General features: G+C 50.5%; 1 protein-coding gene across 2 annotated transcripts; it reads right to left on the bottom strand.

The window, feature by feature from the left end:
- Window positions 1–52,484: 52,484 nt before the first annotated feature.
- Window positions 52,485–112,179, bottom strand: Plod2 (procollagen-lysine,2-oxoglutarate 5-dioxygenase 2). Of its 2 annotated transcripts, XM_070005583.1 has the most exons (20): window positions 111,998–112,179; window positions 92,958–93,049; window positions 90,825–90,961; window positions 86,989–87,152; window positions 83,824–83,936; window positions 75,359–75,422; window positions 74,323–74,420; window positions 71,842–71,943; window positions 68,825–68,950; window positions 68,262–68,383; window positions 67,357–67,461; window positions 64,419–64,544; window positions 63,668–63,809; window positions 62,507–62,569; window positions 61,117–61,230; window positions 57,997–58,062; window positions 57,342–57,446; window positions 56,330–56,476; window positions 53,888–54,013; window positions 52,485–53,582 (listed from the first exon to the last, which is right to left on the bottom strand). In XM_070005583.1, the coding sequence occupies exons 1-20, from the start codon at window positions 112,122–112,124 to the stop codon at window positions 53,427–53,429; spliced, it is 2,295 nt and encodes a 764-aa protein (XP_069861684.1). In that variant the 5' UTR covers window positions 112,125–112,179; the 3' UTR covers window positions 52,485–53,426. The 2 variants fall into 2 exon arrangements, with proteins under 2 accessions (XP_069861684.1, XP_069861685.1); XM_070005584.1 differs by lacking the exon at window positions 62,507–62,569.
- Between the last annotated feature and the right edge of the window lie 15,321 nt (window positions 112,180–127,500).

A 127,500-nucleotide genomic window follows, 5' to 3' on the forward strand; every position in this document is an offset into this window, starting at 1 on the left:
AGACGAAGGCAGGAGGGATCCGTGGGAAAGGCCCCGGGGCAGTCAGAGCGGAACACTGACCTGTCCTGTGGAGACCCTGGCGTCGCGGGACAGGAATTTCCTTTTCTCCACTCGCCGCCTTTCCCTGGCCGCTGTTCGCTGTCTGAATCTTCTCTGACAAGGTAGACGGCGTGTCTGACTTCCCGAGGCTCAGTGACAGCGAGGATGCCGCTCCCCGGCCAGATGCAGCCTCCACCATCTCCACCCTCACCATCCCTCAGACCACGGCCCGTCCCCCGCCGCCTTCCGCAGGACCATCCATGTTAGCTGGGGATGGCCAACTGTTCCTCTGACAGCTGACCCCTCCAGGACCAGTGCATCCACTGACCTGGCTTTGTCCTTGACTGTAAACTTCCACGTTCCCTTGCTGCGCTCAGTACTGGGCTGAGTCCTCCTCTGCTACCTCAAATCCTCGTTGCGGCCATGATTACGTCCGCTACGACTGACCCCATTCTAACAGGTGTCCTGAATACCCGTCTTCTCCAAATGCCATTTCCCCACTCAGACAAGCCCGTCAGTACAGATTCAGACGAGAAGAGAACTATGCTGTTTTTCTAGGACGCCCCTGTAGAACGCTACAACCCAGACTCGCCGGTTACTGCGTAGACAAAACGGCGGGAAGGGCCAACACCATCTCCACCAACACGCCTCACCGCCAAGGAAGCGGAGACGCAGAACCAAGGGGGCAGAGCCCGAGGAAGCTTCTAGACAGGCCATGGAGGGACAAGCCAACGGAAGACTGTGTTTGCAGGGTAGAAGAAAGCATGTGGAGGACACAAAGCTCTGTCAGGGATTTGGACCGGCCTGCTAGCCTGCCAGGCCCCGGCGCCCGGGAGATTGCGTCTGAGCCTGCCGGAACCTCCCACAGGGGGGTGGGTGAGAACAGTTGGGGACTGATCACCACTCAAAACCCCGCTGGCCGGGCCCGGCTCGGACCCCAGCTCTTCCTTCCAACTACCACACGTGCAAATACTCAGTATTTTTGCATGCATGATATAGTTTACAATAGTGCAGACCTATAAAATATGACCTGGTGTGTGTGTGTGTGTGTGTTTTCTAGGTTGAACACACAGCCTTGTGCTTGTAAACTCTTATCTGCTTACCCATAGCTCTACCGCCTTGTAGGCCACATTCCCAGCCCTTTCATTTTTAATTTTGTTTCTAAGAGAGGCCCTACTTTTCCAGGTCTTGAACGCAGTATCTTCCCTGTCTCCATTTCTGGAGTTGTGCGGAATGTAGACACGCACCTCGCTTCGAAGGTGTCATGGTTCAAGAAACTGTAAGACACACAACAACTTATTTAAGCTTACGACTCGGGCATTCATCCCTGACACAAAGTTCACGGCTCATCTTCGCAATAGTAGCATTAAGGTCATAACTTGCTGAGCGATATCCTATAATGAAAATCTCTGCAGTGGAAATGTTTCCAGACTTTGAGGATGAAATAAATGGAGCCAGTGACATTTGCATGCAAATCTACAAGGCTGCTTTTTACAAGTTACTAATTTTCCAATTTGATGATATCTAAGTTGGTGATCATTCTTGGCCCAGCCAACTTGCAGAGAGCTCTTGTTAATCATCTTTAGGCCTATTTGAAAACTCTATCGGAAGAGAGGGAAAAATAAAGCAGGCAGCCTTAAATAGAGCAAAATAAAATAAAATAAAATAGACTCGCCACTAGGAGCTCATTTTAATAAGAAACAAAGTGAAGCATTTTCTAGGAGATAAAATTCGTTATCATAATAGAGTCTTCCACTGGAAATATTTGTCTATAAAGAGATGACTTCCTTAAATGGCTCCTAACTAGAATTTCCTTTTTGCTTTTTTTAATGTTTTAAATTTAGATGTCGGGAAAAAAAGGAATCAGCTAGCTGAGGAGCTTTTTTGTTTTTTAACTATTTCGTGAAGGACAAATCTCTATGAAATTCATAGAAAGGGTGAGAGACAAATGCGTGTGGTACTTACGCCTATGCACAAATAATATTTCCTACATTCTACATTCTCAAGCACTGCGCCCTCACGGATGGTACAGGACTGAGTGGAAGGGAGCATGATATTAAAGTACTTTAGGGACAAGAATAGTGAGGGAGACAAGACCCTTCAGCACAGCAAGCTTCCGTGTTTTCTCCTTTGTCCAATGGTGAGTATCATCTTGTGGATTCCTGGGGCTGACATCTACAAAAATGCCCTCCAGATGCCCGGCTGAGATGAAAGAACACAAGAACATCCACTCACAACAGCCAGGCTACGGAAACTCGAGCGGATCCCAAACCCGTGGTGTCTGCACACAATGGAATTTGACCCAGCCACTCGAAAGAATAAAATGATGCCATTTTCAGGGAAATGGAAGGACCTAGAACCGATCGTGTTCAGTGAGGGAAGCCAGGCTCAGAGACAAATGTGGAAGCCAGATCTACAGGGCATTGGGACAGGATGCATCATACGGGACTCTCGGCCCTCACACACACGTGAGACCAGATGAGGAGGCTCAGAAGAGGAACACAAGGCTCCAGGCCTGCTCACCTGTTTCTATTTACATAAAATTATATATTAAATAATTTATATAATAATTGTATTATATAATTATATATGTATATTATATATTTATATATGAATATATTGCCTCATTACATAGTTTATTATATAACCTTAGGTATTATGTAATTATGATATATACAGAAATATACCATATAATTAGATATACAATTACATAATTATATTATGTATAATTGCATGATTAATTTTATATATACATAATTCATATGTATAAATATATATATATATGAACTCGAAGCTATGGAAACAAGAGATCTCCTTGTACGTTATACTTTTGTGATGGCTCTTCTTTACCTATGGTGTCTTCGAGTGTTTGCTTCCGAGGGAAAAGGGGTGAAGAGGTGGAGCTCGCTGGGCACTGGTGAGCTTGAACTCTATGGCTCGTGGGTGGAGATGGGAGGGAGGGGCCGGGGGAGAGAGGGAGAGAGGGGCGGGGAGAGGGAGGGATGGAGGGAGGGGGGAGGGAGGGGGAGGGGGAGGGGGGAGGGAGGGAGGGATCCCCTGGCAGGCCCGCCCTCCCCACATTTGATTGATCAAATGCCTAAAAATTAGTCTCAAGGTTTTGACTCCAAAGCACTCGCCAGATTTGAAGGGCCAGGCTCACCTTCCCGGCCAATACGTGGACACACACACAGACACACACACACAGACACACACACACAGACACACACACACAGACACACACACACACAGACACACACACAGACACACACACACAGACACACACACACAGACACACACACTCAGACACACACACTCAGACACACACACTCAGACACACACACACAGACACACACACACAGACACACACACACAGACACACACACACAGACACACACACTCAGACACACACACTCAGACACACACACTCAGACACACACACAGACACACAGACACACAGACACACACAGACACACAGACACACAGACACACAGACACACAGACACACAGACACACAGACACAGACAGACACACACACACAGACACACACACACAGACACCCAGACACACAGACACACAGACACACACACACACAGACACACACACACACACACACACACACACCCGACATCGTGTTGGCTTTTTGTTGTTTTGCTACTGTTTATCTACTTTTACTACTTTTTTTTTTAACTACTTTTCATCCGTGTCATTTCGACGCTGTTCCGGCGCGGGAGTGTGTGCGCTCTGGGGGATGATGCTCTTGACCGAGGTGAGGAGGTACCCACCCCTTTATGCTACGTGCAGAATTGACACACAGGGCCTGGGGGGTAGGTGGACCCCACTTCACGGCAGGGCCCTTGCTGGGACGGCTGACCGCGATCGATCGCGTGGAATAAATGCATCTCCGTGACTGGCAGGCTCACCCTGCTCCCAAGACTTTTGCCGCCTATTGTTTTTGACTGGCTGTGTGTGATACCAGTAATGGCCATCTGAAGATCTAGAGTTTGAGTTCTCCAACTCAGCCTACCCTAGGTTTTATTGGGGGGCTCCCACGTCTGAGAAGCCCAGAGGATCACTGCACTAAGTGAACCTGTTCCCGGTTACTTATGACATTTTGCCAAAGTGATGCTACTTCGTACCACTAAGTGTCCAAACACCCAGCGTTCATTAAAAAGCTGTCATGGTGGGGGTGGGGAATAAGTGGATACATCTAGCGTTTTCCTGGAGAACCGTTCTGTTTGGTCTCAAATATATTAAAACACCGTATGTTCAATACGCGTAACAATGACAGCGCGGAACGCTGCCAGGAGCCTTCCAGACATTTCTCTCTCTCCTGCCCAATTCCAGAAGTCGCCAGCAGGGGGCGGCACCGCCACGCGGGAGCCTCCCACACAGGCCGGGCTTTGTGCTTTAAAACAAAAAGTCTGCTTCAAAAGTTCATGAGAGACAGAAAAAGAGGAGGAGGACGGGGAGGAGGGAGGAGGAGGAGGACGGGGAGGAGGGAGGAGGAGGAGGACGGGGAGGAGGGAGGAGGAGGAGGACGGGGAGGAGGACGGGGAGGAGGGGGAGGAGGGAGGAGGAGGAGGACGGGGAGGAGGGAGGAGGGGAGGAGGGAGGAGGGGAAGGAGGAGGACGGGGAGGAGGGAGGAGGGGGAAGGAGGAGGACGGGGACGGGGAAGAGGGAGAAGGGGAAGGAGGAGGAGGAAGAGGGAAGAGGAGGAGGAAGAGGGGGAGGAGGAGGAGGACGGGGAGGAGGGAGGAGGAGGAGGAGGAAGAGGGAAGAGGAGGAGGAAGGGGGGAGGAGGGAGGAGGAGGAGGACGGGGAGGAGGGAGGAGGAGGAGGAGGACGGGGAGGAGGGAGGAGGGGAAGGAGGAGGACGGGGAGGAGGGAAGAGGGAGGAGGGGAAGGAGGAGGAGGAAAAGGGAGGAGGAGGAAGGAGGAGGAGGAAGAGGGAAGAGGAAGAAGGAGGAGGAGGGGGAAGAGGAGGAGGGGGAGGAGGAGGAGGAGGGGAGGGGGAAGAGGAGGAGGAGGGGAGGGGGAAGAGGAGGAGGAGGGGAGGGGGAAGAGGAGGAGGAGGGGAGGGGGAAGAGGAGGAGGAGGGGAGGGGGAAGAGGAGGAGGAGGGGAGGGGGAAGAGGACGGAGAAGAGGAGGAGGAGGTAGAGGAGGAGGAAGAGGAGGAAGAGGGGGAGGAGGGGGAGGAAGAGGGGGAGGAGGGGGAAGAGGAGGAGGAGGGGGAGGAGGGGGAGGAGGGGGAGGAGGGGGAGGAGGGGGAGGGGGGAGGAGGGGGAGGGGGAGGGTCTCTCTGGACGCCGGCCTCCCTCTCTCTGTAGCCGCGCTCAGAGGCGGCAGCCGTGTCTTTCAGTCTTTCAATGCAGCCCACTCCTGCATCTTCCTGGCCGGACAGCTCCTGCCACACCTGTTTCCCCTGGACAGTGGGCTGGCGCGTGTGCTCACCTGTGTGTGTGTGCGTGCGTGTGAGCAAGGGCACGCTTCCGTGTCCCGGCACTCGCCAGACTCCTGAAGCACGGTGCAGGCCCGGGAGGCGCCGCTGTTCAGAGGAGAGCCGGGAGGCCAGGGCGCGGGGCACAGCGCAGGAACACGGGCAGGGCCGAGGCCCGGCGGCCGCCCTCCGCCCCACGCGTGGCTTGGGTGTCACGCCGGCTGCCTGGCGCGGCCGCTGGCGTGGTGGCCTGGGAAGTTGGGCCACACAGAGCCGTGGATGGAACCCGGTCACCCCCGGTCACCCCTGGTGACCCCAGCACGCCTCCGTCCCCTCCCAACAGCACGGCGACCCCCCACCTCCCCCTCCACGACACCAAGACGTGCCCGCCACCCACCACAGCCCCGAGGGGCCCGTGATCGGAGCCCTGGGAGCCCCAGGCTTGAGGCCTCCAGCCGTCCACCCACGCCGGCCCGCACCCGCACCCCACCTTTCCGTGGGCCACTCTGTGATAGAAATTTGCTCTTAGGCCGGGCGCCGGCAGCTCACACCTGTCACCCCAGCTACTGAGATCTGAGGATCACGGTTCAAAGCCAGCCCAGGCAGGAAAGTCTGTGAGACTCTCATCTCCCATAAACCACCAGAAAACCGGAAGTGGCGCCATGGCTCAAGGGGTAGAGCGCCCACCTTTGAGCTGAAGAGCTGAGGGACAGCGCCCAGGCCCAGAGTTCAAGCCCCACAACCAACCCAAAAAGAAAAAAAAGAAAAAGAAATGTGCTTGTAAGATGATTCTAGGGTCAGCCCATGGGAAGAGAAAACGGAACCCAAGAGTGGTCTTCTGCTGGGAAAAATACGAGATTAAGACCGTGCGATGTCACGCTAGACCCAGGCTGACGGACAGGCCTGAAGGAGAGGCTCCTGAGACTTCACGTACTAAACACATTCCTTGCAGGACTGGGCCTTAGGGATGAGGGAAGGGAGGCGGGAAGAGTCAGGCTGGTTAGCGACTCAGAAACACAACGCCTCTCCCAGAAATAACCCCACGCCGCCACCATCCATCCCCACACTCGGCAGATCACAAATGCTCCGCGCCTGCCATCCATCCTGGGCCGATATTTACAACGTCCCTCGCGTGCTCCATTTTTCACAATTAACTTCCAATTTGCTTTCAGATGTAATTCTCGCTTAGCCAAATATCATTCGCCCCGATGGGTTTTTAATAACTTCTCGCGCGTGGTTGTATTTGTCTAACTCTTGGCCGCCCCGCCCGCGGTTCTGCTGTGAATTCTTTGTTTTCCAACAGAGCTCGGGGCCAGCAAGCCAAACAGCACCTGCGCGCGGTGCAAACTCAGCCCCATCAGGAGTGGGATTTGTTTCGCTTTTTACTGCTGCTGTGCCTGGGCCGGTGCTGGTTTGATCAGAAACGGGCCCCCCCCACCCGGAAACTTCTTCTCCCTAAAACTTCAGCTCGAAGCCGACTTTCCCCGCGGGCTGAGGTCTCTGGCCCTTCCAACTCCCCATCCATCCAGCAGAAGGCAGACTGCGCGATGTGACGCGGGCCCGGTGCTGGGCGTGTTAAGTGGCCACCGGTGATCTTCGTCTTCAGGAATGACGGGAGAGATCCCTGAAATCCACGGGGTGGTCAGGGCTCTGGCTGCCATCTTCGCGCTCAGCCGCAGGTGTTCAGGGCCAATAAAGAGTCCTCACAGCCAGAGGACCAAGGTGAAGGTGACTGAAATCCTGATGATCGTCATAAAAGCTACATTCACAGAATGGGATAGCACTGGGGGGTGAATCTATCATCTCACCAGGTACCTGCCAGATCTCTCTTCTTTCTATCTCTGCTTCCAGGGAGCTAGAACTACAGGAGAGAGCCGCCGTACCTGACTCTATGGAATGTCTCCTATCTACAGGATTCTGGGAAAAGGTGATATTCAGGGAGGGAAAATAGTTGATTTGAAAAGTGCTTCTGTACCAGGCACCCGTGGCTCACACCTGTCACCCTAGCTACTCAGGAGGCTGAGATCTGAGGATGGCGGTTCAAAGCCAGCCCAGGCAGGAAAGTCCATGAGACTCTGATCTCCAATAAACCACTAGAAAACCAGAAGTGGCGCTGTGACTCAAGTGGTAGAGCGCTTGCCTTGAGCTGAAGAGCTGAGGGACAGCGCCCAGCCCAGAGTTCAAGCTCAAGAACTGGAAAACTTTCTTTTTAAGTGTTCATGCTATATGTATATACATATATATGTGTATATATATATGAAATTTTATATTTCCGGTCTTACTAAAATGTAAAGAGCTTTGTGTGTGTGTGAATGTGTGTGTACACAAATACATTTTTTAAATATTTGTACTCTGGAAACAGATAATCCTGAATCAACAATGTTAACCTGGACATAGAATAATCCAGGGGTAACTGGTAAGAGAGAAAGAGACGTTCCCACAAAGACTGACCACAAAATAATCACGAGTCTCTTACGCAGAAACAAATTTACAGCCAAGAGACTTTTGTCTCGACCTACATAACTTCCTTTACAAAACGAGGGCTCTGCGGCGCCCTGGACCACCCCAGGCTGGACCCCAGCTAGCACGGCCAGTTCCCATTTCCACCACAAAACGTGGCTCAGGATCTCCCCTGCCTGGAAGGGCCGCGTCTCCCCCTCCACGCCCGGCACCGGCTGCGTGCGCTTAAGGAAACGCAGAACAAATATTGAACCGAATCGCCGGCGAGTTAAAATCAACACGCGGTTACTTTGTGGTGTTGGGCGACAACTTAATATCATTAGTCTCTGTGACTCAGGAAACACAGTTAAAAGTGATGTATCTATATGGGGTTTGCTCTCTCTGGGATGGGGCAGAAAAGCATTAGAAGAAAAATACTCACCTGCAGTATTCCGAGACAGGAGCAGACACTGCGCGAGGATAACACGGCGGGCAGGAAGAGCCAATGGCTTACAGCAGAGAGTCCCAGGGGAGGGCGGGGGGGGGGGCGGGAACAGCCCCTCCCTGGGGACACAGACAGAAGGCGGTGGCCAAGGACAGCCCTGGGCCCAGGGTTCACATAGCCGGCGGGTCCCAGTGCTAGCAGGAGAGACGCGGGGTGATTTTGGAGGTAGAGGTGCGGGCCGATGATGTCACCACCCCAGTGGGCCGCACAACTGAATTTGCCAGGGGACTCGAGTAAGAACCAGAGCCGAGAAGGACGGGAGAAGGAATAGAACAGAAGGACGAGACAAGTCTAGGGGATCATAGGAGGCCGGGTGCCGGCGGCTCAGGCCTGTCATCCCAGCTACTCAGGAGGCTGAGATCTGAGGATCACGGTTCAAAGCCAGCCCGGGCAGGAAAGTCCGTGAGACTCCTATCTCCAATGAACCACCAGAAAACCAGAAATAGAGCTGTGGCTCAAGTGGTCGAGCACTGGCCTTGAGAACCTCAGGGACAGCGCCCAGGCCCTGAGTTCAAGCCCCAGGACTGGCAAAGATAAAGAAAAAAAATATCAAAGTTGTGTTGGAGCGTAGCCTGTAATACGTCCGTTTGCACGGCTCAGCTCTGACACCCTAGAGACCCTAGAGGCCTCTGGAATGTTCTAGGCTTCCCGTGCAGCCTCCCCTGCCCCAATCTGCTCTGACTTTAGGAATCAGAGGAGGACATTCGCGGGCAATTTCAGAGCCACCTTCTCCTCAGCTCCGCGTTTACTCAAATCCATCCACCCGTATGAAACACGGCGCCCGTTAAGGCCGAAGAAAGGCAAACACCTGTTTTCTTTAAATGGTGGTGGTGAGGTTTGAACCCGGGGCCTTGCGCTTGCTGGACAGGCACCCTGCCACTGGGACCACAGCCCGGGCCCATTCTGCTCCTTGTTCTTTTGCAGTTAAGTTCTCCCCTTGGCCTGGGGCTGGACTCGGGACCGTGGTCGTCTGGCTGCGTCCTCCCTGTGGCTGGATGGTCCTTCGGGGTCAGGCTCCGGCCTCCCGCAGAAGCATGGCTCACCGCAGCCCCGCGCCATTTTCCCTCGGCCGATACCATGCTGAATGGCTGCTTTTCCTTCTAGATTAAAACCATAACTCACACCTTATCCCTTTCCCCCACCTGCTTTTTAGAGAAAAAAAAAAAAAAGCTCAGCAAGATCCAAGCTATGGCTAGAGAAACTTAACAAGAAATCTTCATTTCACGAGACAGAGAACAGGACAAAGGAACGCAGAACCTCGCAAAGGTTGGAGTTGATAGTTATTGTTCAATGCAAAGAGCTGCTCACACACACACGCGTGTGCATACACACACACACACAATCAGAACGGAAGGCGTCTAGGTAAACCGTGGCACAGTCGCAGCCAGATCTACCCCCAAGATGGGAAAACTAAGAGAAGGTGTCCGTGTCTAAAGCCTGAATCTGCTAACGGTGCACAGGAAACCCCAGCTCCCACACTCCCTCTGCCTAGCGGGACGATCTCGGGGTGCTGTGTATCACGCTGTCGCAAGCTGTAAATCACATCCCAGCCATGGACGCTTCCTGCCCATCTACTTAGATTTACATAATAAAAGACATTAAGGCAAAGGGCGTTCTATTTTTGGCAGTACTGGGATTTGAACTCGGGACCGCAGGCTCCATGGACAGGTGCTCCACCGCTTGAGCCACATTCCAGCACACACCATGTACGCTTTATTTTGCAGGTCACGGTCTTGAGCCGCTCCTGAACTTCCTTCAGCCCGGCTCCTTCTCCATTCCGGGAACTCAAACAAGTTCCGAGCTGGTGCGCTGTCCTCACAGACACAAAACCCGGAAGCCTGCTACCTGCAGCCTCTGGCTGGCCACGAACACCGCTTTCCCTGTTGTGATCGGCCAACGCGGTCGTTCACGGAGCCATTTGTGGATGCAAAGCGTCCTGTACCCTCCTCAGCTTGCTGCCCCTGCTCCCAGCGAGCTTGCTGTGGGTTTAGAATATGAAAAAAGGAATCTGCCGCCCCGCGGCTCACTTGTCAGGAGGCCGAGATCGCAGGATCGTAAGTTCAAAGCCAGGCCAGGTCAGGAAAATCCATGGGACTCTCACCAACAGGAGTTTCCTAAGACCTGGCTCAGCACATCACCCCGTGTGCACGTTCACGGTTCGAGTGTGGGTCTTGTAAAACGAGGAGGAAGGGCGGTACACACGTATCCAGGGAGATGATTCCCCCAGGTGTGAGAAGACCGTGGGGGGCTCTTGTTTGAGTGGGGGTGCAGAGCGGGTCACCCGACGCCATGGGCCCTGCAGAGAAGCCCCCGGGGCCGTGCGGGCGGGCTGGGCCCCACGTCGCTCTTCCTGTGTTTTCCAGATGTGCGGGTCCTGGATTTACGGCCTGTGACAATCCCTCCCGCGCCAGGCGGTTGGTTGCCGGGGAATCCGGGTTTTATTTCCACCGTGCTTTGGAAAACATCCGGCCTGGGCCTGACCGAGGCCCCGGCCACGGCTGGGAGCACTTCCTGTGGCCTCGAACTCACTTCTGAGCCAAGACTGTCGCAGCCCGCACGCAGCAGGCCACCGCACACGGAGGAGGAGATGCCAGACCCCACCTTTCCGCGTCCCCATCTGGATTCCCCAACGCTGCTTTTAGATTTTTTTTTTCACGTGGACCGTATAAATTCTGGGTGTCTAGCACATGGGGATAGCTCTTAGAACATTCCAGTTCCAGCCCTCCCACAATCCCTCTCTTTCCTCTGGTGAAGTATTGATTATTCCTCCCGATTTTAAATCACGGGGCCAACCAAATCCCCCCTGCCTTGTTTTTATTGACAACTGAGTCTCTCTCTTCCAGATTCCTCTTTGAAGAAGTGCACTGGGGCAGCACACACACCCAGAGGGAGAGAGACCGTGAAGTGATGGACATGCGTGACAGACAGACAGAGGCACAGGAAATACCTGTCCATCACAGGGCAGGTGGCCAGCCTCCAGGCCGAGGTCTAGACACAAGAAAGAGGGAGGGCCCATCGCCGAACACGTGTGTCCCACGAACCCGAACCCCTGTGAGGTCCTGCTCACAATGCTTCCTCTGTGGACGGCCAGAGCTCTGCACAGTGTCACCCGGAATGCAATGTGGGCACCTCAGCCCGTGGCATTCCCTGCTGCCAGCTAACGGGGCTCCCTGACCCCTGACCCTGGCCCATCAAAGATGGGGTGGGGGAAAAGCAGGTAGAGAGTGGCAAAGCTCCCCCTCAGAAGAACTGACCTGGATCAATGGGGAGGCTCATTTTCTTCAGTGGAGGGAACACAGGAAATGTCACATTCAGGGGGAAATGGAATGAAACCTCGCAGCCAGGCTTCAAGAGAGCACTTGTAAGGTGACAGGAAAAGCAACCTTTGGGGGCTGGGAAGGTGGCTCGGTGGTAGAGCGCTTGCCTTGCATGCCTGAGGCCCTGGGTTCAATTCCTCAGCACCACATAAGCAAAAAGAAAAAAGCCGGAAGTGGTGCTGTGGCTCAAGTGGTAGAGCGCTAGCCTTGAGCTGAAGAGCTGAGGGACAGCGCCCAGGCCCAGAGTTCAGGCCCCACGACTGGAACTCCCCCCCCCAAAAAAAAAAAAGAAAAAGAAAAGCAACCTTTGGAATTACAGAGGCCAGACAAGGTCTGGATGAGGTCCTTGACTCCTTAGAGACTAGAGGATGAGGTCATTAGCTCTTTAGGGACTAGCCGCAGATATGCATCTTCCCGTCACATTAACATAACAATGCGGGTGGCTGCACCCCTAGAACTGGGTGTTAGTTTACCTCAGGCAATTCCCCTCACACAGATTTCTCACTGAACTTTATTCTGACACTGTCCCGCGTCCACTGTGACAATTTTATACAGGATAAAACTCAGGCACCAAACATAAAAGGTACAGTAAATTGTCCCGGGGGCTCAGGGGTAGAGCCAGAATTCACATCTTAAATAGGCTGCTCCGAAATGTCCGGTTCTCATTCATCACGTGATAGAATTAGCCATTTGTCTATGATTGGAATCCATAGAGCCAATAATAATAAAGAAAAATGCTAGGGGCAGGGGGCAGGGCGCACATAGGAGGGTGTATGTCTAGTGAATATAAGGCTCTGAGTTCAAATCCCAATACTGCCAAGCAAAGCCGGGGGAGGGGAGGGGAAGGGAAGGGAAAAGGGTGGGGGGGAGCTGAAGGGTAGGAAAGGAAGGTTCTGGGAGGAAAATGCAAAGTAGTCAGCTACAATTTTCTAGGAAGATTCCACTTTTCTGAAGATGGCTAGAGGCCATCGATAAATTTTCTTTTTTAAAGTTTGTATTCAATTTTGAGGAGTTCAGGAGACACCCTGGATCCCCTGCTGTGATCCTTCAGCCAGGAACGAGTGTCAAAGTGGTGGGATTCCCCCCCCCCCCGGGGGGAACACGGGGACACGGACAGCCCGGGAAACTTGCAAAGGGGATTCAGGACTGGAGATGGCTCCGCGCACAGGCCGGGCCGGGGCGGGTTTGAACCCACAGCCCCGCGTGTGTTCTGCAAGGGAACATGGGAGCTCTCCTCCTATCGGTGGCCCCTGGCCCGTCATGAGTCACTTCTGAGAAGTGATTCGGGAAGTGAAAATAGGAGGGAGAAACAAACCGGTGACGGCATCACCACAGAGGGTCTTGTGAGGAAAGCCGATCAGAAGAGGCCAAGCCGGGGACCGTTCCGGGCGAAGACGGACCCCAGACAGACGCGTCTGGGGCCCAACCTGACCGTGTGTTGGGGAGAGATCTTCCCTGTCAAACCCACAGCGGTTGCCTGGACTAGGGACGATTCCAGAGGAAATAGAGTCTGCAAAAATTCAGATGGCAAATAACCGTGAAGGTGTGCATAGACGCTCAGCCCCCTGGAAGGAATCAAAAAACCACTTCCAAGCACAGAGATTCCCCTGACACCAACAAACATAAACTACGCCTCCTGGAAGGCTTTGGTGGATCCATCTGAAGCTACCGGGCAGCAATACACGGGGAACCTTAAAGAATGTCATTATCTGAAATATCTCAGGAAGAGTGGCATCCATCAGCGAGGTATGTAAACTTATCTGTGCTATTCACGCATGACGTGAGTACCAACGAGCCGTTTAAATGAGATGCCCCATTCGTGATCACACGGGTGCTGCACATCCTCTGTGTATTCTATGATTTTAGGGACGCATAACTTTGACCTCCAGGTCATCTTCCTTGGAGGACCTGCAGAGTTAGACAGGGTCTGGGCTTCTGTCCTGTCTTCCGGGTCTCTCACTTGCTCATCTTCAGCAGGATAAGATAGGGGACACTGAGTGAAATCTCACTGAGTTCACAGCCCGTGTGCGGCTCCAGACTTCCTTCTCCTCCCATCTTCCCACCCTCCACCTGCTCCTCCCTACCATCCCAGCTTCTCCGCTCCCTAGCTAACGGTCCAGCCCGCTCCCCCCCTCCTCTCTCTCCCTCCACTTCCATTGGTTTTTTGGCACCTGCTACACAGAGCCTTTGTTCGCGGGTTATTTCTATTTCATGCCTGATCTTTTATCTTTTTTCTTCCCCCCCCCCCCCCGGCCCTCTTGAACTGCAGAACTGTGGACTGTGGTGTGTGCTTTCCAGTCTAATAAATCTAAAAATTGAATTCCACTCACTGTAAAGGAATGCACCTGCTTTTCGGTCCTGGATAACTCTCAACACATGCCCCGTTCCACACAGCTCTGTGTTTAGATGTTTGGGCTTTCTGGCCTAGAAGGCGTCCGACCTGGGTGTCTAATCACTGAGGCTGAGGAATAGAAGCGGCTTGGTCCGGGCAATTCTTGTTCCCTGATGCACACACGTGCTGGCCCTTGGCTGTAGGCCTTGGCTGTATACATGTGGGTGTTTACACGTTTGATAAGTAAATCAGAAAGACATCCTTTGAAGATACAAAGATATAGTAATAATAATGCTATAGCCACCTGAATTCACACTTGTGTGTGTGAGTCTTGCTAGTACTTCTCGCTCAATTCGCACCCTTATTGGACAAGGCAGGTGTTCAGGGGAGTGGCCTGGGCCTCAAAGACCTTCCCTAGTCTCACGGTGAATAAAGCAATGGGCCTTGTAGCTTTGTGTTGGTTTTTTTTTTTCTTTCTCCTTTTTTTAAATCATGGTTCAACTCAAGTCCATGAAAATTCATGCCCAGGCTTTATTCCCATCAGCAAGGAAGATGACAGTTTTTAAAAATGCTGCCGGCATTTTTAATGGGAAATTTGGACGGGGCCGCGTGGAGCAAATGGAATGGGAAAACCTCTCATTAGCCTTGCAAATCACTGGAGAGCGCTGCGCGCGCGGAAAGGTATTATTTGGTTTGTACAATTAGCATCTCCACTACCCACACCCATCAGTTCTCACTTCCTCCAGCCCCCCGCCCTCCCCATCTCTTCCTAATGTTGGTTTGGCTCCCAAGGTTGAAACCAATGCATTCCGACGTCCACACAAAGCACCTGCCCCACCGGCATGGACTTCCATTTTTAAGAGGCCAACCGGATACAGAGGAATTGCCCGTCTCCACCCAGCTGTCAAGACTCCTCTCTTGAAGTTCTGTGCACTTTTTCCAAAGGACGGAAGCCTCTAAGCAGGTGGACGCTTGCATGCGTCAGGAGTTTGGACGGGAGAAGGCCATCTAGGTTGGGACAAATGACAATACAAGCTGAGTTTTCTGGGGGCTTTGGTAAAAGCCCGAATGGCTTCTTCACCTTTGGACGTTGCCTTCATTTCTGGTCTCCAGTATAAGCGAGAAACAGTACGTCACCAAGATTGAATTTCCTCCACCCAAACCTTCTATCGAAGGGACCTCACATTTGTCTTTACTAAAAATTATCCTGGTGGCACTGGAGTTCGAGCTCGGGGCCTCGCACTTGCTAGGCTGAGACCCTCCACCACATGAGCTGTATACGCTATCGCTTCCATGGTTTTCTAGAAGGCGACCGATAAAGGCTGCAGCAGTCAGAGAATGGTTCCCCCCTGCCTTCTTCCATCTCCCGGGCTGTCCAGCCTGTCATAAGGAGTGAATGTGCTTCGCATACTTAATGTAGCTGAATTATTTGTGAACTCTTATTCATTTGTTTTGAATGAATGAGTTACGTGGGTATCATCTCCTCCTGGAATGAAGAGGCAATGCCCAATGGCAAGCATGGTTGGTATGAAATGAAGAGCTACGGAAATAGAAGGGAGGCTTTGGCTGTGAAGGAAATCTCACTGGTCTACGTAAGAAAAATGTTTTTGTCAGGCGCTGGTGGCTCACGCCTGTCATCCTAGCTACTCAGGAGGCTGAGATCTGAGGATCGTGGTTCAAAGCCAGCCCGGGCAGGAAAGTCCGTGAGACTCTGATTTCCAATGAACCACTCAGAAAACCAGAAGTGGTGCTGTGGCTCAAGTGGTAGAGCGCTCACTTTGAGCTGAGGGACAGCGCCCAGGCCCAGAGTTCAAGCATCATGACCCACACATAGGAAAAGAAAAAAGAAAAATGAGGGGAGAGATGGGGGAGGAGTTTGAAAGGGGCGACACGGGTCAAGATATATCGTACCCATAAACTGCTCTGTTACAACTACTTAAAGGTTTTTTTGTTTTGTTTTGCCGGTCCTGGGGCTTGAACTCGAGGCCTGGGCGCTGTCCCTGAGCTCCTTTTGCTCAAGGCTAGCGCTCTACCACTTGAACCACAGCACTAGTCCCAGCCTTTTCTGTTTATGTGGTGCTGAGGAATGGAACCCAGGGCTTCATGCATGCTAGGCGAGCGCTCTACCACGAAGCCACCTTCCCAGCCCTTAAAGGTATGCTGTTAAAGAAATTTCTTCCATCGACGAATCTTTGCTTCTTCGTCAGAGAGGCCTCGGCGTAGCTGTGCGGGTGTGTTTGGTAGAGCCGCAGTCAAGCATTGCTTTGCTCTGGTTCGCATGTGGTATACCAGGTGTGCACGAGCGTTGTGCAAAGTGTTTGTGAATGACAAGTGTGGTATGTGATGAGCGTGTGTGATTGGAAACACTCTTCTCATGGAAGAGGGTTTCATCATTACACCCAATAGAACCAAACCGTCCCCTTAAGGTGGTTATCATACTGAAAATCCCAACACAGAGCAACTGTAACCACCTTACCTTTATTTTTCTGTCTTTTTTAAGCTTTCCCATGGAAAACGAGACCAGGTCGTAGGATCCACAGAACGATCTATGCAAGATCTATGTAGAAGCCAAAAAGACACCCTGGTTTTATTTCCGGCTCATGAGAAAAACCAGACTGGAAGACCAGAATGAGAAAAACCAGAATGAGCTTGGAGGTCAGGAGAGACCATCAACTCCTGTTTACGTAGGCGGGGATGGAGACCGTAGACTACTTCCTGAGTCAAGACCACGGGAATAAATACACGACTTCATAGCTCAGTCAGGTGGCCCTGACCCTTACAAACCTGGCAGACGATCCCCCCAGTACCTCTAGTCAGCCTCCAAGCCGGGTCCTCCGTGGAGGACAAGGCGTGTCCCTGGCGGGCTTTGGGGAGATGAACACGGCGTGACTGAAAGTGGCCACTATGGTCCAAAGCCATTAGTATTTTAAACCTCTTATTCCTCTCCATCATCTAACTCTCCTTTAAGATGGAACAAGGAAGACCACACTAAAGCTACCAGCACAACTATGTTTATTGCAGCATTATTTACCATAGCTAAGATATGGAACCAACCCAGATGCCCCTCAGCAGATGAATGGATCAAGAAAATGTGGTATATATACACAATGGAATTCTATGCCTCCATCAGAAAGAATGACATTGCCCCATTTGTTAGGAAATGGAAAGGCTTGGAAAAAATTATATTAAGTGAAGTAAGCCAGGCCCAAAGAAACATAGGTCCCATGGTTTCCCTTATTTGCAATATCTAGTATAGGTATGAGTCAAGCGGAAAAGGTCAGATAATGTGATGTTAGGAAAATGAACCCTTAAATATGTATTTTAATGTTTTCGTTTCTTTCATGCATGTCTTCTAACGCATTTATAAGATTATTTCTTTGTTGCTTTGTATGTCCCTCCCCCACAGTGTAACCCCCACTTTCACTATATTTGATGTCAGTATAACATGTGGAGGAGATAGGGACAAACAAGTCGTTTAAGGATTCAGGTGGACCTGTTGCAACAATGAGAAGTACAAAATGTCATCTCAAAACCAGCTTTACAATGTCGGTGTGGGGGAGGGGTATGATTGGGTGGGGGGAGGGGGGAGGCTGGGAAGGGAGGTGAAGGGTAAACAAAGGAGGAGGCTGCAATGCTTGGTAAGAAATGTATGCATTATCCTGCCCATGTAATTGTAACCCGTCTGTACAGTATGTTCTCAAATAAAATAAAATAAAATTTAAAATAAAATAAAATAAAATACAAAGCACAGGAAAAAAAAAAAGATGGAACAAGGTAACCCTAGCAACCAGAGGAGACATGTATTAGAACCATCTGTTGTTTATCCTGCATTATTTCAAAATACAATTCAGTTGCGCCGGCTCAAAAAGAGCGAGCCTTCCTTTAACGAGTACACACTGTTTTCGCAGCTCTGCTATAAAAAGATCTATTGGAATTAGTTTTCGAGATTGCCGGCTGTTAGGTGGAGAAAATAAATATCTAATGCTAATGGAATGCATTAACATAATAACTGCCTGATTAAAATTGAGATGTTTATATAATGAAATCTGACCCGTAAAGCCAGCAAAAAAAAAAAATCACACTTCCCGTACTCAGAGATATTAATAAAAGATTTTCTCAAAGACGTATTGGGACACGCATAATTACGTTAACTACTCATCAAGATTCTGGGGTGCGCTTCAAGAAGACAGTTCATACATTACACAGGCTCAATTCCTCATCAGATGTGGTCACATTAAAGGTAAAGATGTGCATTATCTTTGCAAAGCTGACTGCAACGCCGTGTGACCTACCTAATCGCTGAGGTGGTAGGGACAGCAGACTCTCATGAGGGACATGTGCCTGGTAATAGTTGACTCACAAACTTCAAAGGTAGGAAAAGAGAGTCTAAGAGAGATGACTTTATTCTGACATGACTGCGTGCCTATCAAAAAAAAAACCCAACATTGTCATCCTAGCTGCTCAGGAGGCTGAGATCTGAGGATCAAAGTTCGAAGCCAGCCCGGGGAAGACACATCCCTAAGACTCTCATCTCTGTAATCAATCACAAAAAGCCAGAAGTGGAGCTGTGGATCAAGTGGCAGAGCCCTAAGCCTTGAGCAACAGAGGTTCAGGGACGGCGCCCAGGCCCCAAGTTCAAGCCCCAGGACTGACATCAAACAACAACAAACACAAATACTTAAAGTTGAGGCACAGAGGTGCCAACCAGGAAATTCAGTCAAGAATCCAGTGTACGCCCTACAAGATGAAGAGGAGTGAGAAGGGGAGGATGGAGGAGGCTGTTAAAAGGGGTGACCACGATCAAGATATGGTGTCTTCATCAACCACAACCCCTTCGTACAAGTACGGAAATAACTTCTTTTTGGAGAGAATGGTGGCATCACGGGGCTATTTCAAGACTGGGACATCTCCGCATGAGCCAAGTCACTGTTCACGTTTTAAAGGGAGAAACTGTATCGCGTTGTTGTTCATGACAATAAACGCCTTCTTTATCCAGCTAGAGTTCAGCCGCTGCCCCGTGCGTCCAGCTGGGGACGGAGGCTTTGTGTATTCTTCTGCGGGCATTATGTCAGGGGGAATAGCAAACCGATCCAAACCAGACAGAGCACCTATTCTTACACGGCCAGGATGGCTGCCAGGCCCCACACCAATTCGTTTCCCGTCTTCTTCCTTTTCTTTGTCGCTCTGGCTCCGCATCTGCTTTGCATCAACCGAGCCCTCAGCTGGCACCTGAGGAAGTCATTTTTGGTGATTCGTCGTTGCTTTTTTTTCCTTAACGCTGGCGAAGCACACGCCTTGGGTTTCCAGGCGACTGGTAAAAATGTGACTGGGATTCCAGACGTCGCTTTTTATGATGGTTATTTCAGTCGTTGGCTTCTCCTCTTCCCTCCTCCCCAGGTGGGCCTGCCGGGTCTGGGCGGACTCCCCCGGTGGCCCCCGCTACGTGAGGGGGGGTGCTGGCTTCCGGCTCCTCCGGGGCTTTGATCTCGAGTTCTCCCCTTCAAAGCTGTCCAGGCAGCTTGGCACACGAAGGCTCCAGAGCGCCAGGCCATCTGTCACCTCCACATCAGACTTTCGATTCTTTCGTGAGGGGGTTGAACCTCATGTCTTGCAGTTAACGAAGAATTCAAGGTCCGTGTCCGGAGGGGACGGGGCCCTGCAGGCTGGAGGGGAGGCCGGGACGCTTGGCCGGTCCTGCAGTGTCGATCCGGGTGGGGGGTGTCTCTCGTGGGGGACTGGCAGGCTGCTCTCGGGGTGCCTGCGACCCTGTCCTCCTGGGGGGCAGCGGGAAATCTGCGGGGCCCTGTCTCTCTGCGGGAGGCCCCTTCCATTTCTTTGGTGGACAAAATGGCTTCCCTTTCCTACCCAGCGCCCTAGGCTGTAAGCACAACATGGACTTACTAATGCATGCAAAAGAAAAAACCACCCACAGAACCCCCAAACCTCCACGAAGACGCCGACGCGTGGCACGGGGCGCGCGGTGGCGGACGGACCCTCCGTGGGGTTGGCTGCGACACGAGGACCCAGTTACAAAGGAGCCCGCGTGGCTCAGACTGGGTGTGAGTGGTCTTTCCATTCTAGAAGATTCTGTCTGTCAGGAGGCCAGACCGGGTGAGGATGCCGGGGGGGGGCTCCCCCCCCCTTTGTGGTTCAGAGAGAGCCCTGTAACCTGGGCATAGTGTTGCTCTGTTCCACCTTGCTCACCGACTGTCCGGGAGGACTCCCGCAAACCCACGGTGCTTCCGCCGCCATAAATGTCATCAGAGGGAAATCAAAGACGAGTTCACAGCATTGGAAAAACCCTTCTGAGCCGCCGGGGATTGGGATTCGGTGGATTTGTTTTGGACTGTCTTGGGGGAAAAAAAAAAAAAACAATGTCCATTGCCAGAGAACTTGGGGCTATTTTCTTGTACAGCGCAGAATTTGTTCCTTTTTACCTTTTGCGTGGCATTATTTTAGCCGTTCTGTTATGTGTGAGACCGGCGAGGAATCACATGGCGTGATAGCCTCAAAATGCAGGATACAAAGTTATGCATCTGCTGGGAACTCTTTATTTCTACGGTTTGAAAACAGTATACTCCATCGATCTGAAAGTCAAACACACACTGTGTATTGGACATGAAAGAATAAATTGTTGGGGGCTGGGAAGGTGGCTCAGTGGTAGAGTGCTTGCCTTGCATGCATGAGGCCCTGGGTTCAATTCCTCAGCACCACATAAGCAAAAAGAAAAAAGCCAGAAGTGATGCTGTGGCTCAAATGGTAGAGCGCTAGCCTTGAGCTGAAGAGCTGAGGGACAGCGCCCAGGCCCAGAGTTCAGGTCCCATGACTGGACCCCCCCCCAAAAAAAAGAATAAATTGTTTAGATCCTTAACAGAAGGAACAGTGCTGGAGGAATATCAATACCAAACTTCAAACTCTACTACAAAGCCATAGTAATCAGAACAGCTTGGTACTGGCACAAGAACAGACCTTAGGACCAATGGAATAGAATTGAAAACCCAGAAATGTATCTACAGACCTATAGCCACCTAATCTTCAATAAGGGAGCTAAAAAAATAAAATGGAAGAAAGACAGCCTCTTCAGTAAATGGTGCTGGCAAAATTGGTTAATCACTTGTAGAAAACTAAAGCTAGATCCTTATATATCACCCTGCACCAGAATCAACTCCAAATGGATCAAAGACCTCGGAGTCAAAGCAGACACTCTGAAAACATTACAGGATGGAATAGGAGAAACCCTTGGTCTCCTTGGCACAGGCCGAAATTTTCTTAAAAGAGACCCAGAAACACAACGAATCAAAGAAAGGTTGGACAAATGGGACTGCATGAAATTGCAGAGCTTGCATGGCAAAGGACATAGCTAGCAAGATCAATAGAAAGCCCACGGATTGGAAGAAGATCTTCACTAGCCATACAACGGACAAGGGTCTCATATCTAAAATATACTTGGAACTCAAAAAATTAAATCCCCCAACAACAAATCCTCAAAGAAACAACTACCCAATAAATAAGTGGGCTAAAGACTTAAAGAGAAACTTCTCTGAAGAGGAAAGAAAGATGGCCAATAGACACATGAAGAAATGCTCAACCTCCCTAGCCATGAAAGAAATGCAAATCAAAACAACATTGAGATACCACCTCACCCCAGTTAGAATGGCTAAAATCAAGAACTCTAATAACAATAGATGCTGGAGTGGATGTGGACACAAGGGAACCTTACTGCATTGTTGGTGGGAATGTAAACTTGTTCAACCACTTTGGAAAGCAGTATGGAGATTCCTCAAAAGACTCCATATAGAACTCCCCTATGACCCAGCAATCCCACTTTTGGGCATTTACCCAAATGATCACAAACAAGACCACACTAAAGCTACCAGTACAACTATGTTTATTGCAGCATTATTTACCATAGCTAAGATATGGAACCAACTCAGATGCCCCTCAGTAGATGAATGGATCAAGAAAATGTGGTATATATACACAATGGAATTCTATGCCTCTATCAGAAAGAATGACATTGCCCCATTTGTTAGGAAATGGAAAGCCTTGGAAAAAATATTAAGTGAAGTAAGCCAGGCCCAAAGGAACATAGGTCCCATGGTTTTCTTATTTGCAATAACTAGTATATGTCTGAGTCACGCAGAAAAGGTCAGATAAGTTGATGTTAGGGAAATGAACCCCCAGATAGGGACACAAGTGTTTTTTTTCTTTCTTGCAATTGTTTCTAACTCATTTATAAGATGATTTCTTTGTTGCTTTGTATGTCCCTTCCCCACAATGTAACCCCTGCTTTCACTGTATTTGATGTTGGTATAATTTGTGGAGGGGAAGGGAAAAAAATAAATTGTTTAAATAGAGATAGAGGTGGACCCATTGCAACAATGTGATGTACAAGATGTTATGTCGAAAAACGAACTTTACAACTTTGGCCAGGGGTGGGGGGTGGGTGGGGAAGGGAGAGGTGGGGGGGAGTGGGGGTGGGGAGATGGGAAGGGATGGGAAGGGGAAACAAAGGAGGAGGCAACAATGCTTGATAAGAAATGTACTCATTATCTTGCCCATGTGGTGGTAACCCCTCTGTATGGTATTTTTACAATTAAAAAAAAGAATAAATAGTTTACCATAGCTAAGATACAGAAACAGCCCAGCCTGGCCTCACATTGTGGTCCTCCTGGCCAGCCTCCCGGGGTAGCGGAGATTACAAGGGTGAAATAGGTTGCCCGGTCTATTGACTGACACCGAGTCTCACCAACGTAGGCCCGGCCGGGCCTTGAACCGTAATCCTCCTCATCGCTGCCTCCCAAGAACTTAGACTTACAGATGGGAGCCGAGAACCCTGCTCCTTGGCATTCTCCCCTGACTTTCTCGGGGGTGAACTCCAGACCCGGCTCCCCATGTCCAGGCATCCAGGGAGTGCATTTTGGAAACGACAAACAGAGCTTGCCTTCGTCAAGGATTCTCTTGGGATCAACCCAAATGGCAAACTGATGGTGGACTTAGCGCCAGCACTGGCCACCCAGGCCACGGTCAGGCAGAGGAAGAGGAGGCTGCCAACGGCCGGGCTGCTGCTTCCAGAAAGACACATGACGATGGAAAGGGCGGAAGGAAAACTCTGAGGAAGAAGAGGGTGAGGGTAAAGGAATGCAGGCAACCTCAGAGAGGAGGGGAGGGGAGGGGAGGGGAGGGGGAGGGAGGGGAGGGGAGGGGAGGGGAGGGAGGGGGAGGGGAGGGGAGGGGAGGGGGAGGGAGAGGAGGGGAGGGAGAGGGGAGGGGGAGGGGAGGGGAGGGAGGGGGAGGGGAGGGGAAGGGAGGGGAGGGGAGGGGAGGGAGGGGAGGGGAGGGAGAGGGAGAGGGAGGGGAGGGGAGGGGAAGGGAAGGGAAGGGAAGGGAGGGGAGGGGACAGAAGGGGAGGGAGGGGAGGGGAGGGGAGGGGACAGAAGGGGAGGGAGGGGAGGGGAGGGGAGGGGACAGAAGGGGAGGGAGGGGAGGGGAGGAGAGGGGAGGGGGAGGGAGGGGAGGGGAGGGAGAGGGGAGGGGGAGGGGAGGGGAAGGGAAGGGAAGGGAGGGGAGGGGACATAAGGGGAGGGAGGGGAGGGGAGGGGAAGGGAAGGGAAGGGAGGGGAGGGGACAGAAGGGGAGGGAGGGGAGGGGAGGGGAGGGAGAGGGGAGGGGGAGGGGAGGGGAGGGGAGGGGAGGGAGGGGAGGGGCGGAGGGGAGGGGAGGGAGAGGGGGAGGGGGAGGGGGAGGGGACAGAAGGGGAGGGGAAGGGAGAGGAGGAGGGGAGAGGAGGGGAGGGGAGGGGACAGCGGCCAGCATATCAAAAGCACTGAAGTGTTGAGGACAACTCAGTACAAAGTGGCAGCCCTGGGTCTGGGAAGATGGCTCAGTGGTACAGCACTTGCCTTGCATGCTCCAGGCCCTGGGTTCTATTCCTCAGCACCACATAAGTAAAAAGCCGGAAGTGGCGCTATGGCTCAAGTGGTAGAGCGCTAGCCTTGAGCTGAAGAGCTGAGGGACAGCGCCCAGGCCCAGAGTTCAGGCCCCACGACCGGACACCCCCCCCCAAAAAAAAGTGGCAGCTGTGCTGCTTCGCCTCCTTCCCAGACGCCGGGACGGGACGGCAGGGCTGCAGACATACTCTCCCGCCCTGCAGAGGGTCACGCGCGCGGTAACCGGACAAACCCTGGGCCGGCAGCCCTGCGAACATAAGGAGAGGCATGGGCACCAGCTGCGGCGGGGTCTGGGGTGTGGGGTCCGGGGTGTGGGGTCCGGGATGCGGGGTCCAGGGTGTGGGGATTGGGGTCCGGGATCTGGGTGTGGGGTCTGGGGTGTGGGGTCTGGGGTGCGGGGTCTGGGGTGCGGGGTCTGGGGTGCGGGGTCTGGGGTGCGGGGTCTGGGGTGCGGGGTCTGGGGTCCGGGGTCTGGGGTCCGGGGTCGGGGTGCGGGGTCGGGGTGCGGGGTCTGGGGTGCGGGGTCTGGGGTGCGGGGTCTGGGGTGCGGGGTCTGGGGTGCGGGGTCGGGGTGCGGGGTCGGGGTGCGGGGTCGGGGTGCGGGGTCTGGGTGCGGGGTCTGGGTGCGGGGTCTGGGGTGCGGGGTCTGGGGTGCGGGGTCTGGGTGCGGGGTCTGGGGTGCGGGGTCTGGGGTGCGAGGTCTGGGGTGCGAGGTCTGGGTGGGGTCTGGGGTCCGGGGTCTGGGGTCCGGGGTCTGGAGTCCGGGGTCTGGGGTCCAGGGTCTGGGTGTGGGGTCCGGGGTCCAGGGTGTGGGGTCTGGGGTGCGGGGTCTGGGTGTGGGATCTGGGGTGCGGGGTCTGGGTGTGGGATCTGGGGTGCGGGGTCTGGGTGCGGGGTCTGGGGTTGAGGTCTGGGGTGCGGGGTCTGGGTGCGGGGTCTGGGTACGGGGTCTGGGTACGGGGTCTGGGTGCGGGGTCTGGGTGCGGGGTCTGGGTGTGGGGTCTGGGGTGCGGGGTCTGGGGTGCGGATCTGGGGTGCGGGGTCTGGGTGTGGGGTCTGGGTGTGGGGTCTGGGGTGCGGATCTGGGGTGCGGGTCTGGGTGTGGGGTCTGGGGTGCGGGGTCTGGGTGTGGGGTCTGGGTGCGGGGTCTGGGTGCGGGGTCTGGGTGCGGGGTCTGGGTGCGGGGTCTGGGGTGCGGGGTCTGGGGTGCGGGGTCTGGGGTGCGGGGTCTGGGGTGCGGGGTCTGGGTGCGGGGTCTGGGTGCGGGGTCTGGGTGCGGGGTCTGGGTGCGGGGTCTGGGGTGCGGGGTCTAAGGGGAGGAGAGAAGAAAGAGGAGGAAGAGGAGGAGTGAGGAGGAGAAAAGATGAGAAAGGAGGGAAGAAAGAGGAAAAGAATGAGAAAGAGGAGAAAAGAGGAAGAAGAGGAGGAGAAAGAGAAAAGAAGAGGAGAAGGAATAAGAGGAGGAGAAAGAAGAGAAAGAGGAGGAGGAGGAAGAGGAGAAAGAGAAGGGAGGAGGGAAGGAGGAGGAGGAAGAGGAGAAAGAGAAGGGAGGAGGGAAGGAGGAGGAGGAAGAGGAGAAAGAGAAGGGAGGAGGGAAGGAGGAGGAGGAAGAGGAGGAGGAAGAAGAGGAGAAAGAGAAGGAGAAAGAGAAGGAGAAAGGAGGAGGGAAGGAGGAGGAGGAGGAGGAGGAGGAGGAGGAGTTGTTCTAGCTAGAAAAAAGGAGCGAGCCGGGTTATTCTGAGGCCGCTATGAAAGGTAGAAAGTGTGAGACCCGCAGGACCAGAGGCCCCTCCGGCCAGCGCCACGTGTGAGCCGGGAACGGCCATCTGCAAAGTGTTTTTCTTAGACAAGGCAGTCAGAGGACTTGGAACTTTGCTAAGTTGATGTTTCGACCAGTCTCCCGCCATGTTGGCTCGTTACACGGCAAATACGAATTTCCTTCCACCTGTTTTGAGCGGGCCCTGGACCCGGCCTACGCCCTTCTGAACCCCGGCCCTCCCGTCCGGCCCGGGGCAGGTGGGTGATCGGGAGGGATGCGGCCACGCTGCCCTCCACCGTGACTAACCCCCACGCCTTCCTGAGCCAGCAGGACTTTGTAGTCTGGCTTTACCCGTTCCTCCAAGTCATAGCTACCTCTTCCAGCCGGAGGGAGACGCAATCATTCAAACACTCTTTGGCCTTGGTGCATCTCAACATCAAAGTCCCTATTTCCTGCTTTTTGCCCAGGATCTGATCAATTGACTTTTGCATAAATCGATAATGAATGGTGTTGGTGCTTATGAACAATTATTTCCCTGCTTCTGGTGAGTACGATTTGCCATCTGGTCAGTCCGCCTTTAATAAAAATTAGTATCCTGGTAGTAATCGAGGAGTAGTTAAGTTCCTGCCACAGGCCAGCTTCTAGGTTTTGATACGTCACTCTGTGCGCACATTCTTGGGGAATTTGTCCTGACTTCTCGACAGAACCTCTTGCTGCAAACCCTTCCATTCATTCATCTGTTAGTCTCCAGGTTCCAGTCTGGTCTGGCTGCTTGTTTAACCACTTAAGTAATAACCCTCTGAGTGTCTAGTCCAGCCCAGGCTGCAGGACTGGGTGACATGATCGAGTCAAATACCGAGATGGTGCTTAACTTATTTGCCTAATATCTGCGGGACCCCGGAATCAAGGGGTACAACCATCTTGCTCAGGAGGGTGAATCTCTCCCTAAATTACGCCTTTATTCTTCTCAAATTGTAAGCTGTGATCTAGAAGATAAACTTTTTTTTTGCTGTTGTTGGTCGTGGGGCCTGAACTCAGGGCCTGGGCGCTGTCCCTCAGCTCTTCAGCTCAAGGCGAGTGCTCTACCACCTGAGCCACAGCACCACTTCCTGCTTTTTTCTGCTTATGCGGTGCTGAGGAATCGAACCCAGGGCCTCGTGCATGCAAGGCAAGGGCTCTACCATGGAGCCACCTTCCCAGCCTGAGGATAAACCTTTAAAGTAAACAATAATAATAAGAATACTAAGAATATTGCTATTTTAGTTAATGGTTGGTGAGTACCGTCTACCGGATGTGAGCAGATAACACTGTCTCCATTATTGTGCATCCTGTGTATAAATTATTTAATAGGATTTGTAATTGGGGGGAGGGAATTAATTTTTCACCATGCCATACGCTGATTATTTTCAGAAAATCTGAAATGGAACAAGGCCAAAGAGGGAACACCAAAAAGCACAAAATAACCGTTAGTAGAACCAGGCTTATCTTTCTAGCCACGTATTCAGTTCTAGCCATGCATTCATTTTTGGGAAAAAATACGTAATACAATGGCTGGTAAACCGTTTTGTCTCGACATCTTAGGCATTCATTTCGGGGCCATTCAGCGTTTCTCTGCAACCTCGTCTGAGTGTGTTTGTACTACTCTGTCACGGTCCCACAGACTCACGGAGAAGTGGGAAGATCTGGGGAGCAAACACTGTCTCCCAGACCGACTCCCCTGCAGGTCTGTGGGCATGTCTTTAGAGAAATTCTAAGGAAATAAATTAGGGGCCCCAAACAGCACCTTTATGAGCAAATTGCACCCTGGGGAAAAAAATTCCTATCAACTCAGAACCCCGGGTCATCTAGTCACATTTTTAATGACCAAGTCTGCTGCATTTCCTGTTCCTAGGCTGAAAAACTTGTCTATGCATTTCTGCTGCAGCATTTGTCTGGTCAGGAAAATGGCTTGGGGTGAAAAGAACCAATGAGAACACTACCGAACGGTATTATTTCACCGGTGATTCCCGAGCCAGCACTGTGATCTCCGGACAAGATCAATGCTTGTGAAGAAAGCACACATGTAAGGGGGGCGCTGGGGGCTCACGCCTGTAACCCCAGCTGCTCTGATCATCCAACTGCCTCGGAACGTCGAAATAACTGAAGCTCATCATCCCGTGTTCCCGGGACATCAGCCGGGCCGTGACACGTCACTGCTTCTGTGTCAAATGACACAACCACAAGACCCAACTCCAGAAACGACGCCTCCCCGTCGCCTCCTTGTTGTTCAGTGTTCACAGAATGTTCTAGGCCACAGACACTCCCTGCTCTGCCAGCGGGGCCATCCAATAACGAGTTTTTTTTAAGGCATTATTATTTCAGAAATTGGCAAGAATATATCCTAAGAACGCGGGGGACGGGAAGCAAGTGGGGGGACCTCACAGTGGGCAGGGCCGCGGGTGGTTGGTTCACCCTGCGAACCCCCCTGTGTCCTCCTCCGTCTGAAATCAAGCATGGCTTTTCCTCTCGTGCTGGGAAGGGCGCTCGGTGTCTGCCGTGCTTGGGTACGGCCGCTCCTGTTAGAGGTTCGGCGTCAAGTTTAATCAGCATGCCATCCTCAGGAATCACACCCCAACAGCCCTACATTCTGCCACTCGGGGGGGCAGGGGGCAGCCAGGGCTGGGGGGCACCCGGCATCATTCTGGAGGGGCTCACGGAGACACCCGCCCAACAGCCACCTTGTTCCTCCCACTCCCCGTGCTAGGTGATTAAGAACACCATCTCCTTCACGGAGAGGAGGAGGTTTTATTTTTATTGTCCGCGGGCCGCAGGGCGCCGCCTGGATTATTCCCGCGAACGGCCGCTGTAGCACGGGCTTGGGTGGCCAGTGCCGCCGCAGAACTGGAAATCATGAAGATATAAAAATTAACAGGCCCCAGCAGAGGAGGCTATCCGACGCCAGCTTCTGGAAAATGGGATATTGGTTAATTTCACAGAGTGAGCACAGAACGCGAGTGCCGACATGTTTGTTGATCTGCTGATGGTCCTGGTCAGTGCGCGCACTCTCTCTCTCTCTGCAAGACTCAGGTGTGACTTGGGGTGGGACTGAGTGCATCATAATGTCTGTTGGCAGATAACTGAGCTCAGGGGTTTTTTTTAGTATATAAGAAAACCACCAGAAGCCACGCACTGGTGGCTCAGGCCTGTCATCCTAGCTACTCAGGAGGCTGAGATCTGAGGATCAGAGTTCAAAGCCAGACCTGGCAGCAAAGTCCGTGAGACTCTTATCTCCAATAAACCACCAGATAACCAGAAGTGGCGCTGTGGCTCAAGTGGTAGAGCGCTCGCCTTGAGCTGAAGAGCTCAGGGACAGCGCCCAGGCCCAGAGTTCAGACCCTATGACTGATAAAACAAACAACAGAGACACCCACTGACACCCACTGGAGAGTCTTGAGGTTTTTGGCTCCACCCCTAGACAGTATCAGATCCGTGATGTAACGCAGCTGTCTAACGTCAATAGATCTGGTCAGCGTCTGTGCGGGTCTGAGATCAGATAAAAGCTACGTGAGACGCTGCTGGTCCCAGAGGAGCAAAACCGTTTCCTCCCCCTTGGTTCCTAATATCCCTAACCAGACACGCGGCATGGCGGCGTGCATGGTTAATGGTACCCCGTCCTAGGGAACCCCCCGATGTGATATCATGGTAAATCACTCCGCCCTGCCCGGCCTCCCTTGGCCGGCCGGAACCTTCCAGGCTGTCGGGCTAATACCGGGTGTCAATAGGGTTTTTGTCCTAACCGAATAGCATTCCACTCTACAAGAGTCCGTTTCCGCTTGTGCTCCAACTCCAGCATCCATCTCCCATGCCTCCCTCGGTGGAGACATGGAGGTAGCTGTCCTCCCGTCCTTCTGTCCATCCGTCCTTCCGTGAGGTTTGCCGTTCCCAGACTCCGCTCGCTCTCCTGTGCATTTCCCCGCCACCTCCCGTATTTCCCAGTCCAGGGGCAGCTGCCTGGATTTGAAGGTGAGCGTGAACGACCCCATCTCCCATCCACCCCAAAATGGCGGCAGCGCGGGACTGGGCCCTGTTTGGAAGTCCTTCCTCAAGCGGGCATTTCACGGCTTTTCCCCGTTTCTTTCTGCACAAACCACCAGGACGTTTTGCTATTTCTTTACCATGGGTACGCATACACAGCTGTGTCCGGGTGTGTACACACCCGTGTTTGTGTATAAACATGCCTGGTACATTTGTATACACACACACACACACACACACACACACACACACACACACACACACACACACACACACACACACACACACACACACACACACACACACACACACACACACACACACACACACCCCCATATGATGAGTTGCAGGACACAGCACCCCTAAGAGTGTCACGAAGGACAGACAAGGAAGCTCGGTTTGAGCTGTGGTAATGTCTCAGCCATGAGTCTAAAACCGCAGGTAAAAACCGCAGGCAGGTCTTCGGGGGAGGGGGAGGAGTCAGAGAATCCTGCCCGCGTGGAAACTTTTGACATGGTTTAATATCCTGAAAATGACCTTAGGGACCCATTTCTGTGAGTCGCGCCCTGGAGCGTGCGGTGACACCAACTGCTTTCCACTGCAGGACTTAGGCCAGGCACGCGAAAGCCGCTCATTCCATAACCGGGCCTTCACCTAAAGGGCGCGGGCATTCACAGCACACGCTGCTTTCTCTCCTCAAATCCCTTTGGCATCGAGGCTGCGCTTCCCTAGAGTCATAGAAAATAGGAGATCGCAAGCTGGCTGAGATTCACGGTTTACAAGGGAAGAAATGGAGACCCGGGCACTTAGAGTGAAGAACCACTCTGTGCGGGGCCACCCCCATATCCAGTCCTGCCTGCCACCGCCACCTGTCACTCCGCCACCCGCCACACCATTGAACCTCCAGCCAACGACCGTCCCTTCTGACCGGAAGGCCTGGGAAGGGCACGGAAGAGTCCGCCAGGCTCTATTTGGATTTGAACCTGAAGCCCGGCAGGGAGTCAGGATGAGAGGGTATGGCGGCCTCTGCTTTCTAATGGGAGGCCGCTCTTGCGTTTGGGCTTCAGAGAAGGAAAGGGGCTTTGTGGGGAGTCCGCTTTGGGGGCGCTGTGTCGCCAGGCTCATCTTCTCTGTTATTCTGCTGGTTTGTTTTTGCACCAGACCTCGGAGGGGTGAGGGAGCGGGGCACGCAGACACACGTTCGTGAGGCTCAGCCGGCCAGCGTCTGCGGGAGTGCGACACAGCTGTGCGCCTGGGGACAGACGGACACACGGACACACGGACACACGGACACACACACACACACACACACACACACACAGAAGCAGGTAGAGATCGGTCGGACCAATGCAGCTGTAAAAACGGGAAGGGATTCTTGGTGTGTGTGTGTGTTTATTCCGGTGTTTTTTAAGGAGTGTGAAACACTTGCACAAAGCTGCATGTCACAAACGAAGGTGTATGACACGCCAGCGCCCCCTAAGCCTAGATCCAAAGGAGAGTAAATCAAAACACGAGACAGAGAAACCCACCACCGCAACAGCTCTGCTCCTCATGGCCAGGCCACGAGATCGGCCGGGCCGTCCGGCGGCTGACAGAGGGATCAAGAATATAGACCATCATTCAGTCATAAAGAAAAATGGGATTATGTTGCTGGCTGGAAGGAAAGCGGATAGATCTGGAAATCATCGTGTTGGTGATTTGAAAAGCCAAAGATGGCGTGTTTTCATCCATATGTAGATTCTAGTAGTAGTGATGATGATGATGGTGGTGATGATGGTGGTGGTGGTGATGATGATCGCTTATGGGTGTAAAAGAGGGGCTGTCAGGGGGAATCAGCACAAAGGAGAGGGGGTGAAATGTTTGTGACGTGTGTGCGTGGCTATTTGAGAGGTGGAGGAGGCAGGGAGGGAGGTTGGGGAAACAACGGGGCGGGTGAGCTGGTCGCGTACCTGCCAGGCACCTGTGGAGTGCCCGCAAGCAAAGCCCTCCTCCTGGCCCACCTCCTTCCCATAGCCTCCCCTCCACAGTTAACGTCAAGCATCAAGAATAAAAGTAACGTCACTGAGCTCGTGAAACTCCTGATGAGTCACTTCTTGGGAAATCTGAGTTCCACAGAAAATAAAGCCCCAGGATTCAAACAGAAACCTCGGCCCGTCTGTTGGATTCCCTCCTTCTCCCCCCCAGCATCAGTAGCTCCAAGAATTTTCTAGTGTGCTGTTCAGAAGTGCAGATAGAGACATTGGCTGGGTGATCCTGAGACACGTGAGGTTTCGAACCATTCTGAATCTGCCATAAAAATAAGAACAGCAAATCAACCCGCTCCAGACGCCAACAGCAGATACCTGTATTCCTAAACCCTCAAGGAGGCTGAGGTCTGAGGACCAGGGTTCAAAACCAGCCTGGGCGGTATGCAGATAAATGTATACAGACGTATGACTAAAACACGGTGGAGTCAAGTGTGAGTCGAGTGTGACTCCTTAGAAAGGCAGAACCAAAGCTCAGTGAAACAAAACCGAGGAAGCAGGTGCTCGAAAGGGTTGGAATGGGATCGAGGAGACGGGAGGACGGATGGAGGGAGAGAACACAGTCAAGAATCCAATGCACCAGCTATGTTCACTGCAGCACTATGTACCATAGCTAAGATGTGGAACCAACCCAGATGCCCCTCAGCAGATGAATGGATCAAGAAAATGTGGTATATATACACAATGGAACTCTATGCCTCCATCAGAAAGAATGACATTGCTCCATTTGTTAGGAAATGGAAAGACTTGGAAAAAATTATATTAAGTAAGCCAGGCCCAAAGGAACATAGGTCCCATGGTTTCCCTTATTTGCAATAACTAGTATATGTCTGAGTCAAGCAGAAAAGGTCAGATAATGTGATGTTAGGAAAATGAACCCCAAGATATGTATTCAAATGGTTTCTCTTTCTTGCTATTGTTTCTAACATATTTATAAGGTGATTTTTTTTGTTGCTTTGTATGTCCCTCCCCCGCAGTATAACCCCTGCTTTCACTATATTTGATGTTATACTTTGTGGAGGGGAAGGAAAAAAAAACAATTGTTTAAATAGGGATACAGGTGGACCCATTGCAACAATGAGATGTACAAGTCATTGTCAAAAAACAAACTTTACAACTTTGGTGGGGGGGGGGAGAGATGGAAAGGGATGGGAAGGGATGAGAAGGGGAAACAAAGGAGGAGGCTACAATGCTTGATAAGAAATGTACTCATTATCTTGCCCATGTAATGGTAACCCCTCTGTACAGTATTCTCACAATAAAAAAAATAATAATAATAAAAAAGGAATCCAGTGCACATCCTACAAGATTATGAAGACGAGGGGAGGGATGGGGGAAATATCCAAGATACGCTGTATTCATAAACTGCTTTATTAAACGGCAACTCCTTTGGGCAACTACTTAGAGAGGGTCGTGAGCAAGAATGATCTACAGACCAAGATGCCTGTGTGCAGGCATGTGAGAGGTTTCTACGTCTGCAATTAATAACAAAAACTTGGTCATGGCAACAACAACAACAAACCAGCACCTGAAAGAACTCACAAAACTATTCCAGCTGTTACCTGAGCAGGGGGGCGGCAACGCGTCCTCGGGCAGGCCGGAAAGCCTGCTCCTCGGCTCTAAGCTCTAAGCTGGAATTCTTCCACATCCATATTCAAGAGAAACAAAGAACGCCCCACGTTTATGTAACCTGAGGCTGCCACCTCCATTCTTATGAGGCGTGCTGCATAAAGTTTGCCTTTTCCCCAGCCTTAAAGCTCTGGGTATAGCTGCCTGCCTGCCTCCCTCACACAGATAATAAAATTAACACTCAAAAACATCTCCCTACTTCATCTCTCGCTCTCTCTCTCTCCCCAGAGAGCCAGGATGCTGAAAATAAGGACCCCGGATTCTACAGAAACTTCCCCAGGAATGAGTGAAAGGTCAAAGCTGAAGTGACCCAACCCTCTTTGCTGGCCAGCATAGTCCCAGGAGAAGCTGACCATGATTCACTTGGCGGTAACGTCACGTAGATGACATCTGGGGCATTTGTTGTAGGAAGGGTTCCATTTTGGCTATTCTGTGTCACATCTCGCGAGACAGTTTGTTGTGAGTAGAGGAGGTCATTTGATCTGGAGTGCCAGATTCCGTCCTGTTTAACGTTTTATGGATTTAGGCCCAGTGGCACACACCTGTAGTCCCAGCCTTTGGGGGCCTAAGGCTGGAGGATCACAAGCTGAAGACTGGCCCGAATCATATAACAAGACTCCAGTGAAGAAGGGAGAGAGAAGAGGAGGCAGCAAAGAAGAGATCAGAGACAGCAACTATACCAGAACAATAATGGGAAGGCCCACCAGTGCCCAGCTACAATGCTCTTATTAGTATTTTCATTTGCCAGAACTTATCTTCCATACCGGGAAGTTTAAAAAAAAAGTATCAAAATGAAATCATTTTATGATTTCGACTTATGTGGGCTGGTATTGGTTGTTCAGAAATATCCAGGGGTTTTGGTAAGCACTGTGCAGGCTCACGCCTGGCATCCTAGCTACTCAGGAGGCTGAGATCTGAGGATCGAGGTTCAAAGACAGCCCCAGGCCCCCCCCACCAAAAAAAAAGGTCCCCTTGAGACTCTTATCTCCCATAACTGCCAAAAAGCCAAAAGCAGAGCTGTGGATCAAGTAGTAGAGAGATAGGCCTCCAGTGAAAAAGGTCAGGGACAACGGCCAGACCCCGAGTTCAAGCCTCAGGACCGGCCCAAGATCAAGGCTACGTAACAAGGAGAGAAAGCCAACACTAACACTGCTGATGACGACAGGCCTTTGTGATGACGTAGCACCTGCTGCAGACACGGCGGAGTTCTCGCAGCCAGGGCTTGCCGGCTCCCAGGGAAAACGAGCCGGAAGCTTACCTTCCATAGCCAATTACCTAGATGAGTACGTCAGCAACGCCAGAGCTGGGCGGGGAGCCCCTGCCCCGCCACCTTCCCGATTCACCCCAAAAAACAGAAAAGCAGGAAGGGGTACAGCTGTCCCCCCCCCAGAAGGAGACCGAACGAAAAGGGGACTGACATCCGTGCCACGGCCGGTGTGTTTCTATTAGCAACAGACGATAACACCGTAACAGGTGATGGAAAACAAGCCGGTCAGAATACTTGGTTTCTCTTTTAAGACTCACCAGGAAGCAATTTGATTTGGTAAGAACAGTTAGCATTCGAATACAGTGGTTGCTACTATTTGCGTGTACACACACACACACACACACACACACACACACACACACACACACACACGTGTTTTCTTTTTCACCTTGAATTCTCCGGAACACTTATGACTGGTAAAATAATTATATTCATTTCTCCACCCTACCTGTGCCAGGTGTGTGAGAGTCAGGATCGTGAGTCCAGCTAGTGTGAGATGCACAGCACTTAGCTTTTACACGGCTTCAAAACAAACTCCACACCTCTACAGCCCCAGCCTTCTAAGGCCCCAGAGGCTGCAGCCGAGCCCGGACGCCTGGACACATTACATGGCGGAGAATCAGAATCCAAGGACGAGAGGAAAAGTCACCGTGTGTCCCTCGACGGCAACCATGGCTTCGTGCCTGGCTTCAACCATACGCTTCCCCTCCCAACGCACCATGGCCTTTCCCCATGGCCAGGCCTGCATTCTAGCAGGATCACTGATTCCGACAACAAACCCAATCCACGTTAGCACACACACCTGGAAAGCGCAGCCAAGGGGCTGGCGAGGGCGGGGGAGAGAAAAACAAACGGAAAATCAGTCAGCTGGGCCAGAACGACTGGAAAAACACCCCCATCTCCCCTTGCCCCTCGGGGCTCCGACCGCTTGGTGCGGGATGGAAAGTCCTAGAGAATCCAGCCCGTCTTCTGTTCAGACGCAAATCCCAGCCGCCACCCACAGGTGCACCGCATCGCCGGGTCGCCCCCCGAGCCCCGGGCCTCCCGTGCACGTGTCTCCCATTTGGGCCTTCCGACGCCATCAGCCACGGGCCCAGCGGCCCAGCTCTTACCTTCCCCGCGCCGGGGAGAAAGCCTTCCTCCTGTGCTCCTCCTCCTCCTCCATCTCCCCTGTCCAGGCAGCTTCTGCCCCGCGGGCCCCGCGCCTCCTCTCTGCCCTGCCGTCCACAGCCGGCCTGGGCTCCGAGATGTCTCCGTCCACCAGGTCCAGTCCTCCCGCAGGCCGCTCCGGCGCTCTTCCTAGGCCGGGTGGCTCTGTGGTCTTCCTCCCCCGTGATCCTCCTCCGGGCCTCCTTGGCTCAGTGGGCTCACCCCAACTTGTCCCGGCCAGCGTCCCCCTACAGCACGCGGTGGGTCTGAGCAGGCAGGCTCCCACGCTGGCCTGCCCCGTGCGGTCCACAGCACCGAATCCACCACACGCCCTGCCCACGCCCGAAGGCATCCGTGTGGCCCGCCCGGCCTTCTGTCCGCACCGCTGGCCTCCCCCGGCCCAGCCCTCCCCGAGCACCACGCTGACTGCCCCGGGCGCCCGGCCCTTCTGCTTTTATAGCAACGCCGAGGGGGCGGAGCCCGCCTGCGGCTCGAGGCCCAGGTGCAGCGCCCGCCCCGTCCACGCGCCCCTCACCTGCACCGACGCCCCCAGGCCCAGCTGAGAAATGAAGAAAATCAGCTTCCGTATCCAGAGGGCTGGCGTCCAAACCTGGCGCTTCCAGTTACCCCCGTTACGGGGCGGGGAGAGAAGTCTCGTTTCTCTGTGACTCGATTTCCCCACCCGTCCAAGAGGTGGGGACTCGCTTTATTTAACCTCATGCAACCTTTCTGGGGCTGGAGTTAGCAGCGTGCGCATTCCTGTGGCAGTACGTGGGAAGAGCGCGCTGGGCTGGAAGGGTTCTGTGAGAAACAGCGTCGTCTTCCACACCGGCTGCTGGAGGAGGGCGGGCCCCTCTCCATCTGCCCATCGATTCGACAGAGGATGATTTTTCTGAGGCTCATTCACGCCAATCATCAGAGTGAAGTTGGACATATTTCCTAGTTCACCCCCCCAGTGCTCTGGACTTTTCTTTTTAGGAACTGCTGAAAAACCTTTTTGTAAGTTTTTTTTTTTTTGGTTGGTCGTGGGGCCTGAACTCTGGGCCTGGGCGCTGTCCCTCAGCTCTTCAGCTCAAGGCTAGCGCTCTACCACTTGAGCCACAGCGCCACTTCCGGCTTTTTTCTTTTTGCTTATGTGGTGCTGAGGAATTGAACCCAGGGCCTCATGCATGCAAGGCAAGCACTTTACCACTGAGCCACCTTCCCAGCCCTTTTTGTAAGTTTTTATGATAAATCGTATCCTTCATGGCTTAAGAAAACCGCTTAGCTTGGTGGAGATTGATTCTCTAAGTAAGCGGCCTTTCTGAGGCTGTGGTCAGTACCAGAATGAATCTGGGTGGAGCTGCCAGAGCCCCTCATCTTACAAGAACCTTCCAGTTCTGTGGGAGGGGCCAAGAACGTATCCACTGGGCCTACGTTCTCACCTGCAAAGGTGGTATACGTTTGTGCTCTTTCCTTTAAAGGCAGACACCTCGCAGCGTGTAAGATCTATATTCTAGAAAACCTGGCTACAGTAGCCTTAAAGGGTCTCAGTGCCGTCTTGGATCTGCTTACAAGTGGGACAGAAAAAAATAAAGAACCCACCGCGTGGCTCACGCCTGTAATCCTAGCTACTCAGGAGGTTGAGATCTGAGGATCGCGGTTCAAAGCCAGCCCGGGCAGGAGAGACCGTGAGACTCCTATCTCCAATAAACCACCAGAAAACCGGAAGTGGCGCTGTAGCTCAAGTGGTAGAGCGCTCGCCTTGAGCTGAAGAGCTGAGGGACAGCGCCCAGGCCTGGAGTTCAAGCCCCACGACCGACAAAAAAAAAAAAAAAAAAAAAAAGAACCCACCCTATTTTTGCATGACAATGATCTCTCTCTTTTTTTTGTTGGTTATGGGGCTTGAACTCTGGGCCTGGGCACTGTCCCTCAGCTCTTCAGCTCAAGGTGAGCGCTCTACCACTTGAGCCACAGCGCCACTTCCGGTTTCCTGGTGGTTTATGGGAGATCAGAGTCTCATGGGCTTTTCCTGCCCGGGCTGGTGTTGAACCGCGATCCTCAGATCTCAGCCTCCTGAGTAGCTAGGGTGACAGGCGTGAGCCACCGGCACTGGGCCGATCTCTTCCTTTCACACCTGGAATGTGTCTGGTTTAGAACCCGGGTCTGGCGCGGTGTCTCCGCATGCCCCATGGAATGGCAAACATGCCCTTTGTCTGTGACCACCCAATGCCACATCCAAGCTCGGATGGGCCGCACACGTGGGCTCCTGGCCTCTGGCCCGCGCCTGCCTTTGAATTCATCCCAGCCTGCAGGAAACTGTTCGTCCGTGCAAGGTTATTTCCGTTCCCGCTTCCGACACGGATACCGCTGTGTGCTGAGCTCTTAAATTAAAGATACTCAGCGTGAAGCACCCGTGTGAAATTGAGCTCTCCCCATGTTCCACTGGGCAGCCCAGCGGCAGGTGGAGGGCTGCGTGGCGCGTGACGCACGGCCAACTCCTGGTTATCACGACTACTCCAGCGCTGTCAACCATGCACAGAGCCCGTCCGCCCTGGCAGAAGCCCCTCCAGGGGACGTCAGCAGCACCGGGACTTGGGAAGAGGGCAGGGTGCGGGGAGGGAGGGGAAGATCGGGGCACTGAACTGCCCACTGGTGTCCGGCCGGCTCTGTGCTCAGACTCTGCAGGCCTGCTGGAGAGAGATCTTCCTGCTCTGAGATAAAGATAAACCAAGGGTCGCGAGGAAGACGCTTCCTGGAGGAGAGAGGCCCCGCGTGCACACACCCCGCACGGCTCAGGCTGTGGGCGCAGAGGAGAAGTTCACCGGGGGAAGGAAATTACACCCGCTGCTCTGGTGATTTCGTGAGTGATTAAAACAATCAAAATACGTTTAATGGAGAAAACGCTGTGATTTGGGTAACACAGACACACACACACACATCAAACCAGCCATAGGGATCTGATTCTCTGCAGACAACTCAAGGAAGGCTACAAATGTCAGAGGTTGGTTTATGAAGTTTAAGAAAAGAAGCCAGCCATGCCCACAACTTAGACACTCACCTGAATAATAATAATAATAATAATAATAATAATAATAATAATAATAATAATAATAATAATATAGACGGTGTGAAGAGGCCACGCAGGCTTTCCTGGGTAGGGGGTATACACATTTCCACAGACCTGTTTTCTCTCTTGCTGGAGACTTTACATGGAAGCCATTTTTTCACCAGCTGGAAATCTCTGGGCTCTTAAGAACAAGGCAGACATTATATCAATGGGCGTTCTGTAATAAGTGAACTCTGTCACTTGCGGGCAGGAACGGGAGGGAGACAATGGGGGAGACCAACGGAAGGGGGTGACCTTGTCCAAGTATTGTACTCATAACCCCTTTGTACCACTCCTTAATAACAATGAAAAAATAGTAATGATTGTGTATCTTCTCTGCTTGGGCTTGATAAATGGTAGATAGATAATAACAACCGGCTGGTAGCAACTTCTTTGCAGGATTGTTTAAAGAGCAAAGCCTGCTGCACCGGAGACCTCACCCCTCAGAAGGAAACCAACAACATCTTCCGAAATGCCACCGCGGGCTAACAAGGTGCCAGCTCAGGTCAGCAGAGCTGCGAGGAAGGTGTGTGCGAGGTCCAGGTTGCTTCTGTGCACACCAGCGTTACACCCTGCGGCCCAGGACTCCGCCGGGAGTCATGTGGCTACGCTTACGTCTAACGATTCATTATGCCGTGGGATCCAGGGGTAGTTGAAACCGTTCCGCAAAGGGCCAGCTATTCTCCACGCCACTAAGAACATTCCAGGGGCGAGGGGTGTCAGGCGTGTAAAGGAGTTGACCGTAACACGTTCACCGCTGCATTTGGGGTTCATTACTCGAGTGGAGGAAATTACTGAACCAGCCCGAGAAGTAAGATGAGGAGGAGAGTGGGAAGATGTGGTTGCTTGCTGCAGTATCATGGCACTTTATAAGACCGGGGTCTTATAAAGAAAGTGGTCTCTTGAGATGGAATCTCCCCCGTAAAAACCCTGTGAAGGTTCACAGCACACACCAAATGATCTCCCATTGCCCAGCCTCCAGGCCTGTGGGAAAATAAACTTTTCCTCTTGTATAAATTACTTCATCTTGGGTATTTTGTGACAGCCACACACACACACACACACACACACACACACACACACACACACACACACACACACATTTTGGCTTGGACATTAATGATAGATTATGTCATTACGTACCCAAAACATTTTTTTTTTAAAGATGCCAAGTTCCCCATCAAAGGAAAGAGTAGCTGGTCCAGGAACATTGGCTTCTCTCCTGAGCCTGGCTCTCCCTCTCCCCTTTTCTGATAAAGTAAAGATGTCTGAGGATTTTTCAAATACAAGAAGATTTGCAGATCATTCCCCTTCTCTTTGCGTATGTCGTCCTAAATTAAAAATTAATCTTTTCAACGTGAAGTGTAAACACACTCCCATTTACTTTGGGCTTTGGTCTGTTAGAAGATGGACTGGATCACAAGCTACTTGATAATATTAATTCTCACTGGGTTTTTTTTTTAAATACATGTAAAATTATACACATGTTGGCTACCAGAACAAGTTGTTTAGAAGCTTCTGGAGTCGTAACTGCATCATTACCACAGAGACTCGAACACAGAACATGCAAAACATTCCTCCACTCGCCGCGTGAACAAAAGCCACGCGGGGTTCCCAGTGCTGGCCTTCCCTCTTCCCTTGGAAAGGAAGGTCTCTTCCTGGGGGCGACTGTCCCCCTCTTTCTGGTCTGACTTGTTTGACTGCATTAGAGGCCGGCTTCCTCACCTGCCAGCAGCCCAGCTTCTCAGAGCTGCTCAGAAGGGTCCATTTTCTTGCAAGGGTTTAATCAGTATTCCAGGGTCATCAAATGGTGTGAGAGAAGAATTACAAGATGAAGACCACTGTGGGTTCCTTTTGCTCCTCCTCCTTCCCCCCTTCCTCCTCCTCCTCTTTTTCCTCTCCACCTCCTCCTTCCCTCCTTTCTAACACACACATACACACACACACATACACACACATACACACACACACATACACACACACATACACACACACACACATGCACACACACATGCACACACACACACAGCTGTGTCCATCCATTTACAAATAACTGATATTCTTTCCTGGAAACCTATAGAACTAAAACCTCACCACTGCATTTGCTGATGCTTGAATTTTACTGTATTTCACATTTTAGAAAAATACATATACATATCTACATACCTATATACATATATATGCATAGATGTATACATATACAGGGCAGGTCCATTTATGAGAAACTCCCATTTCCTGCGCAAGGAACACGGCTATTAAGACCCGCGCTCGCTGCTCCAAATTTAAATTCTGTGACTTGCTGTAAAATGTAATCGCACGTCAGGAGTCCCCGAGACTGTAGACATAAGCGCACCTCTCCAATTAACAGAAACACGACTTAAATTACCTTCCCTGCAAACAACACCTTTAAGAGGTTCATGTTTTAACCGATAGTGACAACTTCCAGAGAATTGAGAGTCGATGAACCGAAAACAAATAAAAGGAGCATTCCTAATTAGTGCTGGCGCAATCTGCGAGCAATTGGGGAGCTAGTTTCCAACGCAGACGGGAACGCTCCACACAGTTAGGAAACCCACCGGGAGCGAGTTTCCGTGGGACGCAGGGTCATCTGCCCGCTCCCCCGAGGACTCTCCTCTCGGCTGAAGAGGGTCCTGCTTTATTTCTTGGGGATTTGCAGGGAAGTCTGGTTTATGGGAAAAGCGGGTGCTGTGGAAGACGGGATGGCATTCGTTCAGAAAGGGCCTGGGAAGAAAGCCCGTTGAAGAAGACACCCAGAGTCTTTCTTGTCTGGCACAGCACACTTTCCACGCATGGGCTAGTGCACTGGTTGGAAGAAAATGGACCTGAGCGATGGGAAAAGCACATGGGGCGTGGAACTCCGTCCCTTCTAATGACTCTCTTTTTTCCTATGGCTCCAAGTACATTTTCTCCCTTCAAAATAAACACGCTGCTCTTTTGACTGGAAACCCCACCACTATAAACCTGCACGCCAGAAAAAACCTGCGGTTCAAATGGGAAAAGTCTGGAGACGCAGCCAAGGCCAGCGCTGTCTATTTTGGTTGCCCTGTGATGACAGAAACTTATGTTTATTCTCAGATGTTCAAGTCCGAGGCCGGGACACTCAGCCTCTGGTTTGCTCTTGGTTCTTGTCCTGAGTTGACCTCGGAGGGACGAACAGAAAGCTCGCGGATCTACAATGGCAGAAATTAAAAATAATGTGCACAACTGGGAAAGACTCCGATACCATCTACCAAAAACAACACCCAAAACACCCTGTGTACATCACATGACTTGGTTGGGGAAGGATGTAGTCCCACCAACAGAAATTACCCTTTTTCCCCCCCAAGCTTTACAATCATGTATCCAATGTGATACCCACAGCAAAACCACCAGAAAAAGAACATCCAGACCCACCTTCCTGTTAGATGAATTCGTGCATTTTCCTACCAAGGAGTAGCTGCAGTTAAGATACTGTGGAAATGAGAAGTTCTAGAGTTTTCCTTTCAAGGGCTCTGGAATAGCTTCCAAATCTTCCATCTTTGAAATGCTACCAAATTACCATGGATTCAACAGATGACTTCAGTTCCCCAAGGCTGTGTCGACAAACCAGAACCGTGGCAAAAGAAATACACGGAATGCTTTTAGAACATCACATTTTGTCCTTAAAATACAGCCAGCAATGATAGCTATTAAATAGCTTGACCCAATCACTTAAGCCAAAGCCATTTGGAGTGCTAAGTTACATATCGGAAATGCGTGCCAAGATCTGACGTTACTGTGTAAAAACAACACGGTTTCCTGACAGATTCTGCATAAAATATAAACAGCAGGCTTAGAGCAATCATAAAAGGGTGAACTCCATGACTGGCTTTCATTGTCAAAGTAAACAGATATCTTGGATCAAGTCCTGGACATGAAGTAACTCGTTGACTTTAGGGATATAGGTGATACTGTTGGGTTTTCAAATTTTCCCAAAAATGATTCAGACAAGTTTCTACAAGCTGATGTCTGGTGGACACGTCCACCCTTGAGTCCAGCAGTCACACAGCTGTTTAGACATTTCCCTGCCTCTTTAAGAAAAGGGCTGAGCTTTAGAAGAAGCGAGTTTCAGGTTCCGATCAGGGTATATAGCAGCTAATGAATATTCAAGACGCCAAATCACTCTTAGCGTTTGCTCCGTTGCTCAGCAATCCCCAAAGCATCTAGAACAATGACTCACGGTCATATAAAGGTGTCGGATGGGGGCATTCTGCAAATGGGACCCATGACTCGTAAGTCCCTTCCTCCTCACACTCCTCCTCTTCACCTTGCTTCCTGTTCCTCAGTTTCTCCTCTGGCTTTTGTGCAACGATCCCGGTGCTGTCGTTTGGCTAAAGACAGACTCAAGTCCAAACCCATCAAGTTACAGTAACGGAAGACAAGGGCGCGTGAGTGAAAAGCGATTCTTCTCTGTCTGAAGAGAGACAACCTCAACAAACCCTGCACAAGAACAGGAAAGAAGCCGGGCAGCGGGGCTCACACCCGTCACCCTGGCTGCCCGGGAGGCTGAGACCTGAGGATCGCAGTTCGAAGCCAGCCCCCGGCAGGAAAGTCCTCATGAGACTCTTATCTCCAATGAACCACCGGAACACCAGAAGTGGCACGTGGCTCAGAGTGGTAGAGCGCGCCAGCCTTGAGCCAAAAGCTCAGAGACAGTGCTCAGGCCCCGAGTTCAAGCCCCACAACGGACAGGAAGAAAACAAAGACTATGAGAGGATATTCCATACAAGAGCGTGGGCTCCTTCACATGCACAGAGGGTGAGGTTTCCTTCCAAACGCTGGGCGTGGCTGGGCTCTGAACCACCCAGGCAATTTTACAGCAAGTAACCTGTGGGTATGATGCAGACCCCCAGCCGGTCAGTGTGCAGCGCGGACTGTTATTCAGTGAGTGCATGCTGTCTGCTTGTGTGTTTAAATTAGTCCGCTGGCTTCGATTCATTAATATTAAATTAACCAATTCTATATGTTCTTTTGCAAAAAAGAAAATTCTTTTTAAATCCAGATTTTTTCCCTGCAGCTCAACATCGCCCTCCTGTGGACAAAATGCAGAATCACACCATTTCCCATCTCCAAGAGGGCAAGATGCCATTAGCTCTCAGAACCACAGCCCTGGTGGAGACCCCTTCCTCCTGGTAGGCACCAATCACATAATAAACGAGCAGGACAATGACGCCGAGAGCGGCCAGGCCCCGGGCTTCCATCCCCGCGTGCGTTATTTGCCTGTGGGGCGCGTGGAGTCCTAGCTAAGTGAAAATGTTACAAAACCCATTAGCAGTCAGAAAGAGGCTTCCAAAACCAGCTTGCCAGCCTTACAACTCCGAATGCCTCAAAAATAAAGCAAGCAAGCTGTGCGGCTGTGGCTCCAGGGGTAGAGCGCCAGCCTTGAGCAAGAAGAAAGCAAAAACAAAACGCCCGAGGTCAGCACCAGGGCCCTGAGTTCGAGGCCCCCTCGCTGGCATCCGCTCTCAGCCTGGCTGGAGAGACAAGGGAGACGGAGCCGGGAAGGAAGGTAATCATCGCCCGCCTCCTCCCTGCCAGGCATGGCTACCATCGGGGGCTCAGTCAGTCCTGCGTCCAGCTGTGGTGAGGTTTTAGATGGAAGACGGGGTCAGGGGTCAGCTCAGAGGCCGCTGCTGTGGTGTGGGGTGGGGTTTTGGTGTTTTTCTGTGTAACCAGGGCCGGGCCGTGGTGTGGAGCTGGAGGAGGGGACGGTGGAGGGGCACTCTGGCGCTCAGCCTGTGTGTAGACAGACTGTCAGGGAGCCCGCCACCTACTCGCGAAGTCGGCAGAGCAAAGCCACGTCTGGCCACAGGAAGGCCGAGCAGTGGCCTACTCGGTTTCCCGCTCGGATGCCAGGCTGAGACCACGGGGGAAATAAGACATAATTGCCAGTGCGCCTGGGGATTACAGACTCCAGAGACCGAAGGAGGAGCGTCCTGGAGAGATGGCTGGGTCAGAATCCCCGGGGGTCCAGACCCAAGTGCTGGGAGGGGGGCAGGATGGGGGGACACTGCGGTGACCAGAGAGGGCCACCCGGGGAGAAGAGGCAGAGCCCCCCACCACACCGCGCCCGCCCGCGTCCCTGCCTGCCTGCCTGATCTCCTGCCTGCCTGATCTGCCAGCCCCTTGGGCCCCGCTCTGCCGGGGCTCACCTTACACGTTATCTGCAAAATCACTCAGCTTTTAAATACTTGAAGCTATTGACTACAAGCAAGAAGGAAGGGATGGAGAGAGGGAGGGAGGGAGGGTGGGAGGGAGGGGGGAAGGGGGGAGAGGAGAGGAGGAAAGGGAGAGGGAAGGAAGGAAGGAGGGAAGTGAGGGAAGAAGGGAGGAAGACAAGAGGGGAGGAGGAGAAAGGAGTCAGGGGGTGGGAAAAGGGGAGGGAGAGAGGGAGGGGAAGGGAGAAAGGGGGAGGGAGGAGGGAGAGAGGGAGGGAAAGAAGGATGGATGGAAGGAAGGAGGGAAAGAGGGAGGGAAGGAAGAAAAGAGGAAGGAAAGGAGGCAGGCAGGCAATGATTTCGCATGGACACAAGACTTCTAGGAGCCAGCTAACTGACCGCAGTCTTTGGAGCCCAAACCCCGTTGGTCTCTGTTTCCGGAACGATCCACTGTGGAGTGGCGTGGAGACTCGAGCGCCCTTCCGAGCAAGACCGCTGCCACCGTCACCACCCGCAGCGCGGGCGGCCGCCGCCTTCCAGAGCAAACCTGGGAGAACGCTGCTTTGGATTCGATTATGGTCAGCACCCTGCCGGACGGCGGACGAACCTTAACCCCGAAAGAGAGAAAGAATAATAAGGGCTTTGCCAAATGCCCCCCAGGGCCATGATTCAAATCTCTGTGGCTGTTCCTACTAATTCCTGTGGGATGCTGGGATTGATTTTAGATGTGATAGGGACCGCGGCTGCCAAGCTGCAGAAACGCTCTGAACAGAAGGCCCAGGGACAGGAAGCCACTTGTTGGGGCTATGCCTTTAAGGCCAGCGTTTGGAAGACAAGGGAACCACCATCGCAGGGAAGTTTCTTTTGTTTGGAAAGACCCTGAAGTTGGCTAGTGCATGTTTGCATCCCGCATGCCCTGGGCTGGGCTGGGCTGGGCTGGGCTGGGCAGGGCAGGGCAGGGCAGGGCTGGGCTGGGCTGGGCTGGGCTGGGCAGGGCTGGGCTGGGCAGGGCAGGGCTGGGCTGGGCTGGGCTGGGCTGGGCAGGGCTGGGCTGGGCAGGGCAGGGCAGGGCAGGGCAGGGCTGGGCAGGGCAGGGCTGGGCAGGGCAGGGTAGGGCAGGGCTGGGCTGGGCTGGGCTGGGCAGGGCTGTGTTCTTCAGGAAGTCTTAAGATAACATTCATCTGAGATACAGAGTCATCAGATACATACAGACCTGACCACATCAGGAACAGACCTTGCCATGTTACAAATCACAAATTAATCTCTGTGGGTTTTTTCTTCCAGATCTTTTCTCAACTTTCTAAACTTTCTTTGCACGTACAAAGTAGAGAAAGTTTTGGAACATGGTTAAAATTTGACCTTAAAAGTTACATTTCGGGGCTGGGAAGGTGGCTCGGTGGTAGAGCGCTTGCCTTGCATGCCTGAGGCCCTGGGTTCAATTCCTCAGGACCACATAAGCAAAAAGAAAAAAGCCGGCAGTGGTGCTGTGGCTCAAGTGGTAGAGCACTAGCCTTGAGCTGAAGAGCTGAGGGACAGCGCCCAGGCCCAGAGTTCAGGCCCCACAACCGGACACAAAAAAAAAAAAAAGTTACATTTCGAAAGACTGGCTCTACACTTACCAGCTTTTTACTGGTGCAGTGTAAACGTGTAAGAGTTACACTGAAACCACCAACACATCACATTCACACTTACCTATGGGGTAAAACCGCGTCGAAGAGGAAAATTCACTTCTCACACATTCATCTCATCCGCTTCCCACCACGCTGGACGCTGGTGCCCTGCTGCGCGGTCGGCTCTTGAGCACGTTATTACAGTAGGTGTTCCAAAGCCCTTCCACGTGGCTTTGTGGGAAGGTGGCTCAGGGGTAGAGCGCTTGCCTTGCATGCCTGAGGCCCTGGGTTCGATTCCTCAGCACCACATATGCAGAAAGAGTCAGATGTGGCGCTGTGGCTCAAGTGGTAGAGCGTTCATCTTGAGCTGAAGAGCTGAGGGACAGCGCCCAGGCCCAGAGTTCAAGCTCCACGACAGCCTAATAATAATAATAATAATAATATAAAGAGGATGAGGTTATGAGCCTCCTTCTGTGGACAAAGCTCACTGGCTTGACCCAAGCAGACTGCGGTAGGCAAGCGGGCCCGTCTCTCCTCTGAGTGGCATGTCACAGCCAAGTGTGACCCTGCCACGCGCCACGCACGATACACAAAAAGAGGCGAGGCGAGACCCAGACGTGCAAGCTCGCGAGGTTGAGGAAAAGCACAGCCCCCCGGGAACAGAGGAGAAAAGCATCCGCGTCAGCCTGGGCTCCCGAGGGGCTGAACTCCAGCCCGTGCATGGAAGAAGTCAGGCCCAGCCCCTGGAGCCAGCGTGTGCAGAAGAAGAGACGTGGAGCCCGGCGGGGGACTGCGCAAAGCGCCGGAACCGAAGCCAAGGGGTTCCCGCCCGGCCTGGGAAAGGAGGTTCCACTACAGGACAGAATAGCCGGAGAGATGGCCACGAAGCCTGGGGAAACCCTCCGGCTCCATCTGAGGCCCCCGGGAGCGACATCCACAGAGGCCGGGGCCGAAGGAGGCTGGATTATTGGACGGGAGTTCAGGCGGCCAGGCGGCCTGCTTGGGTTGATCTCTTTCAGCAAGTAGCAAGACTCTGGGGCTAACAAAAAAAAAAAAAAAAAATCAGGTTCTCTCTCTGTGTCTCTCTGCCTCTGTCTGTCTGTCTGTGTGTCTGAATTTCAAAGCAGGTGGCTGGTCGGTGGGTGAAACACAGCAGTGGTCCCTGTTGCGCCTTTTGGATCAGGCTACATCAAATCTTTTTTTAATTTTTATTTTGGTGGTGGGGAGGGGACCACCGGTGGAGGTGACATCACGGTGACAACGGGGTTGATTTCCGCGTGCCGCTTCTCAGCCGCAGTGTGGGCAGCTCTGAGAAGGACGGCCGGCCCCGGGTGGCCACAGGCCATGAAGCTGAGTGGCTTCCGGCTTCTGCGTCTCTTTCCAGCCAGCTGCAAAATCAGTACGTCTGTGGCAACGCCAGTTTTGAAAACCAGAGTCGTAAATCGGCACTGATTAAAAGGCTCAACCCCTTTCTAATCTGGGTGGGGTCTCTCCGAAGCAATTCTGCAAATTACAGAGGTGCCGCGCGCTCAGCCTCTTCCTCACCACGCCGGGCGACACGGCCAGCCCGAGATGATGTGGAGAGAAAGCACCGGTTTCCACACACCGTCCCGGCCGTCAGGGCTGTAATTTAAAAGCAATAAAGGGGAAATGGCATCGCCCTCTATACTTGGCTCCGCGAAAACATGAAAGTGAGGCTCCGAAGTCCTACCTCAGCGTCTTACCAGGTGAAGAATGCCCAGCCCTCACCAAAAGCAATCGCAAACCAAAGGAGGCGAATGCAAGTCACGGGGAAAGCACGGCCATCCCTACTGCGTGAACGGAGCGCCGCAGCCGCCGGGGCCACGCGTGGACCGGGCTGCACTGTGGGGAGGCCGGCCAGCCTCACCTGCCAAAGCGAGTGTGCGGACCTCCACCCAGGTTAACGCCCGAGGAGAGCGCATTCGGCTGAGAACCCCCATGAGAACACGAAACGCACCACGGACTCCCCCGGGCACCAAGGCAAACGAACGCTGGGTGGACGCCCCCCCGCGGGGCCGAGGGGCTTGCTCCCGGCGGTGGCTGCCCGCCACGCAGGGGCAGGTTGCGGGATCTGGGTTCGTCACTGCAGGTACCATCGAGGCAGCAGTCCGGTCCCCTCCATCCGGGGTCGGCAGGGAGCAGCGAGCTCAGAGGGTCTGAAGCCTGGGAAATGGGGTGTGTTTGAAGGCATGGGTACCCCAGGGCTTGGACACCCTGGCTTTTAGGACCTCCTCTAATCCTGATTCTCCTGTTGGTTGGCACCAAGTAAGCCTCTACACCTGAAGATCAAATCTTCGGGTTCTTCCAGCGATACATGCACCCTATGTAAATGCATCCTCTAAGAAAAGAGAGAGAGAGGCGTTCTGCAACAGTGCTATCCCGGCAAAGGCATCGTAAACGGGGAATGCACCCCAGGACGCCTGCCGGCTACCGGATGCACGGCAGAGAGGCCCGGCGGCCTGGGAAGACCCCGAGGCTCAGCTCCGACCTGCCCTCGGCACACAGCACGGCCTGTGCCCCGGGGAGACCGTGTGCATCCGGGGCTCCATGCCAGACACATCCAATAGGAGACGCAGAAGGGCTGTTTTCCCTGTCCTCACCGCGTGCCTAAAGATTGCGTGACACCGGACTGAATGGGTGCGGGAGGCCCGTGAATGCAGGGAGAGAATGCCATCTGAGAATCGCCACCCAGAATGAGCGTGGAGCCCGGCCCGTGCTCTATGCCCCTCCCCCCATGGTTACCCCGAATGAAAACAGGGTGGTGGGACCTGGTCTCCTTGCTGTCTGTCTGTCTCTCCAGCTTTCTTCACTGTGTGACCTCTGACATGTCTCTGGTCAGCCAACTCACGTAAGAGTTGGGAAAAGCTCTTCTCTGTATTGACACACAAGTCTGTTCAGTGCACACGCTTCTCCACGTGCCACCCCAAACCTCGTCTTTTTGTTTTCTTCCTGCATGACTCCAGCCGTAGCCCACTGAAGCCATTCGTTTCTTTCTCTGGACAGATCTGTAGAACTCCAGACCTCTGAAATTATAAAAGGGACGCTTCGTCATCCGTTGCCACTGCTTCTGAATAACATGTTGAAGTCAACAGGCCCTGGACTGGGGAGCCGGGCCTCTGTCACCACGGCAACGCCGGTAGCCACGGCAACCCAGGCGGCGTCGGGGCAAACACGCTTCCCGCCTGCCCCTGGGCTGGGCCTCTGGAAACCCGCTGCCTGCCAATGCTCCAAGTTTAGAGCTGTTTTTCAGTTTAAAGGCGGGAGGGCAAACTAGGCAGCGTGCGGCCCACGGGTGGTTGGATGGATCCATAGGACGCCTTGGGGAGCACATTTCCGAAAACTGTTTTAAGATGTATACATCCGATCGCTTCTGTTCAAGATTATTAAGCACCAGAGGTTTCCTTGTACGAATCCTCATTCCCTTCACCATCCCCTCAACCTCGCTCCGGTCTGCATCTCATACCTGAAGTAGACACACCCGATTCTATTCTTGTCTCCCCATGAGACGCAAGACTTCTTGTCCTCCTCCAGGGACGGTGTGATTCAGATACTAACCTCAGACACAAAAGCAAGCCCCAGGACCCCCAACCCTGCTCTCTGTCAGATGGTCCCCGGAGACCTGCCCCTGCCCACAAGTTGCTCAGGGTGTAAATCAACACCCTGTCTGCGCTCACAGGGGCAGGGCAGACCACAGACTCGTGTTTGTACCGCAGGATGGGAGGCTTACACGGTGATCCCTCTCGCTCACGTTGGGATAGCTCAGTGTCTGGGGACAGGTAGCTGCAGTCAGTCAAGTTGGGAGACCAAGGAGTACATTAGCCAGGTGCTGGTGGCTCACGCCTGTCACCCTAGCTACTCAGGAAGCTGAGATCTGAAGACCACAGCTTGAAGCCAGCCTGGACAGGAAAGTCCATGAAACTCTTATCTCCAAGAAATCACTCAGAAAAAGCTGGAAGGGGTGCTGCTGTGACTCCCAATTGGTTGAGTGCTAGCCTTAAGCATAAAGAAGCTCAGGTTCTGAGTTCAAGCCCCAAGACCGGCAAAAACAAAAACAAACTCCTATCATTTGCTTCCCCTGGACACAGAGTAATTAAAAAAAAAAATGAAATAAAAAAAAGGACTTGATGGAAGTGCGGGTATAATATTAGATAGCTTACCTTGTCTACTCCAAACCCACCAGTGTGTCAGGTATGATGTTTCAACATCCATTTTAGGACCAGTGAACTTCATTTTCCCTACTGACCACCGACCAGAATTCTCTAGAGAAGAATGGAAGACCAATCACCCTCCATAGTTCAGGAAAATTAGTTTCCATCCTTTTTGGAATAAGGTGCTACACTTCCTCCTCGTGAAATACTTACAAAACAAGCCAACACCTGCAGTGATTTTCCCCCATTAGCCTTTAAGACCAAAAAATTAACATTAAAATTGAAGCTTGGTCTGAATCCATCAAAAAAATCCAGGCTTTCACATTGTGTGCCAAGGTTAGCCTCAGTGAACTCTCTATTTGGCCACAAGATGGGGCTGTACAAATATTTAGCAAAGCAACAAGCAAGCACACAGGCAAAGCAGCTTTGCAGGAACGAAGTTTTCAGAGATCATTCCGTGTTGCCGACATGCGCTAATCTTAAAACATCCGATTCTCTAAACAGTCTTTGTTCATAAGGTTGAAAAGAAGTGTGACCACTTCTCTAGTCCCCCCCCCCCCGCCCTTGGAAGTTGCTGGACTTTGACAAATCTGAAGTTACTTTAGTTGACGACTGTACGCTGAGATCAGGTGTTGGGAAGCCCACCGTAAAGTCACGATTGTTACAGCAGGTGCCAGCCACGGGAGGAGACCACAGCAGACACGGGCTGGGGGAGAGGCGGCACCCACCTGCTCTCGGGTCAGTCGTGATTGGCAGCAGCTACAGCTCTTGACTAACACAATCGAAACACAATCCTAGAATTCCCAAATCATCACCCAGGTGTTTTTCCAGCCCGGTTGACGCACAATGATTCAGTGCTTGCTACTAAAGAAACCCAGAGAATCAGAAGCCAAGGCCCTTCCTGTAGAAAGCCGCTTCTGAGCGACGGCCTCAACCTGTCCCACCCCTCCGCCGTCCCCACTGCCCCGAAATGACACCTGTCCCACCACAGACACGGCAGGTAAAACCACGCGAGATAAAGGCACTGTGCAGGCGATCCTGTTCCCTCATGTGCAAGTAGCTGGGATCAGATCACCAGACGCAGGACGGACCGTCACAGAATTGATGTAATTGGAACTAACCTCTCACGCAAACTGAAAAAAAAATCTTTTCCACCAAGATATCTGTTCTACATTTGGGGCCATGGGTAAAAATCAACCAGAGAAAACAACAACACTTCAAACTATTTTATTTCTCCTCATGTTCGCACACATAGCACCAGGATGGGCTTTCGCACCAGGATTAAGAACTTTGGAAGCGTAACCTTTAAACTGAAACCAGCAGCTACAATAAAGACATTGAAATCTTACGCAGAGAAATATTTTTAAATGAAATCATCAAATGTTTTGCTGGGGGAGGGAGCAGGGAGTTTCTAAGAGTGGGTGAGAATAAAAGAAGTATTAAGAAAATCAGGGAAATTTTAAATAAGAGATTTTGCTGGGAAAAGAAAATGCGGGTGACCCTCCCTCGTACCCCACTTCTTTTCCCCTCCCCCCAAAAGAACGAGGAGGCCAAAGGCAAGATGGAAAAACAAGGCTCAAACGTTTATTTTCCTGACATAAAATTCAAGTACTTAAAGAGGTTTTCAAAAAGTCTCAAAAGGCACCACTAAGCTCAGTAACTTTTTTTTTCCTTTTTTTGCTTTCCTACCTATGTTCTACAACTAGACAAAAAAAAAAGTAAAATGAAACAAACAAGTAAAAACCCCTGTAATTGATTTAAAGACACCGGAGATACAGGATGCACACCAGAAGGTCGACTAAGGACAGACACAGGGTTCAGTGTCTAAACACTCCGGAACGCTTCTTGCTGCTTGCAGGAGTCCTGGAAGGAACACGTGGTTTCCCACTGATCTTACTTTTTCCTGTGTCCTCACCGGCTGCGGGGAGGTAGGCACCCGAGGCTGGCACGGCTGTGCCTGCGGATGACCATGACCTCAGCCAGAGCCGGGCTTCCGGGCTCACCACGGGCTCGTCTGTGTCTCTATCCTCTTTTGCTTTTTAGCATTCCCCCCCTCCACCCCATAGATTCATAAATAAAATTCTTCTCGCGCTTTTCTTAAATAAAATATTATTAGACGTCACTTGCGGCTTTGCATGCTGGTACCTGAATCCCTGAGCAGCTTGAAACCCAGATTCAGGAAGTTGTCGCTGCTTATCAGGGACGGTCAGGCATAGAAATAAATTACTTTTTTTTTTTTCTTCTCTTCTTCAACCTGTGTCTTAAGGCTCAGAGCAGACACTGAGAAACAAACCCATTTTTTTGCTATACATATATATATATATATATATATAAGTACATTTATATATATGTATTTTTTTTTCAAACGTCTCGAATGTTTGGCCCAAAGCAAAGTTGTTGAGTTGGCGTTACTCAAATATTCCTCTCATTTCCTCAAAGACGTTGTCTGCACCAGACGTCCGATCCAGGGGAGAATTGCAGGAGGCGCGGGGCGGCGACTCAGGGGTCGATGAAGGACACGGCGATGTACCTGGTGCCGCTCCGCACGGGCAGCCCCTCGTGCAGGTGCGTGAGCCTCCCGGGGTGCATGAAGCTCCAGCCTTTCCTCGGGGACTCGATGGAGCAGTTGTACCGCAAGAATTTGCATCCACCTCCCTAAGAAAGGCAAACCGAACACACGTCTTGGCTTAATCTTCATCTTACTGAGTGATCACCGACACCTCGGTGTGTGTGAGAACAATCCGTCTCCATCGGTCTTCTACGGCAGTGCGCCCCTTCTGTCCCCCTCCATTTCCCCCCGGCTGGTGCCTCAGTTTACCCACTTCCCCTCCCACCTCTTTGTAAACTTGAGTATTTTTAGGCATCAAATCACGGGCAATATTCAAATAACGCCCTCTGAGATCTGAGACAGAAACGAACCAAAACAATAACACAAACGCGACAACCCCGGGTCACGCTACCTGGAAGTCTTCTCCCACGTTATTGAGGGCGATGTTGATGGTGAAGGTCGAGGCATCGTGGTGTGGACGGAGGGACCGTTGCCTCTCGGGAGAGTACTTCACCACAAAATTCAACAGCGCAAACCCCTGGGACACCAGAAAGATGGAGGGAAGCAAGTAAGCCTATGCATCTACAAGTAAACACACTGGATGGTAAAAGGATACACTCGGTTGGGAGCTGGGAAGGTGGCTCCGTGGTAGAGCACTTGCCTCACATGCATGAGGCTCTGGGTTCGATTCCTCAGCACCTCATAAGCAGAAAAGGGCCGGAAGTGGCGCTGTGGCTCAAGTGGTAGAGCGCTCGCCTTGAGCTGAAGAGCTGAGGGACAGCGCCCAGGCCCAGAGTTCAGGCCCCACGACCCACCAAAAAAAAAAAAAAAAAAAAGAATATACTTGGCTATGATAAATCCCACAGGGCTCTGGAGAATCTCACAGTGAGACCAAAGGAGGAGTTTGTCAGGAGTGGATCACCAAGTCTCAACAGCTCTGGGCACAGGGTCATATAAAATGTTTATCGAAATGAACTCCAAGAAATAAAAATGAGACTTTTTATATCATTGTGCTTCTTGTTTTTGTCACTTTTTCCCCTTTGTTGCTGGTTTTGATTTCTGTGCTGTTTGTCTTGTCTGTAGGTTGATCTGTTTCAGAGGGGATAAGGGGGGGACACAGAAATGGAGGGATAAATGCAGCAGTGGCACTCACTGGGCACTGTGTGGAACATGAACTACATACACTGCTCGTGGGAGCGGGGAGGCCAGGAGGGAAAAAACTGGCAGAAAATGAGGGATGGAGTAACACGATTCAAAAGGAAATGTACTCACTACCTGACTTATGTCACCGTAATCCCTCTGTACATCGCCTTTACAATAACGAATAAAATAAAAAATATATATATTTTAAAAAGAGCAGCCTGCCAGCTGCCAGCGGCTGTGGTTCATGTGGGTGAGTTGGTGGGGCACCTGGCCGGGGGCTGGCGGGCAGGGGTTCATGTGGGTGGGTTGGTGGGGCACCTGGCCGGGGGCGGGCAGGGGTTCATGTGGGTGAGTTGGTGGGGCACCTGGCCGGGGGCTGGCGGGCAGGGGTTCATGTGGGTGAGTTGGTGAGGAGCCTGGCCGGGGGCTGGCGGGCAGGGGTTCATGTGGGTGGGTTGGTGGGGAGCCTGGCTGGGGCGGTGGGGGTTCATGTGGGTGAGTTGGTGGGGAGCCTGGCCGGGGGCTGGCGGGCAGGGGTTCATGTGGGTGAGTTGGTGGGGAGCCTGGCCGGGGGCCGGCGGGGGGGGGGATTCATGTGGGTGAGTTGGTGGGAAGCCTGGCCGGGGGCTGGTGGGGAGCCTGGCCGGGGGCGGGCGGTGGGGGTTCATGTGGGTGAGTTGGTGGGGAGCCTGGCCGGGGGCTGGCGGGGGTTCATGTGGGTGAGTTGGTGGGGAGCCTGGCCGGGGGCGGGCAGGGGTTCATGTGGGTGAGTTGGTGGGGAGCCTGGCCGGGGGCCGGCGGGAGGGGGGTTCATGTGGGTGAGTTGGTGGGGAGCCTGGCCGGGGGCGGGCAGGGGTTCATGTGGGTGAGTTGGTGGGGAGCCTGGCCGGGGGCGGGCAGGGGTTCATGTGGGTGAGTTGGTGGGAAGCCTGGCCGGGGGCGGTGGGGGTTCATGTGGGTGAGTTGGTGGGGAGCCTGGCTGGGGGCGGTGGGGGTTCATGTGGGTGAGTTGGTGGGAAGCCTGGCCGGGGGCGGTGGGGGTTCATGTGGGTGAGTTGGTGGGGAGCCTGGCCGGGGGCTGGCGGGGGTTCATGTGGGTGCATTGGTGGGGAGCCTGGCCGGGGTTGGTGGGGGTTCATGTGGGTGAGTTGGTGGGGAGCCTGGCCGGGGGTGGTGGGGGTTCATGTGGGTGCGTTGGTGGGGAGCCTGGCTGGGGGCTGGCGGGGGTTCATGTGGGTGAGTTGGTGGGGAGCCTGGCCGGGGGCTGGCGGGGGTTCATGTGGGTGCGTTGGTGGGGAGCCTGGCTGGGGGCTGGCGGGGGTTCATGTGGGTGAGTTGGTGGGGTGCCTGGCCGGGGGTGGTGGGGGTTCATGTGGGTGCGTTGGTGGGGAGCCTGGCCGGGGGTGGTGGGGGTTCATGTGGGTGTGTTGGTGGGGAGCCTGGCCGGGGGTGGTGGGGGTTCATGTGGGTGTGTTGGTGGGGAGCCTGGCCGGGGGTGGTGGGGGTTCATGTGGGTGCATTGGTGGGGAGCCTGGCCGGGGGTGGTGGGGGTTCATGTGGGTGCATTGGTGGGGAGCCTGGCCGGGGGTGGTGGGGGTTCATGTGGGTGCGTTGGTGGGGAGCCTGGCCGGGGGTGGTGGGGGTTCATGTGGGTGCGTTGGTGGGGAGCCTGGCCGGGGGCTGGTGGCGGGGGGTGGGGGATGACGCCCACCTTCGTGTAGTAGCCGGCGAAGACCTTGAGGGTGACTGGAGCGATGAACTCTCGGATGAAGTGCAGCCACACGCTGTCCAGGTCCACCTGCTTCATGTGGATGTCGTCCGTGGGCACGTTCTCGTAGCCGCCCGAGATGCGGCTGTCCTGGAGAGGAGGGGGCAGGGGGCAGGGGCGGGTCACCTGGGCTGGAGGCCATCCGAGCCCTGTGTGTCACCCCGCCCCAGCCACAGCCCTGCACAGCTCTGCGGTTTCATGCTCCCCTCCTCCCACGGTGTGTGTGTGTGTGTGTGTGTGTCTGTGTGTGTGTGTGTGTGTGTGTGTGCGCGCGCGCGCGTGCGCCTGCGTGCACGTATGCCTGCGTGCGCCAGTCCCAGGGCTGGAATTCAGGGCTTGGCACGTTCCCTTAGCGTTTTCACTTGAGGGTGGGGCTCTACCAACTTCAACAACAACAGCTCCACTTCTGGCTTTTGGATGGTTCCGTGGAGACTAGCGTGCCCAATGAACAGGCTGGTTTCTAACCCCAATCCTCCGATCTCAGCCTCCCGAGCAGCCAGGATGGGACACCTGGCTCCTGTTTGCGTTTTATAAAAACCCACATTTCCCAGGGATCACCCTCATTCTCTCTCAGTGTCAGACTCCACGATCCACCTCGTATCTTCGGCTCCTGCCCTCCTTGCTCATGCGCTAACTTGCCATCATTGGAAACACGTACTAGTATTCTAAAGTGGTCCACCAGAATCCCTCGAGACTGGGCAAGAGGGGAACCTGTGGCTTCTCAGCCAGAAGGAACCACATGGGACACCCCAGGACTGGACACTGACCCTAACTGACCCTCACTGTCATCGCCTGTGCGGTTCCTGGCACGCAGGCAGCCAGCAGACACATGAAGACTGATGGAGCCTTTGCCAGCCAGGTGCAGATCCCCTGGATTACCTGAAGACACAGACACAGACACAGACACACACGCATGCACGCACACACGTCAGTCGCCCCCGCGACCCGAACTCACGTGATGCTTCCCCCCTGACCAGCGTCCATAGTGCTCCATCTCCTCCACCAGCTCATCGCAGGCCTTCTCAGAAAATATAGGGAACCAGAAGACATCGGGACAGGGCTGTGAAGTAGCAACGTGTGCGCGTGATGTTAGAAGACATCTGGACCTCAGTCTCAGGGGCCCTGAGCAGCTCTTCCCTCTTGACCACACCAAAGCCACTGATGACTACATTAGAGTGAGCCACCATGAACTCTTCCCTTTCCCTGCCAGGCAACAGGACCAAGAACCCTGCCCCTTGGAGCAGACCACACACCAACACTCGCAAGGAAAAAAATGTTGGCCGTCATGGTGAACGCTAAGTATGGAGTTCATCTTTAAAAGCTCTGAGTAAAGTTTCAAGGAGGTCCAAGACACCCCTCCGTTAAAAGAGCCCAACACCAGAGATCTAACCACTAATTTGAGTGGTTTCACGAAGTGATTAATGCTTAAGGGAGTGGTTTAAGAAAAGGGTCTGATCTAAAAGCATGAGGTTCTCGTTTCTGCTTGGTCTGCTCGTCAGGTCGGGAAGCAAGTCCTACGTGCTCTTCCTAGACGGGTTCTCCACATTAACAACGAGTTCCACAAAAGCAATGGAGGACGCACACCACCGCATGCAAGCGTGCACACAAACCTGCTCCACTATGTTTTCAGTGAAAATCTTTGAATAGTCCCGGTTGATGTACTTTTCCTTCCAGTCCTACCAAAGAAAGAATTGTACATATTAAAGCAATGAACTTTTTCACCAATGTTTTTGCTAGAAAATTGGTGTCTTATATATATATATTTAATTTACCCAATTCTCGGTAAGCATTAATGATAGAGAAGAAGGAATTTTCAGGAACCTGTCCAGACATTGACAACTGTTTGGTTCTGCCTCCGCTCATACCACTGAAGAATAAACCAAAATTTCCTCTGGAAAGTTGACTTCTCAGCGTGAACAACCTGACAGTCATGTGAGGTCCTGTGCTAGATCTACACACCCAGAGAAGCGGCCCTGTGCGTGAGGCTCAAGGGCGAACCAGTGCAACAGCAACCACCACAAGACACTGGGTTGGAAATGAACTCTACAACGTGGCAGGGAGGGGAAGTCAGCGGGGGCAGGAGAGGATGAGGAAGAGGCTAATGCACCCACTACCTTACTTACATAACTGCAGCCCCTTTGGTACCTCACCTTTACAATAAAATAGAAGTAAAAAAGTAATAAATCAAAGTGAAAAGAGTACAAGAAGATGTGGCTCAGGACCACAGCATGCGCTAAGCCTGCCTGAAACCCTCGGTTTAAATCTCAACACCTAAGGAAAACACCAGCCAAGAAACAAGGTCCTTTCAAAACTAATATAAAAATTAATCCACGAGTTAGTGAGTGAGCACATTATTGTTCTATAATGAACTACTCTAATTGTATTTTTAAGTGTTTAATTTCCACCTTCTCTTAAACTTCCAGAATTTTTTTAAGGAAAAATAATTACTAATACTTTCACTTTCTAAATTACGTTTACGTTTATTATTTGGTTATAAAAAACATATTAGCAGTACAAATGGCCCACAGACGTTCTTTTAGCTAACAAAATTAAGGACTACAGTCTTAGGTTGAAAGATGGGTCCTTCTGTGCCTATTTCTGGATCTTATTTTCTGACCAATCTTTGTCACTAAGTCACACAGAGTTTTTACAATGTTTGTTAAGTAATCATTGTCCTGGGTGATTACTGTATTTAAAATCCCAGTCTTGAGAAGTTATATAAAACACAGAATCATTTAAGTGTCTCCTCCTTGTAAAATGCATAATGCCTCTGAATTTTTCTTTCTTTGCATAGGACAAATACAGGAAGACCTTATTGGGAAGGGGGGGGACCTAAAAGAATTCTAAAGTGCTTATCTAAAATATGTCTTTGAGGCTGGATTTATATCACAATAATTTACATCACATTTTTAGTTTAGTTTGGTTCTAAGAAACTTATTTTTGATGTGGAAAAACTCAAGTCAGCTTCAAATTCTTTAAAAAATGTCAGGTAGACAGAAGATGGATAGATGGATGATAGATGGATGGATGCATGAGTGGGTGAATGGATGGACAGATGGATGGATAGATAGATATGAGGAGCACATTTGCTTTGTTTCATTTTAGCTTTAGTATTTAATGGCTTGCCAATTCTAAAACACAGGCCAAGCAGAATCAAATAACCGGAATCCCCACTGTAGTTTTTGGACACATCATTCTTTACTCTTTCAAGTTCCAGAAGTCCCTATGACTACACATGAGGATAATAATAGTAAATTTTCATCATAGAACACCTTTAAAGTCATCAATCGAATGGCGACTTTATAATGTTCTCAGGATTCTGATCAGGGACGATCTCTCAGAATCTGTTCCGAGACGTCTACCCCTTGATGAACGCAGTTAGTCCGTCCACGAACAAACCAGGCCAGAGAAAGGGAGGCAGCTTCTGCTCAGCTCGAATTTTTCCATCCTGTGCTCCCCTGAGACATGAATTCTTAACACACACGACTACAGCGCAGGATGTAATTTAGGATCTCTTACCAGGAAGCTAGTATTATCCAGGAAAGTAAGTAATTCTATCCCTCAAAACACCAAGGAACACAGAGCCAAAAAACACATGTAATTCCACCCACTGCAGAATAACAAAAACTTCTTTCTATTCCAGTTCTGTGCAAGATGAAGATACACAGGGGGGAAAAAATAGGACAGAAGTATTTTTTAAATGCCTAACACGAAGAAGAAGAAAAATAGACAAGAGAGACAGTCCTATTCTACTCCTCAGAGTTCCCGGAGATGACTGCATATATTACTTCTGAATCTCTGCTGTGCCAGAAAAACAAAAGACAGGGTGCATTAACTCTCTGCAATTTACGACTTTTCCTATTGGCAGAGGAACCACAGGTATCAGCATCATGGCTGGTAAATAAGAATCCCTGTTTCACTTAAAGAAAGAGATCTCATTGCAAAACAAAACCCATCTCAAAGTAACCCAGTGAATCATCCAACAAAGCCAACGTGGTTTTTAATCCAACACCTTGGTCACGTGTTGTATAGGCAGACTCTTACAAAAATCAACAAAAGAAACAAAAGTTGAGGATGTCTTGAGACTACTTTTGGAAGATGAAACCATTATAGCATCATCTATACTCTATAATCATCAATACCCTCCTAAAACTGTCTTTGAAACTGGATAGAACTTCTGAACACTGAAAACAGAAAAACCAAACAACCTTGTAATTCCCTTTCTCAAATTTAGTATATATCCTAATTTTTCTTTTCTTTTCTTTTCTTTTTTTTTTTTTTTTTAAAGCTCTTGGCCCTAGCCTTCAGCAAAAGAGCTGAGGGACAGGCCCTGAGTTCAAGCCCCTCAACCACAATAAATAAATTCATGAATCAATTAATTATAAATACTGTAACTCAACTTTCTTTTTTTTTCTTTTTGTGCTTGAACTCTGGGCCTGGGTGCTGTCCCTCAGCTCTTCAGCTCAAGGCTAGCGCTCTACCACTTGAGCTACAGCACCACTTCCAGTTTCCTGGTTTATTGGAGATAAGAGTCTCACGGACTTTCCTGCCCGGGCTGGCTCTGAACAGAGATCCTCAGATCTCAGCCTCCTGAGTAGCTAGGATTACAGGCATCAGCTCCCAGCGCCCGGCTGGAACTCAACTTTCTTAAAAAAAAAAAAAAAACCAAAAACCACTTGAGCGGTGTCGACACATAAGCAAATGCAGGACGTAGAATACGAAACACCTACCACGGGGTTTTCAAAAATCTGCCACAGGTCATTGTTGTAGTGCGAAGTATTGTAGTTGGCCGTTGACAACAGTCGTCCAAACTCATGTCTATTAGAAATGTACATAAACACACCCTACACGTCAAAAAATAACAGTATTAATCCCGAAGAAAAAACACATACACCAGACTTAACCACAGAGACAAAAACAAAAACAAAAAATGTATGGGACGTGTTCCCTTCTACTTTTACGATCCGCTTAATGGCCACGCATTTGTATTCTCCTACGGTGTGTGTACGATTTGAAATCAAAGAAACAAATGTGGATTAGGCATTCAGATACCACAGGAAGGCAAGAGAGAACACTGACAATCAACTGAAAGGCAAAAAGAAGAAGGAAAAGGGTAGGCCCGTTCCTCCCATTTTCTCATGATCCCAGGTGTCGACATGGGGGGGTGGACTCCTGTTTGAATGCAGAAATACTTTTGAGACAGCAACATGAGATGAACTGTACCTTCTTTTGGCTCCTGTCCCTTTCAAAGGAAATGTCATGTTTTTAATAATGAACTGAAAATGTCAATGTTATCAGGGTCTTGCATTATTACTATATTGTTCACAGACTGAACTCAGAAACGAAATCATGCCTTGTAACGACCTGACTAGAAAAACACACCAAAAAAATCATTTTTTGGTTGGTCTTTTGGCTAAGATCAATTGTGGTAAAAACAAAAAAAAATACATTCATCACAAAAGCAAAACTATAGCTTCCTCTCCTTGACCCAAATCAAATCAACACAGCAGATACAACTCAGACAGAGAGTCCCTGTACACCTGTTTGAATGGTAAAGGGATTAACAAGTCACGAAGTAAAGAAGAATGTATTAAGGTCACCTTCGACCAAAAGGAACACTTTATGGTGTATTTTATACTTAGTCCTGCCCCTTTGTGCTCCCAAACCCCACCAAAAGAAAAAATATGTACTAGAAAAATGAGTGAAAGGTCTTAAGGATTTTAACTTTTTATCTGTTAACCAGCAAATGTCAATCAACTGAAAGACCTACGTTGACTGTCATATAAAACACACATAATCATACACACACCTATACACATGCCCAAACACATACATATAAACACAGATACATGTATACAAACACGTATATACACATGCATGAATATATACACGCATAAAAGCAAACACATACACACATATACACCACCACAACATAGAAACCTAAACGCATACACATTAGTAACCCATAAATACAAACACTCCACACCAAGCCCAAGACGAAGCTGTGAAGAAAGGTCACCGCTCGGCAGTAAACCATACGCTGTATTCATCACACACACACACACACACATACACACACACACACACACAGAAAGAAGTAAAAATAAATGAAAAGAACACCTTTGGGGGGCTGAGCATTTGGAATGTCTCCGGAGTGGGGGAGTCTTTCTCCCTCTGTAAGGTCTAAAATGAAGAGAGGCATCGGGTGAGTGGACCTGCTGGCCCAGCGCCCTGGGGTGCTCGGTGAGTGGGGTGCAGCCTGAGCGGGGAGCCGCCGGGGACCCGGTCCTCGGAGACCGCATGCATGACAAGCCAAGCTCTCAGCTCTCAGCGGAAGAACACACGTCTCCCACCCTGCCACCCTTTCCTCCCCCCCTTTTTTAAAAATTTCTCTTGTGTTGGTCAAACATATATCCAAGCTCAATCCTTAGACAAATAATTAAGACAAGGAAGGGAAAAAAACGGAGTCAGAGTGGCCATTGCGGGATGCGCTGCCGCGTGAAGTCAGCCGGGCGGGAGTCGGGACGCGGTCACAGGCACTGCGGTTGCTGGGGGAACGAGGTGCACGGGTTTGTGGGAACACACACACACGTAGTAAAACAACACATGCCTTGTTAAGAGTCAAAACAAAATACTTGCCAACTTTTCCGATACTTTTTTTCCTTAAAATTGTCTACGTAAGTTTAGAAATAAACTCAATATCGTTTCTCGGCCAAAATAAGTATGTTTACACATGTATCCGTACATGTTGAAAAACAAATCGATTTTTTTAAAATAAGGACTTTTTTAAAAAAAGTAAGTCATTTAAGTTTTATAATGAAAAGTAAATTCATGGCAGAAGAATTCATCGCCTGGATGAACTCCACAGCTGACTTGAATCTTATTCTGGCTCAGGGGTAAGGAGCCTGCCTTTGAGGATGCGATGTTCATATTTCTCAGAAGATACACACAGCCAAAGTACGGACTTGGCTCTCAGCACCAAAAGGTGCTCTTCTCAGATGGGTGGTGATCCTTTCACCAAGACTCCAGTTCACTGTAACTAGGTTTGAGTTTTCACTACAGTATTGAATGGACCACCAGACTCTTGACCACACTGGCTCTAGAGCCAGGCTTGCATTCCACGGGTCATTGTCTGCCCACGTGGCACGCGTGGACCAAAAAAATTGGCTAGTACTTCACGAGTTAGAGGAACAGAAAGCATCAACACAATGACGGAGGCCAAAGGGAAGAGCAGCCATTGGAGGGGAGAAATCATTCCCGTGCGCCTCCACCCGCGCTCACCATTTCTCTGGCATTCCGGCAAAGAGCCATGTCTGGGTCCAGTCGGTCACGCACAAAGTAATTCCTCTCGTTCATCTCTGACCTCAGCGTCTCTCCTTTGATTAAGTACACGTTAGCCAGGTATGGAATGTTCCAGACTCCTCTGAAAGCAGAAACGGACATTCCCAAACACCACCAGTAAGGGGGGGGGGGAGAGAAGGGGGGAGTGGAGAATTAAGCTCTACTTTTTACACATTTAGAACAATTCATGCTTTGCTGTATAATTTGCATTCTGGGCACACCATGGTGTCATGGATGCACACCCACACCCCCAGGATCGGACTAGTGTATGATCGCCTGACCCACACCACAGGCTCCCTGGTGAGCACTGGGGAAGCAGCCATGCTCTGGTTCTCTGTGTGGCCTCTTGATGCATGAAGTCCAAAAACCAAGATATACTCATTCGTCGTCATGGCGGGTCCCACAGCCGCCACACGCCCGTGCCCAACTTTCCACCGTCCAACCTGCTGTCATATGGCCTGTCTGTGGCGTGATCACGCCTCATCTCTCACGATGTCCCTTGAGGTTTCTGAAACTTGTTTTTTCTTTTTATAGCTTAGTTTTCCCTAGAACTTCGTGACCTCAGGTGGCCCACAACGCACGATCCGCGTGGCTTGCCTTCGACATGAAGCACAGGCCGGGGAGCGCCAGCCAGCATGGACGGGTGGCTGACCGCACTCGGCACCAGAAGACAGAACGGCGCGTCACTCACACTCTCTTGCCTTGCACGATGTCCACGTAGTCCTCAGAACGGGCGTAGTACCCGTCAGGACTCAGGGCGCCCCAGAAGTTAGACCACAGCTTCCCGTGCCTGGTGACCAGAGGAGCGACGATCTTCCTAAAGACAGAGAAACGCACGGCGTCAGAGATTCATAACTCACCACCGGTTACGGGTCTGGGCTTCGAATGACACATAACACAGTACAGTTCACTTCACAGAAATGTAAGGAACCCAAAAAGGTGTTTGGTTGTTTGTTTGTTTGTTTTTTTTTGATAAAAGAAAAATTTCAACCAACACAGAGAGAAAAGTTGTTGAAAACACTAAAATGATTTTAACACAAAACTTTAGTTACAGCCAAGAAAATGAAGCCACCCAATCCTTTATTACATCTAAATTTTACCTACATAGTTTGGAAATCCTATTAAATGGTATCCAGTATTTTCATAGTCATTGGCAAAAACAAGAGGAGAATCAAAGCACCCAATAAATATCCGCTGAAGCAATAAAACAAGTAGAGATGAGCTGAGACATTTGTCAATAGGCCACATTCCCTGTAACCAAATTCCAAATCACTTTAAAGTATGTTTCTGTTTTGTGGGGTGTTTTTTTTTTAATGTCTCTTAAAATGGATTGTGGTTACAGTAAGTTTGCCCTGACAATACTGAACTTCTATGCTCCTTTATTTCAGAAAATAAAATAGAAGGTAATTGCTTTAGAAAACATGAATGACCCTCACCCTAACAAAACTCCAGGTTGAAGGGTAAGTGTGCTTGTGTTGGTACGGTGTGTTGGTGTGTGGAGGTAAGACTGGAAACGGATTAGGACAGGGGTCCCAGTATCAAGAGCCAATCTGGAAAGGTGTCTCACGCCTGTCAACCTAGCTATTCAGGAGGCTAAGACCTGAAGACCAAGGTTCAACATCAGCTCCAGGGGTGGGAAAATCATGAGATTCTTATTTCAATGAACCACCAAAAAGCCAGAAGTAGAGCTATGGTCAAGTGGTAGAGTGCTAGCCTTGAGCAAAAATGCTCAGGGACAGTGCTTGGGCCCTGAGTCCAGTACTAAAAAACAACAACGAAAACTAACCAACAACAAGAAAAATGGACTAAGGTCCTTAACTCAGGCAAAGCTTGTTATAAAAGGAAACGGTTTGATCCTCTTTATTTTTTCCCTTCCTTCCTTCCTTTCCTTCCTCGTTCCTTCTTTCCTTTCTTCACTCCTCCCTCCCTCCAGCTGTCCCTCCCTCCCTCCCTTTTCTTTCTCCTACTCCTCTTCCCTCCCTCCCTGTTCCAGGCTGTCTTACCAGCTTGTTGAAAGCAGGAAGAAGCCCTGAAGCTGTGTTGGGTTTGTACCCGCCTGCCACCAGGCTATGCACAAAATAAACTACTGCTTACAATTTATCCATCTATGTAACATGTCACACCAGTAGTAAGCGAAGAGGAAGCCGACCTGCCTTGTTGTGTATTTGAATTAGTGCCCGCAGAGGCATTATTAACGCACATAGATAGTAATTCCCTGTCCGTGACTTCAGTCTTCCATATTCGCCACCTTTTGCTATGGGCAGAGTTCTTATGGAAACGACAGACTTCGGTCAGAAGCAAAAATGTAGCAAGTGCATGAACCCAGGACTTCAACAAACGGCAGTGAGCCACGGAACTTTCAAGAACTCAGGACCCAACAAGCTGAATTCATTGTGAAGGAAACTTTATTTCCCAAAGATTTAAACATTAGATCGGTATTAGGGATAGTCTATTTTAATCACCTGGTATGAATTCACTAATTAGCCCAATAAATTAACTATTATGTACCCACCAACATGTTATAAAAACACCTAAATATGTTATGCACTGCAAATGATTGCACCTCAGTGAAATACATTCGAGAAAGTACTACTGAATTCTCCTGGAGTTGCAAGCTGCCCTTTACTCAGTAATTCCTAGAGTACTCCACTGGCTCATCCTTGCCAAACAACCAAATCCTTTTTGATATGCTGTGGAAAACTGCTTGAAATCTGTAGATGGTTAACGCAAACAGATACGCACGCATGCGTAGAGAGACCGTGACATGCAGGTGTGGACAGATCTTGCAAAGCCTGAGATTTAGAAGGAAAACTAAGTTTTCAAACTGGCAGCCCCCCAGGGACATGTAACCGGAGGGAATGTGGCCAAACAGATCTCCTACGCACTTCCCTTAGCCCAGTAAAAACCGTTATCCCAGCATTCACTGTCTGCTGTGAGGAACAATGGTTCATGGAATGCGCTTGGGAGGGTACTCACTCCGAGGAGAGGAGCCATCAGGAGCAGCAAGGCAGCAGCGGGATTCACAAACAGAGAGGAACATCATTGTTAGCGGGACAGACAGGTGCCATTCTCAATCAATCCATTACAGTGAAAGCAGGAAGTACCAGGGACCATCAAGTTAAGAGTAGGTGAAATTGCCACTCTGGCTGTGGAATGTGACCTCTGGATTCTTATTTTCCCTTCAGATTGTAAAAACTACAACTCTCTCTGTAGGAACTCATAGGCCTTACGTGTTAGGAAATCCTACATTCACTGTGTCACCTGAGAATAAAACAATTGTACATTTCCCTAGTCTCAGATAGGGAAATTCTATCTAGCGTTAAGTAGAAAAGAGTAAGTCAAATGGAATATCACAGACACACGTGTGTGACTTTAATGAACAGTAACTATTCCTTATCACGAGGTTTATTCATGAAAAGTGATCTATTTAAAAAGTAACTTTAATAAAAGTATACTTTATTACTTTAATGAAAAGTAATTTATTGAATAAAAAGGAATTTATTAGAAATGGAAGCGTATAAGCTGTAGAAAATAACTCCATTTGCACAGACAGAATATATCCACAGAGATGTGGATATATTGGATAAATTGTTATCTCAATAAAATCAACTGCTATCAAGTCTTATTACCTGTTTTGCTCAATCAAGATTTTGAGAGTCCTTGGATTGGTCAAAACCACGTCGGCATCCACACTAAAGTAGTAATTGCACTTTTCATCTTGGCGACAGAAATCCCTGGCCATAGGAAGAAAAAATGATAAAGAATTACTTAAAATAAACATCTCTTGTTTGAAAAAATTAACATAAAACTGGCATATCACCTAAGGCTTCCCTAAGGCTTTTTCCATCAAAATAAATGTCCCAAATTCCAAAACCATCAACGAACAGACACAGATGTTCGCTAAAATCAGGGGGCCAGTATGTGGAGTGTGTGTTAAGCTGTTTTACGTCTTTTAGCGCATAAAAACATCTGCTCGCCATGGTGGTGTGCAGTTCAGCATGCAGTGATCTCAGAGTGAAGAGTAACTTATCCCAGTGCACACCTTCTTTTCTGAACCATTTTACACAAATATACATCTTCTGCGTGCATGCACATTTCACGGGATGGAATCTTGAGTCTCCAACGACTCAGTTTTGAGGGATTTGTGGAGATGTTATGTGAATACTTGGCATACCAGTAGTTCTTAAACCTGGTCTGCACTGCATTCTTTCTAAGAGAAGTTCTTCTCCACTGCCTGCTTCCGAGGGGCCCTGTAGGGTCTGGTTTTTGGGAATAGTGTCTGCCTTGCGGACACACCATCAAACCGGCCCCAGACAGGAAAAATTAATGATTAATTATTCACTGCTCTTGCACACACACGCACGCACACACACACACACACACACACACACACACACACACAGAGCAAACAGTCAACTCCCCAATTTAATATACTCATTTGAGAGACAAAAAGATTTGATTTCTTCCCCTCCTTGAAGTTTCTTCTAGAAGCAACATTTAACGACTCATTCAGTATAAGTGTATTCAAACATACATTCCCATGTTTCTGGCTTCCGCTTGGCTTAATTTTTCTTCTGGCCCTACTATTTTTATGGTGCCGATCTCATGTTTAGCTTTATCATAAAACACCTTGATCTCCTTCTCATGATACACTTCCTGTAACGCAGAACAAAAAACACTACATGTTAGAGAAAAGACAGGATGAGGAGATGGGAGAGGGCTTCCCGTCCCAGCCTGGGCATTCCACGAGTCACACGCTCCTTCCCTTACAGAAAGGAGAGAGAGCATGCTCAACCCGTTACCGCCTGAAAGCACACGCGGACTCTGAGATGTGTGCGATCAATACTTAAAACAGAAGATACCTCAAAAGCATTTACAACCTACTTCTACAGGGGGTTCTTGGTAGATATGCTTGTGTTTTTATTTGTGTGTGTGTGTGTGTGTGTGTGCTTGTGTGTGTATTCCGAACTCAAAGGGGAAAATGACTCTGAATACCATATGCTGAATTTAGGCGGTGGGCTTTTTTTTTTTTTAAACACAAGTAGCAGTTCCTCCCACCCAAAAGACCCCAAGGAGCTGTCCCCTGGAACAGCTTACTTTGTTATGAATGAAGAGCTTCAGTGCTTCTTTGGGGTAATCCAGCGTCAACAACAGGTCCAGGAATCGAGGTAGGAAAGGCGTTGGTTGCTCAATAAAAACGCCTAAGGTCACATTCGGCAACACCTTGTTTCAGAACAGACACAATGGGGGTCATCCTTTGTGTGCCCTTCCCTCTTAAATCCTGTTAAGATCTTAATCAGTACCGCAGGGAAGAATACTAGAACTTCAGCTCCTCAACAGTGGAGTTAGGCCACTGTCAAGGGGATTTCATTACCGCCTTTCTTGTTGTTGCCTCAGGCTTAACAGGGAAAAGAGCCTACTCTATTGTATGCAGGTTCTGTAAAGACCAGCCTAGCCTCCAGTCAGGGTTTCCATTGATAGCCCTCAAAGCAAACAACAACAATTAGAGCCCTATTTTGAAAACAGCATCTGAGAAAGCAGGGTGTTAGGGTGAGGTCTCTGCTCTACCCAGCCCTCAATGAGAGCCCAGGCCTCGATGGAGAGAGACCTGAGTTAGATCTCCAGCACCACAAAAAGGAGAAGAGAGAAGAGAGGCTGTGGAGGAGGAAAAATGGAGGAGGAGGAAGAGGAAGAGCAGGAGGGGAAGAAGAGAAAGAGGAGAGGAGATGGAGGAAGAGGAAGAACAGGAGAGGAAGAGGAGGAGAAACGGAGGAGAAGAAGAGGAAGAAAAGGAGAAAGAGGACATTGAACAGCTTTCTTCCACCAGGCTTCTAAATACATAAAGCCCAGAAATTTCACTGTGCGTTTAGGAAAGAGCTGTTCCCTTTCTACCACGTTTCGACAGGCTGTAGACAAAGCAGCTTAAGAATCAAGTGATTTATTCCTAAGTGAAAACAAAAAAGAAAAAAACCTTTGAATGTTTACAACTGCCTACACTGCCCCACCTTTGTAGAACATGTCTAAAAAGAAAAAAAAAGCACCAGCAGATGAAGCAGGGGCATCTTCCCAGCCAAGGACAGCATTCCTCTCTGCAAAACAGATCAAGATGCGCTCCCCAACCTCTCCATTCAGAAACAGCCTGGCGCCCTTCCGCAGAGGAAACATTCTGCTTGTTATGTGAGAGGCTGGCCAGGAAGCCTAACTTTCAAGTAACCTGGGGCTCCATCCAGAAGCCCTGGCTGAGCAAGGGCAAGCTGCTGCTGCCCCTCCTTCCCGGTGGAACCCTGGAGGAACACAAAAGGCCGGAGCCAGGAGCCACAGGGCGGGGAACTGTACCCGGAAGCTTCCAGAATTATCTCCCAGAATGACTGCACGGCTTCTCCTAGTTGGACATGCTGCAGGTAATCCATAAACCCAGGGTGAAACTCTGCCGTCACGGCAAAACCACTCCTCAGGAGCTGGGAAGGTGGCTTCGTGGTAGAGTGCGTGAGGCCCTGGGTTCGATTCCTCAGCACCACAGAAGTGGAAAAGGCCGGAAGTGGCGCTGTGGCTCAAGTGGTAGAGCGCTGGCCTTGAGCCGAAGAGCTGAGGGACAGCGCCCAGGCCCAGAGTTCAAGCCCCACGACTGACAAAAACAAAAAAACCACTCCTTAGCCTCCACATGCTCCTTAGCCTCCACATGCTCAGACGTACTGCTTCCAGAGCAAGCAGCAGGGAAAAACGGGGCAAAGGAGGATTTCTAAAACTGCCGTGATGGGTGACAGAACAAGGTACCACAAACAAGTGAATGAATAAGAAATACCTCTACTGCTTTTACCTTTGAAGCACTAATGATACACTACAGCCAGAACTGTCTATGTAGAGATATGTATCACATATGCCTATAGTACACACCCAGGTATAGATATCATATGTGAGTGTACAGGGAGAGACCGTATATCCATGTATAGGTATATATTACATATACGTTACATGTACATATTACATTACATATGTATTACATAATACATGTACATATTATATTACATATATATTATATATACATAGTACATGTACATGTTGTTACATATGTATTACATATGAATGTATAGATATATTACACAAGTATGTCTAGGTTTACATTAGATCTCTTATAAGGATATGCATTACATATACATGTATAGATATACATTACCTATTTATATATGTACTATATATATAGATATGCTAATGCATATGTAATCATCTACTTACAGACATATATGATGTGTGTACAGGTATAGATCACATGTCTGTGTATAGATGTCACATTGCATGCAGATGTGTAGACATATTGCATGTGCATGTGCAGATACATTACATACATGTGTGTAGACGTTACGTGCCTGTGTGTAGGTATATTACATGTGTAGGTGTTGGTACAGTACATGTGTACACGTGGCTATACTGCATATGTACAGCTATAGGAGAGGTGGCTGTGTGGATGTATTAGGTATGTGTAGCTATGTTATACACCTGTGAGTATGTATGTTAATGCATGTAGACACATCACACATCGGTGTGCGTGGTTTGTGGCGCACACAAGGCACTCAGCAAGGAGTGCTTGTCAGGATGCTGGTTATATTCCCCACCTCCTCAATCCTACTCCAATAATCAATACCTGCGTGCCCTTGACTGAGCCAGTCATCCGCCTGAGTACTTCAAGAGCTCTCTTCGGCCAACTGAGCAGAGACCGCTGGCATTCAGCTCCCTGAGCACCTGACACACCCAGAGCCTTTCCTACATACACAACTCCACACTACCATCGACTACATCCTCAGATGAACAGGTAGCACTAGACATCCTCCAGCGGACGGTGGAGCGCTGTACCATTTCCGCCCTGCCTTGACCGAACCAAGAGACCGAAGTAACCCCACAACACCCCAGCACCCTCGGCGACTAAATGCGAGCAGCGCGGTTTTTGTGGGGTTCACTTTTTTCCCTTTATAAACAGCTCTGGAAACACACAAAGCCGGCAGTTTTCGGAACCACTGGGTTTTCGAGTTATAAACCGATGTATCTACTACACAAAGCGGGAACGCTGAGGTCTTCGTACCCCACCCGTGAATCGCCCACACAGGATCAATTCCACTCACGTCCGCCGCAGACAGATCGACGGTGTCCAAGTCACAGACGGTGCAGCCGCTGTCCTGCGTCCAGGAGTTGGGCACGTAGTTCCCAAAGTAATTCAGGAGAATCTGGAAGAGGAGCGGAGTCAGAGCAATGTTAGTCCTTGTCACCAGCATATTGGCATTGGATGAACTCCTGACACCCCTTCGGGGCACGTTTTGGCACGCGTACACATCCTCGGGGATTCTAAGTGTCACCTGGAGGGGAGCCTTGAACAGTGTTTCTTCAGAAGCCTGGCTTGTTGAGAAGGATGAGCTGCAGGTAGAAATGCCAAAACGTGTGCTCCACAATGAATAATACTGAGAAAGACTATTTGACAAACCCAACACACACCCTTCTAAATAAGCGAGTGGCCCATCCTACCCCCGCCAAGATGAGCCACGGGAAGAGTAAAGCAGTAGGGAGAAAAATGTCTTCTAAGGCACAGACTCTAGATGCGACAATGACACCATTCACCAACATGTGACTGAACAGACTGAGTGCTGGGCCAACTGTATCACCAAAACAAACAGGCACCAAGCTCTTCCTGGAAACTAGGCCATTAGAAGTGAGGAACTCGCCAGGCTGAAGAGGCTGAGATCTGAGGATCAAGGTCTGACAGCCAGCCTTGGCAGCAAAGTCCCTGAGACTCTTAGCTCCAATTAACCAGCCCCTCCCCGTCCCCCAAAAAAGGAAAATATAAGCATGGAATGCACAGTTTAATGTATCACAGGAAAGATTTTTTTTTTCCCCTTTTGGTCAGTCACAGGACTTGAATTCAGGACCTAGACGCTCACTGTTCCCGAACTTTTTCGCTCAAGGCTAGCATGCTACTATTTTGAGCCACAGCGCCACTTCTAGTTTTCTGGTGGTTTAGTGGAGGTAAGAGTCCCATGGACTTTTGTGCCCAGGCTGGCTTCGAATCTCAACCCTCAACCTCCTGAGTAGCTAGGATAACAGGCCACCGGCACCTGGTGCAAAGAATGTTTTAGAGGAAGTCGATCTCCTCTGGGTCCTGACCATAGTTAACATCCTCATCGCCTGGAAAGGCCAACAGACCTGCACACATTTTCCGTCTCTGCCATCTCATAAAAACTTAATGCGTTTACCATGCATTATTCATCGGCACACTGCAATCCCGTCCGGGAACGAGCAAGTGATCAACAGCTCTGAGAGGTCAAGTACAAAAAGGTATCACTCTCCATCTTTAGATCTTTCCAGTCCCTGGCATTGCTTAACACGTTCTGCTTCGGAGATATCGGGGAGGGCTCCCGCTGCACCTTTGTGGGGAGCCATTCCCGGGGTCTCTCCCCACACAGCCACCCCGTCAACAGCTGTTTTGGGGTTTTTTTGGTCTTTGTTTTTTTGTCCGTCATGGGGCTTGAACTCGGCCTGGGCGCTGTCCCTCAGCTCTTCAGCTCAAGGCGAGCACTCTACCACTTGAGCCACAGCACCACTTCCAGTTTTCTGAGTGGTTTATTGGAGATCAGAGTCTCACGGACTTTCCTGCCCAGGCTGGCTTTGAACCGCGATCCTCAGATCTCAGCCTCCTGAGTAGCTAGGATGACAGGCGTGAGCCATGGGGCCCAGTGGCTGTTTTCCTCATTCAACCTGGGGCTGTGGATGTAGTTAGGTCACTGTTTCAGGGCGTTTCCTACCGGCCCCAGGGTGGAGTGCCTCCATTACACCGACGTGTTTCCAAGCCCTGGGTCATCTCCACTGGCAAAGAAGCTTCCAGACAAACACTTTCCTCGTCGACCTGTCTTCACACCTTCCTGCCTCTCTCCCTGCTCCTTGTCTTCCCTCTTCCCACACGTCCTCCCTTCCTTCTTCCTTCACTCCTCCTCTTCTTTCCTTTTTTCCTTCCTTCTCTCTCCCTTCCCTTCCTTTTCTTCCTTCCTCTCTCCCTTTTCTTTTTTTTTTTTTGGTCCAGTCATGGGGCCTGAACTCTGGGCCTGGGCGCTGTCCCTCAGCTCTTCAGCTCCAGGCGAGCGCTCTACCACTTGAGCCACAGCGCCACCTCCAGCTTTTTTTTTTTTTTTTTTGCTTATGTGGTGCTGAAGAATAGAACCCAGGGCCTCCTGCATGCAAGGCAAGCACTCTACCACTGAGCCACCTTCCCAGCCCCCTCTCTCCCTTTTCTGTCCCTGTCTCCTTCCCTCCCTCCCTCCTTTCCTTCCTTCTCTCCTTTTTTCCTTCCTTCCCGCTAAGTAACTGACACTGAGCTGTGAATCACAGCATTCTGGCGTGGAAATCTCTTCAGCGTGTCATTCACACAAAACCAGGTGATGGATCGTGGAAAAGATGGCTGATGGTTCACACCAAAACAAAACCGGTTCAAAGACGTTCAAAATATGAGAGAATAATTACATACATAAAGAGACAAGGCCATGTGCGGGGGCATGGGGCCAGCACCCTGAGGCTCGCGTTCTGGGGGGGCGGGCAGGGAAGGGGGGGCGGGGACTCACGCTAGTGGGGCCGTTCCCGTTGATCACCACCGGCAGCGTTTCGTAGAACGTGTTTTTGACTCGTGTCTTGCCATTCTCAAATTTCAAAACCACTTCATCTGGGTTCAGAAGAGAAAACAAGTTTTGGTCATGGTGGAACCGAGGTCCGTCTGCTCAAGTGCTTCTGTGTAGTCACAAAAATCCCCCAGAGATACAGGGCTCCCGGTGCCCGGACAACCATGGAGCTCAGCCTGCTCAAGGCGGAAGGTTCTAGAGCAGACACCGGCACTGCCCCACCTAAACACATCACCTAAATCCCCCTCGCCTAAATCCACCAGGGCGGTTTACACACACACACACACACACACTGTGTTATGTGTTCTCTCTCTCTCCTCCCTCCCTTCCTTCCTGTCCCTCTCTCCCTCTCCCTTTTTCTCACCTACCTGTATAGTTCCTGAGTCACAAGAGGCTACTTTAATTCTCTTAGGGAGTTCCCAATTGCCCAGAATTTAACAGAAGGATGGGCGATTAAGGAAAATGCATACCCATCATCCCCCAGAAAATAATGAGATTATCTAGTTGTAAGTTACCAGGTTCGGAAGCATCTGTCAACACTAGTGTCAGGAAGAAATTTTTAATTGAACGGGGTGAAATACACCGAGCTCAGTCTGTCTAGTATGCTTGAACGGTTACAACGCATACACTGCACACTGTAGCTCTTTTTTTTTTTTGGGGGGGGGGTCCGGTTGTGGGTCCTGAATTCTGGGCCTGGTCGCTATCCCTCAGCTCTTCAGCTCAAGGCTAGCACTCTTCCACTTGAGCCAAAGCGCCATTTCTGGCTTTTTTCTTTTTGCTTATGTGGTGCTGAGGAATCAAACCCAGGGCCTCATGCATGCAAGGCAAGCGCTCTACCACTGAGCCACCTTCCCAGCCCCACACTGTAGCTCTTGAACAGTTATAACGCATACACTGCACGCTGTAGCTCTTGCCACCCAAATGGGGTCTGATAAGGAGAAGGTCACTGGAAGGTCACTGCTCATCTGAGCAGCCTGCATACCTACAGCTCCGTTTAGGGTCTGGAAGATTTTGCATTTGTGGTCCAATGTGATGTTGAGGGCTTCCTAGAAAGGAATGGAGGCTGCATTACAGAAATTATTAAACATACGGATAAAAACATTCCCCAAACGCAATTCCATTTTCTCCGCCTCCTGGACGCGGGCGGGAGGCCTCGAACCCCGGCTCCTAGCGCACCGGACACAGGGCAGACCCCTTCCTCAGCAACAACGCAGGCAACTTTAACACGAAAGGGCTGTCTCCTGAGGAAACTCAGCCCTCCTCCCTCCCCTCCTCCCTCTGCCAAACATTTGGTGGTTTTCATCTATCTATCTATCTATCTATCTATCTATCTATCTATCTATCTATCTATCTATCTATCTATCTATCTATCTATCTGTCTGTCTGTCTGTCTACCTACCTACCTCCATCCATCCATCATCCTCTATCATCGTCTGCTATCACCATCTATCTTCTAACGTGCCTGCCATCTATCACCTACCATCTGTGTTCTTTCTATGTCTATCCTCTAACCACCATCTACCAGCCATCATTTATCTATCCTCTATCCGTCATGAATCTGTGAATATGTACATGGATACACACTGTAAACACCTATGCATTTACCACAGTGAGACTACTCCTACTATTAACGTGTGCTCATTTCTTTAAAAAGGGAAACAAAGGGTCTTCCCGCTGGCCTTATTTTCAGGTCCTTTCAGATGTAACATTAAAAAAAAAAGGGTGTCATTTCTGACGCTTCATGCCTTCATAAACGAAAAGCTCTACGTTCCAAAAAATCTCAGGGAAATCATTTTCTAGCGCTTGGGACTTGACCGTGTCTTTAAAACCTCCAGGCTGGAGGGGGGACCAAGATGGCGACGGGGCAGTAGGGAAACGCCACAGCTCTCTCCAACCAAAAAGAGAGTTCGAGTTCCAACGCTTAATCTCCCCAAGAGACCGACAACAACAAAAAGACGAACACTCAGAGAAAAACCAGAGGCGGAGAATAACAAAAAAGAAAGAGGAAAAGAATTTCAAAACAGAAAAAAGCGAAGACCCCTCCCCCAACTTTTACTGGCCGCGCGGCAGCGCGCCAAGCCGCCGGCCAGCCGGCCCGGCGGGGGCTGTGGGAGCCCCAGAGAAACAGCAGAGACACAGGGGGCCACTTTCAGAACATCAGGTACTGGTTTGCAGAACAGCAGATCGCCAGGAACAGAGAAACCTACCAGCCGGGAGTCTCCACGAGGATCCCACCCCCACCCCTCACTCTCCACCCGAGCAGAGAGGCTCCATCCCGCCAAAGCCGCTCGGCATCAGCAGAGTGACAAAAGGACCTGCGGCAGACCACCCGGCCCGCCTGATCGCGATCGCAACGATCCAGCACTCTCCACCCGAGCAGAGAGGTTCCATCCCGCCAAAGCGGCTCGGCGCGACAAAGGGTCCTGTCTGCAGACCACCCGCCCGCCCGATCACGATCGCAACAACCCGGCGGGGTCACTTGGGCCCCAGAGGTACCGAGAAGAAGCTGCCTGAGCGTGGACACTCTTGACCCAACAGCTTCGACAGAGGCAGAGACAGAAAAGAATCACACAGAGCCACCACCGCCCAACCCAGCCCGGATTGCAACAACAACTGACGACCTACACCACACAGAAACAACCAGCTCCAGGGTGAGTACCCCACAGGGGAAGTGTATCCCTCAAGGGAGACCAGAGCTGGAGGGAATCCCCAGACCCTGACCTAGACTCCCTACCCCAGCACCCGGACCACAGGACCCACTAAAACTGGGAACTGTTTGAGAGCTCCACCAGCCCGTGGAGCACACTCAGCTGGCCAGGCTAGAGCAAGAGCACCCCTGGAAGGGAGCTTAAATGCCCAAGCCAGGAACAGCGCCCCTGGGTCAAGACTACCAACAGTAGAAGAAATTTGAACTGTGTCCCCCAGGCTGTATAACCTAGGGGGTATACACATCAGCACAGGCCTAACAAGCGCGCTCCAGGCTGGGGCCGGAACCAAGCCCGGGGATCCGGCGCCTGAACAACACAACCAACTCCTCCCAATTGAAGTAAAAAGCTGAGCATACGCCTCAACAGAGGGGAGAAAACCAGGAAACAACACTCCCCCGGGAAGCACGCCTGTGACAACAAAAGACCTGGAGGCCCAGGACAAGAGAAGCCCAAACCCCACCAAAACTCCACCCATATACCCTAGACTGGGAATTGGGCAACACAGGCTGCCAGCACCTGATAGTAAGCAGGAGCTCAGACTGTTAAGGCGGCTCAGCAATAGAGTGATAGTCTTGGATGTATGAGGCCCTGCATCTGATTCCTCAGCATCACAAAAGCAAAAAGGGTCAGAAGTGGTGCTGTGGCTCAAACGGTAGGGTGCCAGCCTTGAGCTGAAAAAGCTGAGGGACAGCACCCAAACCTAGAGTTCAAGCCCACAACCAGCCCAAAACAAATAAACAAAAACACATCAGGAGCCCATAGCAGACTCCAGCATTTGGGAGAGTGCATCCAGAGCATCTGTTCTTCACAAGAGCACCCGTAGGAGCAAACACAAGCAGTCTAGGCTGCTCAACCCTTCCAAAGGCGGGAACTGTCAGCAATCTACAGCAGAGAGCTGAGAATCCTAAGTAAGTCAGAATAGCAGCTGGAAATAGGCTCCCAACAGAACCCAGATCAGGCACAGACTCTCTCTACCAATACAGAATCAGCAACCAAGCAAAGACAGACACACCAAAACAAAATTGAAGAGCAGTCTCCTGAACCTCCATGCGAAAATCACAGAGAAAAATCACAAGGTTTACTACCACCCAGGACAGCAAGCTCACCCCAAAAGCCAGCAGCCACACAGGGGAGAGCCCCAGTGGGAGCAAAGCAGGAATGGAAGACAAAGGCTACTTCCAAGGGTTGCTGGAGGCAATGACTCAAGAAATAAAGCGAGAAATTTATCAGAAATTGAAAGAGCACAAGGATGAACTATCCAAAGAGATACAGGGTATCAAACAAGAGATGCATGCAAAAATAGAAGCTGCACAAACCTCAATAAGAAGTGAGATAAACGCCAAATTAGAGGTAATGCATACCTCATTGAGAGGTGAGATCAGTACTCTGAGAACCAACATTGAATCCATAAAGGGATCCATTTCCTCCATGCAAACCACAATAGAAGCCACTGTCAACAGAGTAAATGAAATGGAAGGTCGAGTGTCAGATACAGAAGACAGAATACACCAACTGGACCAAAAAGTGACAGATATGGAAAAATTACTCAAATTAAACCAAAGGGATATTCAAGAGCAAGCAGATAATGCTAAAAAATTTAACCTTCGCATAATTGGAGTGGACGAAGGTGAGGAATTCCAGAGCAAGGGAATGCAACACCTATTTAACAAGATAATCAATGAAAATTTTCCCCACCTCAAAAACGACCATCTTAACTACATCACAAAAGCTTATCGAACACCCAACAAGCAAGACCCCAGGAGAAACACTTCTAGACACATTATAGTAAAAATGATAGATCTGAATAATAAGGAAACAATCCTGCATGCAGCAAAAATGAAGAAGGAGCTATACTACAATGGGAAAAAAATAAGAATTACTGCAGATCTCTCCACACAAACAATGAATGCAAGAAAAGCCTGGGAAAGCACCATACGAGCCCTGAGAGCCAATAACTGCCAACCCAGACTGATCTACCCGGCAAAGCTAGCATTCACATTTGATGGAGAACTGAAAACTTTTAATAGCAAAGAAAAACTAAATGAATTCATAAACATTAAGCCAGCATTACAAAGAATTCTAAGAGGGGGGACACAACCTGAAGAAAGCAGCCAGGAACTGGGGCCTGCCCCAAACAGGCATTACTCAAAGTCTAACTGAGCAAGCACAGGAGGAAAGGAAAAAAGAAAAACTTAGGAAAACGGAATGGCAGGGACAACAATGCATCTCTCTATACTTTCTCTTAATATAAATGGGCTGAATTCGCCAATTAAAAGAAAACGAACTGAGGACTGGATAAGAAAACAAGACCCATCCATCTGTTGCCTTCAGGAGACCCACCTCTCAGCCAAACATACAAACAAACTCAGAGTGAAGGGGTGGAAAAGGATCTACCAATCAAACGCCCCCAGTAAGAAAGCAGGTGTAGCTATCCTGATATCTGACAAAATAAACTTTTCATTAAAATCAGTACAGAAAGACAAGGACGGACACTACATATTAATAAAGGGAACAATCCAAGAGGAGGATATAACCATCATCAACTTATATGCCCCAAATATTGGTGCACCCAGATATGTCAAACAAATGCTCTCAAACTTACAGAATAAAATAGATCCCAATACGATAATACTAGGAGACTTTAACACACCACTCTCACCAAAGGACAGGTCTACCAACCAGAGGATTGGCAAAGAAGCTACCGAATTAAGAGAGGCCATACTGCAAGCGGAATTAACTGACATCTACCGAGTATTTCACCCTAAAACAACACAGTACACATTCTTCTCAGCAGCTCATGGAACTTTCTCCAAAATAGACCATATCATAGTTCATGCAAGGAACTTAAGCAAATACAAAGGGATCGACATAATCCCCTGTATCCTATCTGACCACAGTGGAATCAAGCTAGCTCTCAATAACAAAGCATACCGCAGAAATTTCTCCAATACATGGAAATTGAACAGCACACTTCTTAACAATGCCTGGATAACAGAAGAGATCAGAGAAGAAATAAAGCATTTCCTACAACTCAATGAAAATGAAAACACCTCACAAAGAAACTTGTGGGACACAGCAAAAGCAGTCCTGAGGGGCAAATTTATTGCCCTCAGTGCCCACATCAAGAGAATGGAGACAGACCAAGTAAATAATCTCACGTTGCAATTAAAACAGCTAGAAAAACAGGAAAAAATGGAACCTAAAGCTACTAGAAGAAGCCAGATAACCAAATTAAAAGCAGAGATTAACCAATTAGAAAATCAGAAAACCATAACCAAAATAAACCAAACAAAAAGCTGGTTCTTTGAAAAAATAAACAAAATTGATGGCCCATTGGCTAGATTAATTAAAAAAAGAAGAGAGGAAACCCATATTAATAGGATTAGGGATGCCACGGGAAACATCACCACACGTACCCAAGATATCCAAACAATTCTAACAGACTACTTTCAAAAGCTATACTCTCTAAAGGAAGAAAATCGGGCAGAAATGGATGCATTTTTAGAGAAATACAAGTTGCCCAAACTGAGCAAAGAAGAAGTTAACCAATTAAATAAGCCAATATCCTATAATGAGATACAGGAAGCTATCAAAAGTCTTCCAACAAAAAAAAGCCCAGGACCAGATGGATTCACAGCAGAATTCTATAAGACCTTTAAACAAGAACTAATACCCATACTCCTCAAGCTCTTCAGAGAAACAGAGAAGGAAGGAGCTATCCCAAACTCATTCTACGAAGCCAATATCACACTCATCCCCAAACCAGGCAAAGACCCAACCAAAAAGGAGAATTACAGGCCAATCTCCTTGATGAACACAGATGCAAAGATCCTTAACAAGATTCTAGCTAACAGAATCCAGAAACACATAAAAAAAATAATTCACTATGACCAGGTAGGCTTCATCCCAGAGACACAGGGATGGTTTAACATACGTAAGTCAATAAATGTAATCCAACATATCAACAGAGCCAAGGTCAAGAATCACATGATTATCGCTACAGATGCAGAAAAGGCCTTTGACAAAATTCAACATTCATTCATGCTAAAAGCTCTGGAGAAAATAGGAATAGAAGGAACATTTCTAAAAACAATAAAAGCCATTTATGACAGACCAATAGCCAATATTATACTTAATGGGGAAAAGCTACAACCAATTCTCCTAAAATCAGGAACAAGGCAAGGATGCCCACTGTCTCCACTCCTCTTCAATATAGTCCTAGAACCCTTAGCCAGGGCAATAAGGCAAGAAAAAGACATTAAAGGGATCCTCATAGGAAAAGAAGAAGTTAAACTATCCCTTTTTGCAGACGACATGATACTATACCTCCACGATCCCAAAAACTCCATCCCCAAACTCTTAGAAATCATAAATCACTTTGGCAAAATAGCAGGATACAAAATAAACCCACAAAAATCAGTTGCCTTCCTATACACTGATAATGTACAGGAAGAGAGGGAAATAAAGGGAGCAACCCCATTCACAATAACCTCCCGAAAAATAAAATATTTAGGAATTAACCTAACCAAAGATGTAAAAGAACTATTTAATGAGAACTATAAAAAGTTAAAGAAAGAAATTGCAGAAGACACTAGGAAATGGAAAGACCTCCCATGCTCCTGGATAGGCCGACTTAATATAGTAAAGATGGTAATACTTCCAAAACTAATATACAAATTCAACGCAATTCCTATTAAAATCCCAATGACGTACATCACTGAAATACAGAAAACAGTCCAAAAATTCATATGGAACAACAAAAGACCTAGAATAGCCAAAACAATTCTAGGGGATAAAGACAATATGGGAGGGCTATCCATGCCGAACTTCAAACTCTACTACAGAGCTATAATAACAAAGACAGCATGGTACTGGCACAAAAACAGACCCGAAGACCAATGGAACAGAATAGAAGATCCAGAAATAAATCCACAGGCCTACAGCCAGCTGATATTTGACAAAGGAGCCAAAGACATACAATGGAAGAAACACAGCCTCTTCAACCGCTGGTGCTGGGAAAACTGGGCAGCCACATGCAGAAAACTAAAAGTGGACCCCAGCCTATCACCATGCACCAACATCAACTCAAAATGGATTAAAGACCTTAACATTAAACCTGAATCTCTGAAACTACTGCAGGACAGAGTAGGAGAGACACTTGAACTAATAGGCACAGGAAGGAACTTCCTGAACAGAGTCCCAGGGTCACAACAAATTGGAGAGAGACTCGACAAATGGGACTACCTTAAAATAAAAAGCTTCTGCACAGATAAAGCTATCGCAACCAAGCTAGAAAGACAACCAACTAATTGGGAAAAAATATTTACCAGCAATATATCAGACAAGGGGTTAACATCCTGTATATACAGGGAACTCAAGAAACTAATCCCTCCCAAACCCAACACACCAATTACTAAATGGGCAAGGGAACTAAAGAGGGACTTCTCAAATGAAGAAATAAAAATGGCAAAGAAACACATGAGGAAATGTTCATCATCCCTGGTGGTGAAGGAAATGCAAATAAAGACAACCCTGAGATACCACCTTACCCCAGTCAGAATGTCCCACATCCACAAATCAGCCAACGACAAATGCTGGAGGGGATGTGGAGAACGAGGAACGCTATTACACTGCTGGTGGGAATGTACACTCATACAACCACTTTGGAAAGCAGTCTGGAGGGTCCTTAGAAAGCTAAAGATTGACCTCCCTTACGACCCAGTCATACCACTTCTAGGCATCTACCCTGAACAACAGGAACCAATATACAAGGACACATGCACCTCCATGTTTACTGCAGCACTGTTCGCAATAGCTAGGATATGGAAACAACCTAGATGCCCCACCACAGATGAATGGATCCAAAAATTGTGGTATCTATACACAATGGAATATTATGCAGCCATTAGAAATGACAAAATAATGGCATTTGCAGGGAAATGGATGGAGCTAGAAGGAATCATGTTGAGCGAGGTAAGCCAAGAACGAAGAGACAAACAGTACATGGTCTCCCTGATAAGTGGATGATGAATCCAAAATGTTAGGTGATATGACAAAACTAACAGGACTTAAGAAACAAAGAACTCCCACTCATCTGGTTGAACCACTACTAAATATCCCCATGCTGCTGATCACATATATGGTATATAACATATGAGCACCGTTATATATTATAGTCTGTGATAGACAATTTGCTCCAGGAAAGTTAGAATGAACTTGTGACTTTAAATGAGCATCATTATTCCACAATACTGTGAATTTCCGGAAATTAAGTAATCACTTAATCACGATCAAAAAAAAGAAAAAAAAAAAGAACCTTGGGGAAGGGAGGGAGGGAGGGGATGGTAGGGGGAAAACAATGGAGGGGGTAACAATGTTCAAGAGGAAGTGGAAGTGTACTCATTACCTCACTCATGTAACTGTAACCCTCTGTATAGTATCTCTACAATAAAAAAAATTAAAAAAAAAAAAAAAAAAAAAAAAAAAAAAAAAAAAAAAAAAAAAAAACCTCCAGGCTGCAAGAATATGCTGCGGGGCCTAACCCAGCTCCAGACAGATAGACAGGGGAAGAGGGTGCGGGGGAGGGGAGGGGTGTCCCTTCTCCTCCCACGCCATGTCAACACCTGCTCCATGCAACTCTGTAGAGACCTCAGATCCAGACAAGTTTCAGAGGGCCAATGGCCTGGCTGCCGGGAGGGATGGAGGGCGGGCAGTCGGGCGGGCACAAGCCTCCACCTACCCTTTTCCCAGCGTCAATGTACAGCTTGGTGTAGAAGAGCTGGTCATCGTCATTGTCCTGCAGGCTCCAGTACTCCACCATGCGGCTAACGTACGGAGCGTAGCCCATGAACCCTGCCAGGCACGGAGACAGCACACGAGTCAGCACCCACGGACCAACACACCCGCGCCCACAGAATTCCACCCAGCAGCTGACCCACGCTGCAACAGCTCAGACCTTCGCAGCTCACCCCCAAAGGAATGCCACCAAGTATCCTTGGCACACACACACACACACACACACACACACACACACATGGACGTGTTAATAGGTCATATAGATATGTATCCCACACATATCAGATAGCTGCTCCAAGAGAAATAAGGGTGACTACCAACGGCAAAAGGAAATACCCAGACTCCTTTTTTAAAAAACAGATGCATTCCAAAAGCGAGCTGACACACAGTGGGGAACTGTGATTTTCCTTCAAGGCTGCCAGGGGAAAATGGCTGGCCGGGAGGGAGAGAACGGAGTCAGACAGAAGACCGTCCTCTGGGCCTTCGCAAAGGCTCGTTTGAAGGCATCTCTGGGAGAGGCCACCTTTCATCTCAGCGCCAGCAGCGATCACAGGAATGTTGGATTTGTCAATGAGGACAAAAAAAAAAAATCTCAAAGACATTTTATACCCAAGACATTTGAGGGCATTTTTTTTTTCCATGACCGCGCCTGCTAAATAAACCCTTTTCTGGCTTGGATTTGTGTGTCATAGTCTGTAAAAGGAAATCTCAAGTTGGCTCGCTCCGCTCGGCCTCCCAGGCCAAGAGCCTGACCTGCCAAGAGCGTCTGTCTAGAAAAACAGAGCGACAGGGCCGGCTCTGCCAGCCCCGGCCCCGGCATGTCAGGAGCGCGGCCAAGCCACTGTGTTCCGCCGGGAACGCGGCGTATACAGAGAGGCCCCGGGTCCCCGGACCGCCGACGGGAAACCTCATTTTCCCTCTGTAACCTTCACGCTTCAGGTTTCCTCAGAGGAACGAAGGGAGGGAAGGAAACAGGCTGGGGAATAGGACTTGCCATCCTGAGCAAACCAGACAGAAACGAAAACGTGACAGAAGCCATTCACCTGGGCTCCTCTTGCCTTCTCCACAAGTTTAAGAAACCCTCCCATACTAAAAGACCATCTTTCATACCCAGAATAGTCATCTCGACAAAATATGGTTAAGTAGTAACCCACGGCACTTTCCAGTGGTTTATATGACTGGCTTTCAATAATCATGTTTGCTCTTACCCTTTTTGTTTCTATATGTAAATTCTATCTGTCTGTATGTCTGTCTGTCTATTATTAAGCAGTGGTAGAAGAGGGGTTACAATTCCTTAAGTCAGGTTACAAGCACGGTGCTTCTTAGCCAGTATCACCCCTTCCTTCATTCTCCACCATTTCCCCCCAACCCTTTGTTTTGTTTTGTTTTGCTTTGTTTTTGTTGTTGTTTTTGCCGGTCATGGGTCCTGAACTCTGGGCCTGGACGCTGTCCCTCAGCTCTTCAGCTCAAGGCTAGCGCTCTACCACTTGAGCCACAGCGCCACTTCTGGCTTTTTTCTTTTGCTTATGTGGTGCTGAGGAATCGAACCCAGGGCCTCATGCATGCAAGGCAAACACTCTCCCACTGAGCCAACTTCCCAGCCCCCTCCCCAACCCTTTAGGTTACATTTTTTACCTAACACTTTATCCTTTTCATTAAACCAAATAGTCACTAAATCAATAAAAAGCAATGACGTGCATCCTCATAGTACAGAATACCATACCACATCATTTACATTTTTCTAATAAAAACCAAATCGTGGCTTTTTAAAAAAGTAATTCATAACTCCTTCAGTCGTTCTTAATATGGCACCCATCCACTTGGACAGACTCACGTTTTCCAACATGTCTCTAAATCATCTCAGAGAATTCCCGTAGCCTACGCTGCAGGGGCACGCACGATGCTGGGGCACACGCATCACGCTCTCCCACTGGCTCACCACAGCAGTGGCCTGCCCAGGTTCTGCTGGTTCCCTAGCGCTGTGAGGGACGTGGACTTCAGCTATCTGAGCGGACACGCCACTATCTAGATGAACTAAGACAATGCGATGTCACTATATTTATATATCAGGTCTGGGAAGGAAAACTAATAAAGAAAAACCTACCCTAGATGTGAATGCCACATTCTCTTGAAAAATCAGCTTTCTAGAGCTGGGCCTGGTGCGCAGCTCACACCTGAAATCCCAGCCACTCGGGAAGGAAGAGATCAGGCAGGAGTGTGGTCCCCAGACAGCCTGGGCAGAAAAAGTCTGACTGCATCTCATAACCAAGCTGGGCACTGAGAGTCATGCCTAGAATCCCAGCTGTGCAGGAAACACAGGGACACAGCCAAGCTGAGCACATGAACATGGATACACTTTTTTTTGTTGTTTTTGGTCGGTCATGGGGCTTGAACTCTGAGGGTCCTGAGTGCTGTCCCTGAGCTCTTCAGCTCTACCACTTGGAATCCAGCATCCATGCTGCGAGTTTCCAGAGAGACTGTGGAGTTGGATTCCTGATGTCATGCGCGATTGCCAGGGCACGGGTTCTGGAAAATGGCTTCATTACAGATTGAAAGTAAGACTTTCTTTGGCCGGGCACCGGTGCCTTCGCACCTGTCACCCTAGCTACCCAGGAGAGCCGCCATCTGAGGATGCAGATTCAAAAATCAGCCAGGGTGGGAAAGTCCATGAGATTCTCATCTCCAATTAACTACCAAAAGAAAAAAAGTCAGAGGCGGAGCTGCGGCTCAGAGCGGCGGGGTGCGGGCCTTGCGAAGCTAAGTATTGACAACTTCATGAACAACTGTTACTTAAAAACAAAAGTTGCGGCCGGGCGCTGGTGGCTCTCGCCTGTAATCCTAGCTACTCAGGAGGCTGAGATCTGAGGATCGCGGTTCAAAGCCAGCCCGGGCAGGAGAGACCGTGAGACTCCTATCTCCAATAAACCACCAGAAAACCGGAAGTGGCGCTGTAGCTCAAGTGGTAGAGCGCTCGCCTTGAGCTGAAGAGCTGAGGGACAGCGCCCAGGCCCAGAGTTCAAGCCCCACGACCGACAAAAAAAAAAAAAAAAACAAAAGTTGCTCCGCGCACGTGTATGCTTTGCCAGGCGGGCATGAGCACGGAACCCACCTCCGGCGTTGAGGTACCGCTTCCCGATGTGCACCACGGGGTACTTGTCTGACAGTCTCTTGTCCGGCCACAGAATTCCATCGGCCGCGAAGACGATTTTGTGGTTGGACTTTTGGAACTTCTTGAGCACTTCCTCGGGGCCACCGGCAAATATGACATCAAAACTGTTTGACAGAGGGGAAAAAAAAACCCAAAATTTCAAATACCCAAAAATTTAGGCACACAAACCAGGAAAAGAGATCTCAGATACATATCAGAATCTAAAACGGGCACAAGTAGCTCACGCCTGTCATCCGAGCTACTCAGGAGACAGTAAGATCTGAGGATCTCAGTTCAAAGCCAGCCCAGGCAGGAAAGTCTATGAGACTCTTATCTCCAATGAACCACCAAAAAGCCAGAAGTGGAGGTGTGGCTCAAGTGGTAGAGATACTAGTGCTGAGTGGAAAAGCTCAGGGACAGCCCCAGAGCCTGAGCTCAAACTCCAGGACTGGCGCACACACACACACACACACACACACACACACACACACACACACACACACACACACACACACACACACACACACACACACACACACACACACACACACACACACACACACGATTATTGCCAACTATTTATTCAGAGCATAGCAAAAAAACTCCCCCCACCCAACTTACGTTATAGGAATTGTAATGGATTTGAGTGTTCGCTATACATTAGCCAATGAATTCCAAAGGAAAGATTTTTTGCCATGGGATTCCTAATTTTATTTTCCATAACCACTTACTTCTGAGATAAAATGTCAAAACTATGTCGTGAAATGTTAGAAATACGGGCCATGAAATAATTATAAAAACTAAATCAAAAATTAGCAGCAACACCTGTCTCACTGCAAACATTCAACAGCGTGAGCAAAACAGAGACCACTATTTTAAAGGAGAGGCTGTTTTGAATCGAGAAGTTTCGAGTTTTTTACCGATTCAATTCTAGAAATGTATTTTTAGCCAGAGACACATGTGTTTCAAAGTAAACTTTAAATATGTGTAAAACCATTCTGAAACCTCAGACCAATTTTCCAAGCACCAAAAAAGCAAAACTGAATGAATCTGACTTCTGAGAAACCCAACAAGTTTCTATTTGTCTTCTTCGTGCAACTCATTTCCTCAGCCCCGTTTGAACACCAGCCTTTCCCTCCCGACGACTAATTCGAATAATGAATTCATACTGGGGCTGAGGAACTGAGTCCAGCGTTAGTGGGTGACTGGATCGGCAGACGTGAGGCCGAAGGGCTGAACCCCGTGAAAAGACCCACCCAGCTAGAGCTCTAGAGCTGTTCTGGTCCTTTCTGCAGCAACAAGAACCGCAGAGAGCCCACATGGCTTCTGCAGCTGGGGAGAGGCGGCTCTTCCGCCGGTCTCAAGAGCGTCCCCTAGCGCTCTGGGGGAGGAACTGTGTGGATGCTCAACTGGTTCGTCCGAGGCCAGCAGTAGGACTTGGCGGAAGATTTCATGGAAAGCCGGGTGAAATCTCTGTCTGGTGTCTGTGTGGTTGCTGGGGCCACAGACACCGAGGACACAGGAAGGAAAACACTTGTGAAGTGTTTGATGGGCTGGTGGAGACCGCTGTGAGGCCTGGGTGGCATCTCCACTGAAGAGCGTTGGAGCTGCTCAGGAAAGCCTGGCGGTGCTCTTTGGGTGTGAACTGTCTCCAGAACCTATGAGAATTATTTTCAGAGACCTTGTGAAGTTTCGTTTTTTTTTCAGTAGCTATCTTAGTTGGGCGGTGGGGGGGGGGGATCATTTTTACGTAGACACACTTTCTTGCCTCTTGAGAAGTTTTAAATAGGTTCCACGAACTTCTCTGGAGCCAACTCCTGGGCAGAGTCTTCAGACTGCTTGCAAGGAGGCACCAGAGTGGCGGAAGACCAATGTTTGCCCTGGCCTCTTCCAGGAGACAGGCCATCTGGTGTGACTCAGTAGGGCCACTGTGGTTTGAAACCAGTCACAGGTGCGTACACAAATGAGCAGAGCCGGGCACAGAGCATCTTACAGCAACAGGCCAGGGGTGGGCCTGTCCCTGGCTTGTAGAATAAAAGCCCAATGAATGGGCAGTGTATTAATAACCTCCCGTGAAAGACCTCGCTCTGAAGCCAAGTGGGATGACTTGATTTATCACCCCTCCCCTCCCCTCCCCTCGGGCCAACGCCGCTGTTTTTCCAACTGGGCCTGACCGGTCCTCCTCCCAGGACCACGTCCAAATCCAGCGCCTCTGCAAACCCTCCCCTCAGCCGCACTTCTGGGAAACAGCTCTCCTTCCTCTCAGCACCCTCTGCTCTCTTCCCCCCAGCCTCTACCATGCGTCTGTTCCCCAGTCCTCACGGGAAGAGGGCCTGAGCCTCCCTGCATCCATATCTCCAGGCCTGTGTCCGTCTGTCCCTCCCATCAGTCTTGAATTTGCGAGACGGTCAGTAACCATCGGATGTGTGTTGAACAAATGAGTGAAGGAATGAATGACTCATACCACATCTCGTCAAGGTACAAAGCTACGGGGAGCCGGGAAAGGAAGCAATGGACATCTTCCCTGACATCATTTATTCTTCCTCTCCAATCCAAAGCTTTCTTCTTCATCACTGGAATCTGCTAGACACATGCACGTGCACACACATGCACGCGCACACACAGTCACCATTTGAAATCACCCACTTGTGACATCCCAGATTCAATTATAATAAAATCTCTGAAACAGGTCTGACCTAGGATTAGTGTGCAAATCTTTGTTAGATGGGAGACGTGAGACTTCCTTCAAACCCACCCATTTATTACGGGATGGATCCAGCAGAGAGACAAAGCAAGGCAGGGAAGTCCTTCCCAGAAATCCGGCCCACACTCCCTCCTGCCAGCCACCACAGCCTGGTGGCACCTACACCACAGTCAGACAGAGCAACTGCATGCAAGACAAACTAGGCACATCCACACGATCGCCACACGGTACCAGACACGCATGATCTGCTGCAATTACGCTCAGTCAGCCACTTTTGATTCTATCACTTGGTTATGTCAGGCTGTAGTTTTTTGTTGTTTTGTTGTTGTTGATGGTGGTGGTGGATTGAACTCTGGGTCTGGGCACTGTCCCTCAGCTCTCAGCTGAAGGCAAGCTACCACTTCCGGTTTTCTGGTGGTTTATTGGAGATAAGAGTCTCGCAGATTGTCCTGCATAGGCCGGCTTTGAACCGTGACCCTCAGAGGTGCTAGGATTACAGGCGTGAGCCACTGGCGACTAGCCAGGCTGTAGTTTTTAATCTACTTTTTTTTTTTTTTTTTTTTTGGTCAGCTTCAAGGCCCAGGCACTGTCCCTGAGCTGCTTTTGCTCAAGGCTAGCACTCTACCATTTGAGCCACAGGGACACTTCCAGCTTTTTCTGTGTATGTGGTACTGAGGAATCGAACCCAGGGCTTCATGCGTGCTAGGCCACATTCCCAAGCCCTAATGATTCCTTTGAAAGTGAGGGGCTGTTAAGGGACAAGGGAAGGGGCGAACCTGGCAGAAATGCTTTGTGTGACACGCACGCAAAGATCCCCGTGAGAACCTTCGGAGCAACGAATTTATCCATGACGGCAAAAGAACCGAATCCATCATCAGGGCTGGGCATGCGGCTTGGCAGCAGCGTGCTTGCCTAGCATGCCTGAGGCCCTGGGTGCGATTCCTTGGTACCATATAAGTGCACAAAAATAATTGTTTTTAAACTGAATGCATACTCTACAGATATCAATGTGAAATCTTCAGGGCACAATTCAAAACAGACTGAAGCTCTCCCTCCCTCCCCCTCCCCGCCAGCTGCAGGCCTCCAGCCTCACCATTCCGTGAAGAAGATGACCAGGTCCTCTCGGGTGGCGTAGCGGGGCATGGCTTCCTTCAGCAACCTCACCTTCTGACCCCCTCCGATGCTGTTGGTCCCACCGCCTCCTCGCCACTCTTCGCCCTGGCCGAGGACCTACACACACAATGACGCTTCACTCGAATTGTAACCGCTCCAGAGAAGGTGAGTACAGCACTACGTCATGACATACAGGATCGTGATGGTACCAGAAAACAAGACGACCTGGAGAGGATCCCCCCACCCCCACCCCACCCCCGCCAAGCCCACTGCTCATTTTTTCTCTTTTCCTTGACTGTTTCAAGTTGGATCTTATCCACGCGGCTGGACTGAAAGACTATATTTTTAACCCCCCACCCCTTATCTATTCAGACTAAAAGGAAAGAAAATGAATGAAGTGGTTTTCCCACAGCCCTCCTCCCCGGCTTTTTCTCTCGGTCTGGCTGTAAATTCTGTAAAATCAGCATGGAAATCCCTTGGCCTCACGGACTCCTGGCTCAGGCCTGAAGCCATCTTCCGCTAAACCAAAATGGGTCGCGCCAGGGGAGTGTTGAAGACATCAAGGAAAATGTCACCTTCGTCATCTTCGAAATCATAAACTCACCTCTTCACACGCCTCAATTAGAACTTACCAGTGTAAAAAAAAAAAAAAAATTGGTGGAAACGCAGTTTAAGCTACACTGCTAGTCTCTCTTCGTTCACAGCTTGGTATCTCTTGGCATTGGGGACTGGCAGACATACGTTCCTTTATTCTATATTAAGATCTTTTTGCCAGCTGGGTGCCAGGGGCTCACACCTATAATCCTAGCTACTCAATAGGGTAAGATCTGAGGATCACTGTTCAAGGCCAGCCTGGGCAGGAAGATCCATGAGCCTTTTATTTATATAAATAACCACCAAAAGTAAATACATAAAATAAAACAGAAGTGGAGCTTGGCTCAAAGTGATAGAGCACCAGCCTTGAGCAAGAACCCCAGGCACAGTGGCCAGGTCCCAAGTTCAAGCCCAAGCGCCCCATCACACACACACACACACACACACACACACACACACACTTTGCCAGCAAAGCTTGGCCTCTTGAATATTTTTATTAAATGCTTTAAATGCTGGGTACCTTTCACAATAGCAGAACTCAGTTTTTCTCTAAGCATATATCTTTTCCTTCTAATTATTTTTTCCCTCTAGCTTCTCTTTTATGTCCTACCTAGATACATCCTGGTTCTCCTCTTCTAGCTCTAGCTGCCAGATCTATTTTTTAATGTAATTAAATAAAATAAAAACAGCAGGCTGCTAACAGCTCAGTTTAATCGTTTTACAAAGTTTCCTCTCTGATTGCTTATCAGCGAAATGTCCCCCTAGACAACTCCTTAGCTGCAACCCTTGTCAACTTTTACTTTGTTCCCAAATTCCTATGAAACAAACACACAGAAAAATAAAGCAGGGAAAGCAACCTTGAGCAAACAGAAAGTTAAGATAAGGACTTTACAAGTTCCATTCCAATTATCTGGAAACAAAGAAGTACACCAGGGCAGACAATCCATAAAGCACTCAGCAATGCTTGGTAAGAAATGTATGCATTATCCTGCCGCCCATGTAATTGTAACCTCTCTGTACAGTATGTTCACAAATAAAATAAAATAATAAAAAAATTAAAGGATAAAGCACTCAGTCAGAAAGAAAAGAAAAAGAAAGAAAAGAAAAAGAAAGAAAGAAAGAAAGAAAGAAAGAAAGAAAGAAAGAAAGAAAGGAAGGAAGGAAGAAAGGAAGAAAGAAAGGAAGGAAGAAAGAGAAAAGAAAAGCTTAGGTCAATCTAAAGTCAAATCTTTAGAGTGTGTTTGCCTTCTGGAATGTCAAAATTCTCTATGTAGACAATATATATACTTTATGCAGGTGTTCTCTGGATTTATAGAACATGTTTGGATAAAGCATTGGTAAGTTCTAAGGAATCTTTGTTTGCGGGGCAAGGTATTAAAAACACTACGGCTCATCTTGGAAACTAGACAAACCCATTGAGTAGACAAATCCCACCTTCCTGGGTGGGTTACAGCTTGTGGTGTTATTGCCAGAAAAAAACCAATTGTGTCATGGATTCCAGCATAAGGGCGTACTTTACCTTCACAGTGTAGTTGAAATATCTGGCCGACTGCATAAACCGATGAAATCCATCCGTCTCTTCTGTTGCCACCGTTAGGACTAGTAATTTATCTGAAAAGACAGGAAGACACGGCATGAGGAGAGGTCACTACTTTCTGACTCGCTAGGGTGACCCGGAGCCCCAGTAAACCACAGCACCGTGAGGGTCTATTCATCTGCCCACCCCCAGATGAAGGATTACCCCAAAATAGCCATGTCAGATTGGACAGAACACAGTCAAATGATGAAACCATCAAATGGCAAGTTCCTTTAATGGTATTTGTTTTAAAAGTTCATTCATGTTTGAGGAGAAAGACATCTTCCAACAGAGTATCTCAACGTTAAGAGAAAGACTTTCACACAGTGGATGGGTATGTCTACCTCTAGAACATTCTCTCTTCCAAAGGTATTAATCAACTAGCTTCTCTATAGAAGACTTTAAGTGTCCCCTAAATAGGAGACCATCACTACTTGCATTAATGGAGGATGATCAAAGTTGAAAGCCAGCCCAAGCAAGAAAGTCTGTGAGATTTTTTATCTCTAATTAACCACCCCAAAGCAGGAAGTGGAGCTGTGGCTCAAGTGGTAGAGTGCTAGCCTTGAACAAAAGACAAAGACCAATTCAGGGACAGAACCCAAGCCCTGAGTTCAGACCCAGGACTGATCAGAAAAAAAAAAAAAAAGAAAAAAAGGAATAAATAATAGTTTCATACAAATTGAATTCTCCTTCAAGTTTTTAAAAATACCAACATAAGTTTGACACACATAAAGAAACAACAAATTTAAATAGAAGACAGTTCAGTAAAGAAAATATATCCGCCTTCTTCCAAAAAATATTTTTAACCTAGGAAATATTATATAATTGCAACACAGAAAATACTGTGTTTCTAAGAACAATTACTGTAAAGGCGATGCACAGAGGGGCTACAGTTACATAAGTCAGGTCACGAGCACATTTCCTTTTGAACAGTGTCCCCCTCCCTCATTCTCTCCTGATTTTCTCCCCCTCCTGACTTCCCTTCCCCCACGTTGTATAGTTCATTTCCAACATAGTGTCTAATGAGTTTCACTGTTGAATTGGTTCACCTTATGTCCCACTGCTTCACAGAAAATATTCCAAGTAAAATAATTAACTTCATTAAAGTGGTAAAGCCTAACAAAATATATCCTGGAGGTCTTTTTTTTTTTAATTAACTATTTTTGCTATATCGTTTTTTAGGATTTTTTATTAAATGCACTTTTTGATCTTTAAATAGTTGCACAAAAGGGCTCCAGTAACTATTCTTTTAAGAACAAAAATATCTTACCAGTTTCAAATGAGACTTAAGATATTTAAAAGCAGCATATTAGCTTACAAAACCGTAAGTAAATATGTTGGGTGGTATGCATGCAAAATGTACAAATGCATTAACTGAAGTATGGCAGATCCAAGAGAGAACTTAAATAGTATAATTCCTTAGAAAGGCAAAATCAAAGTGTTCAGCAAAATAACACGCCAGGAAGCAGACACCTGGAAAGGGTGGACTGGGACTAGGGGGGAAGGGGTACATGAAAAAGGGGAAATGTAGACAAAAATCCAATAGATCCTAGAAAATTAAGACAATGAGCTACTCAGGAGGCTGAGATCTGAGGATCTCGGTTGAAAGCCAGCCCAGGAAGGAACGTCTGTGAGACTCTGATCTGTAATGAACCACTCAAAAACCAGAAGTAGAGCTGTGGCTCAGAGTGGTGGAGCGCTAGTCCTGAGAAAAAAGAGCTCAGGGACAGGGCCCAGGCCCTGAGTTCAAGTCCCAGGACAGACCAAAATCAAACAAACAGACAAAAAGATGAAGGAGGACAGGGAGGGGTAAGAATGTTGTTCAAAGGTGTGACAATGATCAAGATGCTTTCTATGGCGTCACTAAATGGCAACTCCTTTGTACAACTACCTAAAGATAATAATAACAATAATAAAGATGTTACCGTATTTTTAAAAAAGCAATACATGGTAAGCTTTCAGAGTAAAGAACAGTTTCTTAAGGTCTCTTCCGTGCAATACGGTAACTGTTTAGTAACCTTTTTCCTGAGACCTTTCTCTACAAATCATAAAAATTAACAGCAACTGTTGATTGTTAACTGGATGTTTTTTTACACTTAACATTTCCAGTATAAAGTTCACAGCAAGGGTTTCATCAGCCAGCATACCGAAGGCAGGGGGTGTCAGCCAGATTCTTAAGTAGACAGAAAATGTGACCACATTCCATGACTCAGAGGGTCGAGCCTCGAAATCAGTCTCCCCGCGAAATCAGTCTCCCCGCCCTAGGCCAAAGAATTCCCATCACTCCAGTTGCTTTTTTTTCTTTTTTAAATTAAGTCATTTGAAATCTTCTAAAATTAAAAACAGTTCAACTGGGCAAACACTCTTAAAATCTCTCTATCATAAAAATGAGTGAAAAGCTTTCAATAATCCCTTAATAGAGTGGGGATCGTCCCGATAAAAGATGTCATAGAATTGAAATGTTTCGGCCCAAGACTGTGAGCTTAAACCACACGGACTGTCGCCTTACAGAACGCATCTTCCGGCTGCCGAGCGGACAGCAGAGGAGACAGCTTTGGCCACGCTCACCTCCCGGCCTTTTCCACTCTAGACACTCCTTCCCTGTCTAGCTTCCTTCCACCCTGGGGGACTGCCACAAGATGCACACACCCTTACTGTCTGTCCCCTTGTCCCTTTATGTGGAAACAATTCACCCAGTTCCTATGAGCAGAAGCTCTGCACCAGATCGGCACCGCACTGCAGTTATGTTGCCATCCAATGACTGACTTCCGCAATCACCCTTACAAGGAAGGCACTCCCAATGGGGCCTGCCGGCATCTGTAAACATGATCCGGGCTGGGAAGGTGGCTCTGTGGTAGAGTGCTTTCCTTGCGTGCATGAAGCCCTGGGTTCGCTTCCTCAGCACCACACACACAGAAAAAGCAGGAAGTGGCGCTGTGGCTCAAGTAGTAGAGCGCTAGCTTTGAGCAAAAGCTCAGGGACAGTGCCCAGGCCCCGAGTTCAAGCCCCAGGACTGGGGGGAAGAAAACAACAAAGAAAAACCTAGCATTTCTTTTTAAGAAGGAGGAGAAGAAAAGAAGCCATTAGTACTGATTGCTCCAAATTAGAAAGGATCAAACCAGTTTTCTCTGTGGCACTCACAGCTCTGATGCACATGGAGATAACAGTCATTTTTTTCTTCTGTTTTGAACAGAGATGACCAATATTCAGTGAAAACCATTTTGAAACAGCTTTTCATGTCCTTCTCTTCCTCCTCTTCCTCGTCCTCCTCTTCTTCTTCTCCTCCCCCTCTTCTCTTCCTTTTCCTCCTCCTCTTTCCTCATTTTTGTTTTTGCTGGTCCTGGGGCTTGAACTCAGAGCCTGGGCACTATCCCTGAGCCTCTCTGTGCTTAAGGCTAGCGCTCTACCACTTGAGCCACAGCTCCACTTCCGGCTTTTTCTGTGTCTGTGGTACTGAGGAATGGAACCCAGGGCTTCATGCATGCTAGGCAAGCACTCTACCACTAAGCCACCTTCCCAGCCCTCTTCCCTCATTTTTAAAAACCCTTTATAAACATCTTCATCTTCTTTCTTGCTGGCTATACAGAAATTGGCACCGGGCAGACCTGGTCTAATAGTTACCATTTGTCTCCTAGGATATAATTGGCCACAAAAACCTGACTACGAACTACTGCCCAAAGATCCCAACGGTAAAGGTTATTTTTTCCAACTGATCGATAAAACCCTGCGTTTTGCACTAAGAACTCCCTGTGACCATGAGAGGAGCTGCGGCTGGTGGCCGGTGTTGTACACGTATGTCTATACTATCTCGGTGTCCCTCCCGCTGTGAGGACGCAGGGAGAATCAGCCAGGCCCCGGGTGATGCGTGAACCTCAGGAAGTTATCATGACATCTCTCTCTCTGCCGGGAGTGCTACCGAGGTCCGTTATAAACTGGACAAATTGGCTTAGCTCTGTGCGTACACATAACGAGCCCCTGCAAACCCATCTTCCCTTGAATGCCTGTATTTTCCTCTATCACAAAAAAAGCTATCATTCTAAGCCCGAGTTATAATTAGCGTGTGCCCGGGAGCCTGCCCTAGGCACGGCCCCCAAAGCACGCCTGAGCCACCTCTCCCATCCCCGCCCGGCTTCCAGAATGATCTTTTTCCCTGATCTTCACACACATCCAACCATGAGGGGACTGTTTCCAGGACACGGGACTTGGGCTGCAAATGCCCTGAATCGTGCACACGGGAAGTCCTGTTTAACTTCCAGGGAAGTCCCGCCCGCCGCCCCTCCTCAGACGGGAGGGGGTGGCTCTGTGGAGACCCAGGGTCGCAGAGATCCCTGCCACTTCCAAAACAGAACAAACGCACCAGAACATGAGGCCTTTCTCCACGGAGGGAGGGGCGGCATCTGCCAACCAAATGCCTGATCGGGGGCCGGACTGCCTGCCAGAAATCTGGTAGCAAGTCTGCAGCTCGTCCAAGCACATGTGCTCTGTCACCGTTTAGCCCACATTTTACACAAGGCACTGAAACGATTTCCTGAGCTCACACACAGAGGGGTACCCTCCCCGTCAGACCAGCCCAGAAGACACGGTTGATAGCTTTTACTTCCCCACGATGGTAAAAAGGAAAAAAAGAATTTCTTGCACCCCTTATATCCCCTAAAAGCATGGAAAAAAATAATAAATCAACCTGGGATGTACAATTAAAAACAGGCCCAGGAAGCGGTGGTGCCGAGATGCTACTGGAGAGAGAAGTCCTCAGATGCATTTATCCTCATATGCATTTATCCTCTTCAGTTCACAATGCGACAGTCGCTCTCCCACGAAGACATTTTAGAATTATTACGGAGACATGCCCGTGTGTGCCAGGAACGTAGCTCAGTGGCAAAGCGCCAGCCTGGTGGGAACAAGGACCTGGGTTCAAGCCCCAGCACCGTAAAATGAAAAAATAAATTTGAGGCAAAAAAAAAAAAAAAAACAACCCTCTGACCTCGTCCACAGTATCAACTTCACATCAAGCAAGCGCATGTAAAGCCTCAGGCAGGCCACAGGAACCGGTCTTAAAAAGTTTATGGCTTATTTTAGCAGCTCTGGCCCAGCCCAGAACAACTCGCCAGTTCCTGAAATCACTGGGCAAGCAGCAAAGATGGAGGCGACCTGTCAGCTTGAGCTGACCGGTGAGATAATCCAGGATGTAAACTGAAGCAGCGAGAGCAGGAAAGTGCCGTTGTCTCCCATCAAGGCCCTTCCCCAAGAAGCTCCCAGCAACCTTGGCTTTGTGTTGCACAATCGTAACCTCACATCTGGCTGAAACGAGTTCTATCATCCGTGGCCACTCTCCCAGAAACTATGAAGACATGTTCGAGCCTTCGCCATGCCAAGTTCAAATTCTACAAACAAGCGTCTGGGGTGTCATTCATCAGATGAGTTACTTTCATACACTGACACATGGAGTTGGGGGGAAAAAAAGCTTACATGCTTGACTGATTATTTTCCTTCTTTGTAATTTAACTTGTGAACTAAGGGAAGCTCTCTCTCTCTCTCTCTCTCTCTCTCTCTCTCTCTCTCTCTCTCTCCTTCCAAGTATCTGGCTGACTTCCCTCAGGAGAGGCCCAAGGGACAGATTCATGTTTGTGCAAGAAAAATGAAATGGGACACTCCTGGGGGCACAGACGGCCTCCCATCCAGAGCTTCCTCTTCTAGGGCTTCATGCATCTTCAGATGCACAGAACTAGCTCAGGCTTTCGTGGTATTCAGTGACAAACGGCTTTGCTTTGCTAACTATTAGAATGGTATGGGAAATATTCTAAACTTCTCAGAGAAAAATGCACGCGCACGTACGCGCGCGCACACACACACAACTTTGTGCAAAATTCCTCTGTCAAAATAAAACAAGGAGAGGCAGGTGTAGTGAGGCAGGCCTGTAATCTGCGCTACACAGGAGTGCGGGAAACAGGGTGGTAATCTGAGGCTGGCCCTGAGCAGAAACGTAAGACCCCCACCCCCAACACAGCTTAGGGAAAACCAAAGAGAGGGCAGAGGGTGTGGCTCAAGTGGTAGAGCACCTCCCTCACCAGAGCAAACCGCCTTGAGCTCAAATCCCAGTGCCTGGAGAAAAATGTAAACAAAAATAAAACAAGCATTATCTGAAGAAAAGCAACCCCTTTGTACATAAATAGCATACCCTACCCCTTTACCGTGTCATCTGCCCAGTGACAACTACAGAAAACACTGAAATACAGGCCTAGGGCCCAGGAGCATCAGTTTCTGGACTAGGGCACTTCCATTTACAAATGAATGATCTAGACAGTCAGGGGAAACTTCAAGCACCCCACGAGTGGCTAGCTCAATAACAGGGAGACTTGGAAGCTTCAGACAGAAGACACAAAGACAAACCCCAAATAAAATGAACCCTTGAATTAGTGTTTGATATAAACCACCAATCTTGAAGCCCCAGGGGGCCTTTTTGAATATATTCTGAATTTTTCTCTCCCTAGACAGTTAGAGGATTGCTAATGATGTCCATTTCCATATCACTGATGCAATATTCTGCGAGAAAAGCAAGCGCCAAGTTAAAATTCAACACTTCCTGGTTTGTTTGGGGGTTTTTTTGGTGCTGGTCCTGAGGCTTGAACTCAGGGCCTGGGTACTGTCCCTGAGCGCTTTTGCTCAAGATTACAGCTCTACCACTGGAGCCACAGCGCCACTTCCAGCTTTTTGGTGGTTCATTGGGGACAAGAGTCTCACAGACTACCTGCACTGGTTTTGAATCTTGCTCCTCAGACCTAAGACTCCTGAATAACTAGGATTATAGGCATGAGCTATCACTCCCCTATTAATAATAGACATTTTTTTCCAAGCATGCCCCCCCCAAAAAAACCATGAAGGTTATTAGAAATAACCTCCAAATACACTACAACTAAAGCTACAATCCCCGTTACTTAAGTCTTTTAGTAAAATAAACCTTCTTTTGATTTTCTTCCAGATTTTTGTCAGCCAGGAAAAGCATTTCCTAAGTCAGTACGCAATGCTAAAAGACTTCTGAGTTTCAGTTCACAGAGAAGTTTCTGGTCAAGTTCAGGATCCAGTCTCCAAGTCTAGGCCCTCCTTCTCTCCTTCCCTCCCTTCCTCCCTCCCTCCCTCCCTCCTCCATCTGAATCTGCTCATCCTCAACCTCTTTTCCCAGAGTTCCCTCCCTGTCTGCATCAAACTGAACACCCATCAAAACCACAGGGACAGAATGGCCGCATTTTCACGCCAGGGACGGAAATGGAAACAAAACCAGGATGAAGGCCCCAACCCCCTTAGCCCAAGACCCCGCACCTCGGTGAGCTAAGCCGACAGGCACGGGAGAGGCAAGGTGTTCTCTGGGCACCTTGGGCTTCAGTCGTAACAGAACGAGGACTGGCAGCAAACAACGAAAAGCCAGATCCAAGCTGAAGCCTCACTTGATGGCCACCCAGCACGGGACCTCGAGAGAAGGCAGGGTCAGCACATTCCGGCCGGCTCTGGCCAGCCCAGTGCAGCGGTTGCCCCGGCCCCCACAAACCCAGCCAACTGGGGCTCGGACACACGGCAGAACCCCCTCCCCGGCTTCCAAGCCGCTGGCAACTTCTACACATTTGGAGAATCTGTAGTTAGACTCGGAGAAGGCTGCCCTCTCTCAGATTCACAGCCCAGAGGAAGAAGCGCCGCAGCTGGCCTGGGCCTCTTCCTGGAGTTTCAGCGACTCCGTCCTGCAGGCAAAGTGTCGGCTTTCAGAGTCTGTTTCTCAGCTCGGGCACCGTGTGCAGGAAACGAGGAACGACACAGAAATCAGTCACCCAATTCCCCAGGCGCCGCCAGGGTCCATGAGTGAGACGTGGGGGACAGGCAGTAGTTCCAGCCTGGGACCTAAGCTACTGAGCACACACAAGCTCTGATTGGCTGCTGAACACAAGCATGACAGAAGATAATAATCCTGTCCCGGGCATCTCAAAAAAAGCCAGAAGAAAAGGCTTGGAAATGTTCACCGTAAATAAAGAGGTCAAAACTTCTCTTTTTGAAGAAGAAGACAGGATGTTTAACTTGCTTTAAACACTGAACAGCGTAGACATGCACAGAAATACGACCCACTTCCCCTTACACACACCAGTTCTTCTGTTCTCCCAGTTATAATGTAATAAGTGTGATTTTTTACATGCCTTTTGTATCTCATTTATTTAAAATAAGTAACTATTGACTTGGATCCTGAAAAAAAATAAAATAAATAACTAAATATTAAGATTAGGAACACAAGCAACTGTACAAGCATGTGTGACCCTCGTCCATTGTCAATCAAGTTTGGTGTCGTGGGCCCACGTTTAACACGAATGTGTTTCTATTCCCTCCCTAGACTGTTACAATCATCAAAATACATGAAGCTTAGAAATGTCATATATATACATGTATGTGTGTGTGTGTGTGTGTGTGTATGTGTGTGTGTGTATGCTTGGAGAAGCCTGAAAAAAAGTTTACTTAAATAATGTTCGCATACTGCTTAAGTAAATAACATTTACTTCAATTCAGTGCAATGTCGAGTTCAGACAAGAGCAGGAAGGCCACAAGGCTCCACACCAGAGGCTCCCGTGGGCTTGCCTGTCAGGAGCCTTGGCTACAAGGTTACCCGTCCTGCTGTGAGCCAGGGAGCTGCCAACACCAAAAAAGCAGTGGGAAAAAATATAAAAGCAGACACATGAAAACCAAGCTTTCAAAAACAATTTTTATATGAATGTGTTAGAAACAATCGCATGAAGGAAAAAACATCTGAATACATATCTTAGGGTTCATTTCCCTAACATCAACTTATCTGACCTTTTCTGCTTGACTCAGACGTATACTAGTTATTGCAAATAAGGGAAACCATGGGACCTATGTTTCTTTGGGCCTGGCTTACTTCACTAAATATAATTTTTTCCAAGCCTTTCCATTTCCTACAAATGGGGCAATGTCATTCTTTCTGATGGAGGCATAGAATTCCATTGTGTATATATACCACATCAAAACCAATTTTTTTAAATGCGTCTCTCATTCCTGGGAACAGCTCGGACGGGATTCAACGCTGTCTTTCCTTGTTGGCTGCTGCATTGAAGGAAGCCCTTCCTTCTGACAGGTGCCAGATAGCGCCCTGTGATCCCTGCACCTCCTCAAATTCCAGAACCTTCCATGAGCCTGAACCATTTCAACGCAGAGAAGTAGCTTCGGCCAGCCAAGAATATAGTGAAAGCTTCATGGAGCCCTGTATAAAATGGGAACACTGGAAAGTATACGTACATAAAATATATATTACATGTTATAGAGTTTAAAAAAAAAGAATTACTAGCTCCCAGTCAAACACTACAAAACTGTAATCAGAGATAAAATTATAGATCTTTAAAAATAAAACAAAACACAAGAATTACCAGCTTTCGGCAAGCCAAACACCAGGAAGCTGTCATCACAGATAAGCGGTACTCCACGCCTCTCGGCTTTCGGGAAGAGAACGGAACATTCCTGCGACCTTGTTACTTGGACCTGGCAGTGTTCTGTTCTTTTTCTTTTTAACCCTATGACATCTCCCCCGACTGTTCCTCTCAAAACTTGACACAGCATGAAGTCATTTTAGGACGCTGTGTCAGGCCTTCGGGTTGGGAAGTACAGCATTACTATTAACATGGTCATACTGACCCTGTCCAGCAGGCTGGCCTGTCTGCCTCTTGACATTGCCGAGGGACTTTCCCAGAGCAGTTATAGAAGCCCATCAGGATGTCAAACCTCTCCACCGCTCTTCTCCACCCCAACAGCACCCTGGATAAAGAATGCCCGCCTCACCGGGCGCCGGTGGCTCACGCCTGTCATCCTAATCAGGAGGCTGAGACCTGAGGATCACGGTTCAAAGCCATCCTGGGCAGGAAAGTCCTTGAGACTCTTATCTACAATGAACCACCAGAAAACCAGAAGTGGCGCTGTGGCTCAGGTGGTAGAGCGCTTTCCTTGAACTGAAGAGCTGAGGGGCAGCGCCCAGGTCCCCACGACTGACCCCCTCTCCCCCCAAAAAAGAATGCTTGCCTCCTTTCAGTCACACTCCTGTGAGACCTCACCCCATTCCCGGGCCCGGCCACGGGCTCGTGTGGCCAGCACGGGAGGTGCGGCCCTGGTCCAAGGCTCGTGGGATAGATCACTCCCCACCTGGTGTGGGGTGTGGAGGAGAAGCAAAGTTGGGGAAAGAGATCAAGGGAAGGAAATAGACACACAAACCACAGCCCCGCAAGCATCTAACCACCCATGGGAGAAAGTCCAGGCCGGAAGGAAGGCATTCCTGCTTTCTGATTAGCAAGCGCATGCACACCCCTCACCCACAACCCCAAATCTTTTCCCCCCCAAAGTCCACGCTCTTCCCCATTCACTACAGTGCTAACTCGGGAAACATCTTGATAGAAATGGAATGCATCTAAAAGGCTCCTGAATAACTCCTTGCTATACAGCACATTTTACAGTGGGATTTTTTTTAACGTTGAAGGGGTCGCTGGAGTTACATTTGCTCATCTCGGTAATGTAAACAATCAGAAAGAAAGGGGAGATGGTGCTGGTGCGCTGTGGAGTAAGTAGCCCCTCTGGGAAGACAGAAAAGTAGTTTCATATAAACACCAGCCCACTTTCCTCTCTGGTATGTAAACAATTGGGGGAATATTCTAGATGTAAATGCAACTCTAGCTCTGCTTGGCTTCGCTCCCTCCCTATCTCTAAATCAAAACTTAATTGGGAAAAGGCGACATGAATCCCCGCCAGACCCAACCACTGACACAATACCGGGAGAAGTAGAGGCTAGACTACGAAACAACCGGAGAGCCCTTTCCCAGGGCCGAAGGGAGGAGTGGATGGCGAGGTTCCCCCCGCACCCCGAGGCCTCCTCTGTTCCTGCAATGCCGACTCTGCCCCTCACGTCCGCACCTAGAGCTCAAGGAACAGCCAACAACAGAGCTGGGAAGATCGCGTAGGCGCGGCCTCCCGGAGCTGGGTCCTGGCTGGAAATGGTGAGCAGATAGGGGCCTTCAATGCTCCGTCCCCAGCCGTCTCGGGTTCTACCCAGGCCTTATTTCCCTGCTTTAAGAATGTTCACATGTCAAGCCTGGCGCCCGTGGCTCACGCCTGTCATCCCAGCTACTCAGGAGGCTGAGATCTGAGGACTGGGGTTCAAAGCCAGCCCGGGCAGGAAAGTCCGTGAGACTCTTATCTCCAATGAACCACTCAGAAAAAGCCAGAAGTAATGCTGTGGCTCAAGTGGAGAGTGCCAGCCTTGAGCACAGAAAGGCTCAGGGACAGCTCCCAGACCCCGAGTTCAAGCCCCAGGACCAGAACAAAACAAAAGCAAAATTCAAAAAAAAAAAAAAAACAACACACAAGAATGGCAGAATTTCAGGGCTAGGAAGGTGGCTCAGTGGTAGAGCGCTTGCCTTGCATGCCTGAGGCCCTGGGTTTGATTCCTTAGCACCACATAAACAAAAAGCAAAAAGCCGGAAGTGGCGCTGTGGCTCAAGTGGTAGAGTGCTAGCCTTGAGCTGAAGAGCTGAGGGTCAGCACCCAGGCCCAGAGTTCAGTCCCCATGACCAGACCCAAAAAAAAAAAAAAAAAAAGTGTCAGAATTTCAATGCAAGGCAGGCACTGAACACAGCAGAGAATTTTGTTTTTTATAGAATTTTGTTTGTTTGGTTTTTTTCTTTTCTCTATGCAAACAACACAAATACCAACAAAGCCAATAAGATAAATACTCATGCAAACTTTCAAATGTTAACTTTCACACCTCCAAGAATTACACAATGGGAATTATTTGCACCGAAGAATTTAGAATACCACATATCACCTCACTGTAGAAAGTACTGGGGGAGAGGTTTGGAAGAATATTCACCTGTAGCTTAATTAAATATGGATTAAACTAAAGATTCAGAAAAGCAATAAAAAAATGCTACTGGACACACAGTACCAGAGCAATTCTGAAAAGAAGTATGGGTGGAGGGACATAAAAAGTGTTCCCTTGGGGCTGGGAAGGTGGCTCAGTGGTAGAGCGCTTGCCTTGCATGCCTGAGGCCCTGGGTTCAATTCCCCAGCACCACATAAGCAAAAAGAAAAAAGCCGGAAGTGGAGCTATGGCTCAAGTGGTAGAGCGCTAGCCTTGAGCTGAAGAGCTGAGGGACAGCGCCCAGGCCCAGAGTTCAGGCCCCACGACCGGACCCAAAAAAAAAAAAAAAGTGTTCCCTTCATGAAAAGAAAAAAAAAAATAGTGTATTTAGTGGCTAGGAGTATGCTGCTATCCACAAGGAAGTCAGAATAAAGCGAGCACCAGCAGCTCACACCTGTAATCCCAGCTGCTGAGAACTCAGGGATCTGAGGATCCAATCCACAGTAAAGTCAGAGAGAGAGAGAGACAGAAAGAGAGAGCACTCTGTCCCCTTCATGACTCTGTTCGCCACTTGGCACCGCTGATTTTCCAGTTTGGAGTTCTGTTTTGTCTCACTCCTGGTTACCTAGTAAAGTCACTGGGCAGAGCATTCCACCCTAGTCTAAACCAAACTCAAAACAAAGCGGATCTGTCTCCCTGGCTGGAGGAAGGCAGGGGTCGGGGAGCAGGGGCCGGCTCGCCTCGCCTCGGTGCTAGCCGCTGACCAGGGAGGCCCCCCCAGGCCGCCAGGGCCGCACAAGGGGCCCCTCTGAGCTGGCTGGGGCGGGGCTGGAAAAATCCCATCAAAGCACTGGTGTATTCCCCGGGAGCTGGATTACTGGGGTCATGTCGGTTTGCTCGCACACTGTAGGCCCAGTTCTTCTCCTTTGAAAAGAAAAAGGCTCAAATTCCATTTTCACGGAATCGTTCACAAAACTGATTTTTTTTTAACAAGAGAAAAGAGGCAATAGAAATCTCTCCTGGTATAAAACGGAGGGATCTCCGATTTTTCAAAGTTTCTGAGAACTTAAAACGCGCCTGAAGTGAGGTATGTTTTTAAATCATAACCAGCCATTTTTCCGTTGCCATCAGTAATTTACCTGACAATGACAAACAGCATTCCAGTATTCTAAAGTATTCCCGCCCAACACCGGTGGCTCATGCCTGTCACCCTAGCTACTCGAGAGGCTGAGATCTGAGGATCCCAGTTCAAAGCCAGCCGGGGCAGAAAAGTGAGACTCTTGATCTCCCATGAACCACCAGAAAACTGGAAGTGGAGCTGTGGCCCAAAGTGGTAAAGCTCTTGCCTTCAACCAAAGAGCTCGGGGACAGCACCCGGGCCCCAAGTTCAAGCCCTACAACCAACAAAAACAAAACCACTGGAAGTGGTAGAATGTTAGCTTTGAACACAACAGCTAAAGAGTAGCATCCAGATCTTGGGTTCAAGGCCCAGTAACAGCACACATATACATGCACACGCGCATGCGCGCGCACACACACGCGCACACACACCAGCTTTCTCCTCCAGCAGTGCTAGCACAGATCCAAACAAGGCTGCGAAGCAGCAGCAGTGAAGGAGGAACAAAGGGACGTTCTCTGCTCTTCCTCTCAGAAGGAGCAGTTTGGGGGTAACAGCAATCCTCCGCTGTCGCCAGTGAGGCAAGCACCCCTGAGCAACTACAAAGGAACAAGAGACGACAAAAGCACCGCAGGCCACACTCAAAGCCACCAGCCCTCCCTCTGACCTGCTCTCATTTAAGCCGTGGTTAACGGCGAAGAAAACGCCACTTGCTAGGGGTTAGAGATTTCTTCCAATGAACCAAGCCACAGATTCACGACCGGGTTTCTAGAAGCACCAATGTCCAGCACCTATGTAAACTCTGAACAAGGAGGCCTGCTTGTCCCTTCCAGCTGACCCGGGGTGGGGGGGAGGTATTTTATTCACTGTGACCCCCCCCCCGGAAGACTGCTCACCCCGAAACAGCTCTCATGAGCTCTTGTTCTGAGTCCACAGAGGTGGAGGCCAACAGCGGGACTCTGCAATGCAGAGATTCGCTGGCAGAGCTGAGAAGGAAAAGCAGGCTCCTGTGTGCCCAGGGCCAGCTGCTGCCGGCAGGCTGGCTGGCTCTCAGGGCACAGCCGCAGGGCCGTGGGCACCACAGCTGCTGCGGGGTGCCAGCCCACACCTGCACAGATCCAAGTTCTTCTGTGCGGGGAAATCCAGTGGGTAAGGACTCCCAGCCTCTCCTCCCCGCCCTGTGGCTGCTCTAGCACACACTTGTGGCTGCTGAGCCACTGGTCACAGGATAGCCCAGGCCTCCAACACACGGCCCATGGGAGAGGAGGACGGCAGGCATCGGAGCTCAAGACCATCCGGAGGAACGACTTCTCTGGACAGAGGCAGGCAGGCAGCCGGTTTACTGTTGGAGTGGGGTGCGGTGTAGATGGAGCCCCGGAATCACTAAGAGTGGGCCTTAAGCTCCACACAGACACACCAAGGTTTCTTAGTGGACAGAGAACAAGGGAGACCTGAGGAGCACAGAAATGAATAAAACTCAGCCCTCCGTTTCACACAGCTTAGGATCTGATAAGCAGAAATACCCTCGCACGACGCACCCCTGGTGAGTACGGACCTTGTGCATTAAGAGGAGAGAAAGGGGGGCTGGGAAGGTGGCTCAGTGGTAGAGCGCTTGCCTTGCATGCAGGAGGCCCTGGGTTCGATTCCTCAGTACCATATAAACAGAAAAAGCCTGAAGTGATGCTGTGGCTCAAGTGGTAGAGCGCTAGCCTTGAGCTGAAGAGCTGAGGGACAGTGCCCAGGCCCAGAGTTCAGGCCCCATGACCAACCCAAAAAAAAAAAAGAAAGAGAGAGAGAAAGAGAGAAAGGGAATGGCGCACAATGACTTGAATGGCTTGAGCCTGAACTCCTGGATACTCCAGAGGCAGAGATTTGAGGATCTCAGTTGGAGGCCAGCTGAGGTGGGAGGGCGGCAGGGAGTGGGAGGGAGGGAAGGAGGTAGTAAGACTCCACCTTGAGAAATGGCTGGACACAGGGTCACACACCTGTCACCCCAGCCGCTCAGGGGAGCACCAACAGGAAGATTCCAGTTTGGGCCCACCCCAGAGTAACGTGAGACCCTGATCTTGTGGTTGGTGACGGATCTGCCTGGCGAGCAGGAGGCCCTGCGATCCGGAGACGTAAGGAAGAGGATCAAACCAAACCCAGGACTGCGGAGGTTTCCCTGGGGGCCAGACGGGATGAGGAGAGGGAGCCTGGGGAGGATGTGAACAGGACGGGCGTGGGAGCGAGGGAGCGGTGCAGGGTGTGCAGTGGGGACAAACTGCCGTTTCCCCGCCCCCCCCCCCCCCGCGGTCCCCTCTCCACCCCGCAAATTGCTGGTTTGCGTCAGCAGACAGTGTAAACCTTCCCTTTTCTCCTCAAACGTCCTCCACCACATGAAGGAGCTCATAAATGAACATGGTTGAAAAGCACTGGGCTTCGCAGGAATGGGAAACCATGTCCTTTTTCTCTTCTTCTCCCCACCCCCCCCCCAATCTAGTTTCTGCCCAATTTAGATCATAAGACAGTCAACGGGGTCTGTGCAACACAGATGTTCGCCCACGTGGAGAAGTCAGCCTGGAGAAGGCTGGGCACAAAGTTCCTCCCTCGGCTGGGCTCACCTACCAAGGCAGCTAGCTCGCATCCTGATTGGCAGACACGGTTCCGGCAAGCTCTACGGAAGAAACCTCTGAGCTAATCAGATGTGATTCCCAGACAATTCCTACCACGCAGGATCCCAGGACAAAAGGAGAGGAGACCGTGAAAACCACGGGAAAATCTGGGCGCCTCTCAGCTAATCAGTCCATGATTTACTCCCAGCACATCAGTAACATATTAAGACGCAATCTTTTCCAGCACAGTGAACACACAGCAACAAACCAACACTGGCAAAACAAAACAAAAAAAGCCCAAAACACGATCATCCAGAAGCCAATGGCCCGGATTCACACAGCCCATTCTCTGCTGCTGTGGAAGACAGAAATGCTTGCTCTCCAAAGAGTGGCTGCCAGGCAAGGGGTGCCCTCCTGTAGTCCCGGCTAATTGGGGGGCTGAGATGGGAGGATCATTTGAGCCCAAGAATCCCAGACAGCCTGGACAACATAAGATCACACACACACACACACACACACACACACACACACACACACACACACACTTTTTCTTTAGGAGTAGCCATTTAAGCTGGGCGCCAGTGGCTCATGCCTGCCATCCTAGCTACTCAGAAGGCTGAGATCTGAGGATTACGGTTCAAAGCCAACCCAGGCAGGAACGTCCATGAGACTCTTATCTCCAATAAAACCACTCAGAAAACTGAAAGTGGTGCTGTGGCCCTAGTGGTAGAGCGCTCGCCTTGAGCTGAAGAGCCAAGGGACGGCGCCCAGGCCCAGAGTTCAGGCCCCATGATGGGCAAGAAAATAAAAAGAGTAGCTATGTATCGTCTCAGTCTCTCTGCCGCAGTGCCACGTTGCCTGGAGCACACAGGAATCATCCCTGTAGTAGCCTGGGTCACTCTGACCCCAGGCGGGAGGGGGGGGGCTGGCCTTTATTTATTTTGGGCTCTGTGTTCTGGCATGAACAGGCCCATTATCTCTCCCCTGGCGGTTAAGAGTACTTAATTCACAGGTCTGTCCCTCAACGGACAAGGGGTGACGGCTCAACAGGGCCCACAAGATTCTGGATGTCCTCCAGGTCCTGCAGACACCAGGGGAAATAAAAACAAGCACTTGTCCTCAGGAAGGCCTCTGGACAGCCTGGTACCCTAAAGAAGAGGTCGGTATCTACGCCGTAGCTCCGGGCTACATGGTAGGTAACAGAGAAAATAAAGCCCAGGCCAGGAAGCTGGCGACGCTGTGTCTGCGCCGCTGACCACCTTTACGATGCCCCACCGGGTTCGGGCGTCTAACCTGCGACAAAGTTCCCAGCCGCCAGCCACTGTGCCAGCCGTCCACCCGCAGATCCCCACGCCCACAGCCGGGAAGACATCCACACTCAGCCCCCCACTGGAGACCGTACCTCCATTTTAAAAGTAGGTTTTTACCTGCTCTCTTCCCTCCCCCCACGCCCGGAGGAAAACATCCACATCTGGCGTTTCCTGTCTCTGAAGCCGCAGTTCATAAAATAACAGTGGCCTGTCTACCTGGATGACACTGAAAGAGCTACAGTGGGAGAAACAGCTGGAATTCTGACCCTGAACTTGGAAGGACACAGGGACACCTTTAAATAAACAATGATAATAAAGTAAGAGCAGTGCCTACAACACACACACACACACACACACATGCTGAAATGGCCACCTATACAAGAACCGGGCCTTCTCCAGATCACTTTATCAGAATTTCTTCAGTCCTCTCAACAAAGGATCTTTGTTCCTCCCCATCCACCTCACCCTTGCTCCCGGAGAAGGTGGGCCTTTGTCTGCCTGTCCCTCTGGCTGAGAGGATGCACACTTCTATTCTCCAGATGTGGCCTTGGAGGGAATAGATGTGTGTATAAGTGTGTACATGTGTGCGTATGTTATATGTGTAGCGTATGTGTGTGTTATATGTGTAATGTACGTGTGTTATATGTATAGTGTGTACACGTATGCATATGTATGTGCACACGCCTGTATGTGTGTATATGTATGTCCATGTGTGTATATGTGTACATGTGTATACATGTGCATGTGCACACGTGTGCAAGTGCACGCGCACACACACACACACACTTGGGATGATGGCAGCAGCCAGGCTTGGGCTGGAGTCGTCCAGCCATGTGTTTTGCTTCTCAGCAGGAAGCGCAGCGCCGGCTGGCTGGGAGACGAGCCCCTTATTGGTTCATTGATTGACTGACTGATCAATGGGGCGGATGGGTGGTGTGGTTCCTCCCGTGGCCGTGGAGGGCCCCGGGCTGCGGGGTGGGGCGCGGGCCGTGGGGCTCCGACCTTTGAACCCGGGTGGCCATGGCGCCGGGGCTGTGGAGGCGGAGGGGCGCCCCGCCGGGCGGGATGCGGGGCTGGGGGGGCGCTGCTTTCACTCTGGTTTTGGGGGCGCCGCGGCTCCCCGGCCGGGAAGAGGGGGACGGGGGACCCCCGAAGCCCGGACGACAGCCGGCGGGTCGGGGTCACGGCGCCGCGGCCCCGGGGCGGACGGGGGGGACCCCAAGTCCTGGAGGAGGACGGGGCGCGTGGCTGGGGGGCGGCCGGGGGGGACCCCAAGTCCTGGAGGAGGACGGGGCGCGTGGCTGGGGGGCGGCCGGGGGGGACCCCAAGTCCTGGAGGAGGACGGGGCGCGCGGCCCCGGGGCGGACGGGGACGGGGACCCCGCGCTCGCCCGGGCGGGGCACGAACGGGTGCTCACCCCGCGCCTGGCCCCCCACGGGGTCCCCAGCCCCCCGCGCCCCGGCCCCCGCACCCCGGCCCCCGCAGGTGCCCCCGGCCCCCGCACCCCGCGCCCCGGCCCCCGCACCCCGCGCCCCGGCCCCCGCACCCCGCGCCCCGGCCCCCGCACCCCGGCCCCCGCAGGTGCCCCCGGCCCCCGCACCCCGGCCCCCGCACCCCGCGCCCCGGCCCCCGCACCCCGGCCCCCGCAGGTGCCCCCGGCCCCCGCACCCCGGCCCCCGCGCCCCGGCCCCCGCACCCCGGCCCCCGCACCCCGGCCCCCGCACCCCGGCCCCCGCAGGTGCCCCCGGCCCCCGCACCCCGCGCCCCGGCCCCCGCGCCCCGGCCCCCGCACCCCGGCCCCCGCACCCCGGCCCCCGCACCCCGGCCCCCGCACCCCGGCCCCCGCAGGTGCCCCCGGCCCCCGCACCCCGCGCCCCGGCCCCCGCGCCCCGGCCCCCGCACCCCGGCCCCCGCAGGTGCCCCCGGCCCCCGCACAGGGTCTCCGGCCCACGCGCCCCGGCCTCTTCACGGAGTCCCCGGCCCACTAGCCCCGCGCCTCGGCCCCTGCACGGGGTCCCCGCGTCCCCTCGTCCCGGCCCCCTCGTCCCGGCCCCCGCACGGCCCCGCTCCCCGCTCACCTGCGGGCGTTCCCGAGGCCCGCGCCGGGAGCCCGGGGCGCAGCGCCAGCAGCAGCAACAGCGGCAGCAGCGGCGGCGGCGGCGTCGGAGGCGGCGGCCGCGGGGCCCCCCGCGCGCTCCGCACCATCTTCCGCCCGGGCCGCGCGCCGCTCGGACCCCCGGGACCCCCGGGACCCCGGGCACGCGGATCTCGCGAGAGCGCGCGAGGCGGGCGCCGGCGGGGCCGGGGTCGGCGGGGCCGGGCGAGGACGCGGGCCGGGCGAGGACGCGGGCCGGGCCGGGGTCGGGGCGGCGGCGGAGGCGGCGGCGGGCGGCGCGGAGGAGCCGGACGGAGGCGGGGCGCGGGGCCCGGGGTTAAAGCGCGGAGGGCGCGGGGAGGGCGGGGAGGCCGCGCCCGCCCATTGGACGCCGCCGGCCAGGCCCCGCCCCCGGCCGCCCCCGGCCCCGCCCCCGCCCGCCCCGGCCCCGCCCCTTCCCGCCCTCGGCCCCGCCCCGCACCCCGCGGGGACCCCGCGCCCCCGGCCCGCCCGCCGCCCTACGTGCGGAGGCGCACGCCGCGCGGGGACTGGAGCCGCGCCCGCGGCCGGGTGGGGGACCCCGCCCCCCAGGCCCTCTCCAGAAGCTTCCGGAAGCCCCGGGAAAGGGAAAGCTGGCGTCTTCCCTCCACCCTTGGGAAGGGGCGCCCCGCAGGCGGGGTCCCCGGGCGCCGACGCCAGCACGTGGAAGAGAACCCCGCACTCCACAGCCCCCCGCACCCCACAGCCCACAGACCCCTGCACCCCACAGCCCCCCGCACCCCACAGCCCCCCGCACCCCACAGCTCCCTGCACCCCACAGCCCCTGCACCCCACAGCCCCTGCACCCCACAGCCCCTGCACCCTACAGCCCACAGCCCCCTGCACCCCACAGCCCACAGCCCCTGCACCCCACAGCCCCTGCACCCCACAGCCCACAGCCCCCTGCACCCCACACCCCACAGCCCCTGCACCCCACAGCCCACAGCCCCTGCACCCCACAGCTCCCCGTACCCCACAGCCCACAGCCCCTGCACCCCACAGTCCCTGTACCCCTACACCCCACACCCCACAGCCCCCCACACCCCACAGTCCACAGCTCCCTGCACCCCACAACCCCCCGCACCCCACAGCCCACAGCTCCCTGCACCCCACAGCCCCTGCACCCCACAGCCCCTGCACCCCACAGCCCACAGCCCCTGCACCCCACAGCCCACAGCCCCTGCACCCCACACCCCACAGCCCACAGCCCCCTACACCCCACAGCCCACAGCCCCTGCACCCCACAGCCCCTGCACCCCGCACCCCACAGCCCACAGCCCCCTGCACCCCACAGCCCCTGCACCCCACACCCCACAGCCCCTGCACCCCACAGCCCCTGCACCCCACAGCCCCCTGCACCCCACAGCCCCCTGCACCCCACAGCCCCCTGCACCCCACAGCCCCCTGCACCCCACAGCACCCTGCACCCCACAGCCCCTGCACCCTACAGCCCACAGCCCCCTGCACCCTACAGCCCACAGCCCCCTGCACCCCACAGCCCACAGCCCCCTGCACCCCACAGCCCACAGCCCCTGCACCCTACAGCCCCTGCACCCCACAGCCCCTGCACCCTACAGCCCACAGCCCCCTGCACCCCACAGCCCACAGCCCCTGCACCCTACAGCCCACAGCCCCCTGCACCCCACAGCCCACAGCCCCTGCACCCCACAGCCCACAGCCCCCTGCACCCCACAGCCCACAGCCCCCTGCACCCCACAGCCCACAGCCCCTGCACCCCACAGCCCACAGCCTCTGCACCCCACAGCCCCCTGCACCCCACAGCCCCTGCACCCCACACCCCACCCCTCATCGCCCACAGCCCCTGCAACCCACTCCCCACAACCCCCCGCACCCCACCCCCCACAGCTCCCTGGGCGGCCCCACGCACCCTGCAGCTGTCCCGCCCCTGGCAGCAGAGAGGCCGGGCTCCAGCTGTCCCTCTGTACACCAGGTTTTTATGGCCGGGTGAACATGTCTTGTCCCCACCCGTGCCAGCACTGCCGTGGACTCATCCAGAAACCAGGCTTGTAAAGGCTGCTGGCCAGAAGCACGCCGGGGCCCTGCCCTGAAACCTGTGTCCTGTGTCCACCGAGATGGGGGTGGGCGATGGCACCCCGGGGCCCCTCCAGGGTCTGAGTAAATCCTCTGTCTGTCCATCCGTCTGTCTCTCACATTTCTTCTTCCTTTCTTTTTTAAAAACGTGGTGCTCCTCACACCAGTCCCAGCTTCGTCTAACCCTGGCAGGAGCAGGTTAAGATGATGTGGGTGAGAAGATGGCGTTGGGGGGGGTGGTTATAAACAGGTGCGGAAAAAGTGTTTTTAAGGAAACTCATAAAGACATGTTGCCTGGAGTGTGACATTTTAGGTGGGAGGGGAAAAAAAAGTAGCATTTGGTGCCCAGAACCTAGCTAGTGATTGCCGTGCTGTGCTTCGAAAAAAGAAAAAAGGGTGTTTCTTTTTTTTTTTTCTTTCTATTTTTTAAAAGGAAAACTGGAGAGCGTTCAGAGGAGAGCAGGCATAATTAAGAAATGGAAAGTCTGACCTCTGAAGAGAATGAAATACCATGTACTGAGTCTGAAGAAAAAAATAAATAAAAAGCTAAGGGACGGGGTGGGGTGGGTGTGGGGGTACATCCCGCGGTTCAGCTCCAGGGTGGCCGCGGTAGCTGGGTCGTCCTGGCAGTTCGAGGTCCAGCGCTTGCCTAGCAAGGACGAGGCCCTGGGTTCAGTTCCTACTACAGCCAAGGGAGTGACGGGACACAGCGTGGGATTCCTTTACTAGCATCCTTTCTAGATGGAAATCCCAGCCCCCTAGACCTAAGCAGGAAGCAGAGAGTCCTCAGGGGTGTAGTATCTTGCTCAAGTTTTGGGGTTCGGTGTCAATTTCCACAACCCAAACGCAGCTCCGCCCAGGCTCCTTGAACGTTGACTTCTTGCTTCTCTGGTGCTCTCGGAGATCTTGAAGATGTCGTATGGCTGTCCTGGCTTTCCCCCTCCACGCTTACAGGTGTGTGGGTGGGTGTGGTAGGTGTGAGCACACCGAGGCCCACCGGTCATTGCCGGAGACAGTGACACATTTTCCTCTCCCCCCCCCCCCCCCCCCCGCAGAGAGCCGTGGTAAGAGCTGGTCTCTCTGGGATTTTCAAAATAGCCAGACACTTCTATCACGGTCTGCAACCAAATCCCTGCCCTCTTCTGTTTCCAGCATCACCCTCTGCTAAGCATTTCTCCTTCCATGTTCCGCCTCCTTCCCTGCCAACCTCCTGTCTGCGTGCTAACCCACACGGTTGGGGCATCTCTAGGTCCCTTTCCAGTCTCTTTGTTGCCCCGCCCACTAATAGGCTCCTGAAGGGCCCCTGGCTTACTGCTTTCCTAACCAGCCACCTCCCCTGTCCCTGCCCACCCTCCCCCCAAACCGCATCAACACCTCCTGTGTCCAGATCCAGCCAGGGTCCCCAGCTCAAAGATGGCTTCAAGAACAATCCAAACCCTATGGCCTAAAGGCTCAGAGCTTTTACTTTCTAACCACACCCCAGACGTCTGTATTCTACACTCCTGTAGATAAACACACCTATTTATTTAACCTTTAGGCGATAAGAAACTTAATTGATCGTTAGGAGATAATCATCTCCCGAAAGCCAGGCCACAAACAAGCACTAGGCCTTTTCTCTTCTCCAGAGCTGTTCTCTGCTTCAGAGCTGGCCCATCCTGAGGCCCTTAAACAAAGCCAGGTAGATAAGGAAGGGGTGGCTGGGAAACCCCGGTGAGCACGTTTTCAAACCATGAACTCCAGGGCTGAGGATCCCTGGCCCGTTTCCCAGGCCTAGGTCCTGTGAGTCTGCCATTGTCCCATTCTGTGAACTCACCAGCCACATCCAATTCTGGCACAGGGTTTGAAAAGCTGCCAGGTGAGGTGAAGTGGGGCAGGTTGGGGATGAACAGCTCACAAAAGCTTCGGGTAAGCACCTGGGAGGAGGGAGGGAGGGAGGGAAGGAAGATGGCAGGAGGGAGTGGGAGAGGAGAGAAAAACGGGGGGACATGTCTGGGCAGAGCCTTTCTTCCCTCTCTGTTTATCTTGTGGTTTAGTTCTGCTTGTCCTGGGGTTAGAACTCAGGGCCTCGGCTCTTGCTAGGTAGGTGCTGTAACCACTGAACCACGCTTCCAGCCCTGCATGGCTCTGGTGGATATTTCAATTGGATCTCCCTTCCTACCTGAGTGTGCCTGGGGACCGCCATCCCCCTATTTACGTGTCCTGTTGAAGCCTTTGCCCTGGGATGCAAATTCTCCTGTCTAGGCACCCCAAGCAAGCAGGGTGGCTGGTGTGGGTGAGCCTCTGGTGCCTGCCTGGGCGTGTCCTTTCTAATTATAATTAGGGCGATCAAGTTGCCACCAAGATGAAGTTGGCTTTTGTACATCCAGATTCTCTGGTCCCTAGTAGTTTGTTTGTTTTATGATCCTTTCCTTTTTAATTCATGGTTTGACGGATGACCTTTTTCAACTTTGGAAATGCTTTCAGACAAAACCAGCTGAAGAAAGTGGACTGAACTTCTCAGACACATGGCGAGGGAAAGAGATTCATTCACCCACAAAAGCCATGTGTGTGCCGGTCCTGGGGCTCGAACTCAGGGCCTGGGCGCTGTCCCTCAGCTCTTCTGCTCAAGGCTAGTGCTCGACCACTTGAGCCACAGCGCCACTTCTGGCTTTTGGGTGGTTCATGGGTGGTTCTTTAGGAGTAGGAGAAAAGCAACAACAACAAGTCCATTCCCTTCTTCTGTACTAAATATCCATCCTCATGAAACTCCTCCAGATTAACTATCTTTTTTTTTTTTTTTAACTCTCTTAGTCAGCCGTGCTTCCATGGAATCTTCCCCGGGCAGAGGAGAGCTGTGAGATCCTTGTACCTTGGAAAGTGATGTCAGCTGTAACCCGGAGCTCAGCCAAGGCTCAGGGGGGAGGCAGCCAAGGCAGCCGAGAGAGAGCCAAGCTTTCCGGGGATGATTCTAGCAGCTGTTCTGTGACTTGGGGAGATGGTTTGGGGGGCAGAGCTGGCTGGGCTCTGAGTCACCCACCCGCAGGCCCCCCCCACCCCGTCTGCCTGCCGCCTCAGTGCTGTTCCCTGTTAGGACATAGTTGCTGGCCTAGGTAATGCCAGCACGCCACGAATGGCGATGGGGCGCGACACACGGGCCCGCGTGTTCTGACCGAGCGGTTGTTTCTAACCATTCGGTGAGCTCCACACAGTCTCACCCATCCTGGTCCCTCTCCGCCCCCCCCCAGCGTGAGAACGTTGCCCGGAAACCCATGAAAAAGTCAAGAGTCAGAAACCTTCCAAGGATGGAGAGTGAAGAAGAGTTATCTAGAAGTCTAGACTAGAGAAGCAGCCAGGATGTAATCAGGAAGATTCATTAAGAAAGAATTCTCCAGAAATGGCCTGTGGGGAGTCTTAGGAGGGGGGAGAAAGGGGAGGGGACAGGGGAAGCTCAGTTCCTTCAGATTTCCCTGGAATAGCTTAAGGCCTTCTCTGCCCTGTTCAATCTCTGTCTCTCCCACTCGTTCTTCTGAAAGATCTCTACATGCTTATACAGAAATGGGCTCCAGGTAAGCTGGAGTCCGCCTCTCGCCCTGCTCCTGTTCTAGCGAGGATCGCCGTTATCATGAGTCTACTGTGACTAAGTAGACCTTTAGATACCTTACCTCAAAGGGCTCACGTCACGGTCCTGGAGCCCCGTGTGACGCGTCCCAGCCTGAGATCTTTCCTTCATCCTCACGTACACTTCCCGGAGAATAGAGGCCTAGAGCCTCTCTGGACCTGGGAAGCCTCCGTTCGGGCCTGCCTATGTAGTAGTATCTGCATCCATCGATCACACCTGACTCAGCCAGAATAATTGGAGCTAAAAATAACCCCAGAGACGCTATTAAAAGAGGGGGGGATGAAACAGTATGAAATGATAAAGTGTTGGTCTTGGGAGCATGTCTGCTATTGAGACATCTATCCTCAAAGTGCTAACGCGATTCCAAACGGGGCATTCCTAAGATCCGGGAGACGCGTCCAGTGGAAATCTTTCCCCAGTCAATCTGGTGTGTAAGAGGAGTGTGCCAACGAAGAAATGCTCGCACTGGCCAAGTTGGCCCGTAACCAACTCACAACTCCTCTTCTCTCCTGGAGTGTTGTCTCCATTACAGGCTTCCAGAGACAAGCGTTGCCCCGGGTATAATTTTCTGTGCTCCAGGGGCAGATCACACCCCACGCGGCTGCCAGGTAACATGTTTTGAAGTTGCCGGTAACCATCACTCTACCCGAGGACTCTCAGACAGAACGCCCCATGAACTTCCCGCCCGCACCCCAGGTTTGAAGGCCTCTGCCAGGAGCACCCACGTCTCGGGTGTCAGAGGGTAGCTAGGGGGGTGGCTGAGCTGTCATTTCTCCGGGACGTAATCACAGTGCTGTTCTGCTCACGGCTGCTCACAAGCGCAGGCCTTCTTATTTCTCGTTTTCTCCTAGCCGTTCACAGGACCTAAAAATCGCAATTTAGAGATAATGAACACTAATTTTATCCTGAAGTAAAAGAAAAAAAATCACTGCTTAGGTGCAAAGGATAATAAGTACCTACGTGCCCCTCCCCTTAAAAGAAGTTTCCAGTATACGGTATCATAAAAAGCAAGCAATCCTTTAAGGTTTTTATGTAAGAACTTTTTCCCCTGGAACAGTTTTTTTTTTTTTTTTTTTTAATCTGCAAATGGGAAATGTTATGACATCAGTTACTTTAATGCCCCCTTAAATTCCTCAATTGTTCAATAATGATGATACATTGCCTAACTCCAAATAAATAAAGGTTATAAATTGTCTCCGCTAGCAATTTCCCCAAATCAATCACAGAAATGGGGGGGGGGGAATCTCCTTTTTCTTTGTCTTACCCATGGCTGTTTGTGTATCAACAGTTACCACACAGATATTATATTCCAGATGCCATTCAGATTATAAGATAAATGAAAACACTTCTCTCTGATTACCTGTATTCATGAGCAAATTGCCAGGCCATCTAATTTTTATTTTGTCAGTCATGGGGCTTGAACTCTGGGCCTGGGAAAGCCATCTGATAAATTGTGTCATACTCTTGTTTCTGAGGGTTTGAACTCAAAGCCCCCTGGGTACAAGGCTCTCCACCACTTCACATTGCTTTGTGGCTGTTGTTGGTGGTTTTCTTTTAGTGGTGTTTTGGAATAACTTCTTCCCGCAGCCACCGGAGATGTGTGGTAGCTTTCGTTAGATGAAAATCCGGAGTTTGAAAGATGATGGCGGTGTGCAGGTTTATAAAGCTAAGGAATGCTACTGGCTCTCCTTTTTTGGTTCGCTTCCTGATTCTTTTTGGAGCACAGAGAACCAGAAATCTGGCTTGCTTTATTGTCATTCAAAGAACTACTATTAAATTATTAATCAGTCACCTACGTTTGAAGACTCTCCGGTGTTCACCTTGGAGTTTCTAATCTACAGGCCTTGAAGTTTTGGATTTCTGAAACCCATACGATGAATATATGAAATGTGCATCCTTTAAAAACTATCAGGAAAAATAATGATTGCAGAGACAGCCTAATGGTGTCGAAGCCCACAGGTATAGTGATTGCTGCGCACACACACACACACACACACACACACACACACACACACACAGGAACTCACCTACACCGTAGGAAAACACTCAGGCTTACATAAGTTCCCAATTCCCCCCCCCCCCCAATCAACCTCTCTTGAATCCTCTGAAACATACAATCCATTGTCCTTCAAAACAACAACAGCAAGGAACGGTCTGAAGGCTCAGCATCCTTGGAGAAATGGCGCCTGCCCTGTCTGAGCGGCCTCCGCTCGGCGTGAGGCCCCGATTGTGGTTCCAGGCAGGCAGGGAGACGGCAGACAGACACACATTTGTATTTTCCCCACCAGAGGCCTGGTCTGGTACCTTGAGAGCTGCAGGCATGCAGTGCCGTGATGAATGAAGGAGGTCATTCATCCCCTCCATTTCCACCACAGAGAAAGACCCCATTCATACGCTCGTCTGGTGGCTAGCCTGTGCTTTTGGTAGTTTACTGTGGCCACGGTGAATGACAGAAGACATTGACTCTCCTTGTATAATTTGGAACCAGAATTCCTCATACCAAAAGGGACGATCGTTGCACCTCATTGTCTTTTCTAGTTCTTCTTGCATTGCTTCGTTAAGACAACTCTCTGTTCCTTCACTTCCTTGTGGGTCTCTGTGGCGAGGGAGGCGGTGTTCAGCCATACAAAGCATTGTCTACTATCTGTGGTGTCCTTAGTTAACAGTAAATAATTGTGATCATGCCTGCTCATTCAGCTGAGCCACACTTGCTTATCCCGAAAGGTTTTCATTTTTATAAGTATATATACACATATATATGTGTGTGTAATTTTATACTGTGACTTGTGAATCTTATACAAGTTAATAGAAAACCTGCCATTTACAGCATTGTAGCAGATAGCTGTGTTCTCAGCCATCAGAAGACTGAGACACAAGAATGATCACAGTTTCATGATCAGCCTGAACGATACACCAAGACCCTGTTCCAAAAATACGAACCATATTCATTGGCCAATTTAAAACATTGACATGTTATTGACACGTTTGAAATAACGATAATATATAATAAAGACTCAAAATGTCCCCTCTTGGAGTAGTAACTCTCTCTTTTAATAATAGCAGTCGATAGATGAAGAAGAGGATTCGATTTTTCTCAAAATTGTCTTAGCAGCACAATGAAGCCAGCTTTGAAGTTGTGGCTGGTTTATAACACCGTTTGTTGTCTGATCTTACTGAAATATGGGTGGTTTGCCTGTTCCCCTGCGGTCCGTCCATGGTAGGTGCATGCAGCGCCATTATACATATGATAATATAAATTATTGCTCTCCTACCACTATAAAATTTACAAACGAGCCGGGTGCCCGTGGCTCACGCCTGTCATCCTAGCCACTCAGGAGGCTGAGATCTGAAGATGGCAGTTTGAGGTCAGCCCGGGAAACACCATGAGACTCTTACCACTAAGGAAGCACCAAAAAGCTGGAAGTGGAGCTGTGGTCCGAGTGGTAGAGCACCAGCCCTGAGTTCAAGCCCCAAGAACAGCACAGAAAAGAGAAGGAAGGCAGGAAGGCAGGAAGGCAGGAAGGCAGGAAGGAAGGAAGGCAGGAAGGCCGGAAGGCAGGCAGGAAGGCAGGAAGGCAGGAAGGCAGGCAGGCAGGAAGGAAGGAAGGAAGGAAGGAAGGAAGGCAGGAAGGCAGGAAGGCAGGAAGGAAGAAAGAAAGGAAGGAAGGAAGGAAGGCAGGCAGGAAGGCAGGAAGGCAGGAAGGAAGGCAGGAAGGCAGGAAGGCAGGAAGGCAGGCAGGCAGGCAGGAAGGCAGGAAGAGAGGAAGGCAGGCAGGAAGGAAGGCAGGCAGGAAGGAAGGAAGGCAGGAAGGCAGGAAGGAAGGCACGCAGGCAGGCAGGCAGGAAGGCAGGAAGGCAGGAAGGAAGTAAGGCAGGCAGGAAGGAAGGCAGGAAGGAAGGAAGGCAGGAAGGAAGGAAGGAAGGAAGGAAGGAAGGAAGGCAGGCAGGCAGGAAGGAAGGCAGGCAGGAAGGCAGGAAGGAAGGCAGGAAGGCAGGAAGGAAGGAAGGAAGGAAGGAAGGCAGGCAGGCAGGAAGGAAGGCAGGAAGGCAGGCAGGAAGGCAGGCAGGCAGGAAGGCAGGAAGGAAGGCAGGAAGGCAGGAAGGCAGAAGGAAGGCAGGCAAGAAGGCAGGAAGGAAGGAAGGCAGGCAGGCAGGAAGGAAGGCAGGAAGGAAGGCAGGAAGGAAGGAAGGCAGGAAGGCAGGCAGGCAGGCAGGAAGGAAGGAAGGGAAGTGAGCATGTTGAGTTGAACTTTCAAGAATAGAAAGTGTTTGAAGAAGGTGTTTTCAGGCTAACTGTCCTCTAGCCTTCAAACGCATGCCTTTCAAACGGAGGACTGGAATTAGCGGTGTGTGCAGCGCGGGCCTGTATCTGCACAGGAGGAGATCTGGAGAGAAATGCTTTTAGGAGACCTGGGTAGACAGCCTATGTTTATCTTTTACCAGGATGTGTGTGTGGTTCCCACTAATGTGCTTTGTCTGCACGCTGCCCTTTGAAGAATGCAGCTTGCAAAAGGTCGATTTGAACGCGTAGAAACACCGCGCGGGACGGGGTGCAAATATCTGCTATTCAGCCATTGGGGGTGCTTGATTAACTCCCACCTGCCTTAGTTCATTTGTGGAGCTTTGGGGCTGGGGGAGAGAGAGAGAGGGTGCTGGACTAACCTGAAGCGTTTTCTCCCCTTTCTGGAAGGTTCTATGGGGGGGGGAATCTCAGGAATTCCAGGCATGATGGACATGAGGGGTGGGGGAGGTCACCGGGGAGGCGGGACTTGGCCACCCAGGTTTGGCCTTCACGCTCAGGTCAACCACATGTCCCTGAGAGACCCAATCAGGTTTGCTGTGGAAAAACAGCAGTTGCCCCACGGAGAAGAAAGAGGGGGTACGCTACTTTGGGGGTGAGACCCTGAATACAGCAAGCATGTCCCTCTTGGCTCCTCCTAGCCACCAGAACTCAGTTGAGCGTTCATGGTTGAGGCCTAAGTCCTCTTCACCTTCGCCGTCTCTGCACGTGGAGTCTGTGGTCTGGGCTCCTGGCTTTGGCACTGTCAGAACCAGACACAGATTCTGTGTCTTAAGGAGATGACCCCCCAAGACACACTGCCCCGGTGCTTCAGCACCGAGAAGGGGGAGGCTTTTCCGTCCGTCTGTGACTCAGCTGCGTTTCTGATGACTTCATATTTCCATTTTAACAAGGGCCCAGAACCAGACCACTTAACAAATCCACCATGCCCAGTTCGGGTGCCAGGAGCTTCCAAAGAGGCAAACCTTGTGGTCTGGAAGTCTTCCTCTTTTCTCTTTCCCTCAAGAAAATCAGTACTTACAGCTGGCTTGCTCACCAGAGGTCTTTTTATCCCCGGAGGGTATTTCTGGGTCAATTTGCTTCCAGAGCTGGGAATTGCGCAGACACAAAGCCCGTTTCTGCGCTGCCTTCTTTCCTTCTCCCCCAACTGGTTAACCGTCGGCAAAATCGGACCCGAGCCACATACACGATCGTATTCGAATTCTCGCGACACCACCACAAGCTACAGGACATGGGGCTTCGGTATCGGAGACAGGGTTCTGTGTCTGGCTGGACGTGAACTTAGCCAGGCTGGAGGCTGGACTGACCCCCACACCGTCCACTCCCTGTCATTCCCACTCACCCCCCCAAGTCTCCCCGGAGGGACCTACGGGGCAGATAGACATCCCACCCCTGGTTGAGTATTTCCACACTGTGACCGTGGAGGTATTTGTCTTCCTACCTTTGTGTTCTATATAATGAGCACTTGAGCCATCCATGGAAAATTCCAGAAACTAGAGTTCACAAGTGGGCCATGATGAGACTCCTTCCTCCTTTCTCTCTAGGAGACCTCTTACAGAAGGAAACCACATGGTTTCCATTTGAACTCGATGTGGAGATCCACAGCCAGGCCGCCCCTCCTCCTCCTCCTCCTCCTCCTCCTCCTCCTCCTCCTCTCTCTCTCTCTCTCTCTCTCTCTCTCTCTCTCTCTCTCTCTCTCTCTCTCTCTCTCTCACACACACACACACACAATGCTGATGGGTAGAAGGCTCCTAGGCACTCCATCCCACAAAGACACAACTGCAAAAGAAAAACGCTCACCACCCACGTTTGCTTATCTCTTTTCTAAGATGTACTTATCCCTTTTGGTTTAATTTGTTGTTGTTGTTTACCTCCTCTTCCCACTATGATCCAGTGATTCCCAGTTCTGAACGTATCCTCCTCCTCCTCTCCAGGAGAATCTTAATGTGTATCACAAAAGCCTTGAAGGAACAATGGCAAGTATCTCTCCAACTCCCCCCTTCCCACGGCCCCCATCCGCTCAGTCCTTGCTACCGATTAAACCTACTTCCATGCAACCTAACGTATTTTGTTTTTCTGAATCACACAGGAAAGGTCCTAAGTGAAGGGGTCAGGAGAGAGAGAGAGAGAGAGAGAGAGTGTGTGTGTGTGTGTGTGTGTGTGTGTGTGTGTGTGTATTCTGGGGACTGAACTCAGGGCCTGGGCACTGTCTCTGAGCTTTTTAATTCAAGGTTGGCCTTCCAGTCCTTGAGCCACAGCTCCACTTCTGAGGTTTTTTTTTTTTTTTTTTTTTTTTTTTGTATGGGATAACTGGAGTTAAGAGTCTCCTAGACGTTTCTTCCCAGGCTAGTTTTGAACTTCAGGCTTCAGATGTCAGTCTCCTGAGTAGCTAAGGATTGATGACAGGCGGTGAGCCACTGGTGCCTGGCCCAACATAGTCATTTTAAACATTTAAAGCCCTTAAATTAACAGCTTGAACCCATCACGGTGAGTGTATAATGCTTTTATACTTGCAGAAGATAATTTTAAATGAGAGCAATGTAATCGGGTCTGTTTTGGTGTTTTATGTTTAGGCCACAAAAGAAGAAAGAATTCCAGCGGGTCTGACTCTGGGTGCCCTTTTTTTACTCCTTGTGAACTTTTAAGGTTGAAAAGTAGACTCTGTAAGTGCACACGACCCAGATGATTTGGCTTTGCTTGTCAAAGCACAGAACGCACTTCAAACTCACACCCACCGTTGCGAAGCATTTCCTGCAGACGGAGTAGTGGAAAATTCCACAGGCCGCTGCTGCCCCCTGGCGAGTGTTCTGATGTTCAGCCTCTGGCTCTGGGACAATGGGGTGGGGACCAGCTCCATTCTCCAGCATTCAGATTCCTTTTCTAGAACCTTCTGACTGCCCATCCCTGTAGAAACCAACAGTTTAAATAACCCTGATCTCTAACGCTGGGCTTGCATGGTGTCATAAAACATTTAAACCGAATTAAATTATGTTCAGTGACTTTACAAAGGCAATTTGAGCAAATGAGTTTGTGTTTTACTGTGTATAACTTCACAGAGCAGAGGAATCGAAGCTGGGTTTATAGGTTTATCGGAGCCTGGCATCACTTTAGGTGAACACTTTTTACCTAACGAGAGCATCAGACACAGTGTCAGAAACTGTATCATTCCTGTCCAACATATTATCAGGAATAGTAAACATTTCTTATGACAATGAGGAATTCAGTAATGTGATGGTAAAAAAAAAAAAATCACGTCACTGCAAATAGAAAACGAGGCTTAGGCCTAATATGTATGAATAAACTGCAATCCTGCACTATTTGTAACTTCCATACTTACGTTAAAGAACGCCCCTGGGTAATTTTGTTCTAAAATGAGTGCGTGTCATGAAATGCTGTTATTGTCCACGAGAAAGGTCAAGAAGCTACTTTCTCTACTCTTCAGTGCTGCTTCTCTGTTTCCCGGGATTTATAATTGCCAAGAGGTGTAAGAAATGCATTCGTAGACCCATTTTATATCATGAGCTGAACAGCTGAATTTGATATTCGTTTATTAAACCCAGAGAGATGGATTTTCCAAGCTTGCCTCTTGTCAATATAAGTTAAACATAGAGCCCTGGAAAAAAAAATAGCTGACAAGCAGACAGCAAGATAACATGTCCAAGAAACACTGCTTTCCCTTAACTTGAGCTTAATACATAGCTGGAAAACTCTTAAGGGCAGGTTAGTTTGGTAACCCACTTTGTTATATAACTCGTGGAGATTCTAGTCATTATGAAAAGCACTCTGAATTCCCTCCTCCCCTTACAGCTACAAATTCCAGCCACCCGCCTTCATAATGTAACACTAGATGTATTATCAATAACTGGACTAGGAATTATGAATAATGGTAAGAATGTGTGGCTCACGCCTGTCATCCTAGCTACTCAGGAGGCTGAGATCTGAGGGTCGCGGTTCAAAGCCAGCCTGGGCAGGAAAGTCCTGTGAGACTCTTATTTCCAACAAACTACTAAGAAAAAGCACTTGACCACTGAGCCACCTTCTCAGGTAATACCAACCGTGTGCTTTAACTCGGCTGGTCCTGCGTGATCTGAACTCACAGCGGCTGGGCTCTGCTTTGTTATCTCTGCGGTGGAGTCATGAGCATATAGACAGGCCGCAGTGGACCGGCACCAACCTCTGGGGCTCTGGCTTTTCCTTTACGAACGGCTACCCCCAACACATCTTGTTTCGAGGTCCAACAGCAGGTCCATGGCTCTGCCCTTCAAATGACCTTGTCATCATCAGCCTCCTTGAAGGACAACATCCTCTCTCTCCAACGCCACGCAAGGAGACACGAATGTTTCCTAGCCACCCTGGGCAACGTGGCCAGGCGCATTTCACACGCAAAGTGTCGGGACCAGCAGAGCCCTTCTGTGGAATGGATAAAAGTGCACTGCGCGTGTAATGATTTAAAAAGAGGTGTAAGTGTACAACAGGCTGGGTTTCCCGATGTGTGGACCCTTTGAGGGTCCAGTTGGCCACCGTTCCTGTCCGTGTCATCCTGTGTCTGTCTACACGGCAAAGTGACACACAGGAAGCCACAACCTACAGGAAGAGAAAGGAGATGGCCTGGTAATCAAGTCTCCTGAGGACACGCCGACCGTCTTGCAGGCCTGGGCACCGGCGCTTGGGGCTGAGCGGAATTTCCTTGGTGCTGTAAAGCGCCCTCCTTGTGCGTCTAGATCCCAGTGCTGAAGATAAAGATGCTCCTTCTTCTCTGCCTGGGGTGGAGTCTGTCTTCATGACAAAAGAGGACGGGATTACAGGCAAGAGCCGCACAGCCCCCCTGGGGGGACCCTGGGCCTCACTTCCCAGGTCACCGAGGGTCTGTTTTGCTCTGCGCACGGGTCAGAGCTTGGCCTAACCCGGATCCCACCCTACCGAGTGGACACGGAATTCGGGGGGGCTCAGGGCTTTGACTCCACCTTAGCCTGCATCCCACAGCTAACACTCAATGGGGGGGTAGAGAGAGAGAGAGAGAGAGCGAGAGAGAGAGAGCGAGAGCGAGAGAGAGCGAGAGAGAGAGAGAGAGAGAGAGAGCGAGAGAGAGAGAGAGAGAGAGAGAGAGAGAGAGAGAGAGAGAGAGAGAGAGAGAGAGAGAGAGAAATTGACTTGCAAATGATCGAGGAGGGCTTGAAGCCTAATGCAACTTGTCTGTCTGTCTGTCTCTGTCTGTGTCTCTCTCACTCTCTCCATTGGAAAACTCGCTGTCTCCTTCCATCTAGTCTGAAAGGGGAAGGAGGGAATTCCGTGGAGACAGGGCAGCTCCCTCCCTTCCCCCCAACACACACGGCTCCATCCTCCCTGATCCGCCATGATCAATATGATCAATATCTTATCATTGATTTGTATTGATATATTATTAAGTTATCACTATGGTGTCTAATAGTTATTATCAGGCATAGTATTTTTACTATGGTTATCATCTAACATTACCTGTTATCTATTATTATCCATC

The sequence above is a fragment of the Dipodomys merriami genome, unplaced genomic scaffold, assembly GCF_024711535.1.
Source record: "Dipodomys merriami isolate MVZ:Mamm:240054 unplaced genomic scaffold, mDipMer1.0.p SCAF_68, whole genome shotgun sequence".
NCBI lineage: Eukaryota > Metazoa > Chordata > Mammalia > Rodentia > Heteromyidae > Dipodomys > Dipodomys merriami.

Excerpts from the sequence above, each read along its gene's own strand:
- Plod2 (XM_070005583.1), bottom strand. The coding sequence starts at position 112,124 with ATGGTGCGGAGCGCGCGGGGGGCCCCGCGGCCGCCGCCTCCGACGCCG. Across the intron at positions 68,384-68,824 it reads AGCTCTTCATTCATAACAAA|GAAGTGTATCATGAGAAGGA; the intron begins GTAAGCTGTTCC and ends TCTGCGTTACAG. Across the intron at positions 58,063-61,116 it reads AGATTTTTGAAAACCCCGTG|GACTGGAAGGAAAAGTACAT; the intron begins GTAGGTGTTTCG and ends TTTCTTTGGTAG.